The sequence below is a fragment of the Prunus avium genome, chromosome 1 (genome assembly GCF_965620075.1).
Source record: "Prunus avium chromosome 1, drPruAviu1.hap1.1, whole genome shotgun sequence".
Classification (NCBI taxonomy): domain Eukaryota; kingdom Viridiplantae; phylum Streptophyta; class Magnoliopsida; order Rosales; family Rosaceae; genus Prunus; species Prunus avium.
In genome coordinates, this window is record NC_142284.1 from 13,074,149 (window position 1) to 13,175,369 (window position 101,221).

The following is a 101,221-nucleotide window of genomic DNA, read 5'->3' on the forward strand; positions in this document are numbered from 1 at the left end:
TAAACGTGTTGATGAAGATGTTCGCAATCAAGACCAGTACGAGTGGCTCAAGACGCATTGATTCTCTCTAATATACGTAAAGTGCAGTACGAGTGCTACAATGCTTGTGCCTTCCCTATAACCGAATCTAGGTGTGCTTAGTACTTTGATTCAATTACAAGAAAAACCCATTAAGCTCAAAGAGAATATGAACACCACAAGAACCCTAATAGCATGGTGTTTACATTAGGTATTCAAGAAACCAATTCACATGGATGATTCTTACTTCATCCATTTATTGCTTAGGATAACATGAAGATACACATAATCCCAACAACCTCAAGAAGCATGCTTTCAAAGGTGATCAATCAAAAAAGAACATACATCAAGGATAGATTAATTTGGTGAATTGGAATTCATCAACAATATCTAGAAATTCATACACTCAAACATCAAAACAATAAGGTTTTCATGTTTAGGGCTTCAACCTAAGCCCTAGCTAAATAAGAAGTTACATTGAGACTAAGAAATTACAAGAAACAAATAAAATGAAAGAAACTAAGAACAAAGAGGAGAAAGAGAATGCATCTTCAACCCCTTGGATCCTTGCCTCAAGGCTCCCCAAGGTTCTCTCTAATTGTTATGCCATTCTTCCCTCCCCTTAGTTGCTCCTTGCTCTCCTCCTTCTTGCTCTCTAGCTCTCAAAATCTCTGCAAAGTTTTTGAATGATAGAATGCCTTCAATGGCTGATGCTCTTTGCACTCCTCTCTCCTCCTTTCCAGCTTTTCCAAAATATCTTTTAATATAAAACAATTACTTTTGTTAAAGCCTTAAGCCTTGTCTCCTTGCCATGATGGGCTATTTTGTTATTGTCTTCACCAAGATGCTCTTTGTTTCAGATAATATCTCTCAACCAAAGTAATTTCTTGTTACCAAGTGTTATGGTAACAAGAAGAATCAAGATAACATTATGGAGGTAAAAAACTGGCCTACTTCGGATTTCCAGAGCTGCTGTAACATATAGGATCAGTTGGATAGGCTAAACTTGTCAAATGGAGCTCAAATTTGGATATGTTGTAGTTAACATCCATTGGAACAAGTTTCATGAAGATCTTCACCTCATCCGAGCATTGGAGCATGCTGATCCAAGGCCAAGAAGTTGACCTACGAAAATGAACAAAATCAGAATTTATAACCAATAATGCACTTTTAGCTCATTTTCATTCTAACCAAGGTAAAATCTAAGAAAACACAAAAAGGAAGTAAAAAGCTATAAAATGTCAAGAACTAACTCAAAATAATAGGTGAATAACATGAAAAATCATGTGTAAAAATGAACCGAACAAAGGCCGTAGAGAATCTCGACAAGGTCCCACAAACGAGCTATCGAGAGGTAGAAGGAGCCGGAGCTGGCAAAGGAGGGGATGTTGCATAATAGCGTCTTGGGGTGGTTGTGGTGGAGCCAGGATGCGGCCGCGTAGAAGGCTGCCGGAAAATCTTTTTCTCCAGGACCATCGAAGGAGTTGAGATTGAAGATGAGCTTGAGGGTGGTTAGGGAATTGTGGGACCAGGCCACCGGCAGCAGTTGCTTCAGGTAGTTTATGGTGGCCTTGTTGTGCTGCTCCACCTGTTCATCAGTGGGCTCTGGTGAGATACACATTCTTATGACGTTTTCTGGTGATTTCACGTGGAAATACAGATCATGGCAGGGATCACCGTAGGAAATAGGGGAGATGGAAAAGATGTTCTTGGCCATGTCATTGTCCCCCTTGGAGTTGGAAGCCATGAATCTTCTTGCGAGCAGTGGAAGCGGAGGAGGAGTAGGAGGAGACAAGACTTTCAGAACCCTGATGAAAGTGAAACATACTTGCACTGGCATTGATTTCTTCATAGCTAAGATTCCTCTAATTCAAATTCAACACTCTCTTTTGATTTTGAGTGAGGAATAGAACGGTGGTTATATATTTCGCCACCTGCGTGGGCACCAAGGATTTTCATTTTCCTTTATAACACTTGTCGAAAACTTTAGATAAGTATTAGATCTTCACCCAAAGAAATAGGAGACAAGTATAACACAAATATATCTCTGTCTTTTATCAGTTTTTTAGTTCCATAAAAACACTTGCAACTAAACATAATCAAATGCAAATATTGTCCTTCGAACACATGGCATACCAAACAGATGACATAACTAATGCCGTTGAAAATGTTGTAGCAAACTTTTAATGTTAGGTAGGGGTGGGCAACCGAAACACTAATGCATCTGAATTGCTTTTCAATAATGCATCTGAAATTCCTCCTGCCATGGCATTGGCAGTGGGACTGAAAGAAAATCCAAGGAGGAAAAGTGAAAAAAATCCAAGAAATGTCCCTATGACACGAGAAATTATAGAATGATACAGTAACACCACATCATATAGTAATACTCCCATTCAAAATCTGCAGCCTGTCACTTTTCAAAGAAAACTACAGTTTTTTATACAGCTGGACTTTATCTTACATTTGTTGTTTATTTCCACATTGAAATTCTGCCCATTTATTCATCTCCCTCAAAATAAAAAGAATAAAAAATTGAAAAAACTAGAATATTGTACACCAACCACTGCACTCAGCTTTGCCTCCATCGCCCCCGCTGTCTCAGTTTCCCTCTCTCATCTAGAAGAATGAGATCTACATATTCCAATTGATCCCAAGTCAGCTTTTGGGCAGGTCATACATATTCAATTGAAAAGTCTAAAGTTTTCTCACATGTTATCGAGAGAGGATAGAGAGATGGAGGGAAGAAGAGAGAAAGAAAGTGAAAGAGAAGGGTGCGGTGACGGAGAGAGGGAGTTTGGGTAACTCGTTCACTTTTTTTTTTTTTCTTTCTATTTTTTAAATTTTATTTGAAAGGGTAAAAGTATAATTTCATATCCAGCTGTAATTAGTTTTAACTTTTAAAAATAAAAAGTGACAAGTGGTAGATTTTGAATGGGAGTATTACTACCTGACGTGGTGATACTGTATTATGACACAAGATTAAACGATTGAAGTGTTGATAAATGTTATGCAAACATGTCATTCTTTTCCCATATTTTTCTGATTTTTATAAATTTTGTAAGGTAAAAAAACATAAATGACACATGTCCGTATCTTATAAGAACACATGTCATAAACCTAGATGACATGCCTTTTATCTACTGTCACTTGCCATTTTCTTCTATTTATTAATATTTTTCTACGATTTAATTTTTAGAATTCATAATAATAAGGAGTCTCGATTGGAATCTCTTTCTTCTATACGCATTTAAACACAATTTCATTTAGAACTCAAACAAATCCAAAACACTCATGGCATGTTTACTAATCCGTAATTGGATTAGGAGGAATTGAATTGAGGAGAAATTAAATTGATGAGGAGTTAGATTGATGAGAATTAGATTCCGGATTCCTAATGAAATTGTTTACTAAACCATATCGATTGAGGGAAGTTAGATTTCGAATTCCTATTGAAATTATTTACTAAAATATATGGAATTGGGGTATGAGTGGTACTAATTCCTAAAATGTCCTCATTTTTGGGTTAAAGTAGATGGCATATTTGGAATTTTAAAAATTGTATGAGGATATAAAGGGTAAAAAAGATGAATGCCTAATGGGTGAATTCTCCAAATAGATGATGACAACAATGGGAGTGGCATGGGCATCCCACAACAATGGGAGTGGCTGGTAGTGCTGCTCAAGCATCATATGGTGTGAACCCATATCAGTCTGGCCAAATGATGGTGCTCTCTCCCACTGGATCAGTTGGATTGATGCAATCTCCTACTCAGCCGGCAGGTCCTCCAGCCTCTTCTCAGCTTGCACAACACCAACTAGCTTATCAGCACATCCACCAGCAACAACAACAGCAACTACAGCAACAACTCCAAAGTTTTTGGGCAGAACAGTATCAAGAAATTGAGGCGGTTATGGATTTCAAGAACCATAGTTTGCCATTGGCCAGGATTAAAAAGATTATGAAGGCTGATGAGGATGTGAGGATGATCTCAGCCGAAGCTCCAGTCATATTTGCCAGGGCCTGTGAGATGTTCATTCTAGAGTTGACACTGCGGTCTTGGAATCACACAGAGGAGAACAAAAGAAGAACACTGCAAAAGAATGACATTGCCGCAGCAATTACACGGACTGATATATTCAATTTTCTGGTTGATATCGTCCCGAGAGAGGATTTGAAAGATGAGGTACTTGCGTCTATCCCAAGAGGTGGGAATCTTCCAATTGAAGTTCGACTGATGGTGTGCCTTACTATTACATGCCTGCTCAGCATGCTCCACAGGTTGGTGCTCCGGGTTTGATAGTGGGAAAGCCTGTAATGGATCAAACTCTTTATGGCCAACAGACGCATCCCTACATTGCTTAGCCGACATGGCCACAGCAACAGCAGCCGCACAAAGATTCTTGAGTGAAAGTGTTGATGGAGTAAAAAATCATTGTTTGTAATTGAAGGTGTACAATTTGAAGTGGTTATCTTGGATACAGTTACACACTTTGCTTGTCATTAAAGTTACAAAGTACTTGTTATTGCTACATGAAAAGATTATATGCATGGCGTATGGTACTGTAGAAAATTTAAATTTGTTGGCACCAAAACTGAACAGATAGAGATGAGTGCAACTTACAAGTGATATGGACGATTGAGAGATCGATTGAGCATTTGATGCAGATTCTTCCTGTCCTCATATGCTGATCCTGAATGGGAGGAAAACGAGACTCGTGAGGTCTACGGAACCGGTGTGGAACCAGCCTAAGACCCTTCGATGCTAGAGTAAGTTTGTTTTCTAAGAGCTTTCGCTGTTAACAATATGTTAGTATATAAGTCAAGCAAAAAAAGTCTTACCCCTGTATTGTAGTGAAAGGGCCTATTTATAGAGGGGATTTTGTGTAGGCCCCACTTAATTTTCAATTCCTTGATGTGAAGTAAACGCATGAATTCTCCATAGGCGGAATTCAATTCCTGATGGGAAATTCCAATTACTGATTAGTAAATATGCCATCAAAGCATCTCTCTTGACAAAAACACGTCATCTTTAATATATATATATATATATATATATATGACTCCATCTTCTATGCTTGTACCTATTCGTTCGTCTAAAATAGGGTAACCATCTTCATTAGTTTTAAAGGCATGGATTATTCTTAACTTGGCATCTTCTGTGAGATGTTTATATTTTCTATGCTGGTTTCTTCAATGGTGGAACATTATTGGTCCCTGTTGGGAAATCCTTCCAGAAGCCCTTCGTCCCACATTCAATTATTTCACCCAGAAGCATCAATTAACTAAGCAAGAAAAGTTCTTCCCACATAATTCTTCAAATTTTAATTTATGTTAATTCAATTATTTTCATTAATTTGTATTCTCATTTTAATTAAATTTAGTGCTCTCATAATTTTTTATTTGTACAATTTATTCACCTACGTTAATTTTCTTTTAAGTTTATGATTAATTTATTAATTTCAATTTACATTTATTCATTAATTTATTTTATTCATTATTTCTCTATTTTTTATTTTTTAGTTGCCCAAGTCATCTTCCAAGTCAACTATTTCTAAGTCAGTTAAGTTAATACAAAGTAAAAATAAGCAAATTAATTTTTTTTAAGAAGAAATTAAGTTTAAAAGAGTAGAGCAACAGTTAGTCGACAAGCTGTTCCAAGTATATATATATATATATATATAATGCATTTGGTTAATTCAAAATACCAGCAAATGCATTTTGTTAATTTAAACATTAAGAATTGAAATTATTAATTAAATGAGGATAATATGATAAATTCACATTTTTTATATTAAAAAATTAAAATTAAAAACAAAATCAGATAATAGGTCATACTTTTATGGAACATAACTACCCATGTTCTTTTTTCTTAATTCTAAAAATAAAGTTATAAAAAAAAAAAAAAAAACCGTGAGCATGTGTCAAGGGGCTAGTATGAAGTTAATTATTTATCTGCAGGGTAAATTTTAATTTATTATTTATGTGCATCTAATTATGAAGTAAATTATTTATCGACGGCTGTGTCACTTTAATTACTTTCCGCAACTAATAATGCATAACAACTTTAAATTTGTCCAATATAATTTCAAAGTCAACTGAGAGAGAGACATTGTTTTCCAAGCTGATCCCCTGTGTGGATTTGTTTGTACTACAGTTTGGTTCTGAGTCCAGTGGTCGAGTCAAACTATAGTTCAAAAGAAGATTTCCATATTATTCTGTAAATTATTGAACTAGACAATTCGATGTATTATGTTATTAAACTGTCATATTAATCGTTAATAGTCTAATATCATTACGCGTTTATAAAATATCGAACATGAACACACTTTCTTCCAATTAAAGAGATAACACACTTTTTTACAGCTTGTAGTATAAGAATTAAACTACAAATGTAACCAAATAATAGTGACCGTAGTGTGTTTTGGCTCAATTGACCACATAGTATAAGTGTGGTTCCACCCCTATCATACTCAGTAATTGGTCAATGGTCATCATCTAGAATTTGCAAAAAGATGATAGTAGCCAAGTTAGGTAGCAGCATAATGGGAAAGGGAGTTGTAAGAGAAGGCTTGCCCTTAATTACTACATTTGTCAAAGAATTATAGCTTTCCCTTAATAAATTTTCTAACAAATTACTGGGCTGTCTGTTTATTTATGTTTATTTTCTAACAAAGATTATAGCAAAATTTGGAAACCCTAAATCACAGTATGTATTTATATTTTCCTGTTTCCTAATCTCATTGGGAGAACGAATATTTAATTATAATTAATAATAATGTGCTTTTAAAGTTGTTCTTTTTTTATTTTTCTTTTTGTTGGAGAAGTTGGTTGGAGTTTGTATTACTCCAAACAAAATACAATTATTTTTCTCTTATTATGTTTTTTTTTTTCGTGTCAGGTTTCTTTTTCGTCGATCCAACCCAAATGAAAAACTAATGCACGTCTAATTTCACTTTAGTGTTACTACTAAACCAAGTGTTACTATTTCCAGTGACAGGGCTATGCCAAGGCCTGCAGTGGCCATGCCGGCTCTTCACTCAATTCAGACACCAAAATTCCCAAACTTGCCGCCAATTCTGTGCTCGGTTCGGCCATGTAATTGGTGATGTTACACACTAAGCACTTCTTAAATTTTTTCTCCTCCCCCCGCTTTTGCTTTAGGTACATGTTCTCCATCATTGCCTTCCACAAAATCTCAGCTGCTTCCCTAACATCCTCATCTTTTACATATCTTATGATATGATTTGGAAGCAATGCATCTGGCTTTATGATGCTGCCGTCTGCTTTCACCTCCTCCAAATAATTCTTGACCACATAGGGCTCTTGAATGGAATCCATGCGTCTATACTCGGTCAAGGGCTCCAAGAACTCCTGCCTAAGCCGATCCCATTCTTCTGGTTCATCTGATTCTGGCGGGAAAAGCCTTCTTCCAAGGCTTTTAAACAGCAACATGGCGTGGGCGGCGTGGTGTTCTTCAGGGCTCCCAGGAGTGCAACATTATGCAGCCTGGCTAATGAAAGGCAGAGTAGTACCATCTCCTTTATCATCATTTTCGGATTCCAATTCCATCCTTAGCCTGTGCTGCTTCAATTTGTCAATATCAGACTTCAACTGCTCCGCTAAGAGGTCCATAACCCGGTCGAGCAACAACTTATATTGCGGGTCATGGTGGAGCCTGTGTGCCACAGAGTCTTGGGGTGGTTGTGGAGAATCTCAAAAAGGTCCGACAAACAAGCTATCAAGCAGTTGATGGAGCCGCCAAAGGAGGTGATGTTGCATAATAGCGTCTTGGGCTGGTTGTGGTGGAGCCAGAATGCAGCCGCATAGAAGGCTTCCGGAAAATGTTTTATATCCATTTGTTACAGCTACAAAGTGCTGGTTCTTGCTATTAGAAAAAGATTCTGAAAAACTTGTGCGCTTCTGCTACTGTAGATAAATTTTGTGTTTTTCCTTCTCCAGGCTAGTCCAGAAGTCTTCCTTTGATGGTATCCTTTCAGCTCTGTACGCAACAAGGATATTTATCATGGTAGATTTATGCTATTCTTTTGCGTCATATGGCTGTTCATAATAAGAAGTGAAATAAAATATAAGAGAGGTTTCTGGCTTAGAAACATCACTGCCTTAGCAGCATATCTTATAGACTCATGAAACATTCATCCGTATTAGATGTCATAACCCTCCTTTTTGTATACAAGTCAAAAAAGAAACAGGCAACAACAGCACTCTATATACAAGCCAAAAAGTCTGGAAATGTATGATTTAATTTAAAGGAAGAAAATGTGGTTCTTCTGGCAACCGAACTAATCTCTCTGAATGTGTAGATCCAACTCTATCATCTGAAATTCAACAGCATCATCGAACCGGACAAATATCCTCCAAACTGCAATAGAGAAAGTAAAGTCTTACACATAACTCTAAATCCGCACATGAAAATCGTTCTATTTTAGGGGGAACTACCTTCTTCCCAAGTACTCGATGATATCAGTAGTGAGGGTTGCCCTTTTCTTATTCTCAAAAGCAAGGGATGCAGCCTTTCTCATTAAAGCGGACCCAGCAATGCACCCCAACGTTGCGGGGTTTTTGGAACTGTAACAATACAAATTGGGTAAAATCAATTGTAAAAAATGAGGGCTGTAAGGAATCAAAGATATGAACAGATACTAGGAATGTAAAACCTGATACTCGGATCCCCATCTGTCATAGCGTGACGGGCCCAAGATAGAAATACAGCGACACTGGAGTAACCAAACACATCATCAGATTTCTATGTTAAAGTTAGTTATCCATCAGTGCAACAGAACATAACATTCGGTAATATCTCAAAATCTGAGTTTTAGAGGCAGAAGCATCAGCTAGTGTCCATCACCTCGTGACTATGGAATTCACAACAAGGTCACCAGGACTAGTAGTGAAATTTGTAATACTCTAATGGATCTCTCTCACATTCTCATAAGCATATTATGGTATTGGGGTTATGCATTCTTTGGGAAAAATATACTGGAAAAGTAAGGAGAAGATAGCAAATTCAGCACATATTAAACTCGTCAATGTTTGCCATAATGGTTTTTTTATTTATTTATAAAAAATCTCGAAAGTCAGAATGAAAAACTTGCCTTCCAGAAAGTATATCACCCTGCCCACCACATCTTCGAGGAGAACCATAGATGCTCACTGATTTGACTGCAAAAAGAATCTGATGTCAGAGTTCAATAATTCGAGGTTTCCATATCTGGGAATGCAATAGGGATGTTTCCAAAACCTAAAGGAAAGGAAATAAAAAGTCTTGGATTTGGTTTGCAGTATGTCAAAAAACCACAAATCATGTGAGCTATAGAACTTTTAGAAACAAAAAAAAAACAAAAACAAAAAAGAAAGACAAATGGAACCCTTCTCATGGCCCAGTTTCAAGTCAAAAATCATCTTCATGGACACAAAACATAAGGCGCATGCCAAGTTCTCAACTTCATGTCACTTTAATCAAGGTGTTAATGGTTCAATTGTTGTTCTAGTGTGTTACATGAAATGCACTAGCCAACTGGCTAAGTGGCAACCATACCAGCAGTTTCCAATATGCTTATCTACATTTCCCAACTGAGATGCGAAAAAATATATATTCATGGAATATTAACATTATTTAAGCAAAAGCTTCACCATTTACCATCTCAACACACAGTATACTGGCATATATGGTTATATACCTGTCTCCCCATCACTTATGAAGTCAGATTTTCCTTTCCTAAGTATAGTTACACCACCAATCCTGACAGTGAAAGGGTCCACACTTCAATTAGTTCCATAAAACTCAATAATCATTAGATGGAAACATACAAAGACAAATGAAAAAAAAAAACTGTAAATATTTTATAGCATGGGACAAACTACATTATAAAGAAAAAAGCCTTAGTGTGAAGTGGAAATGAGGGAGTTATTCAGAAGCTGATTTAACACACTATTCTGCACAACTTCATCTACTTCCCATTTTGATTTATAAATAATCAGATGGTTTAAGACCCCGAAGGAATGCCAGATCAACCTTTCCTGCCTGTACAGATGCTAAAACACAGACAAACGGTGAATGCAAGCCAACATGATTTTGATACATACAGATTATGACAAGTACGTATTTGTAAAACATCCTTATTAACTTCTGAACAAAATAAGTTCTTAATATTTTATCCTGTGATGTAAGTATAAGATTAAGCAGTTGTCAACCCGCCAACACAATACAAAAAGTCTGTTTACCTTTTTGCAAGAGATAGTAGTTGCTCATGAGCTTCTTCATCATTTACTTCACAACTCAAAACTTTCTGTACAAGGCGCTTGTATTCATTTACATTTGGGGTCAGCACAGCCAAGGGATATCCACTTATGAGATCAAGAGAGTTTGTAACAAGAAAGAGTCCATCCTGGAAAAGATTATGCCATCAGCAAACAAATTCATAGCTACAATTTGCATTGAAAACTACGCATAAGAAAAGAGAATGATTAAATACACCATAAGGATGATAGAGACACTTGTGATTGCATACCCCATCTATGACAATTGGGACATTGGACTGCCTTGCAAGCTTTATGATTTTACTCACACAGTCCTGCATTATGATATTCGATCTTAGAAACATTTTGGATGGGATTTGGTAGAGATTATAACAACAATACCAGTCGTGCATCATACAGAAAATTAAAGTGTTGAAGATATTTAGTACATGTCCTAATCAAACACTAAACTAGCCTAAGACAGCTCCTCAAGTAACTGCACAAACAAAAAGCTAACCAGAAGAAATGGGTCCCTTCCAAGGCCTGGACCAATGACAAGACAATCAAATCTTTCCAACCATTTATCAACTTCAGCAAGAACCTTTCCTGAGATGACACCTTTTTCATCATCCCTAAAAAACATAAAAACAAAAAAATCATTTCACAAAATTAGCAGCTCTTTCAATAATAAAGCTCATATACTGATTGTTATAGACATATGAAATTGTTATGAAAAATAAATCACCTAACACTGTATGATTCTTCTAAAACTGGGTGTACAATCAACTCAGGGCTGTAGCTTTTTATGACTGAAGCTGCATCTTTCGTGCAAAAAACATGGGATAGATCTGCACCCTGAAAGGGGAAGAATATATTTTTGTTCCACCATATTAGCAAGCCAAGCATAACGAAAAACAGAAATCACTTGTTAATCCCATTTCAGTCTAGAATAAGCTACATTCTTGATTGAATCCAGCCAACTTTTTTATTTTCAGTTTTAAATTAAAAAGCAGGACACTAACAATTTTTAATGCTGAGATAGCTGCAAAATATGGAGCACCAGTGTACTCACGACACCCGCCGATAACAGCTATCTTTCCTGAGAAGCATTGAGGGGTAAAGATAAGGTAGATTTAGAAGATAATTGGTAAAACAAATAACATAACCAGTTCAAATAAAAACCAGAAAGCAAGCAAGTCAGTTCCCTAGAATCAACATCAAAACGCTGCAGCATTCCTCAGTTTTCAGTCATTGCCTAGATTATACAGTATCAAGCACAACAATCATCATTGACAAATAAGTATACAAAGTTAAAGAAATGACATTGGTAGCATAGTGTGCACTTACCAGCCTGACCCTTGTGTCTATTGGGATCAAGGGTCGGAGTGATTGCTCTCAGAACGTTCTCAGCATCAGCCTCCAAAGAGGCTCCACTGGTGAATTTTATTCCTTGCATTCCTTTCTGATGGGTGTTAGTGTTCTGATCGCTGTAATCTCCAAGAGACCTTATCAAAAACTGTTGCCTTCTCAACACAGGAGACGAAGCCAACATATAAATTGCACCAAACCCAGAATTTATTCCATGTTTTATTAACATCAATGACCAAGCACCACACTTTGCTACAACTAAAAACCCAAAAAAAGAAAGAAAACTATCATAAGATGAACTTACCCAAAAATTTATCAAATTGGTGAACTATGAAGAGGAAACTGCAGATACATACCGATACAAGAACTGCGAAAATCAACGAAATGCGAAGCCTTTAATGAATCAAGCTAACTCTTTTTTCGCTTTTTTATTTATAAAAGATTTCTGCCAAGTTAACACACTCAAAAACGGTGAAATCGTTCGGCAAAATTGTTGGTTTTTTCGGCTGTGGAAGAAGATAGAGAGCGTACACGTTGGCAAACTTAAGTGGGCCCTACTATGATTTCGTCAAAAAAAAAAAAGTGGGCCCTACTATGACAGTCAAAAGTTTCACTGAAATCAGAGACAGACTCAGGATTTTAAAATAGAGTGGCTAAATTTACCTTTCTCAGTTAACAACAACAAATAGAAGCACAAATTCATCCCATGTAACACACATCGATATAACAATTTTCCTTTCATGAGGGAAAAGCTAGAAAAATCAACAACAATTAGAAATGTATATGTACCTATTAGAGAAGGAGACGATTTGCTTTGACCTTAAAGAATATTGAACTGAATAAAACCCTAGAAATTAAAGAAACATTAGAAAGATATTAAAACCCTATAAATTAAAGAACCCAATATTAACTTACCCGAGTGCTGTAGCTTCTAAAGAATGGCTCAATTGATCCATAAAGGAAAATTCAAGTAACTGTGGAAGAGGATGAAAGGGAGATGAAGAGTTTGCATTGAGGATAATAGGGGGTCGTTTGGCACGGCGGACTATTATGGACTTGATTAAATTCTGGAACTATCTTGGATTAGCTCGGATTGGCCTAAGCTGGATTAAGTACTGATCTACGTTTGATGTTGCATCGGACTAAGAAGCTGGATTGTAAAAATAGTGAAGACCTATATTTGGTGTTGTGTCAGACTAAAAAATAATTCTTATAATATTTAAATTTAATTGGAGTTTTTGACCTAAAAGATAAATAAATGCTACAAAGAAACCCAATTCAAAGATTTATAACAATATTTGGCCAAAAAAAAAAATATATATTCAAAACAATAATTTAAAAAAAAAAAAAAATATTTTTTTTTTCTGTTTTTTTAATGAATAATAAAATTATGATATTTGTTTTTTGGCTTCTCAAGATTAATCTAGTTGGTCGAAACATTGTTAAAGGAGCTTATATTGCTTTTTATTGTTTTTGTTAAAGGAGAAAGTTTGAGTGGGCTGGGCTATTGTTTTTGTTAGAGCACTTCCAACAATGAAACCCTTGCCATGGCAAGGGGGGCTAGGGCAGCTACTATTCACATAAATAGTGACTGTCCTTGCAAAAAACATTGTGTGTTTCCAGCAATTATCATGGCAAATGGCAAATACTATTCATTTATTTATTTATTTTTTTTCACAAATTACCTCAACGCACAGCATACATGTATATATGGTTACATACATTAAAAAATTTCTACCAACACACTAAAGTGAAAACAATGAAATGTTTCGGAAAAATTGTTGATTTTTTGGCTATGGAAGTAGGATTGGCAATGGATCGTGTTGTATCGGGTTCGTATTGTGTCAAGAATGCTCAACCCAAATTCGACCCATTTAATAAACTTGTCATGTCGGATTCAAGTCGTGTTAAACATGTTACCTATTTAACACATAATTAAACATGTCACATGTTTGATAGGAGGTTGAATTCAAATAAAGATGAGATTTAGAATGAGGAGATCAACTTAAGGTAAGGATTTTCATTTGGGTGGGTTGAAATCTACTACCATAGGGTACACAGTGGAATAGAATAGAACATATTTATTATTATTAATAAAATAAAAAATAAAATAGTAAACGTGTCAAGTAGGTCATTTCGCAAGTTGATCCTAAATTCACCCGTTTATTAAATGTGTCATTGCGGGTTGATCCGAATTTGATATGCAATTTTAATCGTGCGGGTTGACTTGCTAATTTTTCGTGCGGGTTTCGAGTCGTTCATCTGGTCGTGTCGGAAATTGCCGCCCCTATGTGGAAGAAGACTGAGCGTACACGTTGGCAAACTTAAGTGGGTCCTACAATGGCTCTCAAAAGTAGAGAGTGAAACGACAGCGTTTTGGTTTTATTTGCTTTCCTGCTTTGTATCTCTAGCAGCTTTTTAGTTTGGGACCTGTGGGAAGTTGAGTTGGGGCTGAAAGAAGAAGTAAGAGAATGAGGGAGAGGACGAAAGTGAATGCGATGAGATCGGGAGTTGTGGTGCTTGGAGCACTGGCATTTGGGTACCTTACGCTACAGCTTGGGTTCAGGCCCTTCCTTGAAAGAGCTCAACTTGCTGTTGATGAGTCTGAGCCGCCATCTTCCTCCTCCTCAGAACAACAACAGCTTAACTCAAGCTCAACCCGCCACTTCTAAATCAACAATACCCACTACCCAAAGCCTCACAACTCTCACTTGTTTCGCAATTTTTGTTTCTTTCCTTTTCTTTTTTTTTCTTTTGTTGGATTGGGAAGTTTTACTGCACTGCGCAACAGGGTTTCTTGCTGACCCAGAGAATTACTTGGGCCATTGGTGCTCTGACAGGTATTGAATTGAACTTGATTTCATTGATTTAATGGTATTTATGATGGATTTGGATTTATGTTTCTGCCCAAATTTAAAATATATTAAGCAGAAAGAAAGAGCAGTTAGCTAAAGGGATGTGCTTTTCAATTGGTTTAATGGGTTCTTCTGAAGTAAATTCTTACATTCATATTTAGATGAGAATTATCAAGATCATCACCCATCTTCTGGTTGTGCTAGAAATTGAGTTTTATCCAGTGAGTGGACTCCCACATGCCCTTTTAAACCTTGATCTCAATTTTTTCCTTGTGGTGTGTAATCATTGGTTAAATTCAATGTAGAGCTATACATTTCAAGGCTTGGTCACATAATGAGCGTATCTGATTCTGAATTGTTTTACTTTGGTTTCTGTTGTTAACAATGGGTTTGTAGTTCCATATGGTTTCCCCCATCCTAGCATGCCCAACAAAACTTGTTTATCAGATGAGTAAACTTCACAGTTCATTATGTGACCACAAAAATTCTTTATGATACATTAGCTATGCATGGCATTTGAATTCCGTGTACATTGAAGAAATATAATGCTCATTTCATATGGGTATGTCGAATGTGGCTTTCATCCCTCACGGTCTCAGCTTACCTCACCTCGTGTGCATTCTTAGTATTTCTACGTATGTATGAATGATATCATTGACATGGTACTTTTTTTATAAATGTTAATGTTTATGGCAATATTTTTCCATTTGCTTCCCAACTATTCTATACTCTCTAAGTCTTTAATTTGGAAAGGACATTGCTCGTATACAATGACTTGGCTGGCGCACTCGGAAAACAACACCTGTGTTCTTTTTCTTTTTGTTCCAAACAACTCTTTATCTCATTTCTTTCCCCCTGGTTTGGTTTTTAACTCAGGTAAAGACTCAAAACAAATCAACGCCTCCTTTTCTTTGTAGCGGTGGAGAGGGTTTGATGTGAAAGAGAAGCAATCAGAGAGGGTAAGGAATGTTATAGCTCAGAGGGCTCAAGCATGTGTCTAGTCAGAGGAAGAAGATTATGCAGAATTTGGTGAATTGGGTTTGATCAAAACTTACAATGTAAAGCAAGGGTCAACACATTCTTTGGTTGCCCTGTTGATGAACACAAGAATTTTTAGCTCCAACTGATGTATGATATCTGTTGATGAACACAATAACTTTTAGTTCGGGATTATTTTTTTAAAATCAAGGGTTGTGGGTAAGTGGATATGCATTGAAGTGGAATACATAAAATGTGTACAATATGGAAGCTGATAGCGGTTTTAGATGGTATTGTTGTGTCGCGTTTTGTTTTGTTTTGGTATTTTTTTGTCAAGGTAATTCATTCCATAAATATGAAAGGGATTACACAGTCAGAAAAAGCAAAATAAAAACCAGCCCAACACTGATAGGTACAAGGTCTCAGCCCAACAGAAATGAAAAACCCTAAAACAAACATCTAGCCCAAAATCCAAACAAAGGAAGAACCCTAGATCTGAGAAGCTACAGCTGCCACTGTCGCCTTGCCGCCGCCGTCGCAAATCCACAACCGCCAGAGATGGGTAACCAGTAACCAGACAAACCATACTGCACTGCATTAGGCTCTACTACAGACTACATCCGTATAGTAAACTTGTTAAAGGAGTTCTATTTTTTTCCAATGCTACTTTTTCTTTCTACTTGATGGTGAATGATGCGTTACATAGATGTCTTTTGGCACAAGAAGATCTGCTACATGATCCGAAGACGTGTTACGTGAAGATGATTTCGGAAATTTTGTTGACAATAGTCTCTCTAATTCGGAAAGGGTAGCAATTTTAGTACTCCTCTTTTAGCCATCTGCCATACAAACAAATATTGTACAATTTCTTCCCGCACAGGTGAGTGCTAAGAACGCAATGCTAAAAGAAGAGCGTTAAAATCACAAACCAATTTCGGATATTGTACAATTTCTTTTCATACAGGTGAGTGCTACATCGATGTTACTACAAAACCAGTGAGTCTGATTGTCGTGCTTGACGCATAAGGGAAATTTAGTAGACAAAACAAACAAATCAGCAAAACCATAAAAATAAAAAAAAATGAAACATGAACATGGCGGGTACGTTAAGCTGTTTGTTTATATTCTACTAATTCATTCTGTCCCCCAGACAAGTGACATGTGATTGAATTTGAACCCCCTAGATATTCCTTCGAATTCCATCCCATGAATGAATCAGAAGAACCATGTTCACGTGTAACTCTTCTTATTTTACTATTTTGCCTTCCATGTGGCATGGTGTTTCCCTTTCACTTGAAGCAATTTCATTAATCTTCTGTTCTGTTAAGAGACTTGAAAGAAAGGGTTGACATATGGGAGAGTCCGTGTAACACATGCATCACTCTTATGTGCAAATCAAGTTTTTAGATCATCATTAAATTTTTTTTTATAAAAAAAATTCCCTAGTGGCAATGCCATTTCAGCTCAAATTCATGACATTTTTCACTAGAATTAGGGAGATTCACTTCCCTTAAAAAACCCTCCTGTTGACATTACAAACTGAGAATTCAAAAGGAGTTTGGATAGTTTGTTGCAATGTTTGTGATTTATTTTTTCTATTTCTACATCTGTTATTGTTGTTTTGTATTTGGGTTGTGTTCTTCCTATCTTTAAATCTTGTATTTTCCCCTTTTCTTAATGAAAAACTTGCCACTTTACAAAAAGAAAAAAAGGAAAAAGAAAATAAAACAGATCCATTGTGTATTATCCAAGCAATGTCATGCAATTATGACTTATTGACCTTAAGTTTTGTTTTTCAGAAGTTCTGCAATTATTCATTACAACTTACAACAGAGTGCACTCACTTTGCTAGACAATGTTTTGCATTAATTAAAATCATTTTTTTTTAATGAGATTAATTATTATCGATTAGAGACAACAAAACGAATCCCAAACATTTTATTTTAGCTATCACTTGGTACCAAAAGAATAAGGTCAAAATATTGTCACATAACAAACAGTATAATTTTTTTTCCTTCCAGAAAACAATGATATAACAAAACATATTGTTTGGGATTGGGAATAAAATTCGTGCACATCCTGATGGTTCAAAATGTCACAACTTGGTACTCGAATTATAATAAACATGTTTTGTAAGGACAAAAATTATCAAACGTTTAACAAGTTAGCAAGTTGGCCATCACCTTCGCGCAGAGTCATGACTTCATGATGACATTTTTTGATTGTATATCTGTATTATTTGTAAAGTTTGTCTTCAATATATGAAGTCTCTTTCATAAAGGAAAAAAAATATTTGAGGAATTTGAGATGTGTCAAGTTTTAAGAGGTTAGACTTTTAGAATGCTGATTTTTTAGCAGGGCCGGTCTTGAGATTTTGAAGGCCCTGTTTGAACCTTAAACTGGGGCCTCACGTAAGCTAACACAAACTTACACCATTACGTAATGCTATACAATATATTTTTTTTTTTCCCATAAAGTGACCAAAGTACCTCTACTCCCCAAGGCAAAATTGAAATTTCACAAAAGAATTAAATTGGATTAAATCGATTAAATTGGGTCAGTGATGTTACACCTTTTGAATAATCACCATGATTGTGACGATGAGTCTTTGTCATCATAGATCATATTCAGATATTAAATATTTTTTAACACCTAATTTATTTTGTATCAATATTCCAAGAACATCATTAATTGGATGCAATTTTTTTGATTGAGTTAGTTGGATGCATTATTTTTGCAAAATTGAATATCTGAGCATATATAAAAACAATCATGTACCACTTTACTAACCACATTTTTAATTGAGGTGAGCCCTATATATGGAAGTCTTATCTCTATGGGCACTTGGAAAAAAAAAATCTACATGAGTAATTGAAGAGCTAATGTCAAGTCAATGGTGGGGACATATGCACGTGACAAGCAATGTCTAGGAACATAGATATTATTGGGGCAATTAGAATATTCTTGCTGAAGAATATATATATATATATATATATATATATATATATATATATATATATATATATATATATTGGCATGCATTCAGTTGAGAGATTTAGTGTCATCATTTGAGTAATGAGGTGCTTAGTTGTTGGATCTATTTCAATGAAATCATGTGGTTGAGATTGATTTAAGTGTTTAAACTTGTTTGTGTCTAATGACTTGCCAAAAACCCACATGTATGTACGCTTTACTGCGTCCACGTGTTATAATATGGACAAAATTGAAGAGCTAATGTCAAGTCAATGGTGGGGATGTTACACCTTTTGAATTGTGACGATGAGTCTTTGTCATCATAGATCATATTCAGATATTAAATATTTTTTAACACCTAATTTATTTTGTATCAATATTCCAAGAACATTATTAATTGGATGCAATTTTTTTGATTGAGTTAGTTGGATGCATTATTTTTGCAAAATTGAATATATGAGAATATATAAAAACAATCGTGTACCACTTTTCTAACCACATTTTTAATCAAGGTGAGCCCTATATATGGAAGTATTATTTCTATGGGCACTTGAAAACAAAAATCTACATGAATAATTGAAGAGCTAGCGTCAAGTCAATGGTGGGGACGTACGCACGTGACAAGCAATGTCTGCACATAGGAACATAGATATTATTGGGGCAATTAGAATATTCTTGCTAAAGAATATATATATATAGTGGCACAGTTGAGAGATTTAGTGTCATCATTTGAGTAATGAGGTGCTTAGTTGTTGGATCTATTTCAATGAAATCATGTGGTTGAGATTGATTTAAGTGTTTAAACTTGTTTGTGTCTAATGACTTGCCAAAAACCCACATGTACGTACGCTTTACTGCGTCCACGTGTTATAATATGGATGTGCGATATGGTTAATATTTCCCACTTTTATGATATAATATCAATAAATATCCATTTATATATTCTAACAAACGAGTTATACCATGTGACATACTCTCATACTACATACACTATAATTACTCGCACTTAAAGCATCCACAATGGGGTCCCTAAACCACCTCATTAGACAAATTTTAGGGAGGAATTGGAAAAATACAACTCCAACCATGCTCCCTATTCACCTCCTAAACTAAAGAGACCATGATTGTGACGATGAGTCTTTGTCGATTTAAATCGATTAAATTGGGTCAGGGATGTTACTGTTAGTTTATAAGTGCAGCTGCTGAGATATGTTTATTATTCTAGTTTGAAAATGTAGCCGTTGGATAACAGTCCAACTGTGCAGCTAGGATATAATAGTGTATGCCACGTGTCTCTATCTCATAGGGTAGTGAATGAATGGCTAAGATTTGAATGATGTAAGAGGAATGTTCTATTCCTAACGGCTTTGTCAGAAGGCAATATACACATGAATTGTTTTGGAGCTGAGCTAGTATCCAGCTAGCTCTTCTTCTTCCCTAAGCTCTCTCTCTCATTTTCCTTTCAGCTCTCATTTTCTCATCTAAGAATCAAATACAAGATAATAGTCTCTGTATTCTAACAGTTACACCTTTTGAATTGTGACGATGAGTCTTTGTCATCATAGATCATATTCAGATATTAAATATTTTTTAACACCTAATTTATTTTGTATCAATATTCCAAGAACATCATTAATTATATGCAATTTTTTTGATTGAGTTAGTTGGATGCATTATTTTCGCAAAATTGAATATCTGAGCATATATAAAAATAATCATGTACCACTTTACTAACCACATTTTTAATCAAGGTGAACCCTATATATGGAAGTCTTATCTCTATGGGCACTTGAAAAAAAAAATCTAAATTAATAATTGAAGAGCTAGCGTCAAGTCAATGGTGGGGACGTACGCACGTGACAAGCAATGTCTGCATATAGGAACATAGATATTATTGGGGCAATTAGAATATTCTTGCTGAAGAATATATATATATATATATATATAGTGGCATGCATGCAGTTGAGAGATTTAGTGTCATCATTTGAGGAATGGGGTGCTTAGTTGTTGGATCTATTTCAATGAAATCATGTGGTTGAGATTGATTTAAGTGTTTAAACTTGTTTGTATCTAATGACTTGCCAAAAACCCACACGTACGTACGCTTTACTGCGTCTACGTGTTATAATATGGATGTGCGATATGCTTAATATTTCCCACTTTTATGATATAATATCAATAAATATCCACTTATATATTCTAACAAACTAGTTATACCATGTGACATACTCTCATACTACATACACTATAATTACTTGCACTTAAAGCATCCATAATGGGGTCCTTAAACCACCTCCTTAGACAAATTTTAGGGAGGAATTGGAAAAATACAACTCCAACCATGCTCCCTATTCACCTCATAAAATAAAGAGATCATGATTGTGACGATGAGTCTTTGTCGATTTAAATCGATTAAATTGGGTCAGGGATGTTACACCTTTTGAATTGTGACGATGAGTCTTTGTCATCATAGATCATATTCAGATATCAAATATTTTTTAACACCTAATTTATTTTGTATCAATATTCCAAGAACATCATTAATTGGATGCAATTTTTTTGATTGAGTTAGTTGGATGCATTATTTTTGCAAAATTGAATATCTGAGCGTATATAAAAACAATTGTGTACCACTTTACTAACCACATTTTTAATCAAGGTGAGCCATATATATGGAAGTCTTATCTCTATGGGCACTTGAAAAAAAAAATCTACATGAATAATTGAAGAGCTAGCGTCAAGTCAATGGTGGGGACATACGCACGTGACAAGCAATGTCTGCATATAGGAACATAGATATTATTGGGGCAATTAGAATATTCTTGCTGAAGAATATATATAGTGGCATGCATTCAGTTGAGAGATTTAGTGTCATCATTTGAGGAATGAGGTGCTTAGTTGGATCTATTTCAATGAAATCATGTGGTTGAGATTGATTTAAGTGTTTAAACTTGTTTGTTTCTAACGACTTGCTAAAAACCCACATGTACGTACGCATTACAGCGTCCACGTGTTATAATATGGATGTGCGATATGCTTAATATTTCCCACTTTTATGATATAATATCAACAAATATCCACTTATATATTCTAACAAACAAGTTATACCATGTGACATACTATACACTATAATTACTCGCACTTAAAGCATCCATAATGGGGTCCCTAAACCACATTCTTAGACAAATTTTAGGGAGGAATTGGAAAAATACAACTCCAACCATGCTCCTTATTCACCTCCTAAAATAAAGAGACCGTGATTGTGGCGATGAGTCTTTGTCGATTTAAATCGCTTAAATTGGGTCAGGGATGTTACACCTTTTGAATTGTGACGATGAGTCTTTGTCATCATAGATCATATTCAGATATTAAATATTTTTTAACACCTAATTTATTTTGTATCAATATTCCAAGAACATCATTAATTGGATGCAATTTTTTTGATTGAGTTAGTTGGATGCATTATTTTTGCAAAATTGAATATATGAGAATATATAAAAACAATTGTGTACCACTTTACTAACCACATTTTTAATCGAGGTGAGCCCTATATATGGAAGTCTTATCTCTATGGGCACTTGAAAAAAAAAATCTACATGAATAATTGAAGAGCTAGTGTCAAGTCAATGGTGGGGACGTACGCACGTGACAAGCAATGTCTGCACATAGGAACATAGATATTATTGGGGCAATTAGAATATTCTTGCTGAAGAATATATATATATATATATATATAGTGGCACGCATGCAGTTCAGAGATTTAGTGTCATCATTTGAGTAATGAGGTGCTTAGTTGTTGGATCTATTTCAATGAAATCATGTGGTTGAGATTGATTTAAGTGTTTAAACTTGTTTGTGTCTAATGACTTGCTGAAAACCCACATGTACGTACGCTTTACTGCGTCCACGTGTTATAATATGGATGTGCGATATGGTTAATATTTCCCACTTTTATGATATAATATCAATAAATATCCATTTATATATTCTAACAAACGAGTTATACCATGTGACATACTCTCATACTACATACACTATAATTACTCGCACTTAAAGCATCCACAATGGGGTCCTTAAACCACCTCCTTAGACAAATTTTAGGGAGGAATTGGAAAAATACAACTCCAACCATGCTCCCTATCCACCTCCTAAAATAAAGAGAACTCTAGGAACTCTTAAATCTGAGGAGAGAGAAAGGACTCCTAGTGGCTCCTTATAATTTAATGTTGTTTCGTTTTATGCATAGTTTAAACTTTTAATATATACAAACTATTTTTTTTTTAAATAGAGATGATAACCAATCATATTGAATTAAAAAATAACTATATAGTGTTTATGACTTTCTAACTTAGGGAGTATGATTGGAGTTCAAATTTTATTGAGTTCCAAAAATAACTTTTGTGTGTTTTTAGCTAAATTTTAACTAAAGAATAGGGAGCATGACCTTTGCCTACTTAATTACTGACTAATTCCTTGTGATCGGGTATTTATTATTTCAGTATGTGGTTGTGAAAGTAGCTGGGATATTGAATGTTGGTGTTGACATCGGACAAGCTGCTTTAAACTGTGGTTGCAACATTATGTGATTGACAGATAGCTGAGCAGTTTTCATTTTTCAACGAAAACAATCAGTTTTAAAAAAAAACAAACCAAAATTTTAATTTGACCCTTATTGTCATTTTGGTGGTTTTGCTGCTAGCTAGGTCACATTTGCATATGACTCTGTTCTTTAAAGAAATTTTATTGTTCATGTACATAATAAATTTTCAACTATAATTTTTATGAGAATTTATCAAAAGTAGCCAAACTTGACCCCCAATTTCAAAAATGTCAGTTTTTGTAAAATATTTCAAATATAGCAAAAAACTCACCTAAATAGACACAAATGCCCTCAAATTTAAAACCCACATAAACCTAAAAAAGAAAACCCTATTAGATTGGGAATCTTTGTACATACGTTTGCAGACGTATTGCTGCCCTAATCAAACAAGAAGTGCAGTTCTTCCTTGATTCTTCATTCAGTTTCTTCTTCGTCTATTCTTCTTACTATATTATATTACATATAGGGTAGGCATCCAAAAACAATTGAAAAACAACAATTGTTTTTTTTTGTTGTTGTTGAATTAAACAGAAAATTGTATATAGTGAATCTGAATTGTGAAGCATAAGAAACATAAGCCAGACTTTTTCCATTCACATCAAGATAAAAGTTTTCTCAGTCTACAGATTACTGCACTTTAAACTTCCTTTCCTAACTTCTATGGTTTTTAATTCCCTTTTATATTTAATTTGCATTTTAGTTATTAATAGGGAGTTTTAATTACAATTATGGCAGTTAATGAAATGCTTGGAATACATTATATATAAAATATAAAGTATGATGGCAACGATGTAAAAACATAGGAATATTATAATCGCTTATATCTTACTGGTCATTTAAGTTTAAAATTGAGTTTTACACATAGATTTATGATTTATAGAATGATGAGTATATGTCTAGGAAGTAGAAATTGTAGTGACTTATATTGGATAAACCCTAAATTTGATTAAGAAACCACAAAAGGGCACAACAATACAACAAAAAGGAAAAATTCAACCAACTAAGCTCCGCAATAAGGATATAATTTTTTAGTGGAAAATGTTGGGAACACCGACTTATATCATGATTTGATTTTTCTTTGGCCTACAAATCAATTCTTTTCTGTGGAAAATTCTTTTGACTTTGTCACTCAAATTGTACAAATATGTTTGTGTGGCTTTTAAAAGGCAACGTGACGTGTGGGATGGGCTGCTAATTTTGAAACTTATTAGCTTCTTTGAGAAGCCAGTGCAGCATTTATGCGTGTGCGGAACACTCGGCGAATTGGTCCATCAGAGAAGACAAAATAATGGTGTCATTCAGACAGACTTGGGCAATTGATCCGGCAACGGCTCTTTCAGTCATTTGCCAAGTTGGTCCCTTCAGCCTCATTTGTTTCGGAAGATTCTCTTGGCGTGAACTATGCTCAGAAATTGTCTTGGCTTGAATTGGCTTAAGTTGAATAACACTTATTCGGTGTTTAGTGATGCTTGGATTGGGACTAAATTTAAATTGATTAAAATATCAACAAATAGGATGCTATATTTCAACTTTTGTTCTTCTATACAAACGTGGGTTAAAAATATTCCAAATTTTTATTTAATAAGGTTTATTTTTTAGGTTTATACGGGTTTTAAATTTGAGGGCATTTGTGTCTATTTATGTGAGTTTTTTGCTATATTTGAAATATTTTACAAAAACTGACATTTTTGAAATTAAGGATCAAATTTTGGCTATTTTTGATAAATTCTCAATTTTTATACTACTTTTTGCAATTTGATCTTTTTTATTTTATTTTTTTCATTCGATAGGGAGGGAAATGAGGTAGCATTATATTGGGTTGCTTCAAGATTGTCTTTTACGTGAATCGAACTCAGATGCACTATGCAAAAATCCTCAAGATTGCCTCAAGATTTTCTTAAAGTAAAAATGATCATCAATTAGCATACAAATTACAAATTAAATCATCTTTCATTATATAACCAATCAACATGATAATGAAGTAAGTCATTTAGTATATATAAATTGAAATTTAGATACACACTTGATTTGAATTCAGATTTAAATCTGACAATTTGCTTTTGAGTGACATTTATGAATTTTTTTGGTCTATTTTTTGTGTTGAAATCCTTGAAATTGAAATATATATATATCAAAGGATTAAAAAAGAGAGCCAAAGAGAGATGATTATTACTTACAGAAAATAACGTGTTTGACTTTTTATTATTATTATGATTATTAATTTTTGTTAAAAAAAAAAAACAAAAACTATGATCTTCACAAGCGGGTTTTGAAGTTGCGCCCTGAATAGAATTTGAGTCTCTGCAAACCAACACAACTAGAAACGACTTTGTGTTAAAAGTTTGCTCACTCGGTATATATATAACATTTGTTAATATATACATATATTATACACATTAAAAAAATTGGAGGCCCTGTGCAGTGGCACCACTTGCACAAGCGATTGAGGGAGAAGGGTTTATACAAATCTTCATTTGGTATTTGAGGATTTCGATCTTCCGTGGAGTGGAAAAACTCAAACAACTTTAACTAACTCAACTGGTAAATTATTAGAATGATTACAAAAAGAAATGTGATTCCCCCTGGTAACTCCAGTAAACAAAATAACTTTAAAAAAAGTGGTTCATGCTTACGTTTCCCATAATGAGATTTGCCTGATTTGTTAACGTTATGAAGTTTCAAAGAGCAAAGTGCTAAGTCGATTGTCAAAATTTAGATGCAAAATTGAAACGTACTCTTTGAATATTACTTTTTCTTTAATTAAAAAAATCCCCAAAAACAATTATTTTTTCACATTAAAGAAACATGTATGTGACTTTATTTTTTTTATTTTCAGAAAAAAGATGAAGAGGGTGATAAATAATAAATATTACGAAAATAAAAGTTTTATATATTATTCTATCAAAGACCGCTTTACAGCCACAGTGAAGTGGTGTCGGGATTATCGATCGTCAATACTCAATACGGAGTAAAAACCCAAAACGACGCTCCATCTTCTCCACGTGCACAACACGACCCAGAGACTTCTCCTCTGTTTCCCATTCCCTGCATCTCACGTTCTCTTAGAAAAACATGGCACCCGCCTATCCGTTACGCACTTTCGTCTCTCCACTAACGCAATAACTCATGGCAATTATCAGTTGGTCACGAGTGGACCAAACCCTCTCTCTTTCTCTCTCTAAAACCTTAAAACTCAAACCCAAGTCTCTCTGTTTCTCTCTCATCATAATCTTCATCAGACTCCCATTGGTTTTGATTGTTGAAATTCTTGTCCTTTGCTCTCCTTCCATCTCTATCTAATAATATTTCTATTTCGATTTGGTCTTTGGTCTATTTGGAAACTCAATCCCTCATTAAACAGAAGCATATCTCTGCAGATAAGACCCACATCTGTATTATTAATGGCTCAAATTTACTCTGCTTTACACCAATCACCCCCACAATCAGAATTTTATTTCCTTCCATAAAGTAAAGAAGAGAAAAAGGTGAAGTATATATATATATATATACTTGTAACCTCCGCCATGAATGCTTCTTTGCTTCCTTCACACACCCATATCGCTCGCTCTTTTAAGCTCTGTTTGTCATTCATTACAAACTAATATTACTGACCTACCAAGCAAAGCAAAGCAAAAGCCCAAATAGGACCCTTTTTTTCTTTCTCGATCCCCATATTAGGCTATGAATGCTATTTTGCTTGTGCTCCACACCTATCTGCTTTCAACCCATCAAACTTTCACTTTGTCTTAATCAATACCGTTAGAGAAGCACAACCCACATCCCAAAATCTGAGTTTGAGCTCCAATGTCTAAGGACCCATCTCACCAGCCTGAGCCTGAAACCATGCCATTCTTTGAAGTTTTTAAGAAGTTTAAGCGTTTCAAGCTCTTTGAGCCGTCTTTGGGCGTTTTGGGTTTCTTCTTTGCCAGTGTCTGTGTAATTTTGTGCTTCTTCTACTTGGATTATAGAGCTGTGGTTAAAGGGTTTCGGTTCCCGGGACAATCGGAGCGGTTTATGTGGCTGCAGACAAACGGGTCGGTCAAGGATCCGAGGGTTGAGTTTTTAGAACAAAAGGGTGGTGGGTGTGATGTGTTTGAAGGGGATTGGGTGTGGGATGAGTCCTACCCTTTGTATAACTCCAAAGATTGCCGCTTTTTGGATGACGGCTTTAGGTGCACTGAGAATGGCCGGCCTGATTTATTTTATACCAAGTGGAGATGGCAACCCAGACATTGCAACTTGCCTAGGTACTTTTAATTTTTAACTTTTTCTGTGATTTCTATTGGGTTTTTCTATTTTCACAGCCTCAGTTTCTCTTCTAGGACTAGAAGTTCGATTGGTTGAGTTGAGTCCCTACATAGGAAACTAAATCAGCTAACATGCTTTATGTATTTGTGATTTTCTCAGCAACCAAACGATTAGGTAACGCTAATTGGGTGTATTTGATTAATATTTACTCCCACTGTTTTTAGCGTTGTGTGTTCTCCGTGTCTGTGTGTCTTAATGGGTGTAATTGTCATGGTTGGGTAAAATGTCTATCCTGATAGTGACACTTTTTGAGTTTCATCTTAGGCTTCTTGTGAGAGTGCTTGTGATAAATAAATGCAGTTTGAATTGTAGTGCCATTCGATTTTGATTATACTCTATGATTTGATTTGTAGTGCCATTCTATGTATGTTTGAATCCTGATGGTGACACTTTTTGAGTTTCGTCTTAGGCTTCTTGTGAGAGTGCTTGTGATAAATAAATGCAGTTTGATTTGTAGTGCCATTCTTCATTTGTTTTGTAATTTTATGTATGTTTGAATCCTGATGGTGAGATTTTAGAATTATTGCATTTATGAAAATTTCATTTTTCTTAAAATTAATTCTTTGATTGGATAGATTTGTCTAGGATTTTTATTTTTTTATTTTTTTGCTTTTCCAACAATAGTACTCGGAAACTTAGGCAAAAGATTTAGTTGCCAACTATCTTGAGAACTTTGAAACAGCATTTCTCAATTTTCAAAAGGTACATAAAATCAGCTAACAAGAGTGTCATTTTCCTGTGGTTAATAAACAGATTTGATGCGAAGTTGATGTTAGAAAAACTGCGTGGCAAGCGGCTAGTGTTTGTTGGTGATTCAATTGGAAGAAACCAATGGGAATCACTCCTCTGCATGCTCTCTTCTGCAATTCCTAATAAGGATTCAATCTATGAAGTGAATGGCAACCCAATTACTAAGCACAAAGGGTTCTTGGTGTTCAAATTTAAGGATTTTAACTGCACTGTTGAGTACTACAGGTCTCCATTTCTAGTACTTCAGAGCCGCCGTCCTCCTGGAACTTTACAAAATGTCAGAACAACTATGAAAGTGGATCAAATGGACTGGAATTCTGCAAAGTGGAGAGATGCAGATGTGTTGGTCTTCAACACAGGGCACTGGTGGAATTATGAGAAGACTATAAGAGCGTAATGTTAAATCTTAATACTCTTTGACTACTTTACAAGATTCTCCATTTGCATTCAGCATGAACCTTTCACTTTGTTATTAATAATATTCAATGAAGGATTTTGAAGGGGCTAGGAGGCAAATGGTTTGATCCACCCCCAACCTTTTTCTTTGTTTTTAGCTTTCCAGATTTTGATTTTTTTAAGAACAGAAAGAAAGTATTTGGTAACTAAATAAATGTTTTCACTAAATAGTTGGGTCACCTCAACCTATATTTTGGTTGAAAGTTGATGCTATAGGTGTTTGGACTTGTAAGGAATCTCAAGGATGGCTGTCTGGAATGTCTGGAGTTTTGCAAGTTATATTACTAAAATGGTGGACTGGGGCTTTAGGACTTGTTATATGTGGGGATAAAATCGACATGAAGGAAAGGGGAAATTATTTGGTAAAATAAGCAAAAATAGTGCATTTCTAAGTGACATGCCTTAATCATGTTTAAGTTTTAAACTTATTGAGCTTTCTTTGTCTGGATCTTTCCTCCTGGTAGAAAGATTAAAAGTTTCAATATGTGTTTTTTTTCTTCAGGGGTTGTTACTTCCAGGTAGGGGCAGAAGTAAAGATGGAAATGAGCGTAGAAGATGCATATCAACGCTCCATGGAGACTGTGGTGCACTGGATAGACACTAAAGTAAATTCAAGCAAGACTCAGGTTTTCTTTCGAACATACGCTCCTGTGCATTTCAGGTTTGTTTTTGTTACTTGAAATAATCTGTTTTTTTCCCTTTCCAACGTATATCCTATCAACCATTCAGCATCCGTTAGACGTCTTTAGAGATTTTTGGGATGATCAATTTTTCATGTCTTATGTATGTTTCCCTTTGCTCGGGAAGTAAGATACTATGTTTATCCTTATTGAAAAGCTGAAGTGCTCTTTATGAATAATGCAGAGGCGGGGATTGGAAGACGGGGGGAAACTGCCATTCGGAGACTCTGCCTGAGCTAGGGTCCACATTGGTTCCTTCTCAATCTTGGGATCAATTCAGGATAGCCAATGCTGTGCTATCAGCTCACTCAAACACATCAAAGGCAACGGAAATTGATATATTAAATGTAACTCGAATGACTGCACGAAGAAAAGATGGGCATTCGTCTTTGTACTATTTGGGTCCTGAAGTTGGCCCTGCGCCTCTCCATCGCCAAGACTGCAGCCACTGGTGTCTGCCTGGAGTCCCTGACACATGGAATGAGCTACTCTATGCGCTATTCCTAAAGCATGAGATGACCAGCAAATTTAACTCATCAACTTATAGGGCACAGGTATGATGTGAAACAATTCTCTTGTTTATATGTTCCCAAGGAAGACTCGGCTTCTGTGCACATAGCAATGCTTCCTACTAGAAAAGGGGAAAAAGGCCAAAGGAAACAGCACATAGCAGCATCAATTTTGTCAGGGTTTTGAGTTTTGGTTTGATAGCAGGCCTCAGATTTTTATGTTAATAGAGAGATCAATTATGATTGATGTGGGGGAAACAGCATTCTTTTGGAAGACAAAAATTCCAACTTTAGGCAGGAAATAGGCCGTCAGGGGTTTCTTGAATAAAATTATCGAAGTGTAGAGAAATTTTACAGTGTTTTTCCTTTTTTTGTCTTCTTTAAATTATTAAATAGCTTTTTTACATTGTAATTCCTTTGGGAAAATATGTAATTAAATAGCTTTTTTATATACATATATTGTCTCAGTAAACCTCTTATTCAATTTTAACTAATAAGTTGAGAATCATCAGGAGGGGCAATTTGATCCAATTTCTTTATTACATATATAAGTTGGACAAAAAGTCATTTTTGGTTCATGTAGTTTCTAATCGCGAATTTTTTTTCAAATGTTTCTAGCTTCTGTTACTTTTTGAACATGTGCCCCTCACATGGAGGGGCAATTTGATCCAATCGTGCCATTTCCAAGTTGGCTCTCCCTCCATTCCTAATTAGAGTCGATTTTGGAGGGGTTTTTGGGGGCTTAGGGTTCTTCAAACCTAAATGTGTCAACAATGTCAGCCACCTTCAAGGCTTGATCATCAGCACCCTCATTAGAAGGTAATATACAACATATCGCTGATATCAGATGTTTGCTTGATTCAAAGTCATCTCAATGAAGCTCTTAATTTAATATTGAGGCAAACTTAGATGAACTAAATTGGGCAGGGGCCGCGCGAACGCAGGCCCCCACTAGCACAAATTATGACGTTGGCTCTCCCAATTTAGGGAGACCATAAGCAGGCACCCCTCCCAAGTGCAATGGAGGTCACCTTCCTAGGCCATGGGCCTTCATGATCGCCCATTAACCCCGTCCAGGTAAGTATGTTTCACATGCCGCACCCAACCCACTCTTATACTCCCCTATCTTTTTCCAAATTTTGAGTTTTCTCGATGTGGGATGCTGAAACATACACAACAATTGAAAAACACATCAAACACCCTAACATAACATGCACATTTTCAAAAAGTGCGGCAATGCCTCGAGAATCTAGTGAATGCAGGTAGCCTTCTTCTCTATGTTTCTTGCGTTGGGGGAGGCCAATTTATGCAATGATCACGTGGTAGAAAAAATGTTGGAGTTTGGTGTCCAAAGATCACTCTTGGATGTTTATATCTATAAAATCACTCAGAGGTTATTGTGTTGTCCTTGTTGAAGCTTTTTCCATTGAAGACTATCACCTCTTCACTAGTATCATCCTAAGGCTGCAAGAAGAGTTGATACCAAGTTAATAAAGTTGAAATGTTTTTTGAGAGATCGAGTGCGTGTCCCTTGTTTAGTCTTGATTTTATGATAATATAGTGCCACTTCAATCTTTGTTGAAATTAAGCAAGGTTGGATTATATACTCATTCTTAGTACTAATAATATAGATAAACTCCACACCATTTAATTTCTATAAACAAACCAAAAAAAAAAAACCCAAAAAATGACAGCTGACCCTATTGAATTTAATTTTGATTATTAAATTACTTTGATGCCCTATTGAGTGTTTTGGTTTTTTTTTTATGAGGTTTTGGGGTTGGGTTTGTTTTAAGAAATCAATGACAGTTTTGTAATTTTAAAAAAGTTAAAAGTATTTTTGTTATGTTGTAAATGGGCTTTGGGTGTGTTTCTAAAGTCAATTTCATATAGGTTTTTTTTTTTAAAATTTGAACTCTTATATTGGGTATAATAGTGAATCTCTCAAAAAAAAAAATCCAGTAGTTTGCGTGGAATTGGTTTGGTTTTAGACATGAGCCATGAAGAGCATTTATTGTTCTGCCTAACTTGTATTTTTAAGCTAAACTCACATGAAAAGTGGAGGCAAAACATTTCTGATTTGGACCGACTCAATTTGAAAGAGCCAAACTTTTTCTTATTTAAAATTCTACACGGCCCAATTCCTTCCCTTTCGAAAAACAAAGTCTCACGCCCAATTTGCCTCTTATTTCTTTTGAAGGCATGGCCCATTGTTAATTTTGTCCCAACCATTTTAAAAATTGCTAAGATATCACAATTTAATGTCAAGAGAGTAAAAAAAAAAACTCATCTTTTTGTTACACTGTCTGGCGTGTTCTAATAATATACATTAAAATTATCGTCACATACTGACCGCTCTACTGAAATCTCTCTATAAACCCTGAATTGTCAAACACTTTCGTTATAATAAAAGATAAATGAATAACCACCCAAACCCCCGATAAAGATGTAGAAAAACCTAATATTAATTTTGCTATAGCTCCCTTCCTATTGAGAAGAACAAAAAAATAATTCATGATTTAGGTACAAGAGAGTTGATACCCTATATGCTACTCAAAATTCTCATTTGATTTCCTGAATTTTGTCAATTTTTTTTATTTTGGCCTCAAAAGGGACAATATTTTTGTTCTCGAATATGAAACGTAGTGTACGTCTTTAAATTTGGACTAACATTGGGTAGGGATCCTAATCTCCCGGGTTCAAAATTTTAATCACAATTGCAAAACAAACAAACAAAAAAGCAAAAAAGAAAAAGAAAGAAGAGGCTTCATTCATTCATTCATTTTGGAAGCGTGAAAATCAAGCCTACTGGCCTAGCCTTACAACCCCGTCGCTCACTCGATTCACAAACTAGCTTTGGTTTAGCTAAGTAGAAGATTCTCTGGTTTTTGTACGTTGGGTTTTCTCGTCTTCTCAGAAGCAAAACAGCAACCAGGAGAAGACACACAGGCACTGTGGAAGGGAGAGAGAGAGAGCAATGGCAGCAGAACCCACTGCCCAAGAAAGCCGATCGAGGGACCTCGACAAGCTCCTCCTCCGACCCGGCAATCTCGTCGGACCCACCTTCGAACCCGGTCCCGCAGTAAACCCTTCTCGCCCTTTTCCCTCTCTCTGTAACATTCTGGGTACTTTGATCGATTATACGATTTTGGGTTTCTTATTTTGATTTTGTTGCAGCTGAGAGACGACCTCAAAGAGTACGGGAGAGTGTTGGTGGTTGGGGCTGGTGGGTTGGGCTGTGAACTGCTCAAGGACTTGGCTTTATCTGGTTTTCGAAAACTTGAGGTTATAGACATGGATCGCATCGAGGTTTCTAATCTCAATCGCCAGTTCCTTTTCAGGTTACTTGATTTTCTTGGTGCTTTTATGTTTAACTTTCTCATGCGTATTTTTTGAATGGGTGAGTTACATGAATGTATGCGAGTTTATTACCCAGTTCACTGTATTTCACTGCTAAAAATTATTTGAAAACTAATATGGTAAACCTTGCTTGGAAGATGGAGCATAAGTGATGCACTAACTGTGTAGTCTCTCAATACTATGGTTTTGCTAAATTTCTCTTAGCTGAAGTTCTATGAACCTGTTTTTGGAATCTCAATCGTGAACTTTTGTTGATGTTCGTGTGTTTTACTTCGATATTAGCAGTTTATCTGCTTCGGTATTATCTATTTTGATATTCAATATGAAAAACAAAGAAAGAAAAAGAGTTAGCATTTCAGTTTCTTGTTAAAATGCTTTGCTCATGAAGTTATTGTTGCAGACTTGAAGATGTAGGTAAGCCAAAGGCTGAGGTGGCTGCAAAACGTGTCATGGAAAGAGTTAGTGGTGTAAATATTGTTCCACATTTTTGCCGGATTGAGGACAAAGAGCTTGAATTTTATAGCAAATTCAGCATTATTGCCCTCGGTCTTGATTCCATTGAGGCTCGGAGCTACATAAATTCTGTTGCTTGTAGTTTTCTTGGTTTGTACCCTCAACCTATCCATTTTGCTCATATTTTGTCTCTCTGTCCAACAGTTTGTGTAATTTATTAGAAGGATTACATGACTTTAGATGCTCCTGTAATCAGGTTTCTGTGATTATATTTTGCACTTGTTGATTCTGTGATGATGATTTCTCGACCTAAATTGTTGCTGTAGTATTTTGTCTAATTATTGATAAGTACTGAGTTTATTTTCCTTATGAGAACAGGGAGAATAGATTTGAATAGAATAGTTCTTAGAAAAGCCTGCAGAGGATAGATTTTGGTCAATAAGCTTGCCTTTTTGATATATTTGATATATATTGCAAGTTTAAGGCGCCAAAATTGGTTCAGCTTTGGTTTGAACTTTTATCTCTAGTAACAGATCCTTTGTTTCTTGGTGAAATTTGCCTTGATGCTCTTTTATATAATGAAATTTTCAGGTTCTTTTCAAATTATTTTTATCTAGGTCTTATCCCATGCTACCCATTACATATCATTCCTGAAATGACTTGTTTTTACTGTACTATACTTGAGCTAAACGTGGCCTGTTACATTTTTTTTTTCTTTTTTCTTTTCCATTTGGAAGAGTATGATTCTGATGATAGTGCACTAGAAGAAACAATCAAACCTATGGTAGATGGTGGGACTGAAGGTTTTCAGGGACATGCTAGGGTCATTGTGCCAGGGGTCACTCCATGCTTTGAGTGTACCATCTGGCTTTTTCCACCTCAAGTGAAGTTCCCTCTATGCACCCTTGCAGAAACCCCTAGAACTGCTGCTCATTGTATTGAATATGCTCACTTAATTAAATGGGATGAGGTAAGACATTTCTCACAATTTCAATGTTTGTTTCCGCTTTACTTTTCCATGCACCTTAAAACTGTTCCATAAGTTCTCAACTTCTTGTGTGCCAACTAAACGTGCATTCTACATATAGGTACATAGCGGTAAGGCCTTTGATCCAGATGATCCAGAGCATATGAAGTGGGTCTACAATGAGGTCAATAAAGTGCAATCAAGTAGTGATTTAAAGAAAGATAATTTTATGGATTTTCATTTTGACACTCATTTTGCTGCTCAATAGGCTACCAAGAGAGCTGAGCTTTTCGGTATTCCCGGAGTTACATATTCCCTTACTCAGGTATGTGTGTGTATATACATATATATGTATATATTCTTACAGATGTCTGTTTCTCCTAAGTATTTTTCTTTAAGATTTTCTGGCATGGTTTGGCTTTTGCTGTTAATTTATATGGGAAAGATAAATGACTTGGAATTTTTGGTACCTATGTAGTTGCAGCTTTACAGCATTGATACTACTATTTGTGTCCCTTCTGTAATAAGCAGATTTTGCTGTTTACAGGGTGTTGTGAAGAACATCATACCAGCTATTGCTTCCACAAATGCGATTATATCAGCTGCATGTGCGCTAGAAACATTGAAGATTTTATCGGGATGCAGCAAAACCCTGTCAAACTATTTAACGTGTGCTCCATTTTCTATTCTATATTACCTGACAGTATATTCTTATGAATCTTGTCCAGATGTCATATTATGGTTTCAAATTGATGTATTGGATTAATGAATGACCACCTGCGAAAAAGTTTAGAATTACTGAATCTCCCTCTCTCTTAAATGTATCTTATTCCTCCAAGTTTGCATTTCATTATTGTTGAGCCCCAAAAGGTTAGATTCAATGTGAAAGTTGTGCAAACCACCAAGATCTTCTTACATTGTCAAATTAGTTAATCTAGCTGCTGGTTCATTAAAGAGAATGGCTGCAGATTTTTGTGGGTTTTTCTTCTTTTTCTAATCAAACGTGTTTCAGTATGTACTGAATGATCAGAGTCTTTTGTAGGTATAATGGTGCAGAAGGTCTCCACACTAAAGTGACTGAATTTGTCAAGGACAAAGACTGTCTTGTATGCGGCCCAGGTGTTCTTATTCAGCTGGACACCTCAATTACTTTGGAAAAGGTTATTTTCAATTTCCTTTGGTTGCTAGGTTTTGGTTCCTATGAATCATGAACAAAAAGTATTTCTTCTTGATTGAGAATACCTCTTGAGAAATTTAGTTTTGGTGTCAACTTTCATCTTGATGTTTCTGAGTCTTGCATAATAGTCTTTGTGGTTATAGTGTTCCTAAGAATCTAAGATCAATGGGAATCTTTTGCTTGTCTGATGAAAGCTATAGTATGCTTTGGAGATGCATGCTATATGTTTTACTATGTTTCCAGTTATAATCCTTTTGACCTAACTTATAGTCAAAACCATCTGAGTAGTGATATTGTTCTTCCTTGGCGTTTCTTTTTATGTCACCCTTAGCCTATTTTTTTGTGGTTTGCAAAAAGGTTGGTTTCTCAAGAAACAAATAGTCATTCTAGTTTCTAAATTAACTGAGTTGGCCAGTAAAACTGCGTACGTATCAACTTCTCAATCAACATAGTTGTTAGACTGTTCTTCCTAGTCTCTTCTCTTTTGTCAAAACAAAGCAAATGTTGTTAAATGCTTAAATTATTTTTTCTCATAGTGAAATTCTGATTTGAGGCATCAGTCATATGTTTGATTATTTTAATGCTTGTCCTAATTCAAGTTTTATGGCAACAGTTCATTGATCTACTTAAAGATCACCCTAAATTGCTATTGTCGAAAGCAAGCATCACACATAGAGGGAAGAGTCTGTACATGCAGGCGCCACCTGTACTAGAAGAGATGACCAGATCAAACCTAAGCATACCACTCTTTGATCTAATTGGTAAAATTCCCAAAGATGTTGTCCATGCGACTGGTACAACTACCAAGAACGACAAGAAAACTTCGTGTCTGAGAAAGCTACGAGTTGTTTTCAAGGGAGTTGATGGGATTGCAGATATGGATACAGCAGGCGAGACATAAGTTTTTCCCTTGATGTAACTAAAGACCAACTCACAAAGCTTTTGAAGATTCTCTCCCTGAAACTATTGAAGCAAGAAGCGGAATTGGTGAGGCAAGGTTTGAATACCATTCTAAAATGTAAATTTTTTCTTCGAATATATGTCTTTGAAGATCATTGATCTTTTATTATCACCATGAGAGCAATGAGATTTTACAGTTTCAAGTTGCCCTCAGTAAAATTGTTTGGATGGGAATGTGTTTTGGATGAGAGATTCACGGTTATGTTATGAATTCCTGTTGTCAATCAGACCTCATGTCCTAAATGAATTTACCTTATATCATGCTTGTGCCGACAATAAGTAAATGAGTGGTAGATTGCCAAACTAGATCAAAATTTTCCGTAACATACTCTGATAGGAGATATTAGTGTAATTTTTCATAATATGAGGGATGTCATTGTAATTTTACTAAAATTCAACACAAAAGATTCTTATGATGCAAGGCCAAGGAGAAGCCACGGATCTTCTCCAAATATCCCATCGAAAACTCAGACAGAAGTCAATTGGATAACAGAGTACCAAAGGCTGCTTGTGCATGCGCAGCTGTCAAGTTATCCATAGAATAAAATTATGACAACTTAAGGATGAGGTTTTCATACCATATTAAATGGTTCAACAACAAATCAATCCCCAATTAATTTGAGCCCTATGATCAGCTTCAAGGTTCCTTCCTGGCTGGATCCCACTACAACATTCCACTCCAAGTCTCCAAGAAATGAGGAAATTTCAAAGTAATAATCCTCATTAAAATTCTATAATATATATATAATTTGCGGGGGTCATGAAATTGCATGCACCAGAATGCTCAGTCAATGCCAGCCAGGAAACCGTGTGGAAATGGGATGTGGACCAAGCAACACCGTATAATTCAAGACTTGCTTTCCAAAGAAAAGTAAAGTGCATGCAGCCGAGAGCTAGCTATATACGATTATGAACGAACAGGTGGAAAAGAACAAAGAAAAAAAGAAAAGAGAGAATAATAATGCATCTTACTTGGTTAATGCTTGCAATTGACTGACTGACATAGTTTGGAGTACAGGACAGCTCTGTCTATTCTCTTTTATTGATTTTTCTTCTCTCTCTCTCTCTCTCTCTCTGTTTCTTAAAGAGGAAATGAATGAAGAAGTAGAAAAAGCCAAGAACACAAATGATCAAATTTATCTGGCATCAAGTCTATTTTCTACTTATGACTGCTGGGCCACACTCTACCAGATGCTTGCCAAAGATTTACAGTCTGCATAATGAATCTGACCAACATGTTGCTGCTTAACCATGGTGAACCAAGTGGTGCTCTTTGCACCCTTGGTGGTTGATTTTCATGCATACACAATAAATTCTCCTTTCATTTTGTACCCATCACTTTTCTTTTTTCCTTTTCTTTTTCTGGCTTATACAAGGAATGCATCTAAGATTGGAATTAAGGCATCCTTCAAATTATATATTTTCTAGATATGACTGCTGTGTTTGACAAAGATTTACAGTCTTGCTCTTGCAAGTTGAGTCTGAGCAACTTGTTGTTTAACAATGGTGAGGTGCTATTTGCACCCTTGGCAGACATCATGCTCCTTTCATTTTCAAAAGTACTCATCACTTTTGTTTTTTTATTAATTTTTTTCTTTTTTTTTAAATCTCTGCCTTATGCAAGGTATGAATCTGAGAGTGAAAAATAGTTTCTCCCCTAACTGGAAACTTCAACTTTATCTAGATCCTTCAAAGAAAACTATACTAAAATATGTACTATGTTTACATATGGACTATTTGTTGGATCTTGAAACATACACTTGTTCTTTTTTAGGAAATATGGGTGAGAGGCAGAGAACTCATTTACAACCTAGTGTGTAGGTTGCTAGAGTTTTGAGTCTATCTTGGATGGAATATCTGGGTGTGGGTTGTGTTACCTGCTGCTCCTCATCTCTTTTGGGGCAACTGGATAATATGATGACACACTACATGATTCTTGTAGGGCCCAGTGGGACTTAAAAACAGATAGGCCAACTGCCATTCAGACCCCACTATTCCCACATGGCTGCACAAGCCATGTGTAGTGGGACTTAACCCACCCATCCCCTGCTTTCTCCTATTTAAAATCAGACTGATTCCCATAGATTTGAAGAGAGTTAGATTGGAAGACTTCAAACCCCTCCTCACTTAGTCTGCTTAACACAGACAACAAACACTACCCAATTTCTAGATTAAGAAGAAGATCTGGAAGTAACCATGGAAAAGCTTGAAGATGACTTGTTCTTTGCAGACTTAACTAGGCAAATCTCTCTGCTAATTATGGATGATGATGAGGACCCTGTTGCAACTTGCCCTTCAGTTTCTCTTCAGGTACATACATACACACATCATTTTCATTATGGCATTTCCTCATGCATTTACTTATCATATTTGAGTTTCAGTTTTTATATGGTTCTTGTAGGTTTGTTTTGAAACAACATCACATGTATTAATTAACTGTGCTTCAATTTTCAGGCTTTCTCCTGTGCAATCCATCATCCACCTGCACAACCTACTTTTCTGTATGAACAATCCTGCAGAAGAGAAACCAAAGGAACAGGAGTTTTTATCCCCCAGTCATCTCAGCCAAGAAGAAAGCACAGGCAGGGAAGGTTTGCTTCATACAACACAAAATCCCACAGATCATCACAAGCTGATCATCACAAAAGGATGGTTTCCAAAGTATCTTCTGACTGTGCTTTTAGACCCAAAAATGGATGAGATTAGAACCTAATCATGAAGTGTACAATGCAATAAAATTTCTACAGATGAGCCCCTTTGCCTAACATGGGCAAGGCAAGGGTTTTATGATGCTACTATTTTATGTTATGGTGATGATATATACATGTATGGCAAGGCAAGGAAAAGCTATATATTTCGTTCTTTACTCTGTCAAGGGGAGGCTTACCAAAGGTTTGTACCCTTAGAATTGCGGACATGTATGGGGATTGTTAGGTTGGATATAGGATGAAATTTTCTAATTCATTAGATTGATTCTATTAATTAAATTGTTTTATTCAAATTTTATTTCAATAGATGACTAATAAGTCAATAATGTAATTAATTTACTTGTCCAAAGTGGGATTATCTTAAATTGATTGAAGACAGCAGAACTACTAGATCTTAATTCATTTCTTATGAGAGTTATACAGTGTTCTGCTTTTGAAGAACAAGTAGTTTGATGTTTGACATCAAACCAAGTGGCCCCAGTTACTGAGCATAAATCCAACTGGGGAAAAAGAAATCTTGGAGAAAGATTGAGCTGCAAGATACAGAAAACAAACCTTGTTAGCTTGCTGGATCTGAAATTGGAAGAAAATATCTTGGTTTTGTTTTAATTCAAGGAATAATGAGAAGGAAAAAGAAAGAAGAAGAAAAAAGAAAAAAGATGTGACAGCATGTGAGCAATTTGGCTGGTTGCAAATCAACCTAAAGGAAAGCTATTCATTACGTATCAACATAGCTCTTGTTTAATATGGGAATCTATTAGGACCGTTGGCAGGGGAGCTGCATCATTGCAGGCATCAACTTTCAAATTTCTCTTTAATCATGACATAATTGGTCACTCATCTCTTTCCTCTCTCTCAACTTACATGATGTCCTGAGATCGATATAGACTCGTTACAGAGTGTCTGATTGATGCATAATTACCAAATCCTACTCCCATACGGCACAAAATTTTTGGTTATTTGTCATAAAATTAGAGCATCCAACTTAAAATCGATTGACACCACTTGATTTTAGTTAAATTTCGAGACAAAATAGTAAGAAATATGCAATGTAAGGCAATGCGTCGCATTCCCGACACAGGATTTACATTTGAAAATCTCTCCAGGTTTTGAAAAAAGAACAAAAACACATCAGACTCTTACTCAGCATGTCACTTTTATACAGTACTGCAACTGCATGCATTTCATAAGGTGTGTTGCTTTCATTTTTGGAGGTCAATTTTTGAGTAGTTTTCTCTTTGGCACCATGTTTTTTAAATCTGTAATGATGTCGCTTCCTACTGGCAGCCCCTCTGCCCACATGAGACCTTTCACTTTTGATGCAAACCCTGTCTGCTGATATGAACTGAGAGCTTCAGTAAACTAATAGCTTTCTTTTGAGTTTGCAAAACAAATGTTTTCAAACCTGTTGTTGGTGGAATAATAAAAAAGAATGAGAGCGACAAATTAAGTTGAAGGAAATAAGAACACTATTTGTCAGGGAATATTTGCTTTGAAATTTCATTGAGATCTAGCTAGCACTTTCTTTTTTTCCTTTTCTTTTCTTTTCTTTTCTTTCTTTCTTTTTGGGTTGGGGTGAGATTTGAGATTTGAGATCAGAGATCTAGTAGCAGCACTTGCCCATCTGTGGTGGGATCATCAATGTGCCAAACTTTCATACAATCGGTGAATAATTTAATGAACAGAATGAATCCTGTGGTTCCCCACCCACAGTTTGTGTCCATGTCTTAAAATTGAAAAGCTCATTTCAAAAGTGAACACCACAACAATAAGTCACAAGTCCTGAAGCATATCACGCAAGGAAAGGAAAAGAACTTTCATATAACGGGGATGTTATTGTGACAATATTACAAATTAATCGTATACTAGAACATTGAAACACATGATAATGCAAGACATCTTAACACAGGTAAGTTTTTCTCCCAAATGAGAGAGAATGATATGACGCAATAGCACTTAGAAAGGTAAGAAAAAAAGATGAAACTCTAAACCACGTAAAGTAGTGGCAAGAACAACATGTATATAGCTGCTTCATATTTCATGTCAATCTCTCTCAAAAACCTTATAATCGTTGTAAAGGAGGATGATAAAGGACAGATGTGACCCCTATAGATCATGTTTGGCTACAGCCTATTGATAGATGATTGAAGTAGGACTGTGGGCCGGTCTAGAAAACCCATGTTGCGGGCTGGGTTTTGTTTGGCTTAGTGACTTGCCAACCAACAAATGTATGGTTTAGGTCTTATCAGTGGATCACGAGCCAATCCACCAGTTCCGTATTCTTTTTTTTTTTGGTCTGAACCACGAGGTGGTTCTGAATGGGCCCCAATTATGGGTGGCACCTTTAAGCCTTAACCACAACCCAGATTAATCCCCGCTCACACCGAGTCGGCCCCTAAGGGGTAAAGTGCTGGCCAAAGTGGTGACTCCGTACAAGAGCAGGGATCGAACCCTTGACCTCTCTTAAGGAATGAGAGTGCCGAACCACTCACACCAACCACCTTGGTTCAGTTCCGTATTCTTTCAATAAACTGATTATATAAATAAAAAACTTAAAATCCTCTCAAAAAAAAAAAAAACTTAAAAAAATAAATTAGAATAGAAACGTTTTTGCATAATTACAATATGAATACAACTATAATTATGTTATGAGTCAACGAAGTCTAACCCGGTGGAAAAGGGTCTTGCCTTGCAGATCAGAAGTTTTATGTTCGAATCCCCACGACATTATAATTGTGTGTGTGTGTGATAATTCCCCCTCCCATGTAGTAATTAGAAGTTCTGACATTTGTATTTAAAAATGTGTGATTAAAACCTTAAATTAATAATTAGGTGTTGGTATATATATATTTTTTATACAAGCCATACTAGGAGAGGGGTGAATTGAACCTATGACCTCGGGTACATGAGTAAATACTCTTAACCACTTGAGTTACAAGTTCCTTGCAACTTTGTTATATTTTATGATGGAAGTTTTTATTTTTGTCCCAACCTATCTAAAATGCTCTTAGCCACTTGAGCTACGGAAACTTGTAATGAAATTGTTCTTCTGATCAGAACGACATAGTTTTGGAGTTGTGGGTTTCATGTTTAAAATTTATGTTCAATATAGCCCATACTAGCCCATAAATGAAATTATAATAGGTCATCCAGACGTGACTACTCTAAGGCCTCAGCGCCAAGCCCAAGTGAGCAGGACCGTAAAGACCGTTAGGATCCTCCGACAGACCGTAATTACTATCTGCCCATGAAATGAAATAAAGCTACCACCGTCCCTGAATTATAGAACTAATTACAAACTACGAACGAACGAACCAGAGCTAGAGCTACCACTCGGAAAACTCAGCTGCTGCGAAGCAATGGCGTCCACACTTCTGAAGCGAGTAAGCTACTCTGCAATGAAATCAGTGGCCGGAGGTTTCCAAATGGGAGCTCAATCAAGAGCCTACGCGGCGGTTGCAGCCGGAACCGACATAGTCTCGGCCGCACCCAATATTTCCCTCCAGAAAGCTCGGACCTGGGACGAAGGCGTCTCCTCCAATTTCGCCACCACTCCTCTCAAAGACATTTTCAAGGTTTTTGCTTTTGTATTTCTATTTACTTTACAATTAAGTAAATTGTCAAGCTTTTTGGAGGCTCAAATTTGTTGTCTTTTTTGTGAAATTTTGTGTTTCAGGACAAGAAAGTTGTCATCTTTGGTCTCCCTGTAAGTTCCCCTCTCTATTTATGTCATGGGTTTTTAATTTGATGTAGTGGTTACTGGTTAGTTAGTGTTGCAGGTGCAATTTTTGTTTTTCACGTTTATACTGACATTGACAAGCCCCATTTAGTTTTAGCGAAACCCTAAAATATTGAATAAAATATGAATCAAAAGCATGAATTTCTGAATTCTAGAAGTTTGTAGAAAGAGGAATTTACATGGGTTTTTTGTTTGCAATATGTCAGGGTGCCTTCACGGGCGTTTGTTCTCAGCAGCATGTGCCTAGTTACAAGAAGCAAATTGATAAGTTTAAGGCTAAAGGGATCGATTCTGTGATTTGTGTAGCTGTTAATGATCCATATGTTATGAGTGGCTGGGCAAACAAACTTGAAGCCCAAGATGCTGTAAGTTATTCCTTTTATTAAGTACCATCTTCTTATTTCCCAAAATAAGTATGTTTTTAATCTACACTACTCTTAGTGACTTGAATTTCAAGCAAAGAGTATATAAATGGATGTCTTTCTTGCCTAGGTTGTAGATGCGGGGCCACTGGCCTCATGACTCCTGGATCATCATTTCTAAAATTGTATTTCGAATTGTAGTTAATCATAGTCCTTGAACTGAGCAGTTATAATATATTTCATTTCATGAGTCTGTCTCAAGGATAACTTGGAGAACGATCAGGTTTTTTTTTAATCTTTCTGTGTGAAGTTTACTTTTCAAAAATTGTCTCGAGTAATTTAAGAAAATAAGGGACCGGCCATCTTTGGCAGGCTAGGTCACATTTAAGTTTGATAACTGTTTGTGCTTGTACACAGTTACATACTACATTTGGAAATTCCTCCAAAGTCTAGCAATAGTGAGATTCAGTTTTCCTTTGACGCAATAGTGAATTATTGTTTCCATGTAATTAGTGCAGCATCATTTTAATTATTTGTAATTTGGCTAAATAGATTGAGTTCTATGGGGACTTTGATGGGAGCTTCCACAAAAGCTTGGAATTGGATAAAGATCTCTCTGGTGCTTTGCTTGGACCTCGCTCTCAAAGGTATGATCACTAGTCCTATGTGCATATTATTTGAAATTGAGTGTTTTTGAATAACAAAATGGAAATATGAGATTGCCTTGGACTCCGTTTAATCCATGGACTATTCTCTAGTTGTTTTATCCACGCCCTCCCCATTTCTCTCATTTCTTTTAAGGGTCACCCTCCCTAGGTTTTATCCAGTCTGGCAGTGTATACTATAGCCGTTAAAATTTCCCAGTTTTGAAGAAATTTGCTCTCTCATTATGCAGATGGTCGGCATATGTGGTTGACGGGAAGGTTAAAGTTCTAAATGTGGAGGAAGTCCCATCAGACTTCAAGGTTTCTGGAGGGGATGTTATTTTGGGACAGATCTAGAGCTACTTTAGTTTTGACGGCAATTAATAACTTTGTGCTGTTAAGATTTTGAATTTGAAACAATTACTCGAGGACCTCTGTAGTCTGTGCTGTTTGGAAATAAGTCGTGGACCTCTCTTTATGACCATGCTAGTTTAGCAAAGGCATTGTATAAATTTGCACTTACACGCCTGCTTCCACCATTGTGCCAAGATTTGGCCATTAACGTTTCCCTAGATTATCATACCTTTCTCTACCGTTGTACTTGTATCTTTTTGGACTTCGGGAGAGAGCAAATTAATCTAGAATGGAACCATTCATTTTGAACAACAAAGAACGATTAATCAACGTTAAGGGCTTGTAGCTTTCAAGTGGTTAAGAGCAATTACCCATGCACCAAATGTCTTGTGTTCGAATCCCTCTCTTCCAATATCTCTTGCATATAATTATTGTGGCTGCTGCAGATTGGCAACATGCCAGTACTGAAAATCTAAGAAACCCGTGCGATCTTTGGCCATTCTCTATTGGAGTGATTAAAATTAGCACAGAAAAGGAGAAGGTCGCTTTGCTGGTGGTGGTGTTCTAAGAAGCTGAGTTATGACATGAGAATCTATTTTGGGCAGTAGGTTAGAGGGTTTGCTGCTAATCTTGGTTATGGTCAAGTCTTAGAAGCTGAGTTATGACATGAGAATCTATTTTGGGCTCAGAATTGGTTGGGATATGGGCTACAATGCAGCATTGCGGATCAGCTTATCTATAAAGTTGTGGAAGATTTCATCCTCTTGCCACTATGTTTTTGGGATGCCAAGAGGATATCAACAGAAGCTGGGTCTGTTCTATACATGGATTAGCTGACTTGTGTTTCTGTCTTGAGCTGGTTCTCTCTACCCATGGTTTAATTTTGCGAAATAGGCGGCTTTGCCCTGGCTCCAACGTTTGTTGTTGCCCCGGCTCCAACGTAAACAATGCCCTCTTTTTGAAACTCATTCAAAAACACCCTCTATAAAGGCTACTTATTGGGCCCTTATCACCTTTTTATAACTTCTTTTTTTGGTTGTGTAAAATTCTTCTTCTCCGCTCTCTCTTAAGTTCAGATGAAACCCCAAATTGCTTTCTTCTTCACTTCTTCTCTTCTATGCTATGCTCTATCTGTGATGAAACTCCAATTATGCATCTCTCTCTCTCACTAATTCCCAGCCCTAATTCCCAATTCTCCATATTCTTCTTTTCATGGGTCCAAAGACCCATCTTCCTCATCCACACCATTAGCCACCGCCAACACCACCAACAACAGCAGTAACTACAACAACAACTCAGCATCGTCCTCCACCTCTGCTCGGGTCACAGTCAAGCCATCAATTGTTGAATAAAACATTAGAGCCAGGGGCAAAGCCGCCTATTTTCCTTTAATTTTTCGAATGGAGTTTCTAGCCCCTTTTTTCAACAAAAATAAGTCAAAATTTCGATAACGGGTTATGAGAATTAAACAAGATTCAACAAAGAAGCAAAACACAGTATACTATAATAAAATAAGTTTAAACAGTCGATGGCCTGAGGCAACTGGCACAGAATTCCCCCAGAATCCCTTTAATACTAAGCAACAAAGGAAAAAAATTGTAGGGCAGGACAAATAACTCATCCATATGGAACTATGGTTTCTATTTCACATGAATAGGCAATGCAGGACGCAAAACCAACCAGCAGCTTGGCTCTTCGCATAACGTCACTTGCTGATATGCCTAATGCTTGAGAGGTAAAACACGTGCCTTACGCTTGAGAGTTAAGACAGAAACCATCAGTCGAGGAGCCAAATCCAAACTTCATTGTATCAGTGTTCGCTCTGTGAGAAAAGCGGGTACAAGTTAGTGCTGCTTCGCACATAATACAAAAGCAAATAAAGTTCAGATAAATGGGATGATTCTGCAAATTGTTGCTATTAATTTGCTTCAAGGAAGGCGAAGAGGATCAAAATCTTGTTCTTTCTATATTTGAACATAGTTTCATATCTTCACTATAAATTACCAACTAATGAATCAAAAAAATTGTTCCAAAATGTAAAATTATGATACCTGTGCAGAAGAAATTTCAACACCAACATGGCCTGGTGCAGCAACTGTGATGTGAGAGGGTCCATCTGAACTCTCATCAGCGATTCTCCCGCTACTTTTGTTACAAGACTGAACAATAACATTTTCTAGCACACCTTTTCCCTTGAAGTTTGAAGTGCCTCCATTACGACCAGAAACTGGAGTGGGGGCTCCAGGTTTCTTTGGGGTAAGGTCTAAGCGCTCAAACATTCGTGCAACACCAGCAATTCCTGCACTCATCTCACGCTGAACTCCTTTGCTGAGCTCCTTGACTGAGTTGTTACGAGCAACTAGCTTCTCCTTAAAGCCTCGAGTGCTTCTAGAGATTGACTCTTTGTATCTTTCACAATCACCATATATGCATGTAAGTATAAAACAGATGAAAGGAGTAAACATCCACTTTGAAGTGAAGCATGGTAGTAGAATTTCTACCTGGCTGAGGCAGCAGACAACTTGGATTTGATAGAATCAGGCAAATTGATCATCTCAGATGGGCTTTGTCTGCGTGGAACATCAGGTGATGACTGGCCATAAAGCACTCTAGAATAACAAAGAAGTGGTAAGCCACAGGAAGATGAAAAGGAGATGAATACAATACTGTGGACAATGGAGAAGATGAACCACGTCTAGATCATATACATGTGATGTAAGCAAGAACACTTAGCACTATATTGGTGCAAAATGCATTCCAGGTGATTAAGACAAAGCAGTTTATTGCTATGACTACTAGTTTTGAATTCGTGAGCTTCCTGGAACATATATCCCCTTCTAGAGTATGTGGCTCCAAAAAATAAATTCATGCACTTCCACATGAGGGAAATACTTTTTAGCCCTAGGCGCATACCTTGGTTTGTAAGGGACATCACTATTGGCGGCAGTGCTGCAGATAAAAGATGGTGGAGGTTGAATAACAGGTGGCCTTTGAGAAATTGGTGAATCACCTCTAGGTGACCCATAACTTTGGCATTCTTCTGGAGATGTTGGGTGTGTTTGCTGCATACCACTCCCATTTTCATGAGGGGAGAAAATAAAAACATGGGAAGGACCTAGGCCAGAAGATCTTTGTTTTTCCCGTCTGCGAATGTAACGAGCTCTGCTTGAAGCAGCAGCAAGATGCTGCATAATACGCTCATCCAAATCAGAGTCATCTGAGAAAGAGTCCTGAAAATTCAATTTTTTTCGTCAATGAAAGACCTGTTCTCAACGAGGAATAACTAAGTGTTACAAATTTATTATATGTCACTGAGATCTTACGTGCTCAACATCAAAGTCCTCATAGGAATGATGAAAAGTCTGGGGGGCCATGGAAGATATTTTTCTGGACCTTGAGCGCCTCTCATTTTGTACAGCATCTAGAAGCCCTTGACTACACCACAAAATAATTAATGGAAACATAGCAGAAAGAAATCAAGAAGTGACACATGCATGAATTTTAGAAATTTCCATACCAAGCAGGATCCTTCAAGACAAGTAACTGCCAACAAATTGGGCATTCTTTACTTCTTTGTGACCTAAAGGAAGATCAAGATCAATAAGAAAAAAAATCATTCTCACCAAAGAAATACTCAATCACAACTTACATGGCTGGAGGACAAAACTAATGTATTACTTGGCAAGATAAATAAGACAAAACCCATACATAAAGTAAATTGGGATTACCATTCTAAAATACAGTGAAGATGATACTCATGTTTGCAGCTGGTAATCTGAAACAAGAAGAAATTCTAAGAGTTAACACTCAGTTTAACATCTGAACCTACGAGTCACTTTAAGCTAGCTACAAAACTTTCAGACAAAGCACATATTTTGCAACAAGGGACATCTAATATCCATCCTATGTTTCCGTGATCCTCTACACGATATCCAGTTTTTTGCAAAATAGAATGATCACAATCGTCAGAGCACATCCTCACATCACCGATAACTTCTTTTTACAAGGAATAAATATTATTGTTGCCATAGCGAAAAGAATGAAGTGCAATTGGGTCTCAAAAACACAATCCAAAACTAAGTGCATTCCTACCGTTTCATTTCCATTTAATCCCACAAAAGAATCCTAAAGATTGAGTTGAAAAATAATATATTTTACTCAAGCGGGGGAGGTGAAGACTAAATTTCAAATGCGTTTTGATAATAACATATCAATCCATGCATCCAGAACAGAATTTCAATGAAACACAAGATTGCAGATTATCCCATATCGAATATTTTCCAGAGAAGCCAATGGAGCTTAAAATTATACTGAAAAACTGACAATAGATAGATCGCAGTTTATTTCTGCTACCAGAAAGAAGCAAACAATCAGCTAATAATCCAAAAGCAACTGTAAGAACATAAAATCAGAGTTTTTTCAACTGTACCAGTACCACATGTAATTTAACTTTCAACATTATGATCAGCACTACAAGACTGATCCAGTAAGACTGTCAGTTGGGTATGCAAAAACTACTGAGTTCTACAAAAATACAAAAAAAATTCAGTTTTTAAAGGATCATACAGTGGCTGGGTCATCGCAGTTGAAAGGCTCAAGGCAGATACTGCAGGAGTCTTCATAGCTGTCATCAACAACATCTGGAGAAGAAAAAGATAGAGCTGAAACGGGTTTCGGATTCAGAGAAGAAGAGGGAGCGAAAGAGGCCATTTTGAACAGTGTACTAAGCGAGAGAATGTGGACACAGAGAACGGTACAGAAGGAGTGACTTTATGAAGGAGGAGAAGAATGATTGTGGATGAAGAAGAAGAAGAAAGGAACCCTAGAAAAGTGCTGCAAAGAGAGAATGAAAGAGTAAAGGGTCAAAGTAAAGAATTTTAGGAGGAGAAAGATGAAAAGTTCAGAAAACTCAGCAATTAAACCGATTCACACGCTTTGGTTTGATGGAATCAAAACTCAGTTCTTATTTATATAATCTCTAAATTTCTTTTGATCTCTTTTTATCATTTGCTCCTTTAGTTTTGGATTATTGTTGGCAAGGCAAGCCAGCAACCACTATTTTGCAGTTTTCTTACCAAAAACTAAACAAGAAATAAACCTTTTAGCCTTTAATGCCATTGCCAGGTTGAGGCCTTAAATATAAATCAATAAGAAATATTCTCTACCATTTACCTCTTTTTTTTTTGTTGATACAACTAATATTCTGCTTTAATCTAATCTAAACTAAGAATTCAAATTCGGTGTAGAGTACAGTGCACGCCTGCTATAATCAACTTAACTAAGTCCACGTCTGCCTCTAACAATTAGCAATAATTTGGTTGAAAATCGTTTTTACGTTTTATCAACTTTTTGCATTTTCCATCTAAATAAATTGAGCTAAAGTAAACTAAAGTCTGGCAAAGAAATGACAAATGGCAACATACATCTCATGAAAAGTAAGTATGGTTTCTTTTATGCCATTATTGGTGAAATCTATAATCAAGTAGCACACCACCTAACTCATCCAAAGAAACAAAAGAAGGTGCATTACTTGAACTGAAAAATGCAACTTTCTTATACCTAAAGGATAAAAAAAAAAATCGTCAAAAAATATAAAACACCTAATTCATGTAAGTTGTTGGCACATTCTAAATCAAAGTATTTTTTATATGAGGCTTTTTTGACTTTCTAACTATCCAAAGCAATATTTAAGCTTGCATGACATGTGATTTTGGGTGGCAAAAAGAGATTTCTGCAAATAAGAAGCACTTTAGAAGAAATGCAGAAAAGTATAAGGGCCATAACGAAAAGGTCCAATTATGTTAGATTTGATTACATGCTTCAATAGAACTCGAACTCGTCATTGGATTGACCGTCCAACAACTCCACCCATACAGCTTCGAACTGACGTGGATCTCTACCGGCAAAAAGTTTCATTCGATTGATTTTGTAAGAGTTGGAGGTGTTGAGTGCAATTTGTTAAAAAAACACTTTGCTGATGATTTTTTTCTTTCTAACACACATTATGAAGATGTCATTTCAAAATGAACTGGTCTGGATTTAACTTACAAAAAAAATTCGACAACACGGGTGAATTTCATTGATAACAAAAAATGATACACCTAATCAGAGGATGTAATGAATTGTATACCTCAAAATGCATCTAGTAATATAAAATAGAAACTAAATGAAAAAAACAACAATAAATAAACATGCAATGCAATCACAACATAACAGATAAAACTATGTAAGCAAAAAAAATAAAAGATAAAACTATTTAAGTTGCACATTTTAGGGCTTCAAAGAGTTAATATCACCAATTAGGAAGATTCTCCAATAAGTACTTTATGTTAAGGATTGGTTACATACTTCTAATCTTGGGCGTTGAATTGCATTCAAGAGACTACCAACACATTTAATGAATGCATTTCAACGCCCAAGATTAGAAGTATGTAATCAATTCTTAACTTTAATGTTTATTGAAGAATATCCCCACTAATTATTATTTCAAATGAATATTTAATTATTCTGTTAAGACTGCATGATATTTAAGAGTCAAAAAAATTTCTATAGGAAAGTTCGAACTTGAGATTATTGGTATGCGACGAGTCATTGACATTTTCTATTGGGCTAGAGGCGTTAGTTTCATAATTACTTTGGCATACCTATATAATCGAAGAGATAATCACGCTAAAATAGTCTGAACTGAGAGACTGGAGTGTTACTCTGTCAATGGCAACGGCTACACTTTCAGCTACTCAGCTTCTCCCTCTGTCACTCCCTAAACCCTCTCAAAAACCCCGTCATGCCCATTTTCCCTTTCAATCCCTAAACCCTAGTCCTAGACTCTTCTCCTCCAATGGCTTCGTATCCAACTGTAGCCCAATACAGGCACTTCTGAACTCCACACCTATCACCACCAAAGCTGGCTCCGAACCAGAACCCTTCACCCTCCGCCAAATTTGCCAATCCCACGTGCCCGACCACGTGCTTTTCAGAATGGAGGAACTGGGATTCGTTGTACCAACGCCCGTACAACGGCAAGCTCTGCCGACTCTGTTCTCAGGCCGCGATTGTATTCTTCACGCGCAGGTCAAATTCGTAAACCCTTTGATTTTTTAGATGTTTTAGGTGTGTTTTTGTAGCCAAGTTTGAATCTTGCCGTGAATTTTGGTCCTCTAGACAGGTTCTGGGAAGACGCTGACATACCTTCTTTTGGTGTTTTCTATTGTGAACGCTGGAAGATCAGCTGTTCAAGCTCTCATTGTGGTGCCCACTAGGGAGCTTGGCATGCAAGTAAGACTTTAAGACTTTGATTCTCTTGTGCAATTTTACAATGGTTGTATTTGTATCGTATGGTATGCTATGGTTATGATCATTTCCTCTAAGTGAGTTGAACAATATGACTCTATGTGTGTGCAAGGTTACAAAGGTTGCTCGGATGTTGGCTACGAAGCCTAAGGAAGGCGAATTGGAGCAGAAATCCTGTACTGTTATGGCTCTTTTAGATGGAGGAATGTTGATGAGGCACAAGAGTTGGTTAAAGGTGCTACATTCTAGTCTATTTAGTTTTCTTTAAGTTTTTCTCCATTGATAGTTATGGACTAGATACTAACATTGTTAACATGATATCGAAAAGAATTATTTTGTACTTGTATGATGAGCTTTATTCGGTGGTTCAATGTTTCAGGCGGAGCCCCCTACTATTGTGGTGGCAACGATTGGGAGTTTGTGCCAAATGCTTGAGAAGCATATGATTAAGCTTGAAGCAATGCGAGTGCTGGTAATTGATGAGGTAAACTGGAACGCAATTTGGTGTTTAATTGTTCCTTAGCTATTTCTTGTGGCTTAGATTTTGAAATTTCAACTCTATATGGAAGCTGGGACATTCTATGAGTAGAGTGATATGTTGTTTAAAAGGTTATTCAAGGTTGTCTGAAAATGATTCTTGAATAAACTAATGTCTTATATTCACTGTTTGGTTAGGTTGATTTCATGTTCAGTTCCAAACAAGTCAGTTCCGTTCGGAAGCTTTTGACTTCCTATTCATCAATCAATACCCGTCAGACGGTTTTTGCCAGTGCTTCCATTCCTCAGCACAAAATCTTTTTAGATAAGTGTATACAGCAGAAATGGACCAAGGTTTGCTGATATAGTTCTTGTTTCCATGTCACCTTTATTTGGATTTCATACAATGCTACCTCTAGTTTCTTGTATTTTGCATAACAGTATGTATGTACTTTACAGAATGATACAATTCATGTCCATGTCAATCCAGTTGAGCCTATGCCATCATGTTTACATCATAGATTTGTGGTAAGAAAATTCTTAAAACATGTAATCTACTCCATTCTGTTTTCTGGTTTACCTGTCACTAAATCATGTTATAATCCTGCTTTTTCTGTACTTTTTTCACCATTTGTCCTCTTTGAGATTGTTTAGGAGCATCTATGTTCTTAATGATATTCTAATTCTGTTCATACTTAACAGACATGCCTAAAAAACAGAAGGCATGAGACCTTGTTGTCCTTGTTACAGTCGGATGCACCACAATCTGCTATTGTTTTTGTTGGTGAGCAGGTTTGCATCACATATCCTTCTATGTGATTTTATTTTTCATGATCTTGTGCTGAAGCTGGGTTCAAATCTGATTTGAACTTAAGTATTTTGTAGTTGTATTAATTATTTACCCAGAAATTAAACCTCTAATAAGATGTCACTTAGACATAGTTCATATATGACAAGGACCGAGTTAAAGATATGTATTTAAAACTTACAGAAAAGATATGTATTTAAAACTTACAATCTGTAAGTTTTGATATAATATAAATTTGTTTTTTCTTGTTCCTTAGAATTATATAGATGGGCTCTCCATTCTATTAATATATAAGTTTTTATCTATTTGGTCAGTCTGAGAAGTCAAAAAAGGCTGGAAATGCTCCGTCAGCAACTCTATTAATTAATTTCTTGAAGGCTTCATATGAGGGATATTCAGACATCCTCCTTTTGGAAGAAGACATGAATTTCAATTCACGAGCAGCTTCTCTGTCTGTAAGTTACATGTTTCTCTTTGGTCTGAATCAGTAAATCATGTTCAATTCCACTAAAGTAGTATTAGTTATATTTGATTTTTTTATGAATTTATAGTCATATGGGATCGACTTTGAGGTCTACTAGGTAATGCCATCTTTGGAAAAGCAGACGTATGATAAAGGCAGGTCTTAAAAATGTTTAAAATTGTCATTAGATTTTGAATTTTCAGATACGGGCAATTAATTATTTGCAATTGTATAGCTGAGTGGACAGACAAGTGATAGAAACTGAGATGGACACCCAAAGTTTTGGGTGTGAAAACCTCAAACAGAAATACATTTTGATATTCTGAGTTGCCTTTTAAAAGCATCCAAAATTTCCAAATATGCTACCATTTACTATTGGTCTTTTGTATGCAATCCTTTTCATGTTGAAATCTTCTGATGGGTCTATTTACTTAATTTAGGAAGTGAGACAAGGAGCCAGCTATCTTCTTGTATCAACGGATATAGCAGCCAGAGGGCTTGACTTGCCAGAAACTACTCATATATACAACTATGATCTGCCAAGAACTGCTATTGATTATCTTCATCGAGCTGGAAGAACAGGTAGAAAACCGTTTTCAGACAAGAAATGCTCTGTTACAAGCATTATAATCTCAAAGGAGCGGTTTGTTTTGGAAAAATATGAAAACGAATTGATGTTTAACTGCGAAGAGCTAATTGTGTAGAATCAATGTTAATCTCAATCTGTATAGAATGCCCCTTCCTTTCAAGCTGTTTCAGTCCATTTTACTTTGAAATCCAGAGCTATGGTGGAATAAGTATCACTTTCCTTATGGAAGGAGGATCACACAATGAGAAAGGGGTAAAGTTAAAGAACAATTCTGTATGAGGAACCACAAAGTAATTATAAATGCTTTATATGACCAGAAAAATGGCCATAAACTTTTACTCCTGAATGGTAATTGAACAGGGACAAGAATGTGAAATTCTGTACATGTTATCATTTTTGGATCCGCATTGCTTATCAATCTATGATGCTTTACAGCATTTGCTGACGTTCAATCAGTCCTTTTTCTTAATCCTCAGGTTTCATAAAAAGTATAAATTTCTGCATCCTCAACATATACATTGTCTTAACTGTTGATGGACAAGATTGTCCTCTCTAACAAGGCCATGGATATATTGGATGAATTGCATAAGTCATTTGATGTACACTCTTACTCCATTTGAATGAACTGTAAATTGTTATCGAAAGTTGATTTTCACAATTAGCTTGCAAAATATAACTGCTTAATGTATTTGATAACAAGGTTTATACACATCCGCATCAAGAATGTCTTGCTCTACTGATATGAGTATGCATGGTGATTCACTTTGCATTCTCTCTTTTAGTTCCAATCCATCCTAATATACCCAAAAACTAAAAAGGATGGAGGGATAGTTTAGATCACAAGTCCATCTACGATGACTGAATTTTTCAATATGATGGTTACACCAGATCGGATGTAAAACCCTTCAGAAGATCTGTCAGCCTCCTGTACGCCCTGCAATTCGATGCAAAAACACAAAGTACAAATTAGACTAACACAAATTATATCTTATAAGCTCATCTGGTAAAAGGTTTAGCCTGGTTGCACCATAATGCTGCTAAGAACTGAGACTTCAAAAATCATATAGAAACGTTGAATTTTCCACCTTCCTAGCAGTCAAATTGCTCGTTTTATATTGTCTGTATGTAATTACTAGAGAGCACATTATACCTCTGAGTTTGCAATAACGACGTTCTTGCCGATTCTTGCGTTTTTGTCAATGATGCAGTCTCTGCACATAACATCAAGAACCATGAGAGCAAGAAGTTATTTAACATTTATAACTTACAAAATTTGTGGAGGTTCAAGGAGCCTGTACTTGATTTGTGTGTTCTCTCCAATTCCAACAGGAACTCTTCCTTCAGCAAATAGTGATACCACTTCAGCATCGGTTTCATAGTAATCAGCTCCAAGCATTACTGTGTCCTGCATGCATTTTGCCAATCATAAGAGTATAGACACCAGTATGAATTACTCATTTGGGTTATTTCATTAACAACTTGAGCTTAATATTCTCTGGAATTTATGGGACAAACCTTTAAGTGAACATTTGAGTTTATTCGAGATCTGATACCGACAACACTGTGCTCTATAAAGCTATCAGTTATGAAACTTCCATGTGATATGATGGAGTCAACAATCTGCACAAGTGGGCAGAATGTTATATAATGCAGTTATCTGTGCTTGATTGCACGAGGATGTTCCTGATTTTTATCAGGATGATCATGTGTGTCAATGATGTAACATCTTGAAAGTAAGCTCACGAACCTTGCTGTTGTCAATCTTTGATGGAGGCAAGTTTCTTCTTGAAGTATACATCGGCTTTGCTGCATCGTAAAAACTGAACTTGTTTGGCTGAAAGATGCAAAAATGAAGCATTATATTCATCTGTGACAGCGAAAGCTTATTTTCCTTTTGCAAGGAACATTAGAAGGGTCAGCATTGCAAATTTCTTAAAGCATTTTTTGTCGCTTCCCCATCTTGCTTCTTACTTACATGCTCGGTGAGGGCAAGGTTTGCCTCAAAGAAGGATCTGATGGTCCCTATGTCTTCCCAGTAATCATTGAACAGATAAGCCTGCACAGAGGGTTTTCACGGAGGAGCATCATGGAATGCTGAAGTGGATAGCAAGGTTAGTGAGTTCAAAATTTAGACTGTTGACCTATACATGCATGCCTTGTTAACATGTATATCATCCTCAGACAGAGATCTGATACAGACCTTAATGAAGAATTCTTTAGCTGAGGCGGGGATTATCTCTGATCCAAAGTCATTTGCAGTCGGAAAACGCCATCTGACTCAAATAGTTAGTGTAGTGTTCTCAAATTTCTTTAATGCGGGTTGTGATTGTGTTGTGCTTATGTATGTTCATGTGAATCGAACTAATATTACAATTTGTAATTCGTATATAGTTACGCATGATTAGCACCTTAAAAGATTCAGAAGTATCTCCTTCTTGAAGACATACACTCCCATGGAAGCAATGTATGGTTTCTTTAGAGCCTCCTCCACAGAAAGTCCCAAAACGGTTGTATCTACTGCCTAATGTTTGTAGCAAAATGAGCATATAAGTATTCATATACCTATGCCAGTTCAAATTCTAGTAATAGCTTAAGAATGAGTATTACCATTGCCTTCAGGTCGTCTCCTTTAGGTTTTTCTCTGAACGATAGGACCCGTCCTTTCTTGTCTATCTTCATTAGACCAAAATCTGAGGCTCGGCTATCATGGAAAGAGTAGAGAGGAAAGTTTCAAAGGGTTGATGAGCAATACACCATTGTGATCAGAGTTGAAAACCAATGCACTCATACATAAGAGAAAATGACCACTAATAATTTCAAGCCAGTATATTATGAATATTGATATGAATTTCGTAGTCAATATTTTACAAGGAAAATTCAAGAGGTTTCTTTGGTAAAATGAATACGGTACCTGTCATTCATTGGCAAACAAGAAATGGTAATATCTGCGCCACTCTGCCTATGATTCTGCAAATTAATTGAGAGGTAAGTTTTGATAATTGAGAATTGGCCTTTTGAATTCTTTTCAGTGAAGCAAAACTAACGGTTCTGTCTTACTTGAACATAGTCCAAGTAGTCCATTCGATACAAATGATCACCAGACAGGATCAGAACATCCTCAATATTCTTGCTTCTTGCATCCTGCGGCATGAAAAGCTTGGTGTAAATTATGATACCTCCATATTTTAGATGATCTCGCTCGAACAATTTGCTCGGTTATGAAAAGAAGAATCAAAAGGAGGGACTGAAGCATGGAAGGGTCACTTATGACAACCTTGTCATTTGAAAATATCAGGTTGGTCATTTACTTATTTTTTAAACTGCCAATTGGGAAGGAAATTTTTTTACTTTCTAAATATGCGTAAATAAAACAGTTTATAAGTATCCTATTTGTTGGAAATAAACCAATGGAAAGGGGGAAACAAAGAAAAGTATTGATGCACCATCAATTTCCACCTTTATGTAAAGGTAAGAAACTCAAGAGCTAACTACTTCAAACAAAGTAAAGCTCGGATAGTAACCTCCGCGTTATTAGTTCTTGTTTTCAAATGCATACTCCTTAATGACTCTTACTCTTTAATATATATAACCTGATCGCTGGTTTCATTTTTTAAAGAAAAATGGCCAAGATCTCTATCCCTCTGTACTTTTTCCTATTCCTACTGGCTTTTGGGCTTGTCAATGGTTCTTTAGCAAAGGAAAAGATTGGGACATATGAATTTAAGAAAGGAAACGTCTCTGTGAAGCTTACTAACTGGGGTGCATCTATCGTATCTCTCATTGTCCCTGGCAAAAGTGGAAAGTTGGCTGATATTGTCCTCGGGTCCCTTTGGAGCCATTGTTGGTCGGGTTGCTAACAGAATTTGCGGTGCTGCATTTACTTTGAATGGAACCCGTTACAAACTAGTTGCTAATGACGGCAAAAACACGATTCATGGTGGTCCAAGAGGGTTCAGTCGTGTTATTTGGAAAGTGAAAAGACATGAACAAGAGAGTGCTAATCCTAGCATCCAATTCTCCTATCGCAGCTTTGACGATGAAGGAGGATTTCCGGGTGATATCCTTGTCACTGTGATGTACACACTCACAGGAAACAAGCAGTTGATTGTAACAATGAAAGCCATGGCTCTGAACAAGCCTACTCCAGTGAATCTAGCCCAACATGCTTTCTGGAACGTAGGTGGCCACAACAGCAGCGACGTATTGTACCACTATATACAGATCTTCGGTCCCGTATCACACCAGTGGATAGCCAGCTTATACCAGCAGGTAAGATTGCACCAGTGAATCAAACACCTTAGATTTCAGCTCACCTCAGACCATTAAAAGCAGGATCAAGAAACTGCCAAATGGTTATGATATCAACTGTGTGCTTAATGTTAATGGTTACACGGTGACAAAGCACTGAAAAAGGCATCTGTGGTGCATGAAAAGAAATCAGGAAGAGTGTTGGAGTTGTGGACACATGCTCCCGGCATGCAGTTCTATACCGCGAACAATTTGAAGGGTGTGAAGGGAAAAGGTGGATATGTTTATAACAGTCATGCAGGACTATGTTTGGAGACTCTGCCAAAACATGAGAAGTTAGGATATGAAAATATAAGAGAATATGAAAATGAGAGAAGATAATTTTCTGGTTTTCAACTTGTATTCAGTTTTCATTGATTCTTCTTTTTATTACAAGCAAGCATATTTATACAAGTGGAAGTACAAGTAAGACAAAATACCTTGAGCTCCCAACCTTTGAATTCCCAAGGTCAAGCCTACCAAATTAGGCAACCAAACCATTCTTCCCTAAATTAAGGTAGGCTCCTAACCTAATTCTACCAATCCCATTAATGACTAAACAAACTAATTCATTAATGAGCTAGTAGACTAATTCAACATATGACAAATGCTAACACTCCCCCTCAAGTTGGTGCATAGATATCACCAATGCCCAACTTGCCAAGAGAGTTGTGGAAAGCTATAACAAGAGACTTCCTTCATTAATATGTCTGCATCGAGCTTCTTCTTAATAAAATGTCGATCCACTTCAACATGCCCCCTCACGTGGGACCACTACATGGTGGGCCACACGTGGAGCAAAGGCCACATTAAAGTTAATCATTTCGGTCTGTCGGTGGCAACACCAAATCCAAGTGCAGCCGGTTGGTCGGTAGATCACATAAACCATGCGAATAAGGCAAAGGCAAAGCAAAGAACACAGAAACCCTGTGAACACGGTAAGAACACAGAAACCCTGTGAACACGGCAAAGGTAAGGTAAAGGACACAGAAACCCTGTGAACACGGCAAGGATAAGGTAAAGGACACAGAAACCCTGTGAACACGGCAAGGACACAGAAACCCTGTGAACACGGCAAAGGTAAGGTAAAGGACACAGAAACCCTGTGAACACGGCAAGGACACAGAAACCCTGTGAACACGTCAAGGTAAAACCAAACCCTAAAAAGAAAGGGTAAGGCAAGGTAAGGCAAATAAAGGCCAGATAGGACAACAAAACCCTAAAGATAAGGCAAGGCACGACAAAGGCAAAGGCAAGGCAAACCAAACCCAAGAAAAGGCAAGGCAAACCAAACCCAAGCAAAGGCAAAGGACAACGGGCATGACCACATCGGAAACACACCGGTAAAGGCAAGAACACGGTAGAAGCAACAACAACACTGTCCTCAACAAGAGACAACAACACTGACAGCAGCAAGAGCAACACTGGTACCAGCAAGAGCAATATAAGGCACTGGCACCAGCAAGACAAGGCAGGGCAGACAACTGTGGCAGTAGCAACAGCAGAGGCAACTTCTCTTCACTCCCCCTCTCCCCCTGAAGAGAAGGGGTCGATGGAGCCATATGATCAGTGGCACTGGCACCAGTGAGAGAAATCTAAGACACTGGCACCAGCAAGAGCAATATAGTAGGCAGCAACAACAACACTAGCAGCATCACAAATACTTCCATTATTGCAGACACAACTTCTCTTCACTCCTCCTCTCCCCCTGAAGAGAAGGGGTTGTCAGAACCATAAAAGCAGTGGCACTTGAGAAACAGAGGCAAAGGCAAGGCAAACCAAACCCAAGAAAAGGCAAGGCAAACCAAACCCAAGCAAAGGCAAAGGACAACGGGCATGACCACATCGGAAACACACCGGTAAAGGCAAGAACACGGTAGAAGCAACAACAACACTGTCCTCAACAAGAGACAACAACACTGACAGCAGCAAGAGCAACACTGGTACCAGCAAGAGCAATATAAGGCACTGGCACCAGCAAGACAAGGCAGGGCAGACAACTGTGGCAGTAGCAACAGCAGAGGCAACTTCTCTTCACTCCCCCTCTCCCCCTGAAGAGAAGGGGTCGATGGAGCCATATGATCAGTGGCACTGGCACCAGTGAGAGAAATCTAAGACACTGGCACCAGCAAGAGCAATATAGTAGGCAGCAACAACAACACTAGCAGCATCACAAATACTTCCATTATTGCAGACACAACTTCTCTTCACTCCTCCTCTCCCCCTAAAGAGAAGGGGTTGTCAGAACCATAAAAGCAGTGGCACTTGAGAAACAGAAGCTGACTGAAGCTCAGATGTAGAAGAATCAGTCATGGCAGATAGGTAACAGAATTGCAGCGGAATAGATGAGCAGCAATGTCACTCCCCTTCAAATCCGACGACGTATGAGAGTCGAGATTTGGAGAAAGCAACATCGGTAATGACAATAAAGTTGCAGCACCCAAATAAAGTTGCATCTATCTCCCCCTCAAATCTGACACTGGTAGAGGGTCGAGATTTGAAAGAAGAGAAAATGAAATAATAGTAAAGAGATTCAAACATGGCAGTCTCGTGGCAGAAACAAATGCAAGGAAAGGTGGAATGGAGATGGGCAGCTGACAACTGGAGGAAAGGAATAAAAGATGGAGAGGAGTCTGCAACAACCCAAAAAGAAAGAAGAAATAAAAATGAAGAGAAGAGGTGGCAATTTTTTTTTCTTTTTCATATATATATTTAATGGAGAAATGAGTAGGCAGAGAAACTTTACCCACACAAATATGATGTGCATGAGAACAAAGGGATGAGGAGAGAACACCCTTCACGTGGGTAACAGAGGGGGAAGAAATATACCCCAAAAAATGGTATGGAAATAGAGTGGAAGAAATAATTTAAGGAAATAAAAGGGAATAAAATAAGAAGTATGGGATTGGTGGTGAGAAAAGAAACCATAAAAAAGAGAATAGTAGTATTAAGAAAATGGAATGTTTGGGAACAAGCAAGACACCTATCACGTGGGCACAAGAGGAAATGATGAAGAAAGGCAATATGTGATAAGAAACAAACAAACAAAAAAGGAACCCACCAAAAAAGAGAGACAAAAAAGTGCTATTTAATAATATATAGAACCTTTGTAAAAGAAAGAGGAGAAACATAAGGGAGCACAAGTTTTTGATAAACAAAGGGAAGTTCAGAGAAAGAAAAAGTGAGGGTGCACGTGAGAGAGTTGTGGGCAGTCAGAAGAAGTGGTGTGAGGTGTGAGAAAACAATTTTAAAATATAAAGAGAAGTGAAACCCATTTATCAAGTGGGAAAAAGCCATACTTGGAACGAAAAAACAAGTGAAAGAAATTGTGTCAAAAGGAACATCACGTGTGGCAACAGAGGGCAGGCAGGCAGGCGTCCAAAGTGTGCAGCAGAGAAGAGAGCAAGTATTTTGCTCAGAAAAATGGAGAGATACAGAGATACAGAGAGAGAGATAGGGATATGAGGAGATAGACAGAGAGTTGAGCAGAGCTGCATGAGCGATACAGGCAAGCTAAGGAGCCGGGACAGTGCCGGCAATACAAAGAGAGAGTCAGCACATGTGCAAGAGAGCAACAACACCAGTTAAGGGACCAACGATTGTGCAAAGGGACCAACGACAAAGAAGCACGGCACGACAGAGACAAAGGCCGGCTGGAGAAGGCTCGGCGAGCGGTGACGAGGCTCACGGAGGAAGGCGACGGCTCGGTGAGCGGTGACAAAGCTCACGGAGGACAGGGATCATGGTGATCAAGGGACGTACTGCCCAAAGGAAACAGATCAGGCCATCATGGCCCAGGGGCTTATTGCTCATACAGATGACAGAGAGGAAATTTAGCAGAAACAAGGTAATGACAATTTTTATTTTTATTTTAATACTGGAAGGGAAAGAAAATGAAGGAAAAAAAATGCAGTGACAAAAGAAGCTGCGAAAAAGGCTAAGGTAGAAAGAAAAATATGTTGATTATAGAGGAGAGGAGAAACAAGAGAATTTACAGTAACATGAAGATACGCCAACGACTCTCAATTTGGTAGAGGATCTTAAGGATTAGTCATTAGGCTCTGATACCATGCCAAAACATGAGAAGTTAGGATATGAAAATATAAGAGAATATGAAAATGAGAGAAGATAATTTTCTGGTTTTCAACTTGTATTCAGTTTTCATTGATTCTTCTTTTTATTACAAGCAAGCATATTTATACAAGTGGAAGTACAAGTAAGACAAAATACCTTGAGCTCCCAACCTTTGAATTCCCAAGGTCAAGCCTACCAAATTAGGCAACCAAACCATTCTTCCCTAAATTAAGGTAGGCTCCTAACCTAATTCTACCAATCCCATTAATGACTAAACAAACTAATTCATTAATGAGCTAGTAGACTAATTCAACATATGACAAATGCTAACAGACTCAAGGCTTCCCTGATGCAGTGAACCACCCCAATTTCCCTTCACAAATTGTGACAAGAGGAAAGCCTTACACACATTCTAAGTTGTTCAAGTTTACAACTTCTCCATAACTTAGTGTTAAGAAGTTCAGATTTTTCTGTCTTTGATGTGCATTGACTTTTTCTTACAGAAGCATAAGAAACAAAGAAAACATTTTGAAAAATTGTTATCTGTTTAATGCATTCCTGTATTTTTTTAGTACCTCGAAAAGCCAATGGAACTGCCGCACGGCGTCTGCAGTACCCTGGAACCACTTCTGGCCTGCCTCCCCTGGAGTTTGAGTTGCTGCTAGAACCTGGCAGGGAGTACAAGAGCTATAAGTGATATTGCAGAACATACATTGTCATAAATATAATTTATAAATGCAGAGAGGCTAGACTCTTTATGTGGTCTGTGCAACATTTTGTTAAAGTTACTTGATGATTTTGTTGAAACATATACCTCTATGTAACCATCGCCAAAGCTGGTGCCACTGCCAAAGTTGTAAGCGCGGGAAATATGCCTGTTGAGTGATGCTGAGTTGAACTGAGTGAGGATATAAACTTTGTTGATTCCACTGTTGATGCAGTTGCTCATTGGCACATCAATCAGCCTGTATGCTCCCCCTATTGGGACCTAAAATGCAGAAACAGTAACAAAACCAATCCACTCCATTTCTGTGTCTAAGGACTTGAAACCCAACAAAATTCAGAACAGAAAAAAAAACACAAATAGGATTGAGTTTTAACATTGTTTTATCAACTGCTGTAAAATGCCATTACGGGAGAAAAAACTTCCATGAAATGGAGATTTCACTGTACTGGAATCTCAAACCAATTACCCACTTCATATGGGAAAATTAGAATGTGTGACAATACGTGATTAGTTCGAAATTTGTCACAGTGGGATGTAGGTAAGTTTTGTGAAGTTGAGAGACTTACAGCAGGTTTGGCGCGCCTCTTGGTGAGTGGGAAAAGCCGAGTACCAGCTCCACCTCCCAGTATGATCGCAACAACTGTCCGTGGGTCCCGCTTCTCTAAATCTATGTCCCTCAACTGTTAGATGCACCCAAGCCCGTATATCAAAGTCCATATATTATCATGTGCATATTTAATTGGGCTAGTAATATCACACCATGGGCTTCTCATCAAATCAAAGCCCAAACTGATTTTTTGTGTGCTTTAATCCATTTCCCATTTTAATGGTGTAAGTTCAATTTCTTTATTTTGAATTCATCTCAAACCAAAACCCCATTAAAAGCACAGTTTCGTGTACGAACTTAATGTGCCTCACTTTTCTAACCAATTGATTTCGAATCGAGTATAAAATTTGAAAACATCATAATATAGTGGGAGTAAATTTTTTTACTTCCTTGAACATAACAACTCTCCTCTTATAAAAGGATGGATGCTGGTCTTAACTGATTGAAAAATATTTTATTTTGAACTTAGAAAACAATTGATCTTGTAAGATTTTAGAATTTAAATGCTGCCTTTTGGAATTTGATGTGGTGGTGGGGGAAAAAGAAGTTAAAAATCTCATAAAAATATATTAAGAAAATCATACATGCAAATAGCAATGCTCATGACTATTCAAATTATGTTTTAGGCACATTCATAATCTGCATGCAAATTGCAATGCATGTATATGTTTTAGGGACAGTATGTATGTAGTGAGTTTGGAAATGCTCACCTTGGCCTCGCCAACTGGCAAATCGGTGGTGAGAGACATGCAAACATGTTGCCCAACCCCACCATTCTTTTTAACATTAGCAGCCCCAAGCTGAAGCTGGGTCAGGTTCAGCTTCTTCCCCATCAAGTCTCCATTGCAAAACTTCACAACCCTCTGGCTCCTCCCCGAAAATCCGGCAGCCCCACGCAGTTGGCTTGGGGCGGAGAGCGAAATCCGGCAATGATCAGCTGACACTGCCATTTTTGGAATTTTAATTCCAAGGAGAAGATTGGAAATGCATAAATGGAAAGGTTGTATATATGAGGAATAGAGCAGCAGAGCTCTGTATTTACATGGTATGCTTGCTAGCTATTGGAGGATTGGGCCACGTTATCCAGACTAAATTGCATCCACCAGTTACATATTGTGTTTGTCTTATTCCACTCACAGAGAAGAATTGAAATTACAGATTAGCCCTCATACTTGCTTGGAATTTACGAATCAAAGAATATGCTATATAAGGGGCTGCCTCGACTCCACAGGAGATTTTTGTGCACGTAGGAGATTAGAAGTTGCAATTTATTATTCTATTTTTCGTGAGTGATACTTTCCCCCAAACTGAACTGGAGTCCCTTTCCCATATGAAAGATTTTGAACTAGTGCCAAAATGCAATGAAATCTAGAGCTGAAATTTTGTGGAAGGCTTTCTTTCTGCCCATGAAGAAATAAATTTTCATCTTTTTGCTTCATCAAAGATTAATTAGTTTTTTTTATACAAATATGCTCATTTTAACATGACATTTTATACAACCCTTATAGGGTCAATTTAGAGAAAAGAAACCATCAATGGTGTGTTTACTAACCATGAATTGGAATTCTCATCAGGAATTGAATTCCAAATATGGAGGATTCATGTGTTTACTTCACATTAAGGAATTAAAAAGTAAATGAGGCTCACACAAATTTAGAATTCAATTCTTAGGTGAGAGGTGGTATTCTAATTCCTGGAGAACTAACTCATTAGGAATTCATCTTTTTTACCCATTATATCCTCACACAATTTTAAAATTTTCAAATTTGCCATCTACTTTAACCCAACGAGAACACTTTAGTAATTAGCACAACTCCTACCACAATTCCATATGGTTTAGTAAACAATTTCAATAGGAATTCGGAATCTAACTCCTCTCAATCCATATGGTTTAGTAAACAACTTCAATAGGAATCCGAAATCTAATTCTCCTCAATCTAACTCATCCTCAATTCAATTCATCCTCTATTCAATTTATCTTAATCCAATTACAGATTAGTAAACATGACACAAGTAGCCACTTGTCATTTAATAATGACTTAATTATTGTTTCACCCCATGGAACCAAAGCTTGGTCTCACTTTATCCTATGAAACTGAGATTTTCTCACTTGACCTGCAAGATCTCTAAAAATTGATGAAATTTTTACCACTTCTATCCATTTTCGTCCACAAAACCGTTAAGTGTGCTGATGTGGCACGAACATTTTTGTAATTTTAGCTCCTCTCTCTCTCTCTTCAAACTGACCCAACAAAAGCAAATACTCAAATATTTGAGTAAGAGTCATAGACTATAATCCTTGAATCTCAAAGTGGTTATTGTTGGTGGGTTATTGATATTGGGGTTTGTGGGCTTAGATCTCATGGGGAGGTCAGGGAAGGGGTCTGTGGTGGTTGGGTAATAGGGGGAGCAAGAGAGAGGTCTGCAGGTAGGGGTGGGTTGAAGATGGGAAGTGAGGTTATGGGAAAAAATTCAATTATGAGAGAAGTGGGGCTCCGAGAGGGAGTGGGGTGGTTCGGCTAAGCTGGGTGCTTTAGGGATAGAGGTGACCGTAAAGGGAAGAAAGAGAAGACGGAAGTGAGGGAGGAAGAAAGGGGTTTGTTAACCATAAATTAAAAAAAAATCAAAAATATTTAAAATCTGTTTTTGATTTTTTAATTTGGGTTTTAAAGTTTTTTAATAACTAATATTATGAAAATGCCCATGCCACATCAGCACACTTAACAATTTTTTGGACGGAAATGGATGAAAATGGTAAAATTTCATCAATTTTTAGAGATTATAGGGGTTAAGTGAGAAAATTTCAATTTCACGGGATAAAGTGAGACCGAGTGTCCGTTCCAAGGGTAAAACAATAATTAAGCCTTTAATAATTGGTTCTTAGTGTTACAATTTGTTCATTTGAAAGTACAACATGGAGTTTTTCTAAAATATTAGAATGGGCGTGAAACTCTCAGGATTAATAAAGAACTTAAAGCACCTCTATTACCAAGTGCATTATTGACCATTGGATTGGATGGGTTATCTCAAGGCTATAATTTTTTAAACATATCTGAAAATCTTATCTGACATGGGACACGTGGCACAATTTTAGAGGGTGAAAATCTTATCTGAAATATGAGATTATAATTTTTTTTTAAATATCCGAAAATCTTATCTGACATGGGACACGTGACACAATTTTAGAGGGTGAAAATCTTATATGAAATCTGAGATTATAATTTTTTTTAATGAATATCCGAAAATTTTATCTGGAATAAGACACGTGGCAACCAAGATTCTCATCCGAAAATCTTTTCTGAAAATTAATGGGCATGTGACAACCAAAAATCTTATCCGAAAATTTAATTACAAAAGATTATCAAAATTAATGGTTTAAGGTATAAAAAAAAATAGGAAATAAAGTACAATGAATAGTAATTGCCTTAGACTTGCCCTAGACTTAGCCCTCATGGGTGGAACCACAAATGCAAGGGCTGACACTATTCACGTGAATAGTGGCAGCCTTTGCTTGCCCTTGCCCTAGACTTAGCCCTTATGGGTGGAGTTGCTCTAAAGGTGTGTAAAATTTTGTGGTTTGATGTATGTCCCGTGATCCTTACTCTACAAAAATTCATTCTACCATGTACTATATGATATATTTACCAAAACACATCACTCCAATTGAATCACATGTTAATTTGAACAGAACTTTAATTGTAAATCCAATAGCTATATTGAAGCTAAGGGAAGACCAAAAAATTGATGCTATTGCTACAACTGTATTTAATTCGCCAATCTTTCAGGAAAACAAGACCATGCTAGAGCAGTTAGCTGTTGGAAATTTGTGTTTACAAATCTTATGGGAATAGCTTACGGAAGAGTGTTTAAGAAGGAATGGTAATGAGTATGAGAGGATGAAAAATGATTCAAGGCATGTATGAATACTCTCCTTCAAACTTTATTTGCCCTCACAACTTGTGTGCAAAGAGGTTAAGTAAATAAGCCATGTGGATACAATGAATAGCTTAAGCTATATGTTGTCAATGTCTTGCACAACCAGACAACTGCAAACACACTTTAAAATTGTAACAAGGATACTCAAGATTCCTAGAGGCTAAAAAACCTCTAAAAGTTTTACTTTGTGAAACTAGATGGAGAATAATTGGAATTGAACTTTAATATTTCTTATATTTTCTATATCTCTTGGATATAATTTCATGTCTTTATTGCAGAGAATACTCCTCTATGCTTGTATCTTTTCTGAATAGGTATTGCACCTAATTGAATCCATGCCTCTTTTGTATGGCACCTAATTGAATCCATGAATCCTTTGGATTGCACCTCTTAATCAAGAGGTACCACTTCATATAGGACACCTCTTTTCATCTAAGAGTGTGTCTTTTAACTTATATTCATGTTTTTGAAGTATTCCTAACGTTCATATATTTAATTCAAACGTATAGGCATCATGAGATACAACTTAAGACTGAAAAGTTGCTTGGAAAACGACCAGTTGCTTTATACAGAGAATAAAACTTGAAGCTTCTAACCAAAATTACAGGTTGTTTTTCCCAGAGCAACCGGTCGCTTTTCATAGACTCTAATATTTTCGACAATTCTCCACCATTAGCGCTACAAGCTAGCGATGAGATTGCTGAATGATGCTGGGTGGGATAGTGCATGAAGCTAATTCCTAATCCGAACCCCAAATGTCTCTGATTCCAAAACAGCCTATATGGTTTCCTCCAACATCTCATTTAGTCACATGTAAATGGGCAAGAACAGACTTCCAAAGAAAATAGTCTCTTACCTAGACTGGAATACGAAGGCTAAGATATATTATTAGCCCCATGAATGATCGAGTGGTTAGAACAAAATTGGGAACTTCGAACTTAAAATTTGATCTCATAACAAAGGAAGGGAAATGAGGAAATTTCTCGGAAAACAAACAAGAATGAATGAAGGAGTAGTAAAATTATAATGATCTAACGAGTGAAATGTACAGCTGCTCTTTAATATAGACACGCAAGGCAACAATAGCCAGCTCAGCTTCTTACTGTGCAACAACCAGTAAGAAAATTGGTTATATATGCACAAAAAATTAAGATTGTGTATATAAGTCATGAATATTATATGTTTTTGTTGCTCATAAATATTTTATGCTTTATTCTTAAAAATATATATAGATATTGTTTGTTTAGGCATTTTAAAGGTATGATGATTCACGAGAGAGGACCAACCAAATTTGTAATATCTTTTAATATTTTAAAAAACATATAGATTAAGAGTTTGTTGATATCGAATACCTTATACTAAATTATGCACGAACCACACGCATACTTTCACTCCCAACAAGTCTCATTATGATTACTCTTCCTATATTTAATTAGGGCTCGACCCAAGAAGTTCATCTTACTTCTTTTCATGTGACCTTACTTTCCAAGGCCCTTGAATGAACTACCTATTCGGTTCATTTTTACACATGATTTATCATATTATTCACCCATTATTTTGAGTTAGTTCTTGACATTTTATAGCTTTTTACTTCTTTTTTGTGTTTTAATAGGTTTTACCTTGGTTAGAATGAAAATGAGCTAAAAGTGCATTATTGGTTATAAATTCTGATTTTGTTCATTTTCGTAGGTCAACTTCTTGGTTTTGGATCATCATGCTCTGGTGCTCGGATGAGGTGAAGATCTTCATGAAACTTGTTCCAATGGATGTTGACTACAACATATCCAAATTTGAGCTCCATTGGACAAGTATAGCCTATCCAACCAATTCAGCATGTTACCACAGCTCTGGAAGTCTGTGTTAGGCCAGCTTTCACCCCCACTTGGTGTCATCTTGATTCTTCTTGTTACCATACCATTTGGTAACAAGAAATTACTTTAGTTAGGTGGATTTTCTGAGACAAAGAGCATATTTGTGAGGACAAAAATACATCATGGCATGGGGACAAGAAAAAAGGCTTTAACAAAAGGTTGATTTTTATATTAAAAGCATGAGCTGAAAAGGAGGGGAGAGAGGGGAGCAAAGGGAATGGGCATCAACTTTTGAACGTGGGATTCATCCTTGGGGAGAGATTGAGCAGGTTTTGGAGAGCTTGGACCTAGCAAGGAAGGGAGGTGCAGCCAAGCAAGGGGGGAGAGGAAGACTTCCACCATTGAAGACTTCAAGCTCTCATCACTTCCAAAATATGTAACTTCTTTCTAGTTTTATTTTGAATTTGTGTTTGAAGTAAGTATGAGTAGCTAAACTCCATAGCTAGGGCTTAGGTTGAAGCCCTAAACATGAAAACCTTATTGTTTTGATGCTTGAGTGTGTGAATTTCTAGATATTGTTGATGAATTCCAATTCACCAAATTAATCTATCCTTGATGTGTGTTTTTCCTTGGTTGGCCATCTTTGAAAGCATGCTTCTTGAGATTGTTGGGATTATGTGTATCTTCATGTTTTCCTAAGCAATAAATGGATGAAGTAAGAATCATCCATGTGAATTAGTTTCTTGAATACCTAATGTAAACATCATGCTATTAGGGTTCTTGTGATGTTCATATTCTCTTTGAACTTAATGGGTTTTTCTTGTAATTGAATCGAAGTACTAAGCACACCTAGATTTGGTTATAGGGAAGGCACAAGTATTGTAGCACTAGCCCTGCACTTTACGTATATTAGAGAGAATCAATGCGTCTTGAGCCACTAGTCCCGGTCTTGATTGCGAACATCTTCATCAATACATTTAGAGTTCATCACTTGAGTATCCATGAACATGGATGGAATTGTTTAGGGTGGATTCTGAAACCCTAGTGTTTGTTACATTTTAATTTCACATTTTGATTTTCATTCTCTGCTATTCTCATTTAAATTTAAGGTTCATTTACTTTTATGCAATAGAATTAGGTTACTTGAACCAAACCAAACACCCCCCCCCCCCCCTTAAATGTGTGTGTGCGTGTGTGTTTGACACATTGTGTGTTTTATTTGCTAAATTTTGTTTGTTTCCGTGATTGTTTTTGACTTTTGGTCCACGATGTGTTCTTCAATTTTCTGTGCTGAATCCAACCGTATAAAGAACTTGAAATTTGGATAAACGGTTGGAAAGTTATAGGCAAAACACTGGATAGAGGTCGAAACTGGAAAAACAGATAAACGAATCTGCCAAAAAACGACCGGTCATCACTGTTCATTTTCACTATTCACATGTGATACAGTGGTGATAAAATGGTGATAGAAAATGGTGTTTGTGTTTTTCTTTAGTTTTCTTGTTTTGTTTCTTTTTCTTTTACCTTCCTTTAGTCATTTTTAGTTCCCAATTTGTACTGTGTTTGTGTGTTGCGTAAAATTAGTGTTCTTTACGTACTCAAGTTAGAACTTATAGGAAGCCGACATTTCCTCGTGGGATCGACCCCGTACTTACATAATCTATACCTCAATAGATTCGTGCACTTGCGGGTATTTTTAATTGGTTGTTTACATATTAATTTGTGTTCTTTTACGAATACAACACTACCCATGATTATTAATTTTTTAATATAGGCGATGATCTAAACTACAAAAGAGAGGGAGTTTCTCACTCACACACACACACACACACACACTTAGAGGTGGGTGTGGTTTGGTCTGGTCTGGTTTTCACCTCACACTAAAACTGGTACTATTCAACTAGTGCGATTTGGTCTGATTTTGGTGAAAAAAATTTATGAAACCGGCCGATTTGGTTTAAATCGGTTTCGGTACGTTTTCTGATTTTTTTGGTTTCAGACTGGATATTTATTTATATATTTTTCAATTTTTTTTTAACAAATTCCAACTAAAAATTTATTTTTTGGGCTTCAAAATTCACAAATTATCCAATTTCAAACAAATAGAGATGATTGAGCCTAGAAAAGATAGGTGCTTGAAGTTGGGCTTGGGGAAATATAGTTATGAGATTAGAAATTTAGCATTGGACTTAAATAATTTTTTTTAAAAAAAAAAAATATGCAGTCAGTCCGATCCAATTTTATAAGGTGTGAAAGCGACACCGGAATTGGTTTGATTCGGTTTGGTGCTGATTTGTTGACTTTTTAGTTAACATGGTTTTTTTTCCTTTTTTTTTTTTCCATCTGGTGCGACTCAGTGTTCTGGTTTTTTAGTCTCGATGCCCACCCGTACACACACTATTAAGATGTCATGAGAGTTCGAATCTAAGAGCACTGATTTGCAAGTCAAAACCTTTTTCCACTTATTAGACCTGTTAGCGAACCCCGACACAAATAGAATTGGAAGTTGGCATTGCCACATAGCTTGCAGGACTTTTCACATGTAATAATTATGACACTCATAAATCATAATTAAAAATGTTAATTTTAGGTAGAGAAATAAAGTTAGAGCCAAGGATGATTTCCTAATGAAATTTACAACTTTTTCATTCACTATTCATTTTAACACAAATGTTATGTTGTAATAGTTCTTTAAAAGGTGATAATCTTGTTTTTACTTTAGTTTTTAACTAACCCTCTATTACAAATTCAGTGGTTGTTTTTGTTTTTGATATTCACTTTCAATTAATCTTAGATAACTTCAACTATATTTCACCTTGTTAAGTTAAAAAAAATATATATAAAAAAAAAGTCTTGCATGTTCCCAAAAAAAGAGTGGGATTAATCCCCGCTTGGAGTTCGGCTTGACTCTAGCCACAAAGAAGGGTTTCATTTGACTCCAAAGTATTGACAACGAAGGCTTACCAGAAACGTCGTCGTCCCGTTCAGTTAGGACATCTTCATCAAAGTCGCTTCTTGTCTCAGCTTCTACTTGAAGCAACAGCACAGACTTACAAACTAAAACTCCCACCTCACCAGAAATTATTCACCAGCTAAACCCATTCTGCTGCTTCACCGACAATGGCGTCTATGCTGCGTCTTCTTCTCCCACTGTTCCTTTCCTGCGTTGTTTTGTTCAGCCACCAAGTGAAATGCGATGGAGGTAAAGTTTTCTTTTTCAAGCATCCATCAATTTGCAATTGATCTTCTAAAACAGCCTAAATCTTGAGACTTTATAACAATGGAGTATTTATATGCTACCGAGTGTTATGCATTCTCTTTCTATGTTTTTACATTTATGATTCTATTTCTATTTTGGGTTTGTTGCTAATTTATCAAAATTTCTTAAAAATAGAAACCCATCTCAGATGAGATCTGATTTAGATAAAAGTATCGAAAGTGCCTCTTAGCTAACTGGATCTTGTGGATTTAGTTTTTGGCAAATGGGTAGATTGTAATCTGTCCACTTTTGCTTGAAATCTTCTTGGAGCTGTAATTAACACTCAGCATCTCCCAGAGTCTGTGATCTGTATTTTATTTTTAATTTTTATATTTTTAGGAAGACTCAGAAAAAATTATTATTTTGCTATGTTGTTTCTAGTTTTTAAGAAGTTCCATGAACTCAGGGAACACATTGTTTGGGCTAATTTTATACAAGACTGCTTGTTGAAAAGACAAAGTGGAATTAGACCAACAACAGAACCAATACATTGCTAGCCTAACCCAAAAGTTCACTCTCAAATCTAAGTTGATATGTTGCCGCATGATTGTCTAGTCTTGTGGAAGTGTGATATTTGGAAGTAATTATCTCTCTTTTGACTTTCACATCCTGACAATGAGTTTTTCCATCTCTCTCCTTTTTCCAGTAGATGAGGAAGATAGTCTTCTTCGAGACATCAACAGCTATCGGGCTTCCACCTTGAACTTGACAATCCTTACAAAGAACGCCAATGCAGAGTGCCTTGCCGATGAGATAGCTGACCAATTCAAAAATCAACCCTGCACAAACACCACAGGCGCCAACACGGTACAAGGCAATGAACCTCAGTTTTCCAACTATCCGAAACTTTTAGCCAAATGTCATTTGAATGTCTCTAACACAAGAGATGGGGTCATAATGCCTGCTTGCGTTCCCAGCCTGGTTCCTAGTCTGGTCCTTACCAACTTCACTAAGTCTCAGTACTCTAAGAGTCTTAATGACACCAAGTTTACAGGAATTGGAATTGGCTCTGAAGATAATTGGATTGTTGTTGTTTTGACCACCAACACACCAGATGGAAGCTTTACGAATGCACAAGAGTCACAAGTTGCAGAAGAATCTGCGAGTTCAGTTCCGAAGATTAGTTTGGTTCCCTACTTGCTTTGTTTGCTGATGGGTTTTATCTTCGATTTGTAAACCAAGAGGATCACCATACGCTTTATTTGCTCGACTATTTCTGTCTTTGTGGAGGGAGAGACCTCAGTCGAAGGATGCTATAAAACAAGTTCTCTGCTTTTCCCACATAGGAGAGACATGAATATCCAATCAGAGCTGTTTTTTTTTTTTTTTTTCTTTTTTCGGTGGAAATAATTTCATTCTTGTTGTAACTGATAGTAGATTGTTGAACAGATGTATCACCATTGTTATTGAGCTTTCAACTTCAGAAGTTTTGTGATACGAGTGGGGAAAGAACACGTCAACTGTTTCGTTCTCTGTACTGTACTGATCAGCATTTAAATAAAGATTTGCATTACGTTATTCTATATATCAAGTCTCAACCTTATGGGTAAGGATGAAAAATTTCAAAACACGACATGGTACTGGGATTCCACCAGCATGAAGTTACTTATAAATCCAAAGAAACTTATTTCCAAGAATAAAATTACAAACTTAATAAAATATTCCCAACTTAATCATTAGAAGGACATATGCAAGGCGCTTCCTTCCTATCTCTTCCTCAATAGAGTATCCCCGCGTTTTTCCTGGAACCTGTAGTGCATTTGAAAATACCCCCATTGACTAATTACCAAGAACGAAAAAACCGTTCCGTTGATCAATTTCAGGACTGGCCCCGAGACTTCGGAGTTTTATAAAGATTTACACATAGAGGGCAAAGCCCAAACAAATACACAAACAAGCCGAAAGGCTAGAAACAAAGAGCAAAGAACAAAACCACAGGCCTAAAAGAAGCATTTGATATCGATCTGAATGTCCTTAGGTCTCTGTCCTACAGCTCATGTCTTGGCATGTTCAAAGATTCATAATGGGAATCACAATCCCTATAATTTATTGACTGAAAGTCATAATTCCAATTAAAGGTTCATAACATGCTGCTAGTAGATGATACACAAAATTCTGCTTCAAGATTAATAAAGGAACCATGTCAATCTTACCATTTTTCTGACAAGCGAAGTGAACAGGATGACGAACAAAAACAAAATATACATAAAAGAAAAGGAAAAAAAACCTCGTCTCTAATCCATATGTTCCTTGTTGATTTGAAACTAAACTTTTCCAGCATCCACTGGCATTATTGCATCTGATATGTAAAACTCCAATTCTCCCTGTCATTGCTAATTCAAGCGCTCTTTAATCTGCTCTTGTTGAGAATAAAAAACCTCCTCAGAGCAAGCAATAGGACCCAGGTGGTCTTTGTGATCTTTTCCTTTATCATCAAAAGCAATGCCGAGCTTAGCACAGTTTTTAGTATCTGGGCCTGTAATCCCTTGAAGAAACCCAATAGACCCTCTCTTTTCCAAATGGCAAAAAATGCACCTGAAATTGTCTTTTTGGATTTTTTCGATCCGTTTTGAGCTTCCTTGTTACCTTCTTCATCTTCTTCTGCTGCTTGAATCATGACCTTGCACCTGTGGCAGTTCATAACCCAATTTTACCATTAAAGTCGTACAAAAAAACCAGATAGGAAGGGAGGTACATGTACTAAATTTAAAAACATGTTTTTGCTATTTTTTTCTTGAAAGAATAATAATAAATTATATGTGTGCTGAACAGAGAAGATTGACTACCCACCTGATGGCTGGGTAAGTGAAGCAGGATGCAATACACTTTGAGACAGCACCCAATACAAAAGCAGAGAAGGCAGAAAGAGCTTCTGGAGATGACTCTGTACCTGTTCTTTTGCTCAGCTGCCCCCTCAACAGTCTTTGTTTTAGCTGATCAAATACAGTGTACTGTACAATAGAGCAGCTCAAGATTCAACTTAAGTTGTCTTTTTCTTGCAAGCTAAATATTTGAACTTTTCAGGTGCAACATGTGCATAGAGAGGAAAATCGGGCTGCTAATCATCTTGCTAATGTGGGCCATGATTTGGCTTTAGGTTTGCATGTTTTTTTATCTATTTGTGCCTCTCTTTTTAACGTTTTGGCAGATGATAGATTAGGCTTAGCCCAAGTCAGGGATGTTCCTTGTTACTTTCTTTTTGTTTGTTTGGGCTTCAGCTTCCCTTCACCAGAAAAAAACAAAATAAAATATTTTGCACGCATTTGAAAAATTAATATAGAAAATCTCAGTAAAGAGCCATGCGTATCATTTTTAGCATCTACAGTTATATTGTTGATGATGCAACCCAAAGTCTACTTTAAAAAAAAAAAAAAGAGATCATCCTAAAATAACCTCAACAATTTTAAATCCAAACAAAACCAAGTAGATGATACATGTGACCCATAAACGTAGTAGCCTGTATACGGTATATGGTACACTAGAGTGCACACTTAAGTACCTGAATAGATGGGTTAGATGTCAAAAGAAGAGATATGCCAAGACCATCAAATGCCTCAATCCAAGTTCCCTCTGAAAGAGTCTTCCAGAGTCCTCTGGATTTCCCAAACTCACTTGTCTGCATCTTTGAGGATGCTGTATCCAAGGGCTGCAAGTAAAATTCAGTAACTTGAATATCTTATAGTAAGGACTAAAATTAGTAACTGAAAACCATAAGAGATAATGAAGAAGATATAGATGGGATATGAGGGCTTTAGTAGAAATTTATTTTTGATAGCATACGGTTTGGAAAAGGTCTATTGATTCTACTTGGCTCATGACTAACAAGCATTCCTTTACTAAGGGAAAACATTGTTTTTGTATGACTCACCTGTGTCACTATCACTGTGCAAGCCCCGGCAGCGGCTGCAATTATCAAGTTTGCTTTAGTTCCCATGGTTTTATTTCCACTTTTCTCCAAGTATAACCTCTTAAAAAAACTGTATCCATAGAAGTAGATGAACTGTGAAATAAAGGACTGGAAGTTCTTCGTCCCAAGGCCCTGGTATAAAGAAAGCACCTGATGGGTAGAAATTGCTTCCCATAAAACATCAGAAATGTTCCTGCAAATGCCAGAGAAATTCAATTTTTTAAAAAGTAAATAAATCTCAGGTGAATGTTGCCTTATGATTCATTGGAAATAGCAGTTGTCACAAATTCTTTTGACATATTTTGTTGCTGTAAAACAAGAGCTGACTTTCAACAGAGAATATTTTGAAGCATTGGAAAAACTTCATATGGTGAATCAAGTTTCCTTCTATACTAAGAGATATACACAGAATACTGTCAGGTGTTAACTTATATACCAAATAACACTCTGCTAAATAACAGAAGAAACAAGAAAGAACTTCTTCGGTGATGACCTGGATCAAACAAGTTTAATCACAACTAGCTAGCTTTAGTTCATGGAATTTTATCTCATTGATTTTATTGAGGGCATACCTGGATCATAATGAAAGAGACTAAAAGATAACATTTTGGAGGAATAGTCATATAGAAGAACACTGTTTAAACATAATAAATAAGCAATTGTATAGGCTCATAGGAGATCTTATGTGAATAATCTTTTGGCACATTGGACACACGGAGAGCAATAAATAAAAATTCGAGTTTGTTTTTCATCTTAATTTAGCATTATATAACACTTTATTTGACTTAATTTGTAGATGCTTAGGGGTTGCTGACAACTCTACAAAACACCTACATCTATGCTCTAAGAGTCTAATTATAGTAAATGACTAAGCGAAAAGCTTAGAACTTTGAACATGCCGGCCAATAAGGTAAATTGCAATTACATTCCCATTAGAATTTGCAATATGGGCAACACGAAGCTCAAGTCATAGAAACAATTATACCCAAATTACCATAAATGAAAACCCAGAAAAGAACTAGAGTGAAAAAAACAAAACAAAAAAAGAACAAAATGGGAAGAAAAAAAGGATCATTTATCAAACACAATTATGTGGAAAGCAGAGGCTGAAAAATCAACCTGTACTTTTGCTGATGGTGAGCTCGGACTTCAGCTTGATACTTGGTCTTGCAGGTATCAAGTGGGTACAAGATGGTGGTGCTAACCAAAGCTCCAATGGCCCCTGATGTTGCCTCTGCGACAGATTCAAGATCAAAGCCCATCTTCTCTCTCTCTCTCTCTCTCTCTCTCTCTCTCTCTCTCTCTTAAGTTGGCCTTATAAAAAAACAGAGAGAATTGGGTTTTGAGGGAATGAAGAAGAGAAGAAGGCTATGATTTGTAAGTGAAAAAGGCTGAGGTAATGCAATTCATGAGGAGCTGGGTAGGTCCATAATATAGTATGGTGTGCTTTCAGTTAATAAGCAACTGAAAGTGACGCAGAGAGAGAGAGACCAATTGGGACGGGTTGCTCATAGTTTGTGAATCTTCTTGGGAAGCGGAAACGTGAACACTCTTCTTTCTCATTGTCTCTTTGCTTTTAGGACCCGTTTTCCAAACGGGTGGATGGATGCCCGAAAAGCCTATTTGGGTTACAAAATGTTCATGAACTTCCCTTATTTACCTTTGGAAGATGTTAATTCTTTTTCCTTTTCTTTTGTCAGATTGGAAGATGTCATTGACACTTCCAAAACTGTCAAAACAATTCTCTTTAGAACCTACTTGTTATAGGTGGCTCCCATAATGCACATTACGTTTGGCTTAATGGTAGTTTTTATATTTTGTTGAAGGATGTTCTGAATTCAAATTTCATAAGCGAGGTAAAGAAACGAAATAGACGATATAGGAGTACATAATGACATTCAAAAAGCGCTAGTAACGTCTTTAATACCTTTTTATCTGATTATACCTTTATTTGAACAACGGATTAATTTTGGTAAGTGAAAGGTATTACTCAAAACACAAAGCTATAAAGTTTCATGCTCATTCTTCTATCACCAGGCTATCTGTGCTGGTTTTCAGTTCGTTATGTTAGCTTTCAAAAATTAGGGCCGCCCAAAAATAAAATAGGACAAAGAGGGCCCAATATGTTAACAATCCCTTTTTGTTGGGTGAAAATGAAATAGTCTTCTTTAAAGTTAGGGCAAATTATAGATCCCAAAACAAACACTCACAACGTCATCGTTTGGTTTATCTATTTTTATAATTTTTTGAATTACAGATCCCCTTAGCCTTTTCCCTCCATTCAAAATTTTCACTCTCCTGCTTCCCCACACAGAGTGACAGGCAAACCCTCAACGGCCCTAAATCAATAGTAGAAGAATCGAATGAACCTCAAGAAACCCTAACATTTCTGGCCGTACAGCTCCACCACCGAGCCCCAAAGATGCAAGACCTCGTCGACTTGTTACGCGAGTCCCTGGTGCTTCGGACCCAGCGCCGGGACGACGGAGGAGGCGGAGGAGGGTTCGGTGACCTGGTCGGGAAGATCGGCTCCAGCATCCGAAAATCGCGAATCGGGTTGTTCTCCAAGTCTCCGGTTCGTGCTCTTCCTCCGGCTGCTTCGAAAGATGACGCGCAGCCGATTCGGTGGCGCAAGGGCGAGTTGATTGGGTCCGGTGCGTTCGGTCGGGTCTATATGGGGATGAATCTTGACTCCGGAGAGCTAATAGCCGTGAAACAGGTCTGCCTATTACTTAATTTCGAGATTGGATTTGGTGTTTTGGTGTTTTGATGTTTTGGTACTGATTTTGTGCTTGTTACAGGTGTTGATTGCGGCAAATAGTGCTTCAAAGGAGAAGACACAGGCATGATTCTGATTTTGAATAAATTTCATTTCTTTTTGTAGAAGTTTTAATTTTGGATTATAGTATTTGTTATTCTTGTTGGATATTGCATAGTTTGCATTTGGAAGCACAAAAATTTGATAATTCATTGAATGAAATAGGCATTTTGATGATAGAGCTTGTATTCTTCTTGGTGTACCTGCAATTAATATATGCACTCATTTGTAGATACTATGAAAATGTTAGTAAAATGAAGGAAGTAAGTTTAGTTGTGAAATAATGTTACAAATTTTCAGTTTGAAACTAAGTGATTGCAGTTTTGTTTTTCTAATGTGATGAAATCAGGCTCATATTCGAGAGTTGGAGGAGGAAGTGAAGCTTCTTAAGAATCTTTCACATCCAAACATTGTTGTGAGTATGATTTTCTGCTTTCTTTTATGGAAGTGATGGTGATTATTTACTGTCTTACTGTTCCGATGTTGTTGTTCTCTTAGAGATATTTGGGGACTGCTAGAGAGGATGATTCATTGAATATTCTGTTGGAATTCGTGCCTGGTGGATCCATATCGTCTCTCTTGGGGAAATTTGGATCCTTTCCCGAGTCTGTAAGTAATTGTTACTTCTAAACAATTGACCTCCGTCGTTTGGGATGTCAATTTTACATCTAGAAAATGTTTCCTGTATAGGTTATCAGAATGTACACAAAGCAGCTGTTATTGGGTCTTGAATATCTTCACAAGAATGGAATTATGCATAGGGACATCAAGGTACCTCCCCATGCCCACCATTTAATGTTAATTTAGAGTATAAACTGACCTCTCTCTCTCTCACACTTATTAATGGGCGTGCTTCGTATAGGGTGCAAACATCCTTGTTGATAATAAGGGGTGCATTAAGCTTGCAGACTTTGGTGCATCGAAGAAAGTTGTTGAACTGGTAATGACATTTCTATTATGTGCTATTGATAATTGACTTTATTATTTTTTCATACACATCACTAGTTCTTTTAATTGTTAATACAGGCTACCATAAATGGTGCGAAGTCAATGAAGGGTACGCCATACTGGATGGCTCCTGAAGTTATTCTCCAGACTGGCCATAGCTTGTAAGGACAATTACTCACTCTTATGCTGAGGATGTTCACATTATTCCCAGTTCCCAGTTATACCTTGATACATGTTAATCAGAAGTTTTTTTATAATCTATTTATTAATTTATTAATAATTTAGATTTGAAGTAGCTCTATTAAATTTAAGAGAGTTGACTATTTTTTATAGTTTGATTGGTATTAGATGTATATATTGACTAGATAAGGTATACTGGTGCTAATTTTTTGTATTAAGTCTATTTACACGAGAAGACTACAATCTTTAGCACATTTCTCATCCTAATCTCTTATTAGAAGCATGTATCAGATGTTCTTCTGCATTGAATGATGTGATTCCTCTTTTTTAGTGAAGGGAAACTGTTTAAACCTATCTACTCTTTATTTCTTATGCTTGGACCTTATTAGTTTTGAATATGGTTTTTAGCTCTGCTGACATATGGAGTGTTGGATGTACTGTGATTGAGATGGCTACAGGAAAGCCTCCATGGAGCCAACAGTATCAGGAGGTAGCACTTCAAGCCGCTTTTCCCAACTACTAGTTTGATTATTCTGTTTAACATGACTAGTATTTTTAATTTAATGTGGTTTCCCCCAAGAGGTTGCAGACTAAGATAAGGGTTTTCCTTTTCAGGTCGCTGCTCTCTTCCATATTGGAACAACAAAATCTCATCCACCCATCCCCGAGCATCTCTCCGCTGAGGCAAAGGATTTTCTGTTAAAATGTCTAGAGAAGTAAAACTATGATTTCTACTTTTCCCTACTTTCTAACAAATGTCAGTAAGTTATACTTTTTTCCTCAACTCTTACCCCCAATAATGTGGTGGCAGGGAACCTAATTTAAGGTGTGCTGCGTCAGAGTTAGTGCAGGTAATTTTGAATGGCGGATTATGTTGCTTGCATATTGTTCATAGTGTAACCAGGAATGAATCGTACATACATGCGATTGCAGGTTTTAATTCTAGATATTTGACTTGGTAGTTCATTTTCCAAGGACAGGAAAAGAAAAACAATAAAATTGTGTTTGTCAAAAAGCACGCACATCTGTGAAGGTCTATTTTCTTTTATTTATTTATTCATGGGACAATTTCTGTTGGTCATGTGCAGCATCCATTTGTCACTGGGGATTATCAGGAACCTCGTCCAGTAATTCGCACTTCATTTATGGTCAGTATAATTGATTTTAATTTTATTGTCTCAACTGTTCTATCTGTTTGATCATTATCATTTTCAATAGTCAATAACGACCAAACCGAAAAATAGTTAATGGATGAGTTTTATCAGGAAGCTGGAAACGAGATGGCAACACCTGGGACAGATCTTAAGAACTTGTAAGTCTTATCAATTTGTACTTTTGGAATTATTACTGGTTGACACTCTTGCCTCTTCAAACTATATCAACACTTCAGCATGAACCCTTCGATCAGAAGGTCTACCTGTGCAGGCTTGAAGGATATTTGTGATATGGGTACTGTAAGGTGCTCAACTGTATATCCAGGGAGTTTTTCAGGAGGAGGCTCCCGTTGGGGAGCAACCAATAATGATGATGACGATATGTGTCAGATTGATGATAAGGATGACATTATGCTTGGTTCATTTGCAAAATTCAAATCTGTGGTTGGACCTGACGATTTAAACAAGGTATTGAACTTTTTTTCTTTCCTTCTAGATCATTCAGAATGTAATTAGCTTGAATTGTGATGAATGTTTTGCTTATTTGAAATAGAGTTTCAATCCCATGTGTGAACCAACTGACGACTGGCCACGCAAGTTTGATGAAAGTCTGGAATTGGAGAGAAGTGGAATTAACTTCTCCCCTTGTCAAACAATACACGAGGCTTATGGAACCACTGGAGCATCTCATAAGGTGGAGAGTGAATTCTCATTTCCTTGTGGGCCATCAGCTGAGGATGATGAAGAAGTTACAGAGTCAAAAATAAGAGCCTTCCTGGATGAAAAGGTACTTTTTTGTGCACACCAAAATTTTTGCCATATAAATTAATGGTGAAATGCTTTAGCAATGCCATGTTTTCTCAGAGTTTGTCTATTAAAGTTTAACGCTTTAAACTTGCTCCATGAAACTACATCAGGCGTTAGATCTGAAGAAGCTGCAAACACCTCTATATGAAGAGTTCTTTAGCTCAATGAATGGAGTTGGTCCTCCAGGTGCAATTGGAAATGCAGATTGTGTTCGTGTTTCAAATAATCTGAATTTACCTCCTAAAAGTAAGTCACCCAGTCACGCACCTAGTAGAAGATTCTCTACAGCAGTTGATGCTGCAGGCCCTGGGAAACACATAAAAAATATATCAAATACCAGTGGTGTGCACAGTCGAATCTTGCATGAAATTCAGCCACCTCAGCATAGTGAATGGAAACAGCTTCCTGATGATCAGAAAGAATCATTTAGTCTAAGGTTTGTCTTTGGTGTTTCATACTTTCAATAGCTTATGTCCTGCACTCTTCTGTGTAACTTGATGGAGATCGTTTTAATTTCAGCGCAAGCTTTTCTGAGAGGCAAAGGAAGTGGAAAGAGGAGCTTGATCAAGAGCTGGAGAGGAAGCGAGGCAAGTTTTATTGTATAATTTTTCATTCTGGCAGGATTAAGATCTTGTCTTTGTAAACTTTGGTTTGAAAAGTACATGATTTTTAGCATGTATGATCCTAATGGAACCTACATGATGCAGAGATGATGCGGCAGGCTGGTTTGGGAACGAATTCAACATCCCCAAACAATCGAATTCTAAGTCGACAAAGAGAGCGGCTACGGGCGGTTTTCCCTGGAAAATGAAGTGTTTGTATGTACCTCACTTGTATCTATTTTACCGTGGTATAGAAATAAGTTATGTTCTTTCCGTTGGGAGCCTCCGGTATGCACTTGGTGAGGATGCGGTCCATTAATACATGTGCCGCCTTTGCCATAGCAGGCTGTGCAACCTGTTGCCTGCTGCATCATGTCTCGCAGCTCAGCCAGAAAATGTCACATTACCAGTGATGATATATGTATTATTTTAATATATTGTGGCCTATAATGTATCTTATTGCGGGATATGAGAACTGAAGTACTTGAGTTTGTGTGAATTATATACTTTGAAATATATAGTAATGTGCTGCAGATAACGGTTCTCTCTCTCTCTCTCTCTCTCTCTCTCTCTCTCTTACATTCTTTATTTTGTTTGAAACAGAACTACCATTTTAGAGGAAGTATGTGTCTGTTTATACTTTATAACTTCATAATATGCTTAAGAAAATAAAAATTAGCTTCTTCTGGGATCAAATCGTGAAATGAGTGATGTATAGGAATTTAGTAGATGTTTAGTTACACCTTACAGTTTTAGCTCATGGCTGTTTACTGTGAAAGGGGAGAGGAAAGGGAAAAAATGAATTTCAGAGATATCGGGGCTGCGAGCGATCCGCTTGTTTAGTAAACAAACTGAGCCCAAGCCCCGGATTGGGTCGTGCTTGAGGCCTAACAGCAGTAGTTTGTATGGCTTTGGTTCATGAGCCTTGAGCTATAAACTTGACTTTTCTATATTTTGATTAAAAAAAACCATCCCAGCAGACCTCCATGTCCAGGCATTTGATATGGACCAATCAAATTCTTACGCTTGTTCTTTGAGTCCATGCACGTTTTATGAAATGGGGATATCACTATTTTGCTATCCTTGGCCAATCACAGTAAGTCATGCGTGATAACTTTTTCACGTGACAGACTATGATTGTCCCGGAAATAGCAAAACAATGTTATTCCCATTTCATACAAATTTTTCTGCCATGCACGACCTTTGGGTAATGAGAGAGAGTTTTGTCATCCACTTCTTCATTAGTTATAAGGCCTTAAAGATAAATTCGAGATATGTGTAATCACTCATAGATCATAGACGGAACCCTTAAATACTTGCAATCACTTGTAAATCATAAGTGAGTGTTTATTCGCGTGTAAAAACTATAAGCCTAAATCATATGATTGCTTTTTGTGACTTAAATGTTTCATGTTTGTCATGCGTTTAGAAAATGAAAAACATGTTACAACATTGAAGTAGTACTTAAGAACGAGCCTTTACTTATATTTGCAAAAATCTTCAACCTTCTACTAGGAAAACTTATTAGGTCGTTTAAAACCTGTGTTGAGATGAAAATCATTGTTGCTTTCCTTTATTTACTGTTTATGTCAAAGAAACAAGGGTTCGGTGAGGAATTATAAATGTGGGTAATGGAGAAACATAAACCCCGTTATTGTCCTAATTGCTTCCTAACTCATGCATGAAATAGACCATTGGACCCCTACCTCACCATGATTTTCCCCCAGAAAGATCATAAAAAATCTTTGAAAGTTCCTTTTGTTCCCCGGACAAATTATAGCAAATTGGTTGGTGAGTCAAAAGAAGGAAAAGCTTAAAGTCTCCATTTTTCTCAATCTTTTTGAATATTGCATGGGAGAAAGCTTTCTGGCTCACGGAAAGAGCTTGGCGGAAAAGCAAAGTTCTTGAATTAGGGGCTGAATTTTTTGAATAATTCTAAGGGTCTACAGACCATGAAAAGATGTTTGTGTCTGTCTCGGATGAGGTGGGCATTCTTTTTCTTTCTCTTTTTCAAGTAATTAAAAAATTGATAACTTCTTGACGTGAAAGGCCATGATTGTGGAAGATCAACAAGATGATTACATAAATATCATGTGAAAATAACACAAAATAAAGATTTATTACTTGTTTTGCAGACACAAAAAAGGAAGAGAAAAAGGTTGTTACTTGTTACATTCAATCAACTTTCCTCTTAAAACAAAAGGGTGTCAATTTATTGCTTTTTGGTTGTCGAAAATTGATTGGAAAATAAGCTTGTCATGTCTCCAAACAGTCCAAATGACAAAGAATAGGGTACAGTTTGGTGGGTTATCTGGTTCAAGGAAATTGGACCCATTTTAAGCTGTGAATTTCGAATCGTCTTTAATTAGCAAAAACCAGTGGTGGGGGCCAACTCTCATTTATAATTTTTCATAAGAATATAACAAGATTCTCGTGAATATACTTCAAGTCCAAGATTATAGGCGTGGTAGGTATCTCTGTCTTGTTTCCCCTCCTCTCACCCTCCAAAAGCAATCTCCCCCTCACTTCTTTTATTTTTATTTTATTATGGGGAATTTAAGGACACAAAAGGAAAGAGACAATAAATAAAGTTATGAAGTGGTTCAAATTTTTACGTGTGGACTTTAGCACTCACACCCACATAGAGAATGTGTTTGCCAATATGTTTTTCAAACCACAAGAATTGTGAGGATTTGATAATCTTCATGTTTCTACAACAATGAGGTTGAGAATTAATGAGTATGTTGTTTGTTGTGTGATGTATGTGTGTGGGAGGAAAATAGTATGCATATGCTCCTTTTTGGTGGCGACTGTTGTTGCTGCGAGTCCATGCCTTATCCATGTGCGTGGAAAGTTAGTGTATGAGAGAAAAAGAGGTCCTCAAACTTAAATTTCAAGTCAATTTTTTGAAATCTTTAACGGGTTTATAAGATTCTTTCTTATCAAGATTCAATTGTCAAATTGACTGTGAATTTAAACCATTCATCGTGACTAAAAAATACTTATATATATCAAAGATGTGATTATAATAATATATTCCAAATCAATCACGCATTGCATGCATTACATACGAGTTCCTCTCGATCGTGATACTTTATTGTATTCTTTTTCGATTAGGAAAAATCAATTTGGATAGTGTCATAAGATACTTCCAATTGTTTATAATGAGGGACACACGGTTTTATCCATAACCAAATTAGACTATATTGGTCAATTTTTCTGTGGTGTACCCTTTTGAGCTGCTAGCTTTATATATATATATATATATATTGGTTCCAAGCTAGGGTGGATATGGTGGTGGGGTCTGAAGAAGTATGATGGGAAGCTTTTTGTATTGGTGGTGGTTCCTTTTGTTGGTGACGCCATGGCTGGCTGGACCCATAAAGAATGAGACTTTCCTTTTTTACCCAAAATTATGTGTAAATGCATTTCTTTATTTCATATTTATATTTTCAACATATATGATGGTGTGAAACATGATGGAAATTGAGAGTGAAAAAGAGAATTGATATGTCATGAATTAAAACATGAATATTGGTTTGAGAGAAGAAAAATTAGAAAATATAGATAAATTACTAATACACAACATTAATCTAAGACATGGGTTTAACCAGGTTGGCTAGATTGCAGATGTTCTAGCTCCCCATTCTGCACCCAAGTTCGAATCCCCCTCTCCATAATTTAGATTAAATTAAAGTAGAATATTGTCTGTATCAAAAAACAACATGCATCTAAACCTTGATGCATTTCTTGGTGCCTAATTATTCAGGATATAGAAAAGGCAAACTCTTGCCTGAAGTATACTAGGGCAAAATTAATGCTTTATCATTAGAGCTTTTAGTTTACATTATTTTATTTTTGTTGGATTTTTGACAAAGTTCTTGTTGAGTAGACTACACTCCCACATTAATGGATATTAGGAGAGAAATCTCATCATATATGATGACAAAACTTCTTGGAAAATAAAGTTAAATTGATTGCGCAAAATTAATTTGAAAAGCATGCATGATATATGTGAACTTTTTCCATATAAAGAATTGCATAAATTCAACAGACTTCCCAATTGGGATCCAAGAGTGCATGATCATGAAACCAACCCACCTAAGTAATGTTTGAAAAAGTTTTAAAGGTTGTTAAGAAGGTGTATTATTACAAAGAAGATGATGGAACTTCTATATATATCTTGGCTTTTTTGTTTCTTTTTTGGTTATGTTTATTTTTTGTTTTGGGTTCTTTAACATTCTATATCGTGGCTTTACATGAATGATACAAAAAACTTTCGAGTGCTTAACTACCAAGAAATTATATAAAGCTCCTTTCTTAAAGAGATTCAACACACACATACACCTTTGGCGTTTCACCAAATGTCCACACACATACACTTTTACACATATGGAGCAACTTTATTGTCTTCTATTTGCCTCATGGATCAGATTCAGATCAAACCAAATGGCTTTTTGGATTCCATGCATACACCACATGTCAGATACTTGCAAATTATTAATCCACTAGCTAGTACTATCTATATATATGAGGATATTATTCCAAACCACCCAAAATGGCCTTCAAAAAGAAAATGATTCTATAAGGAAAAATGTATATACCAAAGATTTTGGGACAATCAAATCAAAATCAAATGATGTAACAATTGAAACTTTTCGAATCATCATTCTAGCAACCAAATTTCAGAAGTTGTCACACTTTCACCACGTGTTCGTCCTTCGATCAACATTTAGGGATTTGGAGTTATTGTAACCTAATATGAATTACAACGATATAATTGTGAGTTTTTAAGTTGTATGGACGACATTGAAAACCACAACAACCCAAAATGGACTTAAAATGTAATAAGGCCAACTTCCAATTTTGACCGTCTTTTTTTTTTACACAATTTTGAGTGTCCTTTTTGTGAGGAGTTGAGTTACTTCCCCCATTGCCAATTAGTTTTGGGGTGGAACCTCAACTTCCTTTATGGTATTAGAGCCACGTTGCCCAAGTATGAAAGCCCAACGGCTACATGTGTTCCACGTCACCCAAAATATGTTGTCTACATGTTAGGCTTGAAAATTTACCACACGTACGTACAAGGACGGGTACGTGTGAGAATATGAAGGTAAAAAGTCTCACATTGGAAAGTTAGAAAACCTTACAAAGACTTATAAAAAATTGAATTACTCCCCTAATTGCCAATTGATTTTGGGGTGAAACCTCAATTTCTTCAACTTTTACTTGGTGGGGACTTGGTTCCTTCTCATAATGACCCCAGTTCATGTGGATATGAAAGATTTTGGGCTACAATTTCTGTTTCCGGCACGTGGTTCTCATTTGGAAGTATTATATACAAGTTTTCGGACATAAACTAAAGTTTCTTAAAACGAATGATCTTGTTTAACATATATATATATATATATGTATATGCGTCTAAGGACTTTTCATATTTATTTATTCATTTATTGCTTTTCAATCCATTTCTGTGCTAGCTGTGCTCACTCTGAAATTACCGAAGTAAATTATCAAAGGAGCTCTCAGCTAGGACTTGTAGACATGATCATATAGCTTTTCATGGTTGGTTGAGAGTCTGTAAGAAAATGAATGGCAACACCTACAACTACCACAGTCACGTGATCTGTGGCCAATCTGTGACCGATCTGTGGCCAATCTGTGACCAAAGATTGATCACGGGTTGTCTTATATTGAGGTTTTCTAGTAGTGCATCTTGCATCCTCATCAGTACTGTTAAATTTTGTTTTTCACTGTTTCATCATCATCATCATCAATTCTATGGTAATGGAAATTTGTTTGATTATTTCAGCAAAATTATAAAATGCAGTTAATTATTATAGCTATTACAGAAAATATAAGGTTCTAATTATATTGCAGCTGGTTTCCCATAGCTAAGAGAGGAGAGACTATATATAATCTCTCTCACACACACACTGCCTATGCAGCTTAATTATCATCAGGGTATGGTTTTTTTGCCTTCATTTTTTTTGAAGTTTAGCCAATAAATATCATTACACAATTGTGCAAAACGAAGAAAGCATCTAATATATATACTTGTCAGTTATCAATGTCTGATCAAAGATGATTAAAGTGGAGGTTGAAAATTCAAGACAGAAAGCATGCAGACAATTGAGATCAGTTCTAAACTCGTTATCCTATCTAGTATCCTAATGAATGGTTGCCCTAACTCCACGATCAGACATTGCCATCCTCTGATCTATAGGGAATGTACTTTTTTGGCATGTGACAATTTTAAGGGCACTAAAAGAAAAAGGTACTGTCGGCACAGGCCAGCTGAGCTAATTATAATTAGCTCTTGTTGAAAGATTTCATTGATAATGACTCTACAAAAGTTGATAAATTAAGAGCTCCGGGTCATTGTGGTCTAACTATATATTATACAAATAGACAAAAAGGACAATCAAAAGTTACGGCCGAGACGACATCTGATGACTATTTAGTATAGTGACATTCAGCCTCCATTATCTTTTACATGAGGTTATAATCGAAACTCAAAACGGTTAATTGTTGTGAATGTGTATGGCTATAAGGGTTGTTGATGATAAGTCGATAACATGTTTCAATGGTGGTGAGAGCACAGTACGTACATAGAGATGAAGAAAGAGGATTTTGTAGTTATTAATAACTTTCAAATTAAAATGTACGGCGGTGTGCTTGTTGGGGTAGCATGAGATGAGACCCCCCCCCCCCCCTATATATATAGAGCTCTGTAAGGTACCTGCCAGGCTCTGCAGCCCACTTGCAGTAATATTTACCTTTCCTTCTGTGTATCTTTGTGTTTCATAAATTCAGATGGCCTTGTGGAAGATTTTGGTTCAGAGTCGCAGATATTTTGGTCCCAAAAGCATGAACGGTAAATGATACAGAATCCATATTACTTTTAGAGAGTTAATGTGTCCCACATCTGCATGTACGGCATGTTTCCCTTCTTGTATTACTCTTTATGCTATATATGGTCATTAACGCAAGGTAGAAAAAGGGCAGACGTCACATTCCAAAGTTGAAATTGTTGATGGCATAAAAGACGAACCTGTAAAACTATGTAAAAAACATGCAAATTATATTTATATATTCACCCGTGAGCTAGCTACGTGGCAGCTGTGTGTATCGGCCCGAAATTGATCATTTGTTATTAATACATTGTTAACTTATTTTTCGAGAACTTAAGCTTTTGAGATTTAGTGGTCGTCTAACATTGTATCAAAGCCCTAGCTCCGAAAGGTCCTAGCATGCCTTGTAATGTATGTGTCTCAGACCATAGATGCATATGGGATCAGTGAGTGTTAGTGTTAGGACAGACAAGTAGTGGAATTGCTGAAAAAGAGGGACAAAATTGGAGAGAATTCAAGTTTTTTTTTTACTATAACCGTAAGGCTAGCTAACTATAGAGACAATACAAAGAGATGCTTCTTGTAGATGTGAGATTTTATCTCTTTTAAGTTTTAAAGTGATCAACTACTTAAAAAGCAGCTAGACTGTCATGGATTTGACTCATCTCCAACTGGTATGTTTTCCTACCTGTATATGGGGCCCACCCAAATCTCACCTGATTATTGCCAAAGTGTCTTCTGCAGGAGATTTACACAGTGAGTGAGCTATAGCTGGTTCCACATTGCATGGATGGATCAGTTATAACATTCCATTTTAATTGTTTTGATTAGTGTCATATGTTGTTTCCACTTCATTAAACTATAAAATTAATTTCATTTTAAATAAAATGGTTAAACAAAGTTTGGTCATCTGTTGTCTGTGTTCTTTGTGAGAGAGAGAGAGAGAGAGAGAGAGAGAGAGAGAGTAACGATATTAACTACCTACCACAAGCATATACATTATGAACTAGGGGAATTTTGCACAATAAAAAGGGACAAAACGAGACAAAGACAAACACAAAATGGAGAAATTCTGATAACAGCTGAAGAGATCCAATATTATAATTAATTAAAGATCTAATAATGTAATTAAGTAGCCACCCAAAAAGGCTCCCAGTTTAATAACCCTTTCTTCTCATGCTCACCACCTTCTTTGCACCTGCTTGGCCTTCCAAACTTGTCCATTCCCTCTTCACCCCCAACCTTCAAACTATTGCCATCCACCTCCTCAGCCTCAATCAAACACATACATTTTTCCCCTTCATCATCATCACCTTCTAATTGTTCTACAAAATCTTCTTCTTTATTTTCTCCCACTACTTCTTGGTCTTGCTGTTCTGCTTCTTCTTCTTCCTCACTCCCGTCATTTTCACATCCTTCATTGTCATCTTGAGTGGCAGTTTCTTCGGAGTCAAAATTAGGAGCAAAGTGTTTTGAAAAGCACAATCGAAGGCGGCCATTGCTCCTTTCAGCTTGGAAACATGATTGAGTAGTTGGGGCCTTGACAGCCTTCATTATGAGCCTCCCATCTTCCCTGTGGGGTCTAACCTGGATAGAATCTGAGCCGCTTATTGTTGTCAAGGGAGGTGGAAAGCTATGAACAACATTACCCTTCTTTCCACCCGAAAATTGCCGCTGTTTTTGTTGCTCCCTTGGCATCACATTCCTGCCTTTTGCTTCTGCCTCAGAATCTGATGAGAAAATGTTGTCTTCTGTGATGATGGTGCCAGTCTCACTGCCCAGGTCTTCAGTGCACAATTCCAAGCTCTTCTCAGTCAGCTTAGTAGCTGATGGGGTCTTATAAACCTGTGGAGGGATGTACATATTTTCTTTGTCCTTCTTATGAGGGCCTTGCTGTGAGATATTGGAGACAGCTTGGAGGAAGCTCCAGCCCCCAAAGTCAGAGGTTTTGGAGGTGGCCATGTGGTTGTCATGGACATCAACAGGCTTATTGATGCAGGGCTCCTCATAATGGCATTTCTCTTCCCTTGGCTCCTCTATATAGTTAGCCTCTGGAAACCAAGATTTAACTCCAGGATTTGGGGAGAAGTGATGAGCTACTGGCGCAGAAAATTTTAGCCTTAGTGTCCTTGGCTCCACAAGATGAGAGTCTAGGCATGACTGCAAACCTTGACACACAATTGTCGCCATGTAAAATTAGAAATGGGGAGTTCAAATTTTTGGTAGAAAAATGAAATGAAAGGAGAGAGGGGAAGAAAAAGAATGGAGATGAGTTTCTTGGGGTTAGAATGAAAAAGGGTCTTGCTGTTTTTGTGATGTTTGAGAAACAGGGGAAAAGCAGAGGACTCTGTTTTGCTGGTTAGAATGGAGAGGTTCTTGTGTTGTTGAATTGTTTAGAGAGAGAGATAGAGAGAGAGAGAGAGAGAGAGAGAGAACAAGAACAAGAATAAGAAGAGAGGAGGAAGGGGAGGGGATTGAGCATGAGTGATAAGAGGGGTGTGGGGTGGGTATTTGTAGTCCTCCAAAGTGGAAGGCATATAGCTTTGAGCGGAGAGAGGTGGGCAGGGGGGCCTTTTTTACACCACTAGAATTATACAATTCTTAGTATGGTACAAACTACAACTAGACAAGAAAAAGAATTTTTATTTTATTTTTTAAGTGAAAAAAAAAAAGCCCTATTAAGTTTTTTTTATATAAAAAAAACCCCTATTAAGTTTTTTCTTTCTTTCTTTAATCTTGAGTTAATTTGGAGAATTTGAATTTGAGCAAAAGAAAAGTAAAAGATTATTTTCTAAAATCTCATGTGGACAGAAATTGGGTCTAATAAGAATGTCTTTCTATGTGCTTACATGAATGTAGTTAAAGAGAGAGACAGATGGAATTTAACATTTCCCCGGAATTATCAGCTTTCCTATTCTTTTCCAAGTGAAAGCCAACAAAGGGCAAGGAAGAAAAGGATTCCCCCAAATATTTTCTTGACAGTGATTGCTTCTTTTATTTATCTATTAAATAACTACAACACTATCGAGTGACCAGTGTGTTTATGTACGATCCATATGCTACACGAGTCTTGCATTCAAAATAGAACAATTAAAAAGAGAGAAAAAAAGAAAGGAAGAAAGAGACATGCATCAGCACACACCCTTTGAAATTTCTAAGAGCTGGAATTATTAGATTGCACCTATTTCTATATTATGCTGACCACATATTATTTTCACATATTATATATATATATATATGGGGACATGTGATGTACCGCGTAATGATATTCTCTTACCACACAGTTTGAAAATATATACGAATTTCTTCGTGCTAAACTAAATATATTGCACTAATTAAGTTGATTCTTAAACAATTATCTGACAAGAGAACATTACTCTCTCTGTAGCAGAAAGTCGAAAACTATGTATTATTCTAAACCAGATCAAGATGGAAGATTCATGCTACATGTACCAAGAGGAAAGACTCCATGTTGCATGCATCAATCATTATGTTTGGGGAAAACAAAAAAGGAACAAAATTAGTGTCCGCAGGCGACAGAATCTGAAGGGCATATTTTCCTATGGGGATTTGAAATAAGGGGAGGTGTGAGTCCCACCCAATGTGACCCTTAGTCAATCTTGTGTTCAAATATAGTCATAATAATGCCTCATGCCTGCTACAAATATTGTCAACAATATCATATTTTTCGGTTTAAAATTTGCAACTTACCCACCAAACAATTTCATTGGTATTGTTTTTCCATCTCAATTACAGCCTTTGAAATTTGAAAGAATCTCAAGGTACGGCCTCTCATTACTTTTTAAATTATTTTTCTTTCTTTCTTTGAATATTTCCAGCTTGGTATTTGTACGTTGGGTGTGTGTTTAACATTGTTATGTTCCTGAGGGCCGTGACTTTGCATTAAACTAGTGCGAGCAATGGGCCATGTTGTGTCATGATTATATACGTATTAAGAATGCTCAATTCAAACCCGACCTATTTAATAAACGTGTCATATCATGGTTGATCCGTTAATTTTCTGTGCGGGTTTCAAGTCATGTCGGGTTGACCCGCTAAGTGGTAACAAATAAAAAATCCTAAAATTTGATAATTTAATAAAGTAATTGCTTATATATATAAAATAGTGATTGTATTTTGCATCTCTCTTTGTATGAAGATTGAGAAAAAGAAATAAAAGAACTAACAAAGAAAATGAAGAAGAAACAAAGTAATGGGTTGGCGGGTTACATAGGTATTTTAGCGGGTTGGTGGATTGACCCGAAACTCACTCGTTTATAAACAAGTCAATGGCGAATTGACTCAAAAATGACTTGAAAATTTAATCATGCGAATTGACCCGATAATTTTCCATACGAATTTCGAGGCATGTATCAGGTAGTATAAAAAATTGTCACCCCTATATCAAACCCAAGAGGCCATGCAACTGTGCATATTGCCTATCGCCACTTCACTAATTGTACGGACATTTTAAGCAGACATGTTTAAAAGCTTGCTAGCTAGCTAGCTAGCTCCTTTGAAAAGGAAGGAAGTGATCCTCCACTAAGTTACCCTTTTGTTTGTCGGCTAGGTGCTTCCCTATGTAACTCAAAAAAAAAAATCTCTTTCTTTCTTTCTCTCTCTCCCAAGAGATAAACTTTCTTGCCACGCGGCAGCAAGATGAATGATATGCAAATATGACCTATAATTTTTATTTAAAATTCAAATTTTGTAACACATGTTATATTTTAACTGGATAATACTTGTCGACACCATAAAAGATGAGATCAAAGGCCAGCTTAGTGTGATGAGAATGGAAAACCAGCTCAAGCTAATGAGCAAGAACCACTTGCGCGCACAGAGGCAACCCTAAACCATGTGGGAAGACAACAAATGACCTACCCTAAATGCGACCTACCCTAAATGCTAAAGGCATGGCTAGGGGTCTAGGACCACTACCCTACAAATGTTGCTTTTAGGACTATAGAGGGCGATTGTTGTTGTGGGTTTCCCAGTATAGAAATGTGTAGGGCAGAAAGTTTGATCAATTGGAGGGAAAAGTACAAAGAAAACGGCCGGCAATCAAAATTTTTATATATGCACCTGCTGCCATTTGCACGTTGCCTTGTGTTTTATGATTTATGCTGACCAACAGCAATCTGTATAATATTAGCAAAATTGGATCACATTGACATCAAAAGTGAACTGTTTTCAAATAATTTTATAATATAAATCACCGACCTCTTTTTGGTCAAGTGCATGCTACTAAGGCATTCTATATAGTTTTTTATTTTCTTGGCTACCATTGAAATCAGAGGTCCAAGAGGCCCAAGAGGCCAAGACTATATGCATGAGAGTGCGTGCTGAGTTGCTGAGCTGACTTTACTCTGGCTTATCAGATAATAGGAACTCACCCAACCAAAGAAAATCGATCACTAATGCTAATGGGATGATTAAATATAGAAAAGCATATTAGCATAAGAAATCACTAGATGCTATCTATTTACTATATTGTGTTTTTGCTAAGAGGATGTTCTGTAACGTCATTGTTTCCGCTTTTCTTTTAATAATTTATATTTCAATGACTATTTTGGAGTGCTAATAGTAACTCAATCAATTCCTCTTAATCGAAGTTTTCACGCCACTTGCCGCTAGGCTTGTCTTGCCTCAAGTAAGTGATTTTCATTTTGGTTTCTTTGGAGCCAACTTTTTGCAAATCTCACTTATATATTATTTTATTGAGAAATTAAGATAATTTTCCTCTAAAATATACTTTAATTGGTACGTAATTAAAACATGGTAGACGTGCTTTCATTAATTCCTTAAAAAAAGAAAAATATCATGTCTTCTTTTTCTTTTTTCTATGATGTAATGAAATACATCATTCCTGACCAGAAAATGAAAGACATCAAACCATAATTCGTAGGGAAATCAGCATATGAGAAGAATGCATAATTAAGATCCAGCCTAAAAGTGAATACAGTAGATTCTCACTCTAAAAAATTTGATGTAAAAGAAATGTGGATAGCAACCCATTTACTGTTCAAGTAAAATTTGGAGAGAAAAACTCATGGATCCTTTCGTCACCGATGAGATATTCTGGCTCAAAATTTGGAGCCAGTTGTACATGATTATCCAAACAACTAAACCAGGTCAAATACCATGTACTATGATCCTCCAATGCTATTAATCCATATCCAAAGGAAAATTAACCATCTAATAATATCTCTCATCCACCTGTTCAATCTTATCCCACTTTAATTTCTTAGTTAAGATTTCTAGCTTGAGGACATGTGCTGATCATAGATGACTCCATCTTTAAAGTAAATACTCCCACAAAACCTGAATTTAATAACCTTTCGGTATCATACTTTTTTTTCCGTCTCTTAAGGTCTGTTTGAAATTGCTTTTGAAAAGGCTAAAACCAATTTTAATAGCGTTTAGCATAAAGTCTTATGTGCTTTCGGATAACAAAAGCGCTTTTTAAAGATGCTCTTTAAAAATCATATGTATAGGCACTTCTAGAAAACACACTTACTTCCTACAAAAACAGTCTCAAACGAACCCTTAGTTAGTCCAAAAGTTAGCTTCGTCGACAAGCTAATTGAATGGCAAAGAGAGGATTGCAAGTATGCATCAGAATCTGCGTCTTTTCCTCCAAGTTAAATTTGTTGAGAGGCGCAGACAGAGAGAGAGAGGGCGATAATTTTGCATCAGATTCCATCATAGATTTCTGAGATTTTGTATTGGGAGAGAATCTTTAAGAAAGTAAACGTCATGTCCCTTTGGCTTTAAGTGAAAGCCTAAAGTTAAGCCTTTGATTGTTTTCCCCATAAATTATTTTTAATTAAGACTTTATTGAGAAAGACAAGAGAATCCAGTTCATGGCTTACACAAGCAAGTAAACAAAGCACACTCACACCCACCTTTTTGACCCATGTTATGATGTTAGTGCCAAACCTTTCCCTTCCATTTTTTTATAATTAATTACTTAATAAATTAATATTTCCTTCTTAAACTTCATTGAAATTAAATAAGTAATGAAAGCCTACGTAATCCATGCAGACATGTTATGCAAGTAATGGCCATTCATCTAATTTAATTACAAAGTTAACAGCAAACCCCAACATCGAGCCCACGAAATAAACTTTTAGAGCGCGCAGTGCATCGTCGCAGTCGAAGGTTGGCCTTTAAAGATTGTGACCAAACATTTGAGATTTTTTTTTTTAACTTTTTATAATCTCACCTTGCAAGCTTCATTGGCACTTCCACTACCTATATATTATAGTGATAATAATCATTAAATAATTGTAATCACATGAATGCAGATATTATTGCGTAATTTTAGATTAACAAAGTTCAGCTATAGTTTCTGCATTTGGAATAAGTACATCCCTTTTGGTGGTGAATGAACCGACACATGTTTGTTTGTTGGGTCTTGATTTGGAATTTCCAATTTAAATTCCTTGATTTGTGGGATTGATTTATGATTTTATTTCATTTGAGCCCATTAATTTAATTTAGCTTTTAATGTTTGAGATATTGGCTGGTCATAGCCATTATTGCTTCCTTAACTAGTAAAAAAAGTGGCAACAGTCACCATTATTTGGTGACATTTGTAGCAGTGACAAAAGGCATTACTCACATTTTTTGACTTTTTTGGTGACTAAAAAGGCTAATTTAGTAACCCTTAGAACAATCACCAAATGTCACCAAATAATGGTAATTATTGCCACTTTTTTTTTGTAGTGCTTGGTGGATATTCAAGCTACAATCAGATTGTCACAGCCTTAGAAGATCAAGAGAAGACGACCTTCACATGTCCCTTTGGCACTTTTGCTTATAGCAGGAGGATGCCTTTTGGCCTTTGCAATGCCCCCGGCACCTTCCAAAGGTGCATGATGAGCATCTTCTCCAACATGGTACCTGGATCCTGTCAAATCCTCGGTGTTCTTATGCTTTTGGTGGACTTATGTCAATCTACTCTTCTTTTGGTAGATCTATTGTCTCATATCTTGGTTGACTTTAGTTGTGCCTCGTCTTGTGAGGTTGCTCTTTGAGATGTTGCGGCTTGGTCATTGTAGATTTACTGTTGATTGGTGCGTTGAGGCCCTGGAGTAACTAGGTGATGCTCTCTATGTCATGTCCTGAAGGAAGATTAGCGGTGGTTGGTTTTTCCTTTTGTCGGCATTGTTTTAATTTTTTATTTTGGTTTAGTTTGTTCAATAAAGTCCAAAAACTCTATGAGTTTTCTATGGTTTTTCTCTTATGATTCCAAAAATTTAATTTGTTGAGTTTTCTAGGTGTTCTTAGTCTCTGTAGGAGAGTTGTGCTGGTTAGCGGATAGTTTTTATCCTTAATGTCATTGGACTAGATTCGGCAAAATTATGGTGGTTGAGGGGATTATAGAAAAGTTATTTTCGAGAGTGACTGTCTCCATATCGTTTCAGCTTTTTGGTTGGCTCAGGCCATTGGGGAAGTTTTTACCCATGTCTGCCATCAGTGGCGGATCTACAGAGGCACAAGGAGGTGCAGCTGCACCTCCCCTCGCCGGAAACTTCCTTGGGGATGCCGGAATTTGCCCCTTTGCTAGTGACCACCAATTGTTCGACTAAATGCCTCAAAGACGTTGTTTTGTTTGCTGCTGAGTGAGACCCTACATATTTACCTTAGATTTTTGGGCTCGATCTCACGAGCATGTAGGAGAAAACGGTTCATCAATCGGAGCTCCACAACCAAAGTTATGAATTTTTGAAGTTTTTCTAGAATATGTGAAGTTAAGTTGCAGAGCCACAGTTCGAGCAAGAAGAAGACTCCGCGTGCTTCTCATTTTGATTTTTTTAAAATGGTCCAATAGCAAGCTGAAATATGTCTATTTCTAATTGGCCTAACTTAAAAAATTCATTAAAAACTCATATGTGTTCTGAAAAATTCACCGAAAATTACCCCGAACTTTTAATCACGTGTACTTTTATCTCGTGACCTCCAAATCATCTGTGCTTTTGGTTAGATTAATTGGCATTGATTTTGGTTAGATTAATTGGTATTGACTTTTGTTAGATTAATTATGTAATTGACATGGATTTTGTTCATATTTGATATGAATTTTGGTAAACTAATTGTGTCACTGACAAGGATTTTGTTCATATTAATTGATATTCCATATAGACTATAATCAATTAGTTATAGATGTAAAACTCTTATTGTTTTAATTATGAATGACATTGGTGTTGTTTAAATTTTAAGGGCATTTGGTTGTCTAAATTATTTTTTAAAATTTTTAGCCTTTTCTTTAACACACTACACGGATATTAGGACCTGAACCCAGGACCTTGCTTGAGTCCTTCGCGAATTTTTAGCCTTTTAAATATTGCACCTCCCCTGAAAAATTCATGGATCCGCCACTGTCTGCCATATTGTTATTGGGATGGCTCCCTTTATAGTTTGTGTCCTTTGTAATGTTATTCCTATTGATCTAATAAAGTTTTTTCGCATTTTTATTAAAGAAAATTAATTCATGATATAGAAATATGACCAATGATAATTTATTCATTTTTGGCATGACTTGATTTGATTAATGACGGTTTTCAAATGTTGACATGTGTTACCTTCAACAACCTGCATCATATTGATGAGTCATGAGCAATGACTAAAATATCGATAATATCAACGAAATATCGAGGATATTATCGTTTTTTCGGGTCTAGGATATTTTAGAACATATCCATACACATATCATATAAGTATCGATAATATCGGAAAATATCGACGTCGATAATTTCTCTTACACTTCAACAACATTTGGCTAAAATATCGCTATAATATCAATAATATCGAGATGATGAAGACAGTGAAAAATTTGAAGGGTTATTTACACTAACACCCCCTCAGGTTTCTTGTGTTTTCACAAAACCCCTTCATGTCTCAAAAATTACACGAACACCCCCCTGAGGTTTCAGTTTGTTTTCACAAAACCCCTTTTCGTTGATTGTTTGTCCAAAAATTGATGATTTTATTGGAAAAAAAACTTATGCAAATGAAAAAAAAATTAACCTCAATGAAGTATATGCAATCTAATCTCAAAAGCCAACTTTGTCATTTGGAGAATTTTTTTGTATAAAATCAATGAAAAAGAGTTTTGTGAAAACAATTTAAAACCTCAAGGGGTGTTCTTGTAATTTCTAAAATCTCAAGGAGTTTTGTGAAAAAAATAGAAAACCTCAGGGGGTGTTAGTATAAATAACTCAAATTTGAACTTTGTATAAGAACTATATGTGGTAGTAAGTCACTCATGTATTTAACCATGCAATGTATAAAGTGTAAAATATTGTAGTAAATCATTATAAATAAATGATTATGATGTGTTTAATCTTTTTTCATCAATTACTACATATTTTCTACACTCGCAGTGCTTGTTAGCTCGCTATATAATCAATTTAAATCAGTTACACCCATCATGCAATGCATTTCCTTCCAATTTTTTGTGATAAAGTAATAGATAATTGACTAAATAAATATCCTCTAATTTCCCGTGGTTTTTATTCAATTTTTATTGATATCGATAATTTCCTGATATTTCCATCAAAATTTTCATGTTTTTGGACTACTGATATTTCCAAAATCATCGATATTTTAGACCTTAGTTATGAAGTCATGTGTAATTTTCTAAGACCCACAACTTGCACAAGCCAACTTTGACTAGTCAAGTGGTCAAACTTTACATTATTGACTACCAAAATTTTGATGTCTACAAACTCATTATCAACAAAAGAAAAAAAATCATAACAGGTTTACAAATTATCATTAAACAAGAAGTAAATGGAGCTATAGAGTATCAAACAACAACCAACGCTAAACTCAACCTGAAGCCAAATCAACGAAAAACTTCACAAAACCATGGTCAAAGTTGACATTGTGCAATGGAAATATATTCGAGCCATGGTCAAAAGGAAAGCAACCTTCAGATAGGGAAGGGCAAGTTTGTTGAAGAAAGTGAGTGAACTCACCACATTAAGCAATGTGAGTGCCTTTGTACCACAATCACATGGGAAGGCCACACAACTGGCTCATCACTGTCTAGCCCACAGACAATGGCAAAAGCACTCGCACTACATAAAACATGAGCTCACTCACTTCCTTCGAAAAACATCCCGTCCTTGTTTTGAAG

The 101,221-nt window shown here is 36.5% G+C and overlaps 12 protein-coding genes, 1 long non-coding RNA gene, 1 other non-coding gene and 2 pseudogenes across 20 annotated transcripts; 10 read left to right on the top strand and 6 right to left on the bottom strand.

Annotated features, from left to right (window-relative positions):
- The first annotated feature begins 3,662 nt into the window (after positions 1–3,662).
- Positions 3,663–4,471, top strand: LOC110750452 (nuclear transcription factor Y subunit C-3 pseudogene; annotated as a pseudogene).
- A 3,607-nt stretch (positions 4,472–8,078) lies between these two features.
- LOC110750485 (pfkB-like carbohydrate kinase family protein) lies at positions 8,079–12,153 on the bottom strand. Of its 3 annotated transcripts, none has more exons than XM_021950830.2 (12): positions 12,001–12,153; positions 11,624–11,902; positions 11,299–11,375; positions 11,022–11,131; positions 10,794–10,908; positions 10,549–10,611; positions 10,262–10,425; positions 9,718–9,779; positions 9,133–9,199; positions 8,695–8,754; positions 8,477–8,605; positions 8,079–8,399 (listed from the first exon to the last, which is right to left on the bottom strand). In XM_021950830.2, the coding sequence occupies exons 2-12, from the start codon at positions 11,871–11,873 to the stop codon at positions 8,372–8,374; spliced, it is 1,125 nt and encodes a 374-aa protein (XP_021806522.2). In that variant the 5' UTR covers positions 11,874–11,902; positions 12,001–12,153; the 3' UTR covers positions 8,079–8,371. The 3 variants fall into 3 exon arrangements, with proteins under 3 accessions (XP_021806522.2, XP_021806524.2, XP_021806523.2); XM_021950832.2 differs by having other exon boundaries at positions 11,624–11,763; positions 12,001–12,134; XM_021950831.2 differs by having other exon boundaries at positions 11,624–11,763; positions 11,949–12,132.
- A 2,164-nt stretch (positions 12,154–14,317) lies between these two features.
- Positions 14,318–15,770, top strand: LOC110750432 (uncharacterized). The gene is made up of 2 exons (XR_002525738.2): positions 14,318–14,484; positions 15,376–15,770. It is a non-coding gene; the product is annotated as an uncharacterized LOC110750432 (long non-coding RNA).
- Positions 15,771–26,195: 10,425 nt separating this feature from the next.
- Positions 26,196–30,261, top strand: TBL11 (TRICHOME BIREFRINGENCE-LIKE 11). Its single transcript, XM_021974449.2, has 4 exons — positions 26,196–27,297; positions 28,112–28,501; positions 29,067–29,225; positions 29,429–30,261. The coding sequence occupies exons 1-4, from the start codon at positions 26,855–26,857 to the stop codon at positions 29,802–29,804; spliced, it is 1,368 nt and encodes a 455-aa protein (XP_021830141.1). The 5' UTR covers positions 26,196–26,854; the 3' UTR covers positions 29,805–30,261.
- Positions 30,262–30,676: 415 nt separating this feature from the next.
- On the bottom strand, positions 30,677–30,838 carry LOC148297357 (U1 spliceosomal RNA). Its single transcript, XR_015833238.1, has one exon. It is a non-coding gene; the product is annotated as a U1 spliceosomal RNA (small nuclear RNA).
- A 1,600-nt stretch (positions 30,839–32,438) lies between these two features.
- ECR1 (E1 C-terminal related 1) lies at positions 32,439–36,897 on the top strand. The gene is made up of 9 exons (XM_021974450.2): positions 32,439–32,835; positions 32,931–33,094; positions 33,514–33,716; positions 34,304–34,536; positions 34,655–34,717; positions 34,802–34,858; positions 35,081–35,202; positions 35,576–35,693; positions 36,324–36,897. Exons 1-9 carry the CDS (start codon positions 32,731–32,733, stop codon positions 36,609–36,611), a joined length of 1,353 nt encoding a protein of 450 aa, XP_021830142.2. The 5' UTR covers positions 32,439–32,730; the 3' UTR covers positions 36,612–36,897.
- A 1,851-nt stretch (positions 36,898–38,748) lies between these two features.
- Positions 38,749–39,545, top strand: LOC110770323 (uncharacterized). The gene is made up of 2 exons (XM_021974441.2): positions 38,749–38,980; positions 39,125–39,545. Exons 1-2 carry the CDS (start codon positions 38,867–38,869, stop codon positions 39,368–39,370), a joined length of 360 nt encoding a protein of 119 aa, XP_021830133.1. The 5' UTR covers positions 38,749–38,866; the 3' UTR covers positions 39,371–39,545.
- A 3,100-nt stretch (positions 39,546–42,645) lies between these two features.
- On the top strand, positions 42,646–44,703 carry PRXIIF (peroxiredoxin IIF). Its single transcript, XM_021974464.2, has 5 exons — positions 42,646–42,953; positions 43,055–43,084; positions 43,324–43,482; positions 44,032–44,126; positions 44,375–44,703. Exons 1-5 carry the CDS (start codon positions 42,738–42,740, stop codon positions 44,478–44,480), a joined length of 606 nt encoding a protein of 201 aa, XP_021830156.1. The 5' UTR covers positions 42,646–42,737; the 3' UTR covers positions 44,481–44,703.
- A 1,248-nt stretch (positions 44,704–45,951) lies between these two features.
- On the bottom strand, positions 45,952–49,462 carry RHF1A (RING-H2 group F1A). The gene is made up of 8 exons (XM_021974458.2): positions 49,044–49,462; positions 48,206–48,252; positions 47,995–48,057; positions 47,801–47,912; positions 47,391–47,707; positions 46,979–47,086; positions 46,529–46,886; positions 45,952–46,299 (listed from the first exon to the last, which is right to left on the bottom strand). Exons 1-8 carry the CDS (start codon positions 49,185–49,187, stop codon positions 46,288–46,290), a joined length of 1,161 nt encoding a protein of 386 aa, XP_021830150.2. The 5' UTR covers positions 49,188–49,462; the 3' UTR covers positions 45,952–46,287.
- A 1,641-nt stretch (positions 49,463–51,103) lies between these two features.
- On the top strand, positions 51,104–54,426 carry LOC110770324 (P-loop containing nucleoside triphosphate hydrolases superfamily protein). 3 transcript variants are annotated; one of them, XM_021974444.2, is made up of 9 exons: positions 51,104–51,548; positions 51,639–51,752; positions 51,880–52,002; positions 52,147–52,251; positions 52,443–52,598; positions 52,704–52,772; positions 52,947–53,036; positions 53,367–53,507; positions 53,960–54,098. In XM_021974444.2, the coding sequence occupies exons 1-9, from the start codon at positions 51,189–51,191 to the stop codon at positions 53,960–53,962; spliced, it is 1,161 nt and encodes a 386-aa protein (XP_021830136.2). In that variant the 5' UTR covers positions 51,104–51,188; the 3' UTR covers positions 53,963–54,098. The 3 variants fall into 3 exon arrangements, with proteins under 3 accessions (XP_021830136.2, XP_021830134.2, XP_021830137.2); XM_021974442.2 differs by having other exon boundaries at positions 51,105–51,548; positions 53,956–54,426; XM_021974445.2 differs by having other exon boundaries at positions 51,416–51,548; positions 51,643–51,752; positions 53,956–54,426.
- Positions 54,427–54,762: 336 nt separating this feature from the next.
- Positions 54,763–64,832, bottom strand: APL1 (ADP glucose pyrophosphorylase large subunit 1). Its single transcript, XM_021974462.2, has 15 exons — positions 64,510–64,832; positions 63,759–63,872; positions 63,280–63,453; positions 63,041–63,133; positions 57,162–57,245; positions 57,016–57,071; positions 56,712–56,805; positions 56,513–56,625; positions 56,305–56,377; positions 56,080–56,160; positions 55,852–55,938; positions 55,620–55,724; positions 55,403–55,509; positions 55,255–55,315; positions 54,763–55,038 (listed from the first exon to the last, which is right to left on the bottom strand). Exons 1-15 carry the CDS (start codon positions 64,747–64,749, stop codon positions 54,937–54,939), a joined length of 1,584 nt encoding a protein of 527 aa, XP_021830154.1. The 5' UTR covers positions 64,750–64,832; the 3' UTR covers positions 54,763–54,936.
- LOC110770339 (uncharacterized) lies at positions 57,725–62,909 on the top strand (annotated as a pseudogene).
- A 7,667-nt stretch (positions 64,833–72,499) lies between the features above and the next one.
- LOC110770343 (putative GPI-anchored protein At3g06035) lies at positions 72,500–74,330 on the top strand. 2 transcript variants are annotated; one of them, XM_021974468.2, is made up of 2 exons: positions 72,500–72,748; positions 73,455–74,330. In XM_021974468.2, exons 1-2 carry the CDS (start codon positions 72,667–72,669, stop codon positions 73,979–73,981), a joined length of 609 nt encoding a protein of 202 aa, XP_021830160.1. In that variant the 5' UTR covers positions 72,500–72,666; the 3' UTR covers positions 73,982–74,330. The 2 variants fall into 2 exon arrangements, with proteins under 2 accessions (XP_021830160.1, XP_021830159.1); XM_021974467.2 differs by having other exon boundaries at positions 72,509–72,748; positions 73,452–74,330.
- Positions 74,331–74,822: 492 nt separating this feature from the next.
- On the bottom strand, positions 74,823–78,223 carry LOC110770337 (peroxisomal adenine nucleotide carrier 1). The gene is made up of 5 exons (XM_021974460.2): positions 77,832–78,223; positions 76,674–76,905; positions 76,305–76,451; positions 75,596–75,756; positions 74,823–75,432 (listed from the first exon to the last, which is right to left on the bottom strand). The coding sequence occupies exons 1-5, from the start codon at positions 77,972–77,974 to the stop codon at positions 75,144–75,146; spliced, it is 972 nt and encodes a 323-aa protein (XP_021830152.2). The 5' UTR covers positions 77,975–78,223; the 3' UTR covers positions 74,823–75,143.
- Positions 78,224–78,797: 574 nt separating this feature from the next.
- On the top strand, positions 78,798–83,770 carry NP3 (NPK1-related protein kinase 3). Of its 2 annotated transcripts, none has more exons than XM_021974466.2 (17): positions 78,798–79,431; positions 79,514–79,555; positions 79,880–79,945; positions 80,029–80,139; positions 80,221–80,301; positions 80,393–80,470; positions 80,557–80,639; positions 81,067–81,148; positions 81,274–81,374; positions 81,470–81,509; positions 81,747–81,806; positions 81,924–81,970; positions 82,067–82,280; positions 82,366–82,599; positions 82,730–83,055; positions 83,139–83,206; positions 83,327–83,770. In XM_021974466.2, exons 1-17 carry the CDS (start codon positions 79,135–79,137, stop codon positions 83,428–83,430), a joined length of 2,034 nt encoding a protein of 677 aa, XP_021830158.2. In that variant the 5' UTR covers positions 78,798–79,134; the 3' UTR covers positions 83,431–83,770. The 2 variants fall into 2 exon arrangements, with proteins under 2 accessions (XP_021830158.2, XP_021830157.2); XM_021974465.2 differs by having other exon boundaries at positions 78,799–79,431; positions 82,049–82,280.
- A 7,358-nt stretch (positions 83,771–91,128) lies between these two features.
- Positions 91,129–92,580, bottom strand: LOC110770333 (protein FANTASTIC FOUR 3-like). The gene has a single exon (XM_021974453.2). The coding sequence runs from the start codon at positions 92,263–92,265 to the stop codon at positions 91,204–91,206; it is 1,062 nt and encodes a 353-aa protein (XP_021830145.2). The 5' UTR covers positions 92,266–92,580; the 3' UTR covers positions 91,129–91,203.
- Between the last annotated feature and the right edge of the window lie 8,641 nt (positions 92,581–101,221).

Bases quoted from the DNA above. Each gene is read 5' to 3' on its own strand.
- LOC110770343 (XM_021974467.2), top strand. From the start codon at position 72,667: ATGGCGTCTATGCTGCGTCTTCTTCTCCCACTGTTCCTTTCCTGCGTT. The intron at 72,749-73,451 runs GTAAAGTTTTCT...TCCTTTTTCCAG, and splicing joins CCAAGTGAAATGCGATGGAG to TAGATGAGGAAGATAGTCTT.
- APL1 (XM_021974462.2), bottom strand. From the start codon at position 64,749: ATGGCAGTGTCAGCTGATCATTGCCGGATTTCGCTCTCCGCCCCAAGC. The intron at 63,134-63,279 runs GTATATGTTTCA...ACTCCCTGCCAG, and splicing joins TTGGCGATGGTTACATAGAG to GTTCTAGCAGCAACTCAAAC. The intron at 55,039-55,254 runs GTATAATGTGCT...ATCGAATTGCAG, and splicing joins TCGTTATTGCAAACTCAGAG to GGCGTACAGGAGGCTGACAG.
- LOC110750485 (XM_021950830.2), bottom strand. From the start codon at position 11,873: ATGTTAATAAAACATGGAATAAATTCTGGGTTTGGTGCAATTTATATG. The intron at 11,376-11,623 runs GTAAGTGCACAC...AATGCTTCTCAG, and splicing joins TAGACACAAGGGTCAGGCTG to GAAAGATAGCTGTTATCGGC. The intron at 8,606-8,694 runs GTTTTACATTCC...GTATTGTTACAG, and splicing joins GATGGGGATCCGAGTATCAG to TTCCAAAAACCCCGCAACGT.
- ECR1 (XM_021974450.2), top strand. From the start codon at position 32,731: ATGGCAGCAGAACCCACTGCCCAAGAAAGCCGATCGAGGGACCTCGAC. The intron at 35,203-35,575 runs GTGTGCTCCATT...AGTCTTTTGTAG, and splicing joins ACCCTGTCAAACTATTTAAC to GTATAATGGTGCAGAAGGTC. The intron at 35,694-36,323 runs GTTATTTTCAAT...TTATGGCAACAG, and splicing joins CCTCAATTACTTTGGAAAAG to TTCATTGATCTACTTAAAGA.
- TBL11 (XM_021974449.2), top strand. From the start codon at position 26,855: ATGTCTAAGGACCCATCTCACCAGCCTGAGCCTGAAACCATGCCATTC. The intron at 27,298-28,111 runs GTACTTTTAATT...GTTAATAAACAG, and splicing joins AGACATTGCAACTTGCCTAG to ATTTGATGCGAAGTTGATGT. The intron at 29,226-29,428 runs GTTTGTTTTTGT...TGAATAATGCAG, and splicing joins TACGCTCCTGTGCATTTCAG to AGGCGGGGATTGGAAGACGG.
- LOC110770337 (XM_021974460.2), bottom strand. From the start codon at position 77,974: ATGGGCTTTGATCTTGAATCTGTCGCAGAGGCAACATCAGGGGCCATT. The intron at 75,757-76,304 runs GTACTTAAGTGT...TCTATTGTACAG, and splicing joins CATCTAACCCATCTATTCAG to TACACTGTATTTGATCAGCT. The intron at 75,433-75,595 runs GTGGGTAGTCAA...GAACTGCCACAG, and splicing joins TTCACTTACCCAGCCATCAG to GTGCAAGGTCATGATTCAAG.
- PRXIIF (XM_021974464.2), top strand. From the start codon at position 42,738: ATGGCGTCCACACTTCTGAAGCGAGTAAGCTACTCTGCAATGAAATCA. The intron at 42,954-43,054 runs GTTTTTGCTTTT...TTTGTGTTTCAG, and splicing joins CTCTCAAAGACATTTTCAAG to GACAAGAAAGTTGTCATCTT. The intron at 44,127-44,374 runs GTATGATCACTA...CTCATTATGCAG, and splicing joins CTTGGACCTCGCTCTCAAAG to ATGGTCGGCATATGTGGTTG.
- LOC110770324 (XM_021974442.2), top strand. From the start codon at position 51,189: ATGGCAACGGCTACACTTTCAGCTACTCAGCTTCTCCCTCTGTCACTC. The intron at 52,599-52,703 runs GTTTGCTGATAT...TGTACTTTACAG, and splicing joins TACAGCAGAAATGGACCAAG to AATGATACAATTCATGTCCA. The intron at 53,508-53,955 runs GTAAGTTACATG...TACTTAATTTAG, and splicing joins CACGAGCAGCTTCTCTGTCT to GAAGTGAGACAAGGAGCCAG.
- RHF1A (XM_021974458.2), bottom strand. From the start codon at position 49,187: ATGGCCTCTTTCGCTCCCTCTTCTTCTCTGAATCCGAAACCCGTTTCA. The intron at 48,058-48,205 runs GTAATCCCAATT...ATCTTCCTTTAG, and splicing joins CTTCACTGTATTTTAGAATG to GTCACAAAGAAGTAAAGAAT. The intron at 47,708-47,800 runs GTAAGATCTCAG...TTGAATTTTCAG, and splicing joins AGGACTTTGATGTTGAGCAC to GACTCTTTCTCAGATGACTC.
- NP3 (XM_021974465.2), top strand. From the start codon at position 79,135: ATGCAAGACCTCGTCGACTTGTTACGCGAGTCCCTGGTGCTTCGGACC. The intron at 81,375-81,469 runs GTAAAACTATGA...ATGTGGTGGCAG, and splicing joins CTGTTAAAATGTCTAGAGAA to GGAACCTAATTTAAGGTGTG. The intron at 82,281-82,365 runs GTATTGAACTTT...TATTTGAAATAG, and splicing joins GACCTGACGATTTAAACAAG to AGTTTCAATCCCATGTGTGA.
- LOC110770333 (XM_021974453.2), bottom strand. From the start codon at position 92,265: ATGGCGACAATTGTGTGTCAAGGTTTGCAGTCATGCCTAGACTCTCAT.
- LOC110770323 (XM_021974441.2), top strand. From the start codon at position 38,867: ATGGAAAAGCTTGAAGATGACTTGTTCTTTGCAGACTTAACTAGGCAA. The intron at 38,981-39,124 runs GTACATACATAC...TTCAATTTTCAG, and splicing joins GCCCTTCAGTTTCTCTTCAG to GCTTTCTCCTGTGCAATCCA.